General features: G+C 43.2%; 3 protein-coding genes across 5 annotated transcripts; all 3 read left to right on the top strand.

Moving 5' to 3' along the window:
* Positions 1 to 33,677: 33,677 nt before the first annotated feature.
* FLNC (filamin C) lies at positions 33,678 to 109,833 on the top strand. Of its 2 annotated transcripts, XM_083183271.1 has the most exons (48): positions 33,678 to 34,591; positions 61,949 to 62,197; positions 64,667 to 64,764; positions 66,616 to 66,766; positions 71,456 to 71,574; positions 72,469 to 72,546; positions 72,793 to 72,955; positions 73,213 to 73,413; positions 79,522 to 79,659; positions 81,002 to 81,128; positions 82,371 to 82,507; positions 82,661 to 82,854; positions 85,323 to 85,436; positions 85,655 to 85,798; positions 85,982 to 86,105; positions 86,272 to 86,432; positions 86,701 to 86,791; positions 87,756 to 87,925; positions 88,102 to 88,219; positions 88,350 to 88,612; positions 90,781 to 91,378; positions 91,552 to 91,725; positions 92,470 to 92,632; positions 92,730 to 92,890; positions 93,011 to 93,178; positions 93,279 to 93,402; positions 93,495 to 93,651; positions 96,450 to 96,639; positions 96,741 to 96,764; positions 96,966 to 97,213; positions 97,317 to 97,412; positions 98,297 to 98,396; positions 99,502 to 99,642; positions 100,009 to 100,137; positions 100,347 to 100,520; positions 101,550 to 101,711; positions 102,045 to 102,248; positions 102,333 to 102,485; positions 103,566 to 103,688; positions 104,469 to 104,708; positions 104,810 to 105,079; positions 105,177 to 105,314; positions 105,541 to 105,656; positions 105,848 to 105,980; positions 106,069 to 106,245; positions 106,635 to 106,853; positions 107,783 to 107,992; positions 108,592 to 109,833. In XM_083183271.1, exons 1-48 carry the CDS (start codon positions 34,240 to 34,242, stop codon positions 108,777 to 108,779), a joined length of 8,172 nt encoding a protein of 2,723 aa, XP_083039397.1. In that variant the 5' UTR covers positions 33,678 to 34,239; the 3' UTR covers positions 108,780 to 109,833. The 2 variants fall into 2 exon arrangements, with proteins under 2 accessions (XP_083039397.1, XP_083039398.1); XM_083183272.1 differs by lacking the exon at positions 97,317 to 97,412.
* Positions 109,834 to 121,627: 11,794 nt separating this feature from the next.
* On the top strand, positions 121,628 to 125,274 carry ATP6V1F (ATPase H+ transporting V1 subunit F). Of its 2 annotated transcripts, XR_014473457.1 has the most exons (3): positions 121,628 to 121,890; positions 124,342 to 125,005; positions 125,045 to 125,274. XR_014473457.1 is itself a non-coding variant. In XM_083183270.1 (2 exons), the coding sequence occupies exons 1-2, from the start codon at positions 121,724 to 121,726 to the stop codon at positions 124,541 to 124,543; spliced, it is 369 nt and encodes a 122-aa protein (XP_083039396.1). In that variant the 5' UTR covers positions 121,628 to 121,723; the 3' UTR covers positions 124,544 to 125,274. The 2 variants fall into 2 exon arrangements, 1 of the variants encoding a protein (XP_083039396.1); XM_083183270.1 differs by having other exon boundaries at positions 124,342 to 125,274.
* A 7,648-nt stretch (positions 125,275 to 132,922) lies between these two features.
* SPMIP1 (sperm microtubule inner protein 1) lies at positions 132,923 to 136,685 on the top strand. Its single transcript, XM_083179719.1, has 2 exons — positions 132,923 to 133,453; positions 135,648 to 136,685. The coding sequence occupies exons 1-2, from the start codon at positions 133,012 to 133,014 to the stop codon at positions 135,755 to 135,757; spliced, it is 552 nt and encodes a 183-aa protein (XP_083035845.1). The 5' UTR covers positions 132,923 to 133,011; the 3' UTR covers positions 135,758 to 136,685.
* The last annotated feature ends 7,494 nt before the right edge of the window (positions 136,686 to 144,179 follow it).

The following is a 144,179-nucleotide window of genomic DNA, read 5'->3' as shown; positions in this document are numbered from 1 at the left end:
AGCTTGCTCCTGCGACCAGCTGATTACCTCTGCGGCACCGCCGGCTGAGGTCCCTTTTCATCAGTGACCATCTCTGGTCGCTGATGAAAAGGAGAAACTGAGCAATATATCTCCCCCGTGTGTACGGGGCTTTAGTCTGAATTCTCCTTCTAAATCTCTTTCCCTAGCCCATATGCACCTGCCTTCTCCAAACCCCTAGTGCTGAATACTGAAAGTAGAAGCCAGTCATTCATTTGCCCTATGTTCTTCTCCCTGGAGGAACCAGAAGTCCTACTTGCATTCCACCCATGTTCCAAGAAGAATACACAAGATTCCAAACATGTCTCACATGCATAACATGCTTTCTCAGTGTCTACATTCACTGAGTATGTGTTACGTTTCCAGTAGCACCAGCTGGAGTGAAACGGAGGCTAGGTGCTTTGATATATGGTTTTTGCATAGACGACAGAAGGGAGGACGGCAATTGGATAAAAGAAAAACCAGTTTTAATAAAGATACGATGGTACAGAAGATTAGGAATGGCACAAGGATAATACTGTAGATAATGAGTAAACAAAGTCAATGATATGCAATACTTATTGTAGAGCTTGCAGGTGATTGGGATGAAGAGATGACTTGACTTGAAGGTTTGAAGAAATAAATGAAAACTTGAAGAATTGGATGATTGGATTGCCGAATTGGATGATTGAATGATTTAATGACAGATTGGATGATTAGATGGTTGGACGGTTGGATGATTGGATGAATCCGGGAAGGGTGTGCTGACAACCCTAATAGCTGTAACCAGAAGGGATCGCAGAGGAATAACCGTCAGGCTGGAGAAAGGATGACCCCTTTGGGGGCTAACCTTGTCCGGTCCATTAAGGCGGCAGCAGGGGTCTGCGATGTGATGGTTTAAGACAGCGGGTGTAGCAGGATACCGGATAGAGTCTCTGGAACTAGAAGTATCAGCGCTACCAGCAGCAAGGAGAGTCAGATGCCTAGCATAAGGACATCATTGTACTGACTGCTGGTTTGGCCCAGCCAGTCAGTATTTGAAGGGAGAGCTGAACTGTGATTGGTTGAATGGAAATTGGCAGTGCAGCCTGATAGGAGAAACCAACAAGATGGCCGCCGCCAGGAGGGGCGACAGGTTTCTAAATTGACGTGCAAATGTCAAGTCCTGGGTATCTCAACAGGAATAAGGCCAGAGAGGTATCACTCTGCCTGGCCTTAGTGCGGGGCTTAAGGGTATCTGAAGGGAACCCTTTAAACCATGGGTCTTCAACCTGTGGCCCTTCAGATGTTGTGAAACTACATGTTCCAACATGCATTGCTACATTTTTTTCCTATAAGAGCATGCCAAAACTGTCAGGGCATGCTGGGACATGTAGTTTCACAACATCTGGAGGGCCACAGGTTGAAGACCTGTGCTTTAAACCATAGATCCCTTTATGGGGACCTATGTCCAATAGCAGGTGACCGCAGCAGCGGTCTCAGAGGGGGATGGGGTTGGTGGATGCGTCTGTCAGACTCTGTAGAAGTCTGCTGGGGATAAGGATAATAATATCACAGGTGTGGATTGACTGATGTGGTGTAATTTATCCACTGATGGTAAAACCAAGATGCTATGAGATGCGATTTTGTATCCAATAATTGTACGTGTATAGGCACCTTAAGTATCTCCATACTTGAGTATTATACCTGCATTTACTTACAACTGCCACCACTGCATTTAGCACTGGCTATTCTTGTGGGGGACCGGCAGATCCCACAAGGTTTGTCAGGGTGGTCACTACCCTAGCAATATAGTTTATATTGTACAGTTGGCAGTATGCCTACTGTGCTCATAAAGGCCATTAGGATTGAATCATGTTGGATTCTCCCTTTCACATTATTTCAGCATCAGCTGAATGCAGTGGTGTAACTAGATACATGTGGGCCCCATAGCAAGAGTTTGTAAGGGCCCCTATTTATCACCTAATGCTGAAAAATGTATACAGCACATGTTACTTTGACAGGCAAAGTGGGCCCCTCTCAGCTCTGGGCCCATAGCAACTGCACCCCTTGCACCTATGGTAGTTACACCCTTGGCTGAAAGTATTTAATGGCTTTTGGTGCCCTTTTCATGAAAAAATCCAAACCCTTTTATTCATATTTTGTTTAGAAACAAGGTTGCATTGCCCATACATTTAATGGCAAATGAGATATGGCCAAATGAGAGAGGGAGGGAGCGAGAGGAAGGGAGAGAGAGAGATAGACACAGAGAGAAAGGAATATTATAGTGAGAGAGGAAGAAAGAAGGAAACGGAAGAGAGATGAGATAAATAGAGGCAGGCGAAAAATGATAGGCATCCAGGCCCGGCGACAGGGGAGGTCAAAGGGGACAGCTGACCCGGGCCCTGACGATTCCAGGGGTCCCAGGACCATCTCCTCCCCCTGCTAACCCCCCTGCTCAGCCGTCCGACAGCTTACATTCCCGCAGCGTCTCAGACACAGCTCAATCAGCAGCTCAGATAGCCCGGGGCCCCCCTCCCAACTAGGAGGGATGTGGGCGGAGCAACACGGAGCTCAATGGGGGCGGGGCTACACGGGGCTTAATGGGTTGGAGTTACACATGGCTCAATGGGGACAGGGCTACAGGGCACTCACAGATGCTGCTGCTGCTGCTGCCTGAGCAGGAAGAGAGGCTGCTGCAGTTCCAGGAACTTGCAGGCAGGGATGCCCAGCCAGTAAGACTGCACCCTGCTGGTGTTTCTGAGGTAAGAGTAAGTGTTGTGTGTGCATACATGTGGGGTGGGTTATGGTTAGGGGGTGGGGGGAGGTAAGGGTTAGGTTACAGCATACCAGGGTTGGCACTAGTGAGGAGAAATGGGATTAGGCTGTGGGGGTGGGTGGGGGGTGGTGTTGGTGGGTTATGGAGCATGTTGTGTAATAGAGCACAGGGACTGCGCAGGGCATGAGGGACTGCGTAAGTATGAGAGCAAGAGCTGCATGGTGAGTGAGTGCATCAGTGTGATATAGCGCTGGCTGCGGGGTGAGGGAGCATGTCAATGTGATAGAGTTCAGGCCACGGGGTGAGGGAGTGCCGCAGGGTGAGTGCCTCAGTGTGATAGAGCACAGGCTGCGGGGTGAGGTAGCACATCGATTGATAGAGCGCAGGCTGCAGGGTAAGGGAGCGTGTCAGTGTGATAGAATGCAGGGTGAGGGATTTCGCCAGTTTGCTAAAGGGCAGAGCGCGGGGTGAGGGAGTGCGTCAGAACACAGGCCATGGGCAAGGGAGTGCGTCAGTATGCTAAAGCGCAGACCGCGTTATGAGGGAGCATTTCAATTGATAGAGCACAGGGTGAGGGATTGCGTCAGTGTGCTGAAGCGCAGACCATGGGGTGAGGGAGTGCATCAGAGTGATAGAATGCACCACTCCAGTAATGGGCATGCGCTTCCAGTTTATGTCTCAGCAAAGGGGGGTGATAGTGTTTGAGGGGGCCCTCAGAGATATCAATGTATGGGGTCCCAAAATTTCTGTTGCCGGCCCTGTAGGCATCACTAACCACAGCTCTTGTCACAGTGGAGGAGACAGCATTGCTTAAACAGTAGTCCACAGGGTTAGTGACCTGGAGTGACAAATGCCCTGATTTTAGCTTGAAAGCATTTATGCGCATGTGCACCTGCAGTTGTATGTGCAGCTGCATTGTTCGCAAGGCCGCGGCAAATTGATTATTCGCTGGTCGCTTGCACGCAGCAGTGCGGGTGGGGGTCATGGGGTGGTTCCCATGAAAACACTGGGCGTTATTTGTACCATCAATTTTGGTAAGTACTTTGTTCCAGTTCAGTGACTTTTCATCGGACACGTCTGAGAACTGTCCATTACAGGTGTGAACCTGATCTTAACTACACAGCATTATTTGGATTATTAATTAACAACGTCCATAAATTAAAATAGATATATATGTTTTATTAATTATATTTGCTATTTACCTTTTTGAAATTATTTGTAATTTTATATATGTAACGCGCATATTTCAATTTGTGGTGGCCATCATAACAAGCTATTATTACTATTTATGAATAAATATAACTATTGTATCAACCAATTGGTCATGTGAATTGATACGTGGTGTGATTATTCAGCGCAGTGCTTCCATTCCCTTTATATATCCTTTTAAATTGACACTGTTTGCACATTAAAGTCTAATGCTGCTTTCCCACTGCCAAACCTGCTTTGACCCGTTTTTTTTAAACGGTTCTTTAAACGGGTCAAAGCAGGTTTAACCCCTTTCCCACTGCATTTAGTAAACGGTATATTACTGGTTAATTACCGTTTTTGTACCTTTCACATTGAACCCCTTGTGAAAGCTACAAAACGGTAATTAACCAGTAATATACTCCCGCTCCCCTGGTACCTGCCTGTGCCCACCCTCCCCTGATACTTACCTGCGTGGGGGATCCGGGCAGCGGGGTTCACGCACTGCTGAGGAGGCAGCGGGGTCCGGCATGAGCACAGTACTTTGGGTCCCTCTGCATGCTGGGCAGTGGGGACGCAGCGTGGTCCATCCCGCATGGGCACTGTGCTGTGGGTGCTGGTGGTGCAGCAGGGCCCATTTGGGGTCCATTCAGCGTCGGGGCAGTCCCTGCAGCTGATGGGAACTAATACTTCCCACTATGCGCATATGTAATGAGCGGCTCATTGATATGCACAGCGCTCATTAGGCATGCGCATAGTGGGAAGTATTAGTTCCCATCAGCTGCAGGGACTGTCCCGACGCTGAATGGACCCCAAATGGGCCCTGCTGCACCACCAGCACCCACAGCACAGTGCCCATGCGGGATGGACCACGCTGCGTCCCCACTGCCCAGCATGTAGAGGGACCCGAAGTACTGTGCCCATGCCGGACCCTCCTACCTCCTCAGCAGTGCGTGAACCCCGCTGCCCGGATCCCCCACGCAGGTAAGTATCAGGGGAGGGTGGGCACAGGGCAGGTACCAGGGGAGGGGGAAGTAGTGTGGGATTTTAAATACCATTTAAGAGGCATTCCCACTGCCTAAAAAATGGTATTTAAACGTGTAGGACTCTGCTTTTTAAACGGGTTGAAATACCGGTTAACTTTAACCGGTAAATCAACTCTGGCGCTTTCCCAATGCAGCCTTAAACGGTAAATAGTGGGGAAAAAACGGCAATTTACCGTTTAAGAGCTGGAGTGGGAAAGGGGCATAAGTAGTGCCAAAATAATAAGTGTGTAGACATCAACACACTAGAAGCCTGCAGTTTTTAAATAATTTTCCCTTTTAAAATTGAATTTATATTAGAATTATTTTAATTATTTTTTCCTGTGTTCTAATAAGCGCCTAAAATTGAGTGTATGTTTTTGTCTATGCCTAATTGGCAAAGGGTTCATCCTCCAGAAATGATCTAAAACATACCTTCAGGCTGTGTCAAGAAGAAAGCAAGACTGTAGGCTTCAAATCCTGGAATGACGAGCGTGCTCTGCAGGATGAGTTGTGTGGTATGAACTGGACAGAAGGGTAAAAGCAAAGCTTTCTTCAATGACAACACATTTGTGTGAATTTCTGCAGGTAGTGGCTACTATGGAGAAATAAAAATTTTAAAACAATTTTGATAAAATAATTTTATGTTTTTTTTCCCTGCCGCCAAATTTCCAGTTTATTTTTTTTTATTTCAGTGTTGTAAAACGTTTAACCAAAAATGAATATGTATCCAATTATGTTACATGCAATGCAAGAACCCTGTATTGTCCATTGCATTAATGAGAAAGGAAGTTTCAAGTAAACAGACTTTTAGATTAATAAATAAACTTGTAAGTGGATGGCCCAGGTGCAAGAATATACTTTGGGACCCCCTCCTCCACTCCACCCAAATTCATAATACGCCACACAACAGAGGGTGACAGAGAGAGACAATTGGTGACAGAGATAGATATTAGGTGATGGAGAGAAGCAGAGGTTGATGGGGAGAGGAAAAGTTTGACGTGAAAGGGTAACATCAAGTGGGTGACAGTAGTGGATGATGGGGAGTGGCAGTAGGTGATGCAAGGGAGATTCAGTGGGTGAAAGCAGGTAGAGGCAGGGGGTGATGTGGGTGACAGAGAGTGAAGGGGAGAGGCAATACATGACTTGGAGAGGTAGTAGGTGACAGGGAGAGGCAATGAGTGATGCCAGGGAGAGGCACTAAAAGACACTGAGTACCACAGAGTGGATGACAGAGAGAGGTAGTGGGTGATGCCAGGGAAAGGCCAAATAATCCTCTCCCTTTGGCCAAACAATCACTGCACATACAGTGTCACGGTCTCAGCTGTGGCTGGTCATTAAACTGTATGGTACTGGCATTCTTGGCGGCCAGTGGAGAATGTTGTAATGAGTCACTTATTGTAATACCGCTGGCTGCGGGGCCCCTTATAGCAGCAGACCCTGGTGAAATGCACTGGCTACACCGCTGCTGTTTCTGCCTCTAAAGGTCTATACACACTGGGCGACTATGCCCAGCGTGTATGGACAGCGATGATAGCGTTCATCGCTGCGGGGAAAGCCGCTCAGTGCATACACACTGAGCGGCTTTCCCCCTGCCCGGCGCAGATGAAGGGGGGGGGGGGCGTTGCATAGCGGAGCGCTATGCAAAGCCACCCTGAAAGCCGCTCATCTGCTGGGCCATACACACTGGGTGGCTTTGAGCTGAAAGCCGCTCAAACCTGCTGAGTACTAAAGAAAAGTCAACTGTGCAATCTGCAAGAATGGGAGAGCATGACAGTGTCTAAGCTTGTCCGAGCCCGAAGTGTGGCGAACGCAGCGTGCATTAATTCACATGTATTCCGCGTGCGCTCGCCACGCTTCAGGCTCGGTGACTCGCTGCGCTCGCCACACTATATAGAATCAACTGCCGACGTGGATAGTGGGGGTATGAAAAGGTTGGAGGACATGTACAGCCGCCCCTTGCGGGCTCGCTGTGCTCGCCACGCTTCGGATTGCCGTTGATAGTACGGGTGGCGTGGGGGTACTTTTAACATTGTAAGTACCTATTACGGTGCTTATACAATTATTTATCTTATAGGGGGCACATTTAACATTGAAAACACCCATTAGGGTGCTTATACAATTTAAAATCGTATACCATTGTATATGACATACAATGGCATACAATTCGATGGTATACAATTTAAATTTGTATAACATCGGTTAACATTGCATCGCATCGTATGCCTTATGGTATGCGATGCGATGGGCGCCGTGCTAGGAAACAAGTACCATTATTAGTATAAGAGTGTTTGAGTTTTATTATTATTATTATTATTATACTCATTAATATGTTTTTATAATGTGCCAACATATCACAGAATGATTGTTTACAAATGACATGATGATACAGGAGCTTATAGTGACCATTTACATTCAATTTTACAATCTGAGAATGACAGGTGATTCTCAGAAGCTGGGATTCCTGGTGCCCAGGATATTTGCCATCACAAAACGCTTGAGACTTGACAGAGCTGTAAATGTCAGTCCCTAACATAACTGTGTACATAACACTGTCGGAGTACTTCATAAAAATCACTTGAAGCAAAGCAAAAGTTAAACAGTACAGTACATTGCCTAACTATTTCAAATGACATCACTACAAAGTTATAGCATACAGTACAAGAGCATATTATACCAAACTCATTCTGTTCATACAGTCCTTTCTAAGAACTGCATTTCCATACATTTCCATCATGTTTTATTGTCAACCACTGTTTAGATCATTTAAGTGGTGGCAAAAGTCTGGCATCACTTCCCAGTGTAAATGCATGTTTAATGGCTTTTCATAGGAGGAGCTTGATACCTCTTTGTACTAATAGGGATGAGCGAGTTCAGATCTCCTAGATCCAAGCCCCCCGAACTTCTCAACCCAAGGGGGGATCCGAGTCCCACTCGTGTTTTCCAACCAGACTCGAATCCCAGATCAAGGCAAAATGTCATCATCTAGCTGTCTGTTTCTCGTGGGGTTCTGGATCCTATATAAGACATTGCGGATCAATGCCATCTTCACTCCAGCATTGGAGAGGGTAGAAGATGGACCTCTGTCTGTCTGCGGTTGGTGTGGGGTGGGTGCTATCTTGGAGTGCTGTATTAGAGTGTAGTCTTGGGGTGCTGTCCTGTGCTGTCTGCAGGATTCTGACCTCTTCCCATATATAACTATCATTAAAATATGTGGCATAATGTGTAAGGAACATTATGGTTTGTGACATAATGTGTAATGGGCATTACAGCCTGTGGCATAATGTGCAATGGACATTATAGCGTGTGGCATATTCTGTAATGAGTATTATGGTGTGTGTCATAATGTGTAATGGGCATTATGATGTTTAGTATAATGTGTAATGGGCATTATGGTGTTTAGTATAATGTGTAATGGACATTACGGTGTGGGGCATAATGTGTAAGGGACATGACAGTGTGTGGCATAATGTGTAATAGGCATTACAGTGTGTATCATAATGTGTAAGGAGGATAAATTACAAAAAAGGTCCATGAATCAGGCATTTTTTCCCTGTGGTTGCATTCCTGTCTAAACGATCAGGTTGTAAAATTGGGGTATAAGTTGGTCTTTTATTACAAGGCCGCACCCCCTTACAGCAATGCCATAAATGTGTGTAAATTATTTTTTATAATTTTTTTGTGGGGCGGTATATTTAACTGTTCACACTTAAAGCCAAATTGGCAAGAAACAACCCTGTTTGCCTTATCAGAATGCCATGGCTGGGGAGGACGACAACATTTCTAGCCACTGATTATCAGGGAGAGAGAGTGACTGGATCAGGAAAGAGAGAACATCAGGGAGAGAGTGACAGCATCAGTAGGGTTACCACCTTTCCCCTTTAATTCCGGACACATATTATTTACACAGGTTCGGTGGAAGTTTAAAACCAGGTGAAATGGAGTCTTGAAGTCAGCCAGCCACAGAACCTGTGTAATTAATATGTGTCCGGAATTAAAGGGAAAAGGTGGTAACCCTAAGCATCAGGGAGATAGAGAGGGAGAGAGAAAATCAGAGATAGAGTGACAGCATCAAGGAGAGCGAGAGTGACAGCATCAAATATGAGAACACATCCCATCGCATGCAGCAGAAGTGGGGAGAAATCATTCTGTGGAGGGAAGAGGATTAAATGTTCTTCACCGCACTTTGTCAATCCATATCCCATATAGATTGTAAACTTGTTTGAGCAGAGCACTCTCCCCATGTCTTCTCTACATAACAATACTAAAATTTAATGTTCATTTTATTTATGTATAGACATTTATACATTGTGTGTCCTTATATTTCTGATATTTCTATCCCCTTAGATGGCCCTACTGAAGCCTTTTATGTGATCTAAGATAGTGATTGTGAACATAATTTCTGAGCCAGCAATCCTCCAGTTTCCAAACATGAACTGCTTTCCTGGCATTTCCCTTCCTCTGAAATATGAGCTGAGTAACCTACTGACACTGATATGTTTAATGAATTAAAAGGTCTGTCCTCTTAGGAGTACAGTGACGTCATGAAAAACTAGTTTAATGTGTGAACGGGTCAGCCCCCCAGTGGATGAAGTGATGTAATAACAGTGGCATGTTTTAAGTACTACTCTAAATCATTCTTTATGACTGGACTGAAAGGAGCAGGGAGCACGCCACAACTTTATGATATAAAAGCAAAATCAACATATTTTCTCTTACGTTTTAAAATTCAAAGTATAGCAAATAAAGAAGAAAGCGCAAAGGAGAATGTGAGTGGAACCGAGAATAAACGATAAAAAAATAGTAATGGATTGAAGCAATCATTTATATTTAAATTCCTCTTAATCCAGTGGTTCCCAAACTGTGGCCCTTAATCTAGTTGATTCGTTCGGATGCGTATTTTCGGACAGGAACCGAGTGTTCTTAGCCCCGCCTTCTGTACGGATCGCTCGCACTGTCCGAATGCGGTAAGATGCTGACCGAACGGACCACGAGTGGATTTTTCATGTGAACACCTCCTCCATCTGTGGGAACTTCCCCCATCATTCGATGGTCGCCGACCATCGAATGATGGACCGAGTGATCAGACAGCACCGAGTGCTCCAGACCACTCGGACATTTCTCCATACAAAAGCAGGGATATGGGCGGGCAGCTGGCATCCGGCTATGTCATATGTCCGCCCCCCACACATGCGTCACGGCAGCATTACCATACGTATGCCCAGCGTTTTCATGGGAACGCCCATGAAACGCGGGGCATACGCATATGGTAATGAGCCCACACAGCCCTTCAGCCCCTCTCCACCCCCTGTTCGGATTGTTCCACACGATCGTTTTCTGTACAGAATTCATGCCGTATTCGGACGTGCGCGGCGTTCGCACATGCGCAGATACGCCTCTGCACATGCACAAACTCCAACCATTGGCCGGCTGTCTGCATTCGGAGCCATCCAACTCAATCAGAATAAGGGCCTGTGTTCCGTGGCTACCTAGGGGTGCCTCGGGACACTTGCAGGGGTGCCTTGGATTGGTGGTCCAGGACCAATTCCAATTATTTATGGTTAATGTAAAAGGCAAAATCATTGCTGGTGGGATGTCAATAATAAAATATGTAAACAAACAGAAGCTAATCCTCTCCCTAATTCATAATTAAACCTTCGTATGACATAAAAAAAAACAATTTTCTGAATAAGAAACTTTTAGCCTGGGGTGCCGTGAATGAAATTCTGATGCTCTAGGGTGCCGTGATTTGAAAAAGTTTGGGAACCACTGTCTTAATTAGTACATTTCTTAGGAATCAAACACATAACAAGAAGACTGGTTCAACTGAGCAGAGGCACTTTAAGAGAGGAGGAGGTCCTTGCACAGGGTCCGATTGGACCCCCTACTCTTCAGCGGTGCAGTAGACTCTGGCACTGTGCCAGAGCTTACTTTGCATAAGCAGGTGTCCAGGAACATGGTGTCCGCGTCCGTACCACCAGTCAGCACCGGGCTGAAGGAGAGGTGAGTATAACCAAAATGAAAGCATTAATGGTCATCCAGAGGAATCAACAACAATGGGATCGGTATGGTAGGTCGACAATGTCTAGGTCAACAGACAGTAGGCGGACAAAATATGTTTGACATGTATGGTCGACATGGTCAAAAAGCAAAATGCCAACATGGATATGGTCAACACATGAAACGGTTTGCATTTTGGGATTTTTATTTTATTTTTGGGACTTTTTCATACATCCACGTGGACTATGATTAGGAAGGTAAAGTGTGCCAAATGCAGCGGTAATAGAGCAAGGCACCTGTGAGGGGACGCAGTACACTACTTGGGGATACACGTGCTTAGGGACAACACTGACACCAAAAAAAGTTCATGTTGACAATTTCACATGTTAATCTATTCTGAGTCAATGTTTTTCTTGTGCCATCCTTTTGTTACTGCTGGGTGCCGGACGGCTCCCCGACAGTCGGGATTCCGACAGTCAGTACTCCGACTGCTCCCTCGTGGGGGTCCACGACCCCCATAGAGGGAGAATAAAATAGGTAGCGAGTGCAGCTCGCCACTGTGCCCGCAGCGTGGCGAGCGCAGTGAGCCTGCAAGGGGCTTCATTGCGCTCCCCCCACTGTGCAGTCGGATTCCGACGTCGGAGAAATGACTGTTGGAATCCCGACTGTCGGTGTGTCATACCACACCCGTTACTGCTCACCTTGTGGAGGTCGGACTAATCTACCACACCTAACATCCATGTAAATGTCCACTGAACAGCAAATTGACATAACTGGTGGATCTTTCCTAGGTGGATCTTTCCTAGCAATAATTATATGTGTGATCTTCCCAATCATGTATTATCCCATATGGCAGGGCCACCTCTCCTATCATTGGGCGGCTGCCAAGGGTGCCGGTGTCTGGTGGTGGAAGGGGGGGCACCAAGCCTGCCTATCACAAAATTAAGGATATCAATGAGGAAGACATCCTTGTCTGCAGGTGGCAGCTGTGGAACTTCTAAGATATCACCTCTATACTTTCACTTGATATTCTTAATAGTACAATCACAATAAAATTATTATAGTTACTCAATCTGGCTGTACATCTATGTATCTTTTTCTTTTTGACATTATGAAAAGTCATTAAAAGGCATAGCAATTATGCTATAATATATAGTAGGTTGTACAGCTTAGCAAAGCGCTGCAGAGGTGACCATGTATACAGTAGTAGCATATGATCACCGTCTCACTCAAAGGTAACGATTTTAAATAATACTGTCCATTACTGTATATGGTGATCCACAATCACCCTCTCAATAGATCCTTTGTCAGAAATAACTGCAAATAAAGGGCCTTATTCTAATTGACTCGGCAAGCTGGCCGGGTATACTAGGAATTAAATTTGGATTGCTGTGCAACAGCCGGATTAGGTAACAGTTCAACAGTGACAGTACAGGCATACATAGCACAAACAGGTGTAAGCTAGATGTACCCTGGGGATTATAGACACAATGAACATACAGTATATTCGCTGAGCTGCACAGCGCCACTGGTCATTGAAACAGCCAGGTAGGTAACAATATAAGCAGAGACAGTACAGTTATCACACAGGGAACATATATCCCGCTGAGCTGCACAGTGCCTAGGCAGCCATCAGCAGCACCACTGGTCGCTGCAGCGGCCATGTGGGTAACAGTTGAGCAGAGACAGTACAGTTAAAGGTTGCTATGCAGTGTACAAGACAGGGTAGACACGGGGGTACATATGGCACAGTTCCTAGGCAGCCATTAGCGGTGCCATCTTGATCATGCTGCTCACAGACAGCAGTAGAAGGGCTCAACAGACCATCTCCCCTACAGCACACCACAGAATGGAACCTAAGGCTATAGGGGTGCTGGGCAGCATGTCAGGGCCCTGGCTAGAGCTGCAGCTGGAGGGAGATCCAGCTATACCTCCTCCTCTAGGGCCTCCTCCATTGTACCCCGAGAGAGTGAGGAGGTGGAATCAGATCTTGGCCAGGGCCTACTGGCCGGGGGCTTCCTCTGCTGCAACAAACAGGGCATGCTGGGTGTTCGCATGGCCAGGAGATCCTGCTGTCCTGCTGCTGCACCAGGGTGTCTCCCGGGCTGGTGAAGGCCCCGGCGGGGTGCTCATGGCTGCTTTTTGTGGTGCCTGTCTCCAGGCCCAGCCGGGGGCTGCTGTGCCGAGGGCTGTCCGCTTCCCTCTGTTCTCACCTGGGTGCATGTTTGGTGTTGGTATGGTAGAAGGTATGTGCACACAAGCATGATGTCCGGACAATGAGTCCTCCTCTGGCCATACGATGATGGAGCGCCCTAGTCTCCAGCCAGGGTTTCTGCCAAGCTTGTCTCCAGGCTGGGGGGCTGCCGAGCCAGGGTCCATCTGCTTCCCTCCGTCCTCACCTTTGTCTTCTCCTCCGTCCTTCTCCTCCTCTGGCTGCGCGATGATGGAGAGCCCCTTCTCCGCTTCTCCAGGGGATTGGGGATGGGAGCTCCAGGTGTGTTCGACCATCCCCAACCCCACCGGATAAAATAGATGCATTTACTATTTTGCACTTACAACAAACATGAATTATACAGCATAAAAGCAAAAACCTGTGGCAAAACTGCTGACAGGTTGAAACTGTCCTGAAATAGAAAAAGTCCACGTGAAAGTCCGGATACAAAAGCCATTCTTCAGGGATCGTGACTACACAGCAGATCAGACGCTGGGATGAGACAGGCTTAAAGTGTTTCGGATCAGGTGGATCCTTCTTTAGAGGCATGGAAAGGCTTTTATCCGACTGGAATTTATACCAAGAAATGACCAATAACAGCTGATTGGAATCTGATGGTAATCAGCATTTAGTGCCTACTGCGCATGTCCAAAAAACAGAAATAGTATAGCTGTGCGTTCCACCAAACCATGATAGAAATTCACCTACTGAAGGTACTGCAAATGGGCTTCTCAGTTTTTAGAAAATTGGCCAAGACATTAACATATGACACAGCTGTTTCTGTGTCTAGTTCAGGGATTTGGGATTGAAAAACTCTCAATCCCAGGATTCCAGGGATTCCTGGGATTGAAAATAAATAAATCTTTCATGACCCTTGGTCAGGCCGGGAGATCACAGAGACAGGAATAAAATAACAGTCATGCCCCCAACCCTCCCCTCACCCCAAAGAAATAACATAACTTCATGGCCCCACCGCCAGCCACACAACTTCACTTCAGATCCAGGCAGCAGTAAATTGAACAAATCAGGAGGCTTTAGTCCACTTCTCACAACAGCAGTGCAGCACAGGCTTTGTCACTGCAGAGCAGGAGCAAGCAGGCCAGGACAGGTCACTTAACTGACTGTCAGGTGGTGCGGTGCTGCATGAGCGGGATGCACAGCGTCACACCTCGCACAACCAGGCAACATATGAGGCTGTGGCTACCAAATGCTGCTGCTAATGTCAGTAAAAAAATAATAATGATAATTCTGCGCATGTACTGCCTAATCCCTAATTGTAGCCTATTGGATGACTGTATGCATTATCATTTTGGAGAGGGGTCTACATAACAGACATCTGCATTAAAACTTGGAAGAAAAATTAAAGCCTAGGCTATCAATATATTCCTTTTATCTTCATCAGGACAGACTCCTATCATCACAAATAGCCCAGAAAATAAACATTACAATGTGACACACTATGATCATAGGGAACTTTATTTTTCAGGAAAAATACAGAAATAGACCCCCACCCTGCATCCTTAATGGTCGTGGGCCACTTGATATTCCTGGGGATCCAATCCTTTTTACATGAAGTCAGAATCAGAATCAACTATTGGCCATGAATGCTTGCGCACACTAGGAATTTTTTGTGGATTACAGTGCAGCATCAATCAGGGATGAAGGGGGGGGGGGGGAGAAATTACATACATTACATTAAAAACATTGTGTGCGGGGGACACATGCTCACCGAGCTGCACAGCGCCTAGGCAGCCATCAGCGGCGCCACTGGTCGTTGCAGCAGCTAGGTGGGCAACAATATCAGCAGGGACAGTACAGTTATCACATGGGAACACATACTCACCAAGCTGCACAGCGCCTAGGCAGCCATCGGCAGCGCCACTAGTCTCTGCAGCAGCCAGGTAGGTAACAGTATGAGCAGAAACAGTACACTTTTAGCGGAGACAGTACAGTTGTCACACAGGGACACTTACCCACCGAGCTGCACAGTGCCTAGGCAGCCATCAGCGGCGCCATTGGACATTGCAGCAGCCAGGTAGGTAACAGTATAGGCAAAGACAGTACAGTTATAGCGGACAGTACAGTTATCACACTGGGGACACAGGGTTACATATGGCTGAGTGCACAGTTCCTAGGCAGCCATTTGCGGCGCCATCTTCCTGTAGGGGGAGCCAGCATGAAGGGGGGGGGGGGGTGTAAGAGTTGGTCAGCGAGGCTGGGGGAGAGTCAGTGATGGGGGGAGAGAGGGGAGATTGTAAAGGAAATCATTTGATGTACCCTTTTTAGACAGCATGCTATAAATAATTACATTTGTGATGGTGTCAGTGAGGAGGCAGCACTGTGACAGTGACTCTGCAGCTCTCTTCAGGAGGAAGGAATTCTGGGAAAGGGGAACTGCGTGACGGGGGCGGTTAGTAAGAGGCAGTGTCACTGTTCCAGACGTGAGCTGCATGTATCCAGCTCAGTGACCACACACATCATCTGCTATTCTAGGAGCAGCATCAGAGGAGAAATATGAGACTTCCCCTCCCCAGTTTGTTCCCTATCTTTCCAGTTCTTTTTTTCTTTGTCTATCCTTCTCTTTCCTTTCCTCCAACGTTATATCCTTCATTGTATCCATCTTCCAGTAATCAGTCCCCTCATCTTCCTTTTCTATACTTTCCTATCTTTTCCTGACCACCCTCAGCTGACTATAGAACCTCCTCACTTCTCTCTAATTCAGATGCAGTATATACTAATTTCTCGACAGTCAAAAGGTCGACCACAATTGATCGTTGGTCAAAAGGTTGACACATGAAAAAGGTCGACGTGCATTAGGTCGACATGAGTTCTTCACGTTTTTTTTTTTTTAAATTGGCTTTTTTATACTTTATCATCCTAGTGGGTATGGAGGGGTAATATAATTGTGCCCGAAGCATGGCAAGTGCAGCGAGCCATGCAAGAGGACACAGTACATTTATACATTGTCCATATCAACGGAAACACAAAAACCGCATGTTGACCTTTTCCATATTTTCCTTGTGTCAACATTTGACCATGTCATCTAAATACATGTCAACCTTTTTAATATGTCGGCCTTTTGCCTGTCAACCAATAGTGGTTGACCTACTGACTGTCGACATTCATTGTTCATTCTTCATACCCATTCTTCAATTTATTTGTTTATTATAGTTAATTTCTTACAGACAATTTTTATGCCTCTTGCTGAAAGAGGAGAATGTTAAGGAGTGGAAATTGCAAAAGTGGAACAAGGAGAGCAGAAGATAGAATGCTCACAAAGTGGAGACACAAATGTAAAGGGGTGTACACACGGAGCGATCCTTCTAAGCAATTTTGACTACATAGTCAAAATGAATTAGGTTAGTAAAGCCTTTGTCAAGGTTAGACACATCGCGCTATAATATCGCTTAGTAAAAAAAGGGTTGCCAGGCAAGAATATTTTGACTAGATCGCTGGCTGTCTAGTCAAAATCGCTGGTGTTCACTGCTGAGGGAGATATTCACTAGGCGATCTGCAATGAATACCAACCAAGTATGATAGTTCTAGTATAGTCAAAATCGCATATAGACAATTAGTCAAAATTGCTGGTGCATTTAGTCAAATCGCTTAGTCAAAATCGCTTAGTTAAAGTCACTCACTAGCAACAATCGCTCTGTGTATACACCCCTTAAGAATGGGGTGTACAAACAGCAAGAGATGAGGAGACAGATGGCCACATAAATGGACATACAGGATGGTAACTGAGTGTGGGCATTTTGTGAGGAGAATTTAGGCGGTCTTATTTATTTTATGTACAGTGTAGTAAGATGGGCTTGCTGTAATTTGCCTGAATGTAAAAACAGGCATTGTGTATCTTATTTGTTGGACAAGAAACCTCTTTTTTAAAAGCAAGCAATATTTGGAACTTGTACGGGGAGTGGTCTCCAGGGTCTGGTGCAGGGAGTGGCAACTAGGGTATTTCCTGATGTGTGGCCACTAGGGTCTTGTGTAGGGAGCAGCTGCTAGGATCTTGTGCGAGGAGAGTCCATTAGCATCTTGGGGCTAATGTATTAAGCCTGGAAAATTTGATAAAGTGGAGAGAGAAAAAGTTCCAGCCACTGGGTTTGAGAAATGACAATTATGAGCTTATTGGCTGCTGCGTTATCACCGGTTAATTTATCAATTCATCAGGCTTAATACATCTGCCCCCATGTGTGGTACGTGGCCGCTAGGGTCTTGCGCAGGGAGTAACTTTGGGGTACATTTATTAAGCTCGGTGAAGTGATAACTTGTCTGTTTTTTATCACCGGCCAATCATCACATACCTGTCATTTTTCAAACCAAGCCTATTACTTCACAGTTAAGAGCTGACCACTATGTGATGCGCAGTGTTGGCAGAGCGATACATCTCCACTTATTGACTCCTGCCGTCTTCATTTGTACTTTACAAATCCACGACTCTCTTAACATTTATTGACATACAGTAGGTGTCTTGCCTTCTCTTTTCTTATTGGCATGTCTTTGTTTATTTGTATCTTATGTGTTGCTACAGTTGTGCATTCTTTTGGTTAATTGAACACGTATTGAATAAAAAGAGAATTTCCCAAAAAATAATCTACTGTAAAATGATTTGACTATATATGTGTGTGTAACTGAAACACGGCCATCTGCTGGCAGCGAGAGAATTACACACATACAGAAACTCAGAGGCAATCACAAGGTAGCAGAATAGCTTTTGAAGCTTTTCCTTCGAGCAGGCTTAGCTAGTCATCTATATATATATGTCCAGTGTCCGTGTCACCGAAAGACTGCCATCAGTTGGCAGCAAGTGAAACTACATCTAGCTTTTGAAGCATTAGCTTTGAGATGGCTTAATAGTTTGCTATATATATATATATATATATATATATATATATATATATATATATATATATATATATATATATATATATATATATATATATATATATATACATACAATAATCCAGCTCTACTATCTACCAAGCAAACATAGGGGTTTATTCTAGTTCATTCTTTCTGACAAAATCCTTCTTAGATGGACAAAACCATGTGCACTGCAGGGGGGCAGATGTAACATGTGCAGAGAGAATTAGATTTGGGTGAGTTATTTTGTTTCTGTGCAGGGAAAATACTGACTGCATGATTTTACACTGCAATATAGATCTCACTTTGAAGAAAAACCCCACCCAAATCTAATTCTCTCTGCACAAGTTACATCTGCCCCACCCGCAGTGCACATGGTTTTGTCCATCTAAGAAGGATTTTATCAGAAAGAATGGACTAGAATAACCCCCATAGTTTTGCATACAAAATAAACTACTATGTTCAATGAACACAATAAAAAAGTAAGGTTCTTTAACTTGTGTGAACAAGATTCGAAGGATTTTTCCGAGCATAGAAATAACTTTTAATGGTGATATCCCAGGTCACTACTTAACTGGGGACACTGTGTGCACTCTGGGACCCTTAGTGTGAAGTATGTTGCAGCATTTTAAATACATTTTAAATAGTGTCAATGCTGAAGTCTAGAAGCAGGTGCTGGTGTATATAAAAATGCTTTCTATCACCACCTTAATATCAGCAGCCTGCAGTCAGTCCCTCAGCATTTGTGTGCTTCTAAAGGTCCATACACACTGGGCTTTCCCAGCGTGTATGGACAGCGATGATTGCTGTCATTGCTGGGAGGAAAGCCGCTTAGTGCATACACACTGAGTCAGTGGGGGGTGGGCGGACGGCTTTGCATAGTGCATCGCTATGCAAAGCCGTCCAAAAGCCGCTTGTCTGCTGGTAATACAAGCGGATGACCGCTCATCGCCGGGCCATACACACTGCGAGGCTTTGAGCTGAAAACCGCTCAAACTCTGTATTTTGAGTGGCTTTCAGCTCAACATCGCCCAGTGTGTAACTGTGTATGGGCCTTAGGAAGACCTAAACACCTACAGTAGGTACAACTGCCTGAAGCGCCTACACATGGAAAGATGAGCGTTCTGAGCGATGCTAGATTGCTTAGCACACAGCACTGCATAGCGATGTGCCGCTGAGCGATCAGTCAGGGCCAGTGTTCTCCATGAGAATACTGGCCCTGACCTCAATGACCCTGGCGATTAACTTGATTTATGCAGCGTGCTTAATATTAATCGCAGGGGCGATAGCGACACCCGGGGCTACGTATCTCTATCGCTATGCCCCTACACACCGCACAACGTAGGGGCATTTCCTAAGTGATCTGGGGAGATCGCTTAGAAAATGCCCGGGGATTGCTACGCGTGTAGGCCCAATTATACTGTCTCTCTCTTTCTCTCTCTCCCCCCATCCTAGTCCACATGGGGCTGATTAGCGCAAGAGTACTTTCCTAAACCCATCTACTCATCAAGGGAAACTTGGGGAAAATGTAGTTTTGCACCCTTACATTACAGATATGAGCTAATTATTAACACCCATTGTTCTTAACGTAATATGAAACTAAAGGTTTAGTAATATTAGATTTGGATGCAGATATTTTGTAATGTTGGTTAGTGCATCCATAGTAAAAATGTATATTTATATTTTACTTTCCCAGATTAGATCTTAGTCAAGGGCATAACTACCATAGGTGCAAGGGGTGCAGCTGCTATGGGGCCAGAGCTGAAGGGGACCCATCTTTACTATCAAAGTAATATGTTTTACATACATGTATCACCATCAGTTGCTAACTAGAGGGCCCTTAACAACTTTTGCCTAGGAATATCTAGTTATGCCCCTGATCTTAGTCCAAACTCTTTAGTATCCTATTTTCAGTTTTTCTTGTGAAAAAAGCCTTCTTATAACAACTCTATGTCCCCCATCTTTCAGCATGTGTTCAGTGCCAATACATGTATCTAGAATGTGGCCAAATGTGCCAAAGGTGAGTGTTCCAGGAAAATACAGACTATCAGAGTAATGGATAGAGAACGTTTAAAAGGATTGTTTCCATTCCCAGCTATTGTTTCAAAGAAATAAGAGGGTCAAAAACATGGTGTTTACTCTATAATGTTGCAACCAAACCCAGCCTAAAGCTGTGTAAACACAGTACGATGTGCCCGGCAGTTTTGACTTGGTAGTGAAAATGACCTAGCAAGGTTAGCCAGAACAGCACCATGCGTATACTGCGTTCAATAGCGATGTGCGGCCCCACGTCAGTCCGTCCAAATAGTCTGTGCAGGCAAGGCAATGTTGAGTAAGCTGCACACACATTGTATTGGCCTCTGGCCAAATCAGCCTAGTGCATCACCGTTTCTCGGGGGCATACACACGAGCGATCTGTGCTTAATTTCTAAGTGATCTAGACAGATTGCTTAAAAAATGGGCTAAAATCACTAGTGTGTATGTCCCTTGATTCAAAATCGCAAATGGGCTTAGCCAAAATCGGCTTAGTCAAAATTGCTTTGCCTGCCTGCCATGTCTACACCCCTTAAAAGACATATTAAGAAAACAATGAGATTACAACATATAGATAAATTATTTAGTATATTCTTTTGATATGAATAATTATGGAAATACATAGGTTCATAAATTTTAAATTGTTTGCCATGAATATTTCATAATGTGATCATTTTAAAAAATATGTAACAATTTCATGGACATTTTTGGAAAAAAATGTTTGATGCAATTACAAAAACTATATGTATCCTAAACTGTTTTTTAGAATATAAACCATTTTAAAACACTTCTTACAGAAGGAAGAGCAGCCAGTAATAGGGGGTGATCATTCGGATTGCCCATGACTGCTGGGGGGGGGGGGGGGAGAGGGCAGGGGAAGTCGGGGATGCTAGCTATGATGTATTGGGATACACTGCTATCCTGAAAACGCATTTTAAACACATTCTTTAACATATGGTACAAATCCAGGGCCCATATAAGACTTATTGTCCCCTTACCGCACAATGCCACTTAATTCAATGTGCGAAGGTGGCATCTTAGAAGATCCATAGCGGACACTTGTATCAAGTACAACAAGGATGTCAGAATATAGATGGTTTACAGCTCCAAATGCGCATTTGGAGCTGTAAACCATCTATATTCTGGTATTGACAAAGGGCCCTGTGAGGCTCGAAACGTCGACATATCGTCATGAGTTTGTGGTGACGTATTAAACTTCTTAAATTGCATCTTTAATGAAAGCCTGGTGAGTGCTCTTTATTGGACTTTATGTATATATATATATATATATATATATATATATATATATATATATATATATATATATATATATATATATATATATATAGCAAGAAGGTAGCAGGCAGGCGGCGGCACTCCAATAGGAATTTTTTTATTTGTGCAAAAAAATCTCCAACGTTTCGGGGACTAGCCCCTTTGTCAAGGTTTTCACCTTGACAAAGGGGCTAGTCCCCGAAACGTTGGAGATTTTTTTGCACAAATAAAAAAATTCCTATTGGAGTGCCGCCGCCTGCCTGCTACCTTCTTGCTACCAATCTGATCCGGAGGGCACCCAGGTATTTACATTGGAAAGTTGGAGTGCCGATCCGCCACCACAGCTCTATATATATATATAGCAGCTCACACTACCAGACAGTGAATTCAGCACACAGAGAACACCCCAAGGTCCAGCACAAAAGCTCGAACAGCATCTGGTTGCTATGGTGAAGGGGAGCACGCGTCAGAGCTCAGGGTGCAGCGTCTGACATTACTACACTGCAACCACCGGACGGGTGGACGGTCCCACTCTGGCGAGCAGTCGGCACTGGGTGAACTGCATGGTATAAAAGTGTGACCACCATTGCCTACCATTGTACTGTGCCCCTGAGGAAGTCGTGTTCACGACGAAACGCGTTGGGCCTATTGGGCGCATTTCAACCACTGTCAAACTTTCTAAGTGGATACATCGTTATTTTATGCACTGTAATTGTATTAATTGGACCTTTTTGTTATATACTGCTATGCTCTGTGAGCAATGTGTCATTAAATTGATTTTATTGTGAAATCTATCACTTAATAACTTAAGGTTTTAGCGCACCCTGAAACTCCCCTTTTCTCTCTCTCTCTCTCTCTCTCTCTCTCTCTCTATATATAGTTCTATCACTTGAGAACAAAGCAAACGAAACTCAATGAAATTCTTTAAAAAAGTGCTTATCTACATAAGTATAAAGCACAACGGAATATGTTGCACTATATAAGAAACTGTAAATAAATAAATGAATGATGTGTGTGTGTATGGATGTTCCAGGATAACTCTCGAGAGACTTTAACTAATCCTCTTTAAACTTTGCACACTACCTTATCATCTTAAGGGAAAATCTAAGTTCGAAGATGGGTTTTTAGTCAGACAACCCCTTAAGGGTGCTGTCATAAGGGTCCATGCTATTTATGTAGTCTTCATGCATTGTGATATGTTGATGGAAAGCTTATGACTTTCTGAATACACAACCAGTGCTGCTCAAAAGTGCTGCCGGGCCCTGACAAAAAGAGGTGTAGTAAATGGGAGTGGCCAACTGGAGGGGGCATGGCCACATCATGTAAAAATTAGCAGGGGGTGTGGCCTGTGTGCTGGTCCCCTGGGACTCCTGCTGCCGGCTTCAGCTGTTTGCTGTCGATTGGAGAAGTTCGGGGCCACTTGGGGGGGCTCATGAGTGCTCAGGCATCCAAGCTTTAAGCTGTTCATCTGTTCATACAGATGTGTCTGTGCACATGAATGGGCGAGTGCGGATGAACCTCACTGAGCAACCCTGATCCTCCCTGAGCGGCCCTGATCTTTCCTGAATGGCGTTGGGGGTTCAGCAAAGGGGAGGATCGACAACGGGGGGGGGGGGGGCAGCGACAGGGGAGATGGTGGTGCGCCAGTGGTTCACCACTGGAGGCAGGGCAGCCGAGAGGAATGCCGGGCCCTGGTAAAATTTTGGGGGTGTGGCCTAAGTGTGTGTGTGGTGTGGGCACCTTCCACACAGGCCACACCCCAAAAATGTTTAGAGGTGGGTAAAAGAAAACTCATGCTGAGCCTGCTGTCAGAACAGCACATGCTGTAGAAGTGTGTGCTACTGTTGATACCTGGGAGGGACGGAGGGGGAAGGGAGGGGTCGAACCAGGGCCCCTGCGGGGCCCCTTCAGCAAGCCTGGGCCCGGGTAATTAGTACCTGCTCCCCCCCTCTCTTGGCTCCCCTGACTGGAGGCACCACAGGCACACCCTTTCTTTACAGTGGCATGCCCGGAAATTTCTCGTGAGACCCCACTCCTGCACTCCTGAGAATTTAGAAGAAGAGAAGTATAAACTTTCAGACTAGTTACCCTCAAATGCTCCTGGCTTTTTATTTCCAATTTTTTTTCTCATGAAAATAGATGAAAAACCTAGATAATACAGCTGGTATACTGCATTTGAATCTATTTATTTAATATATTGTATTACTTTTGTATTACTTGATGTTCTAAGCATACAACAAAGGCTACTGTATTGGCATGTTCCTCAAAGCTGACCTCATTCCTCCATTCCACAACTTCCAACTGTAAAACTGACAACTGCCTTGTAAGATTTATTCTAAAGGGTGGAACAACCAAGGGTGCAGCATATACAGTGCCAAAGGTACTGTAGGGAGGGAACCATGATTCCCTCCAAAGCTAGTTCTCTACACAAGAGGCCAAGACTGCAGGGGCGGGCTGGGCCGGGGGGCAGAGTGCCATATGCCCCCCGGGCCGCTTACCCACCCACTGGCTGCGGGCCGTGCTGCGGCTGGATCAGCTTCTCCAGCCCTCCTGCACTGGCCGCGGCTTACAGAACACGGCCGCGGCTACAGGAAAATGGCCGCCGGCCCCCTGCACTGAGGACATGTTCTCAGTGCAGGAGGCCGGCGGCCATTTTCCTGTAGCCGCGGCCGTGTTCTGGAAGCCGCGGCCAGCGCAGGAGGGCTGGAGAAGCTGATCCAGCCGCAGCACGGCCCGCAGCTAGCGAGTGGGTAAGCGCTCCCCCCCCCCCCTCCCTCACCCCAGCATATGTGTTTCTGTCACTGTGGGGGCATATCTGGCACTGTGTGGGGGCATATCTGGCACTGTGTGGGGGCATATCTGGCACTGTGTGGGGGCATATCTGGCACTGTGTGGGGGCATATCTGGCACTGTGTGGGGGCATATGTGTATCTGGCACTGTGGGGGGCATATCTGGCACTGTGGGGGCATATATGTATTTGGCACTGTGGGGGCATATGTGTATCTGGCACTGTGGGGGCATATGTGTATTTGGCACTGTGGGGGCATATGTGTATCTGGCACTGTGGGGCATATGTGTATTTGGCACTGTGGGGGCATATCTGGCACTGTGGGGGCATATGTGTATCTGGCACTGTGGGGGCATATGTGTCTCTGGCACTGTGGGGGCATATGTGTCTCTGGCACTGTGGGGGCATATCTGGCACTGTGGGGGCATATGTGTCTTTGGCACTGTGGGGGAATATGTGTCTCTGGCACTGAGGGGGCATATGTGTCTCTGGCACTGTGGGGGCATATGTGTCTCTGGCACTGTGGGGGCATATCTGGCACTGTGGGGGCATATGTGTCTTTGGCACTGTGGGGGAATATGTGTCTCTGGCACTGTGGGGGCATATGTGTCTCTGGCACTGTGGGGGCATATGTGTCTCTGGCACTGTGGGGGCATATCTGGCACTGTGGAGGAATATGCGTATTTGGCACTGTGGCAGAATATCTGGCACTGTGGTGGCATTTGTGTCTGGCACTGTGGGGGCATATGTGTATTTGGTACTGTGGCGGAATATCTTGCACTGTGGGGGGATATCTGGCACTGTGGACATCACATTGTGCGGTGTAATGGGCATCATGGTATGGGGCGTAATGGACATTACGGTGTGGGGAGCATTGGGTAATTGCCATCACAGTATGGGGTGTAATGGGCATCAAGGTGTGCAGCATAATGTGTAATTAGCATCACAGTGTGCGGTGTATTGAGTAATTAGCATCGCAGTGTTGGGCGTAATGTGTAACTGGCATCATGGTGTTCAGCATAATGTGTAATTGGCATTACGGCATGTGGCTTTATGTGTAATGGGTATTACAAGGTTCGCTAAAATGTGCAATCTGCAGGTACACAATACAATCATGGTACAGGCAACGCCCCTTATGATAGGCCACGCCCCTAATTTTTCAGCGCGCCTACGGCGCGCAAAAGCATTCCTTCCGACGGTGACTTGGCTGATTATGGGCCAGTGCTCTGGACTTGCCCCCTAGGCTAAAAGTTGCCAGCCAGCCCCTGGCCAAGAGCAAATGGGATCTGGTAGACTATGTGTTCCACCCCGGTATACATATGTATTATTATCTTCTATTTTAGTCATCATATTTTTTTATTTGATGTTCACATTCTGTCACTTTATAATATCCATACTAGGCTCCTATGTGTCATTGGTTTCCTAGGACAGTCATAGCTTTATAGACATGTGAAATCTTTAACTTAGAGTCTACTAGTCTTTTTATTAAGACACCTAATGTACCTGGTTTATAAAGATGAGTGAAATTAGGTTTATAGAACAATTTACTGCACCTGCCACCTATTAAATGCTGCTTTAGACTTTGTTTATTTGGAACATAAAGATTTAGGTGAATTAACAATGATTTTGAACCCTTTTGCTTCCGCAGGTTTTATTAGTACTCGATGTTCTGCTAATTTTTCAACATTTAGTAATTACTAACAGTACCCACACACACAAATAACCAAAATACTAAGCTGGCGTGGTGAGCTGAAATGCTTGAAAAGTGATCACCCATTCCCATCACGCATTGTGTCTAAGGCCCTTATTCTGGTTCACTCGCAAAGGCACATTTTTTCTCAAATGAACAAAACAATGTGCACTGCAGGTGGGGTAGATGTTACTTGTACAGAGAAAGTTAGATTTGGGTGGGGATTTACTTCAAAGTGAGATCTACATTGCTGTGTAAAAATAAAGCAGTCAGTATTTTCCCTGCACAGAAACAAAATACTCACCCAAATCTAATTCTCTCTGCACAAGTTACATCTGCCCCAACTGCAGTGCACATGGTTTTGACTATTTGAGAAGGAATTTGCCTTTTTGAGTGAACCAGAATAAGGGCCCAAATCCGACCTTAACCCCTTCCATGGCAATCCCGAGAATTTTCCGGGCTGTACCTCAGTGCCCGGTCTGGCAAGCCCGGAAAATTCTCCGGATTGCCACTGTTTGGAGCCGGGCACTCACTGATCTCAGGCAGCTTCGCGCTGCCCGGCTCCCTCCCCTCTGCAGCGCCGCCTTCTCCCTTCTACTACCCCCTCCCCTCTGGGTTTCTTATTGAAGTCCCCGGCGCCAGCTTATGACAAGCCGGCTACCGGGGACAGGGACGCGGCGTGGGGGGCGCAGGTCTGGGCAGCCGCTGATTGACAGTGCAGCGGCGCTGCCCGGACCCAGGGAGGTAGTGGTGGTTTTTTTTTAAGGGAGCGCTCCCCATAAAAAACTTGCCCAGTGGGGAGCGCTCCCAAAAAAAAACCCCACCACTGAAGGGGTTAATGAGTGTAATATGCACAATTAAAGCGGCTATTTGAATATTGCCCTGTGATCTCCCATTACTTTATATGGGAGATTGGGTGCGATGAAACATTTGAAAGGATAGCCCTATCCTTCTCCTCTCTCCTGGACAGTGCCAAAGCTATTGGAGGGGGTATGCCATATGTGGGAAAATATGCTTTGTAGCATGTAGCACTGTGTAAATAGCTGCTAAGGTTTCACATTATTTGAAAGAGGGGACTCCACTCTTACAAATGCTGGTGTCCCCACATGTACAGGAGCAATAATGGGTATAATAAGGCACAAAATGCTCTCCTGCCCATAAACAAAAACCATGGGTGAAATTTAAAAGCATGAGAGATTCAGAAAGTGAGAGATCTGGTAAGAAATCTCCAGTTTTTTTAAAAGCGACAATCATTTACACTGCAAATCAAATTGGTTTTGCAGTGTAAATGATTGCCGCTTTAAAAAAAAACCCAGTCAAAAATGTACCGATAGATGGAGCTGTACAGTACTGTAATTAGCACACTTCTGTTAATTTCACATATACCATAAAAGTAGTTAACTGTAGTCTATGAATGAAATTTAATAGGATGAGATAATCAGAAAGTGAGAGATATGGTAAGGAATCAACAGTTTTTTTTTTAAAAGTGGCAATCATTCTCACTGCAAAACCAGTTTGATTTTGTAGTGTAAATGATTGCCGCTTTAAAAAAACCTGCAGATTTCTTAACAAATCTCTCACTTTCTGAATCTCTCATCCTGGTGCATTTTGGTATTGAAAATGCAGTATTATGTTTACAATATTGGTTTTCTAGTGCTCATTGGTGTTCTTAATTTGCTTCCTACATTATGATACAACTGTACAGTCTCACTCAAACAGCACATACTTCTGTCACTCTCAAGTATTTACTGAACCACAGTATTAGGCTGCTGCCTTGTTTCACATAGAGGACTACAACAGGCACCATTAATTCACATAGCCTTATTAGGATGTATCACTAGCTGGAAGGAACATTATCATTCTGTGGTTGCCAACTGTCCTGATACTCAGGAGCACTGCCAGGATTTCAAACTTGCAGTCTCTGTTGACCAATTTGAAAAATGTAGTGTAGTACGTTTTTCACTTTCATTGATGGATGCAATTCTCAGTGAGTATTTTTATCCAGTATACTGCTGTACATAAATTAAAAGTATTATACACCTGTGATCTGGATACTGCTTCAACCCGTATTAGTTAATTTACAGACGAAGGAAATACAGAGTGACAGAATCCCCACAACCAAATTGCGACGGACAAAATACTGACAGGTTTAGAATATTGACAATCAAAATACAAACAACATCAAAATACCAACAATCAAAACACTGACAGGTTCAAAGCACAGATTAACAAAATATTGACACATAATTCCGAATACAGTTTTTTATGATTTTTTTCAAAAAAAGCGCTTTTTTTTTCATACTTTACCATCCCAGTGGCCATAGAGGGAGAATATAATCCTAGGGGTGATTGATTTTTCAACATAGTCCACATTTAGCTTGATACACTTGGCCCAACGATATGCCAACTTTTTCAAGCCCTCCATAAAATAGGATTTGTCGAACTCTAGGAAATAGGATTCAGTTTCGGCGATGAGCTTCCCATTTGATGCAAATCTCTTCTCAGTTGGAGGGTGCCAATCTGGACAATACGGTAGATACAGCAGCAATTTGTAGCCCTATTCCACCAATTTTACTGTGGTGATGTGGGACGAGTGTGCCAGCGTATTGACATGGTGGAACAGCACTTTTTTCGACAAGTGGAGACGTTTTTTCTTTAATCCGTCGTCGAATCTGCCCAATAATTCAGCATACAGTAATACTGCCCTGTGATCGGTCTTTCCTTTTCCAGTCGATGAAGATTATGCCTTTCGAATACCAGAAAATGGTGGCCATGACCTTTCCGGCCGATGGAACCTTCTTCACCTTCTTTAGTGCGCGTTAGCCAGGTGAAGTCCACTATTTTGACTGTTCCTTCATTTTTGGAATGTAGTGATGGATCCATGTTTCATCAACAGTCACGTAATGACACAAACTCCTTCAGAATGCGCTTAAACAGGTCCAAACACTGCTTTGAAGTTGTCATTCAATTACGGATGTTTGACAGATTACACTAAACGATGATATACAGGTTTGAGGTCAGTGGCACCATCTGTCTTCAAACATGGGTACTTATCAATCACCCCTCGTAGTGTGCCTGAAGCATGGTGAGCACATTTCAACTGTTTCGACATTTTAACATGTTCGGTGTTATGTCCATTGCGTGGTGGCATTTAAACTGTCTGTATTATGTACCTGTTGGGCAGTTGAGCATTGGTATTTACACCCTGATGGTATAACAGTGTGGGCCAAGTGATTGCAGTATTTCAATTGTATCATACTGACCCCCCTCAACCAAGCTTCTAATAGTGTGTATGTAGTGAAGTATCTATAATGGGTGCAGGCCAGGTGTGCAGTGCACATGTGCTCCTGAGTCAATACTTACCCCTCTGAAGTCCCGCATTGGTGACAGCAGCACTGCACAAATCACTGGAAAGATGGCACTGGGTCCATTTTACCAGTGTTTCATGCATACACAGTAGGAAAATCACGATGGAATGGCGCCATTTTCCCAGAAACCTGCGCATACGCACTTAAGTCCGGCAAAGTGCTAGGGTCTACTAAGGGTCCTAGGGCTCAGAGTCTGTTGCCCTGTCGGCTACAGATGAGGGGACCCAAAGAGAGACAGGACACAGGTCCCCCCCTCCTATACATAAGGACATAATTAGCACTTTTATTTCAAAAATAGTACAATGCTCTTTGCAGACAGACATTTTTCCTGAAACCCTAAAGCAAGCAATTGTTGAATCTCTTCTAATAAAAAAAAACCCAATATAGATCCTGACTGCATGACTAACTATAGACCAATATCAAACCTTCCTGTTTTTGGAAAGGTTATTGTGAAAGTGGTTACTACTCAATTGGAAATCCATCTGTCAACCCATGATACTTATGATCCATTCCAGTCAGGATTCAGGAGAAGACACAGCACTGAATCAGCCCTGGTATGTGTGCTGAATGATCTTCTGGCAAGAGACAGAGGTGACTGTTCAATCTTAATCCTTCTGGATTTCTCTGCAGCTTTTGATACCTTGGACTATAGGATTCTATTTGAGGGCCTGAATTTTTTTAGTGGACTAAATGGTATAGCGGATAATTCACACCTGGTCGCTGGGTTGCGAGTGTTCGATATATACAAAAAGTGATCCAAAAGTAATGATTGTGTTTAAAATATGAAATAAATAATGTTAGTGAAGAGATTAGTAGGGGTTAGACAGAATGAAAGGGTGTGCAACCTCAGAGCCATCCAGCTCCGCCAATCCACAGGCACCGCACGCCAGACCCATGCTACCCCAATCTGGGTATAATTAACTAGCAAAGAGACACATGATCTTGGCTCCATACTCAAATATAGCCAAACTAGGAGATACCTACCTTGTTATAGAGACCCTGCTATCACCTGTCCCCCATAACAGGCACCGGTCAGGTAGAAAGAGAGAGTGAGAGAGAGGAGACTGCTGCTCTCTCTCCAACACTTGCAGCCGTGTTCTGGGCTACAGATGTCTAGGAAGGCTGCTGAGGCTAAAGGTATATACAAACTGGGCGATTTTGCCCAGCGTGTATGGTGAGCAATTATGGGGAAAATTGCTGGGCTGAAAATCGATTTTCCCGGGGATGCACGACTTTCAATAGCAGGGCGCTATGGAAAGCCGTCCACCCCATCACTCATCCGCTAGTAATACCATCAGATGAGCGACGCCCGCCGCTGATGATGCGGGGGCCTGCATTAGCGCTGACCACTCATCGCTGCCCCGTACACACTGAGTGGCTTTTGAACTGAAAGCAGCTCAAAAGACAAAACTGGGCTGCTTTCAGCTCAGAATCGCCCAGTGTGTATGGGCCTTAAGCAGCAGTAGTCAGTCTCTCTCAGAAGGATGTGCGGGAAGGAGCGATTGTACTGACCGCTACCCTTTTCTGGTTCTGCCCCTAGCTGAGCAGACCCTGGAGCTCCCCTATGCAGAATGAGGTGACATACATACCATTTCTAGGTAGAATGTAAAGCACTTTGGGGCAGAATGAAATAGCGTTAAGTGCATTTAATTTTAGTTAACTGGGGGGGGGGGGGATTACATTTTTTGCAGCTGTACTAAAAGTGCACCTAACATGCGCTAGGGACAGCCCGCCGAGTAACGCATGGCGGGGCTGTCCCCTGCAATCCCCCCAGTAATTAGCGGCCGGGGTGATGTAGTAACAGCTGCCTAGGTGTTGTCCTATCCCTGCTGCTGGCTCCGGGCGGGGCTGGAGATCTCGCAATAGATCTTGCGCATGCCCAGAGAGCCGACTGGAGGGAGAGAAGTTTTTTCTTTTTAAATGCGCAGAGCTGTGGGGGCGCCTATAAGGAGAGCCTTTAACACTTGGCATAATGGCTCTCCTTATTGGCGCGAGGGGGGTTTAATACATCAGGCAGTAACAGGTACCCGCTTCTCCATGTTATGCAGGAGAAGCGGAACCCATTATTTTACAAACATTAACCCCTTGAGTGGTGGGTTTTGCTGGGGCAGGACAAACCTTTACTTCTCTGAGCTACCAGGGCAGGTTTGTCCTGCCCCAGCAAAACCCACCACAGATTGTAGGAAGGTTCCCCCCTCACCTCTGCTCCGGCTTTGTACATCGGAGCTCCCCTGGAGTTGCGGTGATGGGGGCATAAAGTTGCCCGCACCTACTGCAAAGTGGTATGCCCGGAAATTTTCCGGGACAGCCCGCTGCGGCAACGCAACAGAGCCTGGGCATACCACTCAAGTGGTTAAGGGCAGATTACTGTATGCCCCATTGAGTCTTATTTTAAAAACTGCTAAATAAATAACATTATTATTACACAATTAATAGGGATTTGAATATATTATACAATATGAGGAGACTCACATAACTACCCTGCATGGTTGTTTCTGATTGGTTACACGTTGGCCTATACTATTCAACTTGAAAAAGCATCTGAAAATCTTCATTTGAAAGCCTGACATCATCGCTTATGTTCCAATGACCTGAGTTGTGATTTAACAGCCTAGTATTTTCCTAGAAATAGTTTCAAACGTTGGCAAGTATGGAACGTATTGTATGTATCATCAGACGCTAAGCGTTAAAACGGTTAAGGGAAATCCTAAGTGAAAGCCCAAAGGAGATTCCCCCATTAGGTTGAGCGCAGTTAATGAGCATTCCCAGACAGCTTATGTATGATACTGACCTACATTAACTTCTTCCCTGCCTGCAGCCAGCACACGGTATTGTAAAACATGCTGTGAGTCAGTGTCCTGACCTTTGACCTACCACTAAATGAAGTCAGCAATAGTAGATCAGCTACAATACATATGACCCGTATTTCTAATTGGAGAAGTGTTACTAAAAAGAACATGCTGGAAACATCTCCTAGGTGGAAGACCCAAGCAGTGATTGGAAGGATGACAAACCACACACTAAGAACTATTTCATTTTTTTTTTTAACTTGAATGACAGATGGATTTGTATAGACACAAAGCAATGTGTTGGTGTCACAGAGTAATCCCGATAAGGGTAGCCCCAGATTAGTCATGTTCCTTATTTATTCCAGCTGAGAGCTATTTGGTTTTATACTCCTCTGCATTTTATTAACACAGACAGTAGAACACAAACTCTTTTATGCCATAAAGGCGGCAATCTCAGGCTGTCCTGAACGGTATACGGTCATTAGATGACCCATATTAGGTTACATGCATTGGGTCGACCACTGACGGTCGATATGGCTTAGATCGACACATGAAAAAAGTTGACATGGCTAAGGTCAAGAGGGTTGGAACGTCTACACAAGCAATAGGTCAACAATAGGGAAGGTCAACAGTCAAAAGGTCGACATGAGTTTTTCACATATTTTTGAGCCAACATGTGCCGACAGGCGAGAATTTATGCCCTGGCATCCACTAGGGCGTGGTGGGAGAATAGGATACTGTGCTGGAAGCATGGCAAGTGCAGGGAGCCATGCGAGGGGACGCGGTACACTTTGATGGTGTCCATGTCGACTATGTCGACATTCGGGACAAAAAACGGAAACTTCATGTTGACATTTGGACCGTCGACCTTCACATTGTGGACCTAATGCTTGCATCGACTTCCCAACACTGTGAACTTTAACCATGACGACATATTTCATGTGTTGACCTGTCGACCTTCCGTAGTCGACACAATGCAAGTTGACCTAATATAGGTCGGCCCAATAACCCCTACCCTTCTGAAATGTACACTCCGCATATATAACAACATTATAACAACATACATGTTATTGTCTGCTTTCTCTATTTCTTCTATATATATATACATAATATACTCTGGGGAAACGTTTTACACCAACAATGAATAAATAACATAATGGCCAATCTCTATAATAAGAAGTGTCACCTATTACAGCTTTTTATAAAGTTTCAGAAAGTTTTATAGAACTGCTGCCTTTTGCTAGTTATGATTATCTAATGTCTAGTAATGACATATATTGCTTATATTACAGTATATAGGTACTATTTTTCTTTAGGAGCTGAGTAATTTGGGGTGGTGGTGGTCTGACTTGCATTACATCTGCTTCTTTTGTTAACTTGTGTTGTAAGATCCTCTTCCCTCTGCCCCCTCTCCTTGTCCCCTCACAGACAGACATCCCTGACATGGGGTGTCTAAAAATACAGTGATGCTACAAGCAGTTGGGACATGGTCAATCTAAACCAATCCCAGGCCCTGCTATCCATAGCACCCAATCCAGCAACTGCTCATTATCCCACTGGGGATTAGAAAATACTCATCTTAGTTGTATATGGTCATGGCTAAGGCATTCCTGGGAGTCCATGCCTCTGACGTTTGGGGGGAGGGATATGGAGTGGAGACCAAAGAGGGAGGGGGGATCTGTTTTCTTTAAAACCAACTCCATCCTGGTCTCCACACTTTCATACAAGTTGCTAAAGCTCTCTGCTCTCAGCTACCTCTCCTTTCTCTTTCTTCCTGGTTGCTGGGACATCTCTACTTCTGGCTGCATCACTTTATATTATTCTTCTGACTTTTCTCTGACAGCATCTTTATCACAGCCTTGTCCCGCTGCATTTATCCTGTGCTCCCCACAAAGAGAGAACTGAAAGGAAACAGAAGACAGGAAGAAGTAGAAAGGTGGAAGCGGATTACACTGTGATAACTGTCACACCCCTCCCTGCTCTCTGCCCCAGCACTCGGGGAGTGGGAAAAGCTGCTGCTCCTGAAAGGGTTAACTAGGACTTGCCAAGAAACATCTCACTGTTTCCAACAAGAGGACGAATAATAAGGGAACTAATCTGATTGTTGAGGTCTGTTTCAGCAGCTTGAACTCGATTTCACAGTGTGGGTTTTGGATCCAGCCGTCCTTACACCCTTTTTTTTTTTCCTCCACCCTTTTTTTTTCACTTGCTGATCCCCATATAAAAAGCAGAAAGCTCCAAATCCAAAATCATCATGAGCACTAACGATTACTACGAACAGCAGCAACTGTACCAAGGAGAGGAGGCAGACGAGATGCCAGCTACAGAGAAGGATCTGGCTGAAGATGCCCCCTGGAAGAAGATCCAGCAGAACACCTTCACCAGGTGGTGCAATGAGCATCTCAAATGTATGAACAAGCGCATTGGAGACCTTCAGAAAGACCTGACCGATGGGCTGAAGCTCATAGCCCTGCTGGAGGTGCTGAGTCAGAAGAAGATGTACAGAAAGTACCACTCCAGGCCAAATTTCAGGCAGATGAAGCTGGAGAATGTGTCTGTGGCGCTGGAATTCCTGGACAGAGAACACATCAAGCTGGTGTCTATAGGTACATACTTGTCATCATTTACTGACAAACATTCTTACTAACAAACGTTACTTGCAAAAGTTACTAAAACAAATAAAAGCTCTGTAGTAGTAGTAGTAGTAGTAGCAGCAGCAGTAGTAGTAGTGTAGTAGTAGTAGTAGTAGCAGCAGCAGTAGTAGTAACAGCAGCAGCAGTAGTAGTAGTAGTAGTAGCAGCAGCAGCAGTATTTAGGAAGAAAAGGATCATAGCTCCATGACCAAAGCCTTACTACTTGTAGTCATACAGTATTCTCTCTCTCTCTCTCTCTCTCTCTCTCTCTCTCTCTCTCTTTTTTGTAACAGAAAGCCATACTGACAATTTTGTGGCATTTTGGTGCTGCCAGGGACTATAAGGGCTGCTGGTGAAATTCTTGTATACTATAGTCAGCATTTAATGCTCAGTGGCATATATATATATATATATATATATATATATATATATATATATATATATATATATATATATATATATAGTGTAGAATAAATTGCGAGGTAGCGTATGTGATAATATGCCATTACTGTGAAACTGGTGGAAGTAAGCATCTGCATGAATACAGTTTTCCCACGGGACTTTGGGAAACCACATTATGGACATTAATTAATGTCAGTTTGTATCTACCCAATTTGTTTAATCACTGTTGTTTTCAATTGTAAAGCGCAACGGAATATGCTACGCTATATAAGAAACTGTAAAAAATAATAATAATAATAGTTACTAGCACCAATACACTGTTGCTTTATATATATACATACACACACAATAGGAAGGAGAGCGGCACTCCAAGTCTATTCCAAAAGTAGTTTCAATGTGTTTTAATATATATATATATATATATATATATATATATATATATATATATATATATATATATATATATATATATATATATACAGGTTGAGTATCCCTTATCCGAAATGCTCGGGACCACAAGCATTCCGAATAAGGGATTTTTCCGGTTTTTGGAATATTTTTTTTTTTACATACTTACCTATCCCCTGGTGGGTCCCCGATGGTCCCTCGATGTCCATGGAGTCCTCTGGTACCACGGCACGCCTTTAGCTTCATCTCCGGCGTCTCCAGCGGTCCCAGAAGTGCATTGCGCGACTTCCCAGGCGCACTGGTGACGTCACCGGCACACCTGGGAACTCGCGCAATGCACTCCTGGGACCGCTGGAGACGCCGGAGATGAAGCTGAAGACCTGCCGTGGACGCCGGGGGACTAGGTAAGTATAAAAAGAGTCGGGGGGGGGGGGAATTCGAACTATTCCAAAAAACACGGTTTTGGAATAATTCGGATAACGGATATCCCTGTGTATATATATATATATATATATATATATATATATATATATATATATATATATATATATATATATCATGAGTCTTCTGTATGTTGATGTTATGTATGTCTGACCGATAATATCACTGTTATTGATGAGAATAGGGAAAACTAAAAAATGATTTTCCTGTAAATAGCTTATAAGAATTGTGTGTTGTGAATCCATTCAGGAGGTATCTAATATGCATTGCTGAGTGTAGGTCGAATGTAGGTTACAATTGAAGTTACATCATCGCAATTAACTTGGGGAATTTCATATTCAGTCATTTCTTATACATTTAAGACCATAAACTATTGCATATTATACTATATTATATAATTTATTCATGTTTAATTCTAGATTAAGTCATTTTATACTATAGCAGTTTTCTTTTTAATTCTTTTTAGTTCTATCTGTATGAGCTTGGAGTGATTTCATGCTGTATTGATAAGTAGCAAATGAAAATTGATTCCAAAAGACAGCAAGGGTGGAATGTACTGAAGTCCAACTCAAGTTTTTTTTAAAGGGGCAATCAATTACAAGTCATGATTTTGCCTTGTAAAAGATTGCCCCTTTAAAGAAAGTCTGAGTTTGGCCAGCATACCACACGACTGCTGAACTCGGACTTTATTACATCCTGGTTACATTAGTTATCTTAAGCTGGGTACACACTATAAGATCTTCTGTCCAATATATCATTCAGAGGTAGATCACCATGTTACAGAGTGTACACCTATTCTGTCATTTTCACCCAGTGTTCATCGCATCTGATGTGCGACACCTTATATGGGACGATGCAATGTATGATGTGATGCAGATTGTATAGTGTGTACACACTATGCCAGCATATCCTATGCATTGCCTTCAAATAGCTGGTAGCTGGTGATTGAAAATAAAATTATGCAATAGATTTTAATTAAAAGACTGTAACAAACTTAAGCTGGGTACACATTGGACAAAATGTACTTAACGATATGGAAGATTTCTATAATTTTAACAAAATCGTGTGCTTATCGCCAAGTCTGTCTATTTCGTTGATGACCCTCCCGTCGTCGTACATGCAGCTCAATCGGAAAATCTTACCATCAACTGCATGTATGGAGGGGGTTCGGGTGATGATCACAGAATCAGTGTGTATGCCCTATATAGTCCGGTGCTGTGGAAATCGCTCCAGTGTGTACCCAGCATTACAATTATGGTTAGAATTAAGTGGAAGCAAGATGGGTGGATTGTCGTTGCAACAGTGAGGACACACCAGCAAGCTGGCGTCCATCTCTCCCCTGACTCGTGGATTTTATTATGCAGCCCTACTGGACATTGAACAAAAAGAGGCGAGTCATATGCCACTCTTTTGGTTTGGGGATGACCCTGAGTGTAGATTATCCACCTGACCTTCTAACATATCTGTACACCATGTGATTTATTGTGGATTGGTTGTTCACAAAGAGCTGTCTCTGGGCAGCTTGGTGGAAGCACATGCATAATTCTACAATCTTTCTGTGCATGGCTTCTAGAATAGTTATTATATATAGCAATTGGATACGCCCCAATACATTCTGTATTGTTATTATAAGTGCTGATTTGATATAAATAATTGTATATGTGGGAATTTAAGCAAAAAGCATATATTTAAAAATGAATCATTGCACAAACCAGTCTCACAGGGTGATGTAACTCACTTTAAAATGTGAAGAAATGATATGATATTAGGTGTCTTCAGGTGACATCATTATTTAGTAACCAGCATATAATAATCTTATAGTGGGAATACACAAACCTTGTCTGGCCATTAACAGATAGCAGGTGTACAGTAGCTCCTTTATACTGCACCTGATTATCTGCACGTCAAGAACATATTGCAAGTAAAGGAAGCTGGTACGTTAAGGTTATGTCATCAAATTTGGTCATTGATGGATTCTAATTAGACAATTACCTTAATGTTCAATAACGTAATACTTGCTTATTATTCAACATCTGGTTGCCTATATCTGCTATATATATATAACACTGTTTAGGATTATATCCATGGTTTTCAAAAACACAATGTAAATACCCAGAGGCATTCATTTAAGTTATGTTAAGTGGGCGGAGGAATGGGAATTCTAAAGTAATGACTTCAGTACGCCTCATCACCCTGGTTCTACTTGTTATTGAAATTCATTAGACAACCAGTAGCTTTTTAGCTGTTGTTGTACTACAAGTTCCAGCATTCATGTCTACTTATCATTGAAATTGATTAAGCAGTTTGTGGTCTTCTAACTGCTGTAGTACTGCATGTCCCAGCATTCACATTCCAAAAAGAGATGATCATGTTCTTCCATGTTAATCACGCTGCTTTTGCTTCATATAGATCAGCGGTTCTCAAACTGTGGGTCCTGACCCCATAGTTGGTCCCGACCTTCTCAGCATGGGGTCGCGACTCCATGTTGCTGACCATCAAGCTGATGACTTTTTGTAATCTCAGTCAATGATACAAGGAGTCTGATAGATCTGTTGCATTTTTGGGGTACTTGTAAGTGTGCCCTGCATTGGTGGTCCAGGATGAATAAAAAAAATTTCATGGTAAATGTAGTAGGCAAAACCAGTGCTTGATGTTTCTAATCATAGTACAGTTGGAGCCATGCTCATGGTTGCCAGGTCGCCAATCGGTCAATACCAGTCGGTGACGCTGGTCGCTGATGAAAACGAGACACCACTGATTGCTGGACCATGCTCTGGTGACCAGCGACCACTGCAGGGCTGTTCTCAGGAGCGCGCTCCAGGCAACTGTCGCCCTGTACGTACGGGGATATGTGTTGACATTGCCCAGTGTGTACAGAGCTTAAGACTAGGACAGGGGTTCACAAAGTTTTTGAATCACGGCACCCCCGAAGCAGCGGCACCCCCTAGGCCAGTGGTTCCCAAACTGTGCGCCGTGGCTCCCTGGGGTGCCTCGGGACACATGCAGGGGTGCCCTGGGTTGGTGGTCCAGGACCAACTCAAATTATTAATGGTTAATTATTTATGAGCAAAACCAGTGCTGGTGGCTGCTAATCATAAAATGTGTACAAACAGAAGCAAATCCTGCCCTTTACCACATAACTGACCCTAGGAATCGTATATAAACCCAATCTAATTAATTTTGTTTTGGCATAGGGGTGCCGTGAAAAAAAAATCTGATACTCTAGGGTGCCGTGATTCAAAAAAGATTGGGAACCCCTGCCCTAGGCTAAAGATTTCTTATTGCGTAAGTCAGAAACAAATATTAACTTAATTGTGTTTATATCTCATCCTTAGGGTCAGTTATGTGGTAATGGACAGGATTCACTTCTGTTTGTCCACAATTTGACTATTATAATGGACATAAAAACTTGAATTGGTTCTGGACCACCAGCCCAGGGCACCCCTGCATGTTCTCCAAAGCACCCCAGGGTGCCACGGCACACAGTTTGGGAACCACTGGACTAGGGTGTTATTTTTGTTTATTTAATCAAAACATTAAAATATATTTGATACATTTTTTCCTGGTCTTTGGGGTTAGGGGTTAGACACTTAGCAGAAGATTAAGGTTAGGCAATGGGGGATAGTTAGGTAAAATAAAAATAAAAAAAGGTGTCAAACGTTTCTCTTTCAACAATATGCATGTCGACCTTTTGACCATGACTACCTACTGATTGTTGACTATCCGGTGTCAATCAATTGACAATATATACACTTCTTTTAATACACAATTACTTCTGGGTTGCTGTAGAAATATTGGATTATATTATATTTCATTGATATATATAAACTTCCAACTTGACTAGATATACACTATTAGCATTTTCTCCATTTTGGCAGTTCTGTGTTTTCTATCCATTTGCCCAATCAGACTAGGAAGTTAACCGGAACTCATCAATGGACAGTCTAGAAGGGCCAAATGCTCTCTGCCCTCATGTTCTATGTTTCTATTTGAGTTTCTTTGCATCATTGGGCAAAACTTGGAGAAGCTCATAAACATAAACCTGCAATAGACTGAGTATAATGAAATGTGCAGTAAGAGAATTATATACTTGATGACTTGGCAGCGTAAATGGATGACTATTATCTGAAAAATGTATCAGTGCAGAAAGTTAGTTATTATTTACGGTACATATTTGCAAAATGTGCTTCAGCTGTATACAAGGGGGAAGATTTATGGTCAGCTCTTGTTCTAAGCTTGTTCTCTAATGTCTTCGTAAAACACATTAATACCAAAAGACTCTAAAAAATTTACGCCCATCATGGCATATCGCCCGTCATTTTAGATAGAGCAATAAGCAATAGTTTTTTTCCATTTCAGTGTACCCAATACTTTTTATGCTGAAAAAGACCAATTTTAGCTGCGCAGAAGTCTAAGCCATCATAAGCGTGACTACAAAAATGTGCACATTTCTGCTCACCCCACACGAGGGGGCGAGCAGAAGTAATGAGTGCCCATGTGTATTTGCACCCAAACAGAGCAACAATTGAATTACTCTGCCTGGTACAGGGCACACACAAAATAATTGAATTCCCAGTTATCAAACATTATCCTCTAAAAAATGACCTTTCATCTGTCATGCAGTGGCTACAACTGATTGTTCTAAGGGCTGATACCGTATCAGTTTAATTCTGTTTAATTTTTAATATTGACATCCCATACAAAGCATATACAGTTTAAAGAGGCTCTTGTTTCCAGATTCAGCTATGACTAATTTATACACTAATAGTTAAAAGATGCTTTTTGCATGATACAAACCAGGATCAATGGGTTAGAACAATTCTTCCATAGACAGTATATAAAACCACATAGCTAGGATTTTTTTCTCATGTGCAATGTAGAACTGGAAAGCTTTACACTGGGCAATCCAGCTTTGCTATTGGTTTAGATATTAGTGACATTTTTTGTATTTCTTTATCCCAATGTTGTGCTAGGTATTTAGTAAAAACACAATAAAGGTACCACATACAGTATAGGTGATTCAGTTACATATTTATAGTGGGTGCAGGGTGTACTGGATCAGGAGGGCCCACACTGCACATCCTACACCCATATATTATACTCACCTCTCTGGAGACCTCTATCTAGCTGAAATCACTGGGTGCCAGAGTCAACTCATCCAAAAGAGGGGGCATGCATCAAGATGGGTGTGGTATGGCGGTCCAACATCGTAATCCCGACTGCCAGTGCTCCGACAGGGGGGCGAGTGCAAATATACCCTTTGTGGGCTCACTGCGCTCGCCACACTGCAGGCTCGGTGGCTCGCTTCGCTTGCCACAGGTTCTGTTCTCCCTCTATGGGGGTTGTGGACCACCACAAAAGATAATAGCCCATCAGTTGGGATCCCGACTATCGGCATTTAAACAGTCAGAATCCCGACTGTTGGGCAGTCATCTGGCATCCCATGAAGACTCCCTTAATTTGCCCGAGGTGATTTTATGGATATTTGGGAATTCAGTGGTTAAAAGGACATTTAATGAAAAATGTATTCTGGTAATAATTTATTTATTTATTGACAGTTTCTTATATAGTAATAAAGCTATCATTATTCTTCAACTTGAAGACTCATTTTAAATGGCACATGTGAACACCAGCCAGTGTAAAAATCATCTGCATTGTTACTTTAATCAATCACAGAGATGTTTACCACTGAATAGTACATTTATAATGTAATTCTTCAGGAGGGGTGTACACACGGGGAGATTTTGCCTAATGGACAATTTTGACTAAGCAATTTTGGGAGAGATTTTGGCAGGATGCACTGGAGATTTTGACTAAGCGATTTTGTCTAAGCAATAATAGTCTATGATCTAGTCAAAATTTCCTTGCCTGCACAGTCAATCTATGCTAAGCAATCATGCTAGTCAATATTGACTAAGCAGGAGAAAAATAGGGAGATTTTGACTAACCTTCTAGGAGATTTTGACTATCTAGTCAAAATCTCCTGTTAAAATTTCTCCACGTGTACACCTCTAAAGAGTCTGCAAACCCATCACCTACACTCATCTGCACATTAAAGATATGAATAGAGACACAACACTACTAAACTAAACATACAGGATGTGTACACTTATGTGGGTTAGAGCTGTATAGATTCTTCTATAGCCACATTTTTTCTCTGCATGGTTTGCTAACTTTTGGGGCAACACGGATGGTGTAATGGTTAGCATTACTGCCTCACAGCACTGAGGTCATGGGTTCAATTCCCACCATGGCTCTAACTGTGCAGAGTTTGTATATTCTCCCCGTACTTGCGTGGGTTTCCTCGGGGTACTCTGGTTTCCTACCACAATCCAAAAATATGCTGGTAGGCTAATTGGCTCCCAACAAAATTAACCCCAGAATCTCTGTGTGCAGGTACATGTGGTAGGGAATATAGATTGTAAGCTCCACTGGGGCAGGGACTGATGTGAATGATCAACTATACTCTGTAAAGCGCTGCGGAATATGTGTGCGCTATATAAGAAACTAAGAAACTGTTAATAAATTAATAGTACTATCCATAAGTATTTATGGATGCAAACAGCATATGTATTACAGTATTAGCAGATGCAAGCTCAATGTACTACTGAGAAATATCCTGTGCCAGCTCTTAGAACATTGGTTCTGAATCTTCATATGCATATTTATCAGGCTATCGGGATAGGGCTGCTTTTCTGACATCCTCCATGCCTTTATATGTCTGTGCTGGTATTTTTGTGTGGCTGTGATTGATATTATGGCCCTTATTCTGATTGATGCGGACTTTACCGCGTTCTTACGGATCGCGTCTTTACGGCGTCTGCGCATGCGTGGAGAACGCTACGCGCATGTGCCACGCCTTGACTCGGTACCAGTTCGGACAAAGCCCGTCCAAAACTGGTCACCGCAATCAGTCGGGAAATAGGGGCGTATTATGGGCGTCATGCGGAATGACACATGGGCGTAGTTTCAAAGTGGGCAAAACGGGGCGGAAACATGGGCGGACACGGGGGAGTACACTTATGTTGGGGGGCGTACATTCGGAAACCACTCCGAATGCACGCGAGCAAAAAGGGCTGAAATGTGCGGTGTCCACAAGTGTACTATTGCTTTGCGGACACCACTCGTTCATGCGGTAGGCGAACGTACGCCTAATGACTACAACCATTAACACCTGAACCCAATACAATCTACTCCTTTACTCATTACTCACTAATAGGACGCTTGTCAGTGCTTTAATTGAAACCATTGCACTTCAATTGCTGTAAGGGTTAATGTGTGCAATGCATGTGTTAGGCATGCTTGTAAGGATATATTGGCATCTAATTGATTCCAATTCCAAATAAGCAGTTTTTTATGAGGATAGGTAATTGAATAAGTGGGTCATGTGATGTCTTGCAGAAGATACTTCATAGTGGGTTGTTTGGCGTAAATCCTCCGCTTACGTGCGGTAGCACCGCTTGGCTCCCGTTCGGATGCGGTATTCCCGAGCATACTCTGTAATACTCTGTAATACCGTGCCGAATCGGAGTGTTTCTCCCGCACACGCATGGTTTGTATGTCGTCCGTAAACACGCCCTGTTCTTAAAGAGTGAGTCCGTCCGAATGCGGAGGACACGTGGGCGTTTCTACGGACGATGGCCGCATGCGGCAAAACACCGTGGCGTGCGGACCGCTCCGTAAGAATGCGGGAATATCCGCACAGATCAGAATAAGGGCCTATATGCTGTAACCCAGGATCCTCAACCAGATAAAGGGAAACACTGAATTTATTAAAGGGGTGGGTATCCTTTATGCCAGCAATTATAACAGCTTTTACAGATAACAAACAAATAATTAAAGATAACCAAGTGAACTGGTCCATTGGTACATTCCTCCGCTGCTGAGGTCCTCTCCAGGATGAACAGTAGACACCATAAAAGCAGATGCAATGTGTGTTATTTATTCAACATAACCAGTTGCTGGGAAATTACTTAAATTCCTGCTACTTGGAGTTCTTTTCTACACACCCAATAACTTACCCACTGCCAGCATGGGTATATAGTACACCCTGGTAATGGGAAATATATGCAATAGTGCTACCAAGTTCCTGTGGACACTCTCTTCTGCTGAATCAACTTTACTTAATCCAGATGACCATGAACTTGTAGATATATACGGTTTATAAGAAATCCCTGGTCACAAACATTTTCAAAAACCAAAAAGTTGTAAAAACATTTCCACAAAGTAGCAATAACTACAAATGATTTTACACAAAAATAGCATATAATGAAAGCATTGTTTTAATTTTAAATAATTGAAAAAAGTTTAAGCTTCCTTTCCTGCTTAAAAGAGACAATAGATTGTATTAGCAAATGTTATCTATCAATGAAACAACACGATGCCTCTGTATGCATTGGGACAGGGCTGATAAGACATGACTGTGTGTGACAGCTGTGGGTGACACAGAGCAGAGTACTCACTACCCATATGGTGAGAACATATACTGTAATAAGTGGTAAGACAGGGGGACAAAAGCTTCTATAAACCTGGATTATGTACATCAAATCCAACAGAACAGTTTTATTTAAAATGAACGCACTGCTAATAGTTTTATACAACAAACAGTGATGCTAATAATATATTTAACACATTATTTTGCAGAGTTACACTTCTATTTCCTTAGAAGGTGATAGTAGCCTCAGCTGAAAACATAAAAAAACTGAAAAATACTATAGCTACTGTGACCGCCATTTTCACACACTTCGGAGAGTTTTTATTTGTTGCATTTAGGACCCATATGACATTTGATTCCTTTGTGAAACTTACAGCACACAATAACATTTTCTCAAATGGGCGATAGCTCATTCTGACCAGTCTATTTTTAGTCTGTCATCTGTTAGAAAGAAATGTCTGTCTGATTTGTGTGTCACTCAGCAGATGCGTGGACTCTTAGGGGTACATTTACTAAGATGGGAGTTCCATTGAAGATGGTATGTTGCCCATAGCAACCAATCAGATTCTGGGCCAGATGCACTAAGCTTCAAAAGTGATGCAATGGAGAGTGATAAACAACCAACCAATCAGCTCCTGCCTGACATTTTTTAAAACCCAGCCTGTAACATGGCAGTTAGGAGGTGATTGGCTGGCTGTAGGGATGGCCATCAACCATAGGTTTATTGCCGATGTCGAATAGTTTTGAAATTGATGGGGGAGAACCAGATGGTTTCCCACCATCGATGTCAGGCTTAACTGAATAGTTTTGTTTTTATTTTTTCACCAAGGTGCTGGGACACTGAGCATAGCTCCTCCCCCTACACATGCAAAGGCCCGCCCCCGGATTTGGATTGGCCCAAAGGCCAATCTTTCAAAGCAAATGGATGACCATCGATATGTAAAAACATCGATGGCCATCCATTGCAGACTTATAAACCATCGATGGCCAGTTGCACTTTTGCCATCGATGGCAACCATGGCCATCCCTAGCTGGCTGGCTGTTTATCACTCTCCATTGTATCACTTTCGAAGCTTAGTGCATCTGGCTCTCTATCAATGTATCTTTTAGATAGTGTTAAATAAATGAATAGGATCTGATTGATTGCTTTGATTTTCTCACTAATGTAGGGTACACACCAGGACGACCCGCTCACGATGCATATCGTGAGCGGGTCGCCAGTGTCTCGTCCGACCCGCTCACGGTGACGCGGGGGGGCACGACCCGCTCACGATGTGCACCGTGAGCGGGTCCGATCCGATGGCGACCCGCACCCGGCTGTATGGTCGTCATTGAGATCCTACCTGCAGCAGATAGGATCTCAATAACGACCGACCGACCCGCGGGACCGCGCATCGGATCGGTATCGGTCCACACCAGGTCAGAAAAGGGCCCAATCAGCACACAATCTACATCCAATTGATCGGAATTGGATCTAGATTGTGGGGATCGGGCCCTAGTCGTCCTGGTGTGTACCCAGCATTAGGGCCTTATTTTAGTTCACTCTTTCCGACAAAATCCTTCTTAGATGGGCAAAACCATGTGCACTGCAGGGGGGCAGATGTAACTTGTGCAGATATAATTAGATTTGGGTGGGGTTTTACTTCAAAGTGAGATCTATATTGCAGTGTAAAAATAAAGCAGCCAGTATTTTCCCTTCACAGAAACAAAATAACTCACCCAAATCTAATTCTCTCTGCACATTTTACATCTGCCCCCCTGCAGTGCACATGGTTTTGTCCATCTAAGAAGGATTTTGTCAGAAAGAGTGAACCAAAATAAGGCCCTTAATTTTGTTGCCACAAGTTGATGAATAGTAATGACATCATCCATCTCTATTCACAGCAAAGCATTTTAGACATTTGTGCCCCAGGTATGCTATGAAAGGTGTCATAACAATTGATTAAAAAGACAAATACAGTAATGTGACCTTCAACATAAGGAAAACATTGTAAATAGTTGTGAATACCTTTTATAGCTTAGAACAGTGGTTCCCAAACTGTGTGCCTAGGCACCTTGGGTTGGTGGACCAGGATCAATTCATATTATGTATGGTCAATGTACCAGGCAAAACCAGTGCTTGTGGCTGCCAATCATAATATATGTGGACAAATAGAAGCAAATCCTGTCCCTCACCAGATAACTGTGACATATAAACACAATGCACTTAATTCAATATTTTTTTTCCTGAATTTCTCAATAAGAAACATTTGGCCTAGGGGTGCCTTGAAAATATTTTGATGCTCTAGGGTGCCGTGATTCAAAAAAGTTTGGGAACCACTGGCTTAGAACTAACTTCTTAACCAACACACTCAAACTTGTTATCAGCCATATGGAAGTTCAATTTCAGAAATATGTATCTTATTTTATGCTTTGTACATTGTTTGCCAGGCAGTTTGTTACTGTGTGATTGCAACCTATTTGACAATCCTACCTGTGAGTTGTATGTCAAGTAATTTAATGTATTATTATAGCAATTGGCTCCCAACTGCCGGGATCCTGATCACATCCCCTAATGTGTGTTCACTATATAAATAATTAGTAATATGAAATAATAAATATTGTATTACCATGCTAAAAGCCAGCATTATGAAAGCATTATTACACTGCAGGCATACTGTAATCATCAGTTTGGCACAAACATTAGTACTGCATGCTGCACCAGCCAATAAAAAGTAACAAATTTTAACTAGGGCCAGATCTCTTCTAGATATGTTGGAATGTCTAGCAGTATGCCTTTGTGTTATTTCACAGATGTATATGTGTAGATTGGATGTTATTTGCTTTATCCCATGATCCTGATCCAGATCAACGGCTAGAACTGGATTTGATAAAAAGTAGCTTTTTCACTGCAGTAAGTGATCGCAAGCTTATTAAGTATATGGGTGTCTAAAGGCCCCCATACCTTTGACCAATATGGCCACTCTTCAACCAATTCTGATGGATCAGCAAGAAAAATCGGGTGAACAGTGTCCAAAACGTATGTGTTTGACATCCAATCTGATCCGATGCATGGTCCAGTGTGCATTGGATCTTCCAACTTGGACCCCCTCCCGGCAGCGTAGAATGGGGTCACATGCGATACATCACATGTCAAAGCATCGCATGCGATGTAGGGGGATCAGATGGCTCGACGCTGCTGTGAGAAGTTGCAGCAGTGTATAGCCACAGGGATCCCTGGCTCCTGTATGGGGGTTTATTTACTGAGATGGGAGTTCTATTGTAGATAGGATGCTGCCCAGAGCAACCAATCAGAATGTACTTCTTATTTATTTAGCACCTTCTAGAAGATAGGAGATAGGATCTACCCATAGCAATATCCAATCTTCAACAGAACTCCCGTCTTAGTAAATAAACCCCTATGAATGAGTGGACAGTCTATGTGCCTGAGGCTGCCCATCCCTGGTGCATGTGTGAAATATTACACATTTCACTCACAGCTCTCCTTTACTCCAACACTCAGTGACCATCTTCATACTCATCTCCATCATTGGCCTCAAGCCTCTAGTTGTATGTTGATTGGGTCCTCACTACTTACATTTAAGCTGTAATGTGTATTGAACTGTGGCGCTCTTTATTTGTACTGTATTTTTGTTATTTATTCAATGTTATGCCAAGTTTTGTCTCCCAGTATTGTTCCTTTGTACGGCGCTGCGAAACACTTGTGGCGCCTTATAAATAAAATAATAATAATAAATATATCATACATTTCTTCTAGCTTTGCCATGATCAATCCCATTTACCAAACCCTACCATGGTAATAATCGCAGCTGTAAAAGTGTGGGTATTAATATTAAATATAACCACAGCTGGTGCAAGGCAGCCTGAAAAACACTATTGTGATTTGCATCGAACATTTTGGCATAAGTATACAAAATGTATTATGCTTTTTGTTTGCTTTATTTTAATGTAAACGGTCAACTATTTACAGTATATTGTTTTACCCATTGTTTAGCAAGATATTTGTACTGTTAAATTAAGTGCGTGTAAACAATTAAAACAAAACAAAATACAATTATTTGTAATAAACAGGACGTTTAAAAATAGTGAAGTAACAAATACTGACTGAAACCAGGTGGAAAACAGTGAATGCAATGTTGATTTGGAAGTCTAAGTGCTCCTTATCTTCCAGTGTATATAAACACAGGCCAGAAGGGGGAAGGTTTGATATGGACCCAACAGGCCTTTTCAGAAACAGTACATTCCTATGTTCAGTGTTCACTCAGCCTCTGTAGAAGTGAACATGTGCTCCTTGCAGTTCTCCTCTGGGGCATCTTTCTAAGGCAAACACTGATTTGTATGCAGTATTTATTTATATAGCGCCAGTAACGTATGGCACATTTACATGTTTGTAATAAATTACAGACAAGAGAATAAGAAGCGGAAATAGGTATAAACTAGAGGGAAATCGATTGACTAAATGCTGTGGGCTGTATTCAAATTTTTCCGACAGTCAGAAAATTGGCACTTTTATCAGACTTTAGGTCAAATTTACATTCTACCTTTTCAATCCAAGTGCCAGTTTTCGACTGTCAGAAAAATTGGCACATTTGAAAAACACAGATTGGTGAATTACTCGCTAACCGTGTGTTTTAGCCAACAATACGTAAAAATGTTTACGCTTTCCGCTGATGCAGATTCAACTTTAAACAAAGTTGAATCTTCATCGGCAGAAATGCCAGACGAAAATGCATTGAATAGGTATTTCATTGACCATCGAATGATGTGGAGCACACACACAAATCTAAGACACTCTCAGGTGTCTTAGGCTTGCATGCGTCCTGGAGGGGAACATGGCAGGCAGCTGACATCCGGTGATGTCAGCTGCCCACCCCCGGCATACGCGTCATCCACCCATTAGTATGAGAACACCCAGCATTTTCATGGGAAAGGCCATGAAACGGTGGGCGTTTCCATGGTTGCGACTACCCGCCGCCCCCCCCCCCCCCGTACTGGTGGCAACTTGGCTACTCGAACCCGCCACATGCACATGTGCAGAAATAAGCATGCGCAGTAAAGAAACATTGCGCGTGGACCAGAATAAGGACCTTTGTCATTGTCAGCTGTCCTGAGGAAGGGGCTTCGGCCTTGAAACGTGACGTAGATGCTATGACTTTTATTTTTGCACGGTGTATGGGCACCTGTGAGACAATGAGCTCCCTCTGATCTTCATGGATACACATATCTGATACAGATATAATGTTACCTCATTTTACAGATATGTACAGTGCGTCAGTGTCCTGTCACCTGTCGCAAATGACTTTATTTACCATCTACTACCATTTGCCTTTACTTTAGTTAATTTTTTTTTTTTTATCATCTATGTATTGGCAGGCGCTGCGGAAGCCTTGTGGCGCCAGATAAATAAATGATAATGATAATAATACAGGCCACGGGAAAAAAGGAGGCAGAGAATGGGCACATATTATTACATGACCAGACTGATTTAAACATCTGTCATAATGTTCTACCTTGTGATTGTATAAACAAAGCAGTTTGCAGGGCATTAGTACCGTGTAAACAGACTGATGAGTCATGTGATATATAAACATGTTAATAATGGTAATATATGCCATCCTAATATGATGTATGTTACCAGCTCTGACACGAGGACAGACAACCGCTCCCTTGAGCATCATACTAAGCAACTCAATGCTTTTGGTTTGTGTGATAAAGCAGATTTTAATTATAGAGATTATGAGCAACATATGTCTTACTTGGCAAAATGTGCATATAATTTAATGATCAAGTTCATTGTTCTTAGCTGGAAGGGCACATCAATTTATTAAAACCAGATATTTGCCCTGCAATTTATTAGTTGTTGAAGGGTGTATCATAGTTTACGGGATAAAATATAATTTTTATTATGTTAAAACTATTTTTTCTTTTCACAAAACATATGCTGTTCTGCTTTAGAAAGCACTGAAGCCTTATACTTGCTTGGCTGTTTGCTAGAAATATACACAATATAGGGCCTGATTCTGATTTGATTTGGAATTAAAGCAAAAAAAAAAAAATTATAGAAAATTACTGTGCACCTGGGCAAATCCACTGCAGGTGGGGCAGATGTTATGTGCAGGAAGAGTAATGCCTCATACACACGGGACAACTGAGCCTCTGCGCTGTGTGATTCTGCTTGGAACAGATCGCTCAGCCTAGATTGCTCAGCACAAAGCGTTGCACCAGCAATGTGAGCTGAGCGATCTGGCACAGCTAGTGTTCTCTGGTTAGAGAACACTGGCCATGACTAGATTTATACTACATGCAATATAAATCTAGTCTGCTGGGGTGCCTACGCGTGCAGCGATCCGTGCTTAATTTCTAATTGATCTAATCAGATCACTTAGAAATAGGGCTACATTCGGGGTGATAGGTTTATGTGGAGTGTGTCCAAACTGACCAGTGTGTTACTCATGGATGGTACCATGGTAACATCGATGTTGTGAAACCATCTGCTAGGGAACCTTTGATTATTTCACCCACTGATGGTCTCCCCTGCTTTACAGTTCAGTAGGATGTGGGCCAGTGATAGACCAGGAGCTTAGCTTCATGGGAATGCCAGGGAGCGGAGCAAAATTTCCATCACTAAACTAAATTGCAGTGTAAATATAAAGCTGTCTATTATATGTGGGCTACATACAAAGGCAGATAGTATTTACTCTGTACAGAAATAAATATAAATTTATTTTCTCCCCTTGCATTGCAACAGGATATGTTCCCTCTATAATATGGTCCAGTCTAGGACTGAGGCATAAAGGGCCAACAAAGGCGACCATGCTTAGAGGTTTGACTAACCATTACAGAGTGCATGGTCTGGGCCCTTGATATATATATTTAGGAACTGCTGCTAGAGCATGCATGATAATGTACCAGATTAATAACTTCAATGCGCTGTAGAAAATACATCATAGCCCTGTGCTATGTGCTTAGTCGGGAACCTGAACCCTAGGGGATGGGAATGGCCCCAAACACTAGGGCCCACCAGGGGTTTCCCGAGAGGGCCAATCCGACTGTGACAGTACCCCTTTCAGATATGCGAGCCGTGAATTTGCTGGTTTGAGCGCCAACCCTGGTAAAATTTGCAGTCACATATGCAGAAATACCAGGTAGATGGACCTTCACATGCCAAAACCCCAGAATTTATCAGCAATATTGTAAGTGCCATTATTAAATATATATATTTTAATAATGGTGAGAAATCTGTTTCATTTTTAAGCTGTACCATTATAGGTGTACCATTCTATAAAAGCTCAATGGTTTGCAACTGGCATCTAAATGCCATAGGAGCTAGTCAATTGTTTGAATGACCATCCCCTTTCTCATGAGAGAGTACATGGGATTATTCATGTTAAGCAGCTTCTCCCATGCTAAGTGCCAAGCATGATGCAGTTATATACCTCCCAAATTAGTTTTTCTTGGATTCGGACTTGCCACGCTGGAGGAAAGGCTGCCCCGAAAAGGGAACTGTGCTACAGAAGGGATGGGCGTGGCATCAGGGGGAGGGGCATAGCCTAGTACTGCAATCCCCCATAGCAGCTGACCAGTCCACGGATCCCCTTCCTGCACTGGTAGACACCATGCGCATGCACATTAGGGATGGCCATCAGTGCAGATGCCATCGATGGCGATTCTGCACCCAGACATCGATAGTGGCAAACTACTTGATGGATAACCATCGATAGTTTTATCTATCGATGGTCAGCCATTATATGTGACTGAATGGCCCGTGGGCCAATCAGTACTCGTGGGCGGGACTTCCGGGTGTTAGGGGGCGGAGCTATGCTCCGTGATCCAGGCACCTTGAGAAAAAAAGAAGAAGTAAACATCGCTTCTCCTTTGCCATCGATATAGGGACACTATCTGGTACTCCCAGATTGATGGCAAAAGTATTCAGCAGCGTTCACATTCCATCGATGATTTTAAATCATCGATGGTCGATGGCCATCCCTAATGCACATTCTGTGCACATGCAGCACAGTGTCCAATTGGCAGGACTGTCCCGACTCCCGCTGTAATCATGACATTTGGGAGGTATCCAGTTACAGCACGCCAGGCACTCCCAACCAGAACCAAAATCCTACTTTAGGAGGGTGTGAGCAGAAATCAACCTTAAGTAGTCATGCAAACAATTGATTAACTCCCGTACAGTTTAGAAGCGAAGTGCAGGAGATACAAACAATTGTCTCCTGGTGTTAAAATGTTAAAATAGCTTTTGGTACGGAGACCCTTTGTAACACCACTCCTTGATTCCTCTTCTTTGATGTAGATGGGATACGTTAATATATAAACTTTAACATTGAGAAAAGAGGTGTTAAGGTGCAGATTGCTCCCCTGCATAGCAGAGAAAGGTTTATTGGTCTGCTGTTGGCACAGATCCTTCCTTCTACTTTGGCATCCTGGGACACAGCTGTTACTGGCCTCCTGTCCTCTTGCATACAAGGCAGCCATTGGAGGACAGAAAAAGTATCTGCCAGTGACACAGCACATAGCTGAGAGAGTGAGAGAAAGCCAGGACCTAAGTGCAAGCTTCCAGGGCACAATTTAGAGATTTCTTTTTTTCATTTCTGCTCTGATGTAGGCAGTAAAGATAACTCCTAACTATTAAGACAATAGGGCATAGAAACTGCTTTAAGTAAAAACATGACTATCATATAATAATAAAATAGGACTAAAAGTAAATATTAAGTTTTACCCAGTGATGGCCTGTGTTCTATGTAGGAGAGCCCCCTTAGTTTTTCCAGGAATCATTAACATGAAATTCTCTTATCCTATCCTCCTTTGCGGCTTCCTAGTCTTCCTACGGGATACGGGGCCTCATTATTTTTCCATTTGATTTGTACCAGATGATTCTATCCTGAATACAGCTTTTATTTATTTTACCATATCACTCTCCATTTAAATCTTTATGCATTGTCCAACAATGAGGGCACCCAATTACCCCCGATAAAACTAAGGGAGCGAAAACGTTATGTTTTTTTTTTATTTTTAACAATGGTTTGTCATTATTTTTCGCCCCAATATAAAACACATTTAGGCTATTTCAGCCCCGGTTTTGCGGATAAACCGCATATTAGGAATTAGGGTTATCTGTTTTTGAGGGGTTTTATTATACCTAGTGTAAAATAATGTGCAAATGGTGCTATTAAATTGGTAGAACAGGGTGTCTGATGTAACTTTTACCAATGTTGATAATAATTATTATCCACACATACTGTACCTGGGTGCACTTCTCATTTGCTGAAGCGAGACCTGCACATTGGTCATTCAGGTGCACCCAACCATTCTGCAAAGCATATTGAGCATGCTTTGTAAATGACCTCCGCTGTGGCACCTCAGTGGGTACTAGATACAGCTGCTTAGCACAGAGTCAGCTGACAGCTGTCATGAATGGAGAGTGACAGATTAAATGCCTGTGTAGCTTTCCTTCATAAAAAAAAAATGTCACCTGTGCCTCTCAGCAGACAGAGCTTTGTACATGATTAACAGCAGGATTGACTCTTTCATTTGTTGTCTTACGTGTGACATCCAACAGAAGAGTTGCTTTAATAACAGCCCAGATATCTCACTGCAAACTTTGCTGTTATGTCAATCACCTTTCTACATTTGTTAGGTTTTGGAATAGTTGCAGGGGGAGAGATGACCACCAACCATCAGCTCTTACCTGTCATTTTCACAGCCTGTGACATAGCAGTTATGAGCTGATTGGCTGGTGGCTTATCACTCTCCATTTTATCACTTTTTAAGCTTAGTACATCTGGTCCAGGGGAACACATTTTTTTTTGTTAAATATCCTTTAGTAATCCCTTATTAAAATCATAAAAAATAAAAGTGCATATTTATTGTTTTCAGACCTGCCCCAACATAGATGAAATAGATAAATGAGCAGGAGAGCTGTTTCATATAGTCTACTATCTACTGTCCTACTAGTTCCAAACAATTGTTTATGACATAATGAGAACTAAAGGGAGAATGTGACATCAATGCTCTTAGTCCTACATACGGGGTGACTTCATCCTTGTGCTGAGTGACGTACTTAAGCACAGATCGTTTAGAATACATCGCTGACACACTTGCGATGCACCAGCGATGTGTGATGAGCGATCTGTGCTAACAACCAGTATTTTCTGGTGAGAATACTGGAGCTCTGACTAGATTTTTTCAGTCAAAATCTAGTCAGGCGATGGCGATGCGCAAGACCGAGCATCACCGTCGCAATGTGTGCTTAAGTTCAAAGAAGGGAAAAATTGCCCTATGTGTAAAGGGATTTGACTTAAGTGATTAATCAGCCAGAGGATCGCCTGAATTACTCCCAAACTCCATTTATACTCAATTATCAAAATCTTTAAAACAATGTACATACACACTGGGCGACTTTGAGATAAAAGACACTCAAAACAGCAAGTTTGAGCAGCTTTCAGCTCAAAGCCGCCCATTGTGTATGCTCCGACATTGAGTGGTGAGTGCTGCTGCGCGCTACCGCATCATTGCCGGGAAAGCCGCTCATCTGCTGGTAATACTTTGCATAGCTCTGCGCTATGGAAAGCCATCCTCTCCCCTCCATCTGGGCCTGGCACGGGGAAAGCCGTGTGTATGCATCGTTGTCCATACACGCTATGTATGGACCTTAAGTTATAGAACACTTTTTAGGATTGTGTATATCTCCAGTGTAACTATTGATATGCATGTCACCCACATTTGTGGCCACTGTTTTAGTTCTTCATTTACATTTATGTTTAGTCCTGTGTACCCTGTATTGTTCTATTTATGTGACCTATGTACGGCGCTGCAAACCACTTGTCGCGCCTTATAAATGAAATTTAATAATAACAATAAGAATGCAGCTGATTGTCCTTAACAATTAAACAGTTGGCAGCTGCAGGTGATAATGTAATAAATCTCCAAATGTCTGCTATAATTGCCAGTAATGTTAACTCATCCTGTGCTGGTGACAGATTGCCTCATTGTCTGTTGATTACTAGGGGGCACATGGTATGAGCAGTGCAGACTTGAGGGGAGATAGCAGCAGAATTGTTGCTTGGACAGGTGGTATAGGTTTCCTGGCTTAGTGACAGGTGTCTCTCTCTCACACACAATCACACACACACAAACAAACACACACACATTTGGTCCTACCACTTCGGCAGTTGCTCCTGATTCTCCAGAAGGAAACAGCTGAGAACACCAAAGACCACAGGATCTGGAGTCACAACAGCATTCCTTAACATGGCAGCTGTCTCTGCATTGCTGGCAGTCTTTTTACCTTTTAATGTGAATGTCTTAACTATGCGCCGCACCCTTCTAGACATTACTTCTGAGACTTCACCAATGTGGTCGTAGCACTGGGTACATTCATTTCCAGTAGTGCAAGTACAGTTACCAAAATGATTTATAATTTTGAGGATGGGGCCAGCACGAAAACTTCTGCATGGCCCTCTTCATTTATCAAACTGCACCTGATTGATATTCAGCTTTAAATATGATGCAGTATATCCAAAGCAAGTAAAGTAGATTTAGAAAAACCATGTAATGGAAGGGAAATAATCTGTCTGGAAAAGGCTGCAAGCTGAGTGGTCTGTGGTCCTTGGGTCGACAATGTCTAAGTTGATAGTTACTAGGTCGACACCTGAAAATGGTCAACATACCGTAGGTCGGCATTGACAGAAGGTCAATACAAGCTTAAGGTCAGCATGGACCGGATCGACACGTTAAGAGGTCGACACAGGTTTTTCACGTTTTTTTGTGTAGACCGACTTGGTTTTTACTTTACAATCCAATTGGGCATAGAGGGAGAAGATAATAGTGTACCAAGCGCGGTACACTTATATGGTATCCATGACAACATGGACACAAAAAAACCCTGTGAAAACTTGTCGACCTTTTGAGTGTTGATCTTAAGCTTGTGTTGTCCATTTCGACCTTAATCTTGTGTCAACCTTCTGGCAATGTCGACCTATGGTATGTCGATCATTTTCCAGGGTGACTGTCGACTTATACATTGTCTGTCTCTTATACCATAAGCCAGCTGAGTTCTGCTGGTCGTAGGATTTCCATGTAACTTCTGCCATCCTGTATGTATCACAGTTAGGGGATAAATGACTCCTTATAATACACAATAATACATAAAGCAAATCTCTTCGGATATGGTCCTCCCTGACTGATATCTCTACTTACAAAATAAGGCCAAGCCTAGTTTACATTGTAGGGCTGGTATACGTTCATTGGAACGACACACAAAAGGTTGACATGCATTGGGTTAACCACTAAAGGTCTACATGGCTTAGGTCGACACCAGAAATAGGTCGACATGCTTAAGGCTGGCATGGTTGGAAGGTTTTTGAAAAGCCCATGTTGTGAAAATGGGTGACATACAGAGATCATACCTGCTCCAGAGCACATCATGGGTGCTTTTTAACACCCGCAATGTATCGCATCCCATGCAGGGGAAACCAAGATCCATTCGCAGGGGTGTCGCCAGGAACCAGGCGGGGGTGATGACGAGAGCTGGGGGGGGGGGAGCCAGACAGAGGGAGCTGGGAGCCAGACGGCAGGCAAATAAAAAGAAAACCCATACAAATGAACAGGCGGCCGCTGATTGACTAAGCGAGCTTTCTCAGTCAATTAGTGGCTGCTCCCTCCACCCGGCTCTCAGCGTCCCCCTGTCTGGTTCCCATCTCCCTCCACCTGCAGCCCCCCCGGGAGTTACATGCGATAAACCGCATACGATTTATCACATTTAAAAAATGGCACATCAGGTGCCAAATCGTATGTGAGCTCTCCCAGGGAGCTGCCAGGGAAATCAGGTCCCACTTGTCCTTAATGCAAGTTGGCCCTAGGGGATTATTCTGGTTCACTCGGAAAGGCACAATCACTCTCTTATGGACAAAACCATGTGCACTGCAGGTGGGGCTGATGTAACATGTGCAGAGAGAGTTAGATTTGGGTGTTTTATTGTTTCTGTGCAGGGTAAATACTGTCTGCTTTATTTTTACACTGCAATATAGATATCAGTTTTAAGTACAAACTCCACCCAAATCTAACTCTCTCTGCACATGTTACATCAGCCCCACCTGCAGTGCATATGGTTTTGTCCATTACAGAGTGATTGTGCCTTTGCGAGTGAACTAGAATAACCCCCCTGTATGGGGGCCTTAAGTCCTCTTCCTATGAGGAAAAATGGCCAAATCGCATGTGTTTGGCATCCCATCTGATCCGATGCACGGGTTCCATGCGCATTGGTTCAGAGCTGGAGGTCGGACTTGCTGCACAGAAGATAAATCGGATTTGCAGCCTTCAGTGCAAAATCAGATGGAAGCAATCCTAGAGAGCTCCCGGGAAAGTTCAAGGGAAATCAGGTCCAACTTGTGCCTCAGACAAGTCTGACTAGTGTATGGGGGCCTTTAGAGTGAGGAATATTATTGTATACCTTATATCAGCAATGCAACATAAAATAAAATATAGAAATATATTTTTATACAGTGAGTTTACAGTTTATTTGACACACGTGTGAGCTTGTCATCTGTTTTTAATCTAAACTCCACTTCTTTAGTTTTACGGATCAGGTCATAAATTCATCTCTTGGTAAGAGAGGACTTACTTGTAGATGTCAGTTCCCTCAGGGAATGTAAATGGTCGTTATAGTGAGTGCTGCTGAATGTTTCTTTAAATAGATGCAAATGTTTCCCTTGTGATTGAAGCATGCAGTGAAATTCATGCTGCACTGATCTGTCTGGTTTATAAAATGTAATTTAATATGGATGCTATTGATAATGACATTACAATTCATAGTAACTTTATGCAGTTTATATTTGTGGAATCTATGCCTACAAAACAATAAGTAAACATTTCCAAATATAGGGCATGCATATTAGTTTTATTTGCACTTGTAGACGGACAGTTTCCCTGCAGCCAGAGGTAGAAACTCCAGTCACTCTGGGCCCTATTCAGCTGCTAATGTCTTTTTTCTGAATTCACTACTGCAGGGTCCTCAAACTAATTTGCTCTGGGACCCCATCAGACAATAAATTGAATTACGGGACCCCAGCAAGAAGCACTTACTGCAGAAGGTCATCACATCACATCACATGTGTAGTTAGCAGACGGCACATAAATGGCAGTATTGCGGAGGCACAAAGTGATGGGAGGAGCCTAAAGTAACAGACAATTCAACAGACTTTTCAGACTCACTGCCTGAGATTATAAAAGTCATTAGCCTGATGGTCAGCAACATGGCGTCACGACCCCATGCTGAGAAGGTTGGGACCCACTTTGGGGTCTGGACCCACAGTTTGAGAACCGCTGCACTACTGGCGGGACAAGGTGTTTTGAGGCGTGGCCTATACCTGCGATGCTCCCACGAGGCCACACCCCGTTTTTCGACGCTGAGCTGCTGGCTATGCCCCCAGCCCCTCTGGCTGCAAGAATAGATGCAGTGTCTCCTCCTGAACTGCAGTTAACATAGCCTCTGTGGATGTGTAAAGGTTCCCATACACTTGTGCAAGGTATCACATGCAAACATTGCATGCGATACCCAGGCAAATGACCCGGCAGCTTCCCTGGTGACTGGATCACATACGATATATCGTATGCGGTTCTTTTGCATACGATATATGACATGCTATCCCCGTAAGGGCTGCGGGTACGGCAAATTCTTAGGGCCTTATTCTAGTTCACTCTTTCTGACAAAATTTTTCTTAGATGGACAAAACCATGTGCACTGCAGGGGGGCAGATGTAACATGTGCAGAGAGAGTTATATCTGGGTGAGTTATTTTGTTTCTGTGCAGGGAAAATACTGGCTGCTTTATTTTTACACTGCATTATAGATCTCACTTTGAAGTAAAACCCCACCCAAATCTAATTCTCTCTGCACAAGTTACATCTGCCCCCTGCAGTGCACATGTTTTTGTCCATCTAAGAAGGATTGTGTCAGAAAGAGTGAACAAGAATAAGGCCCTTAGTGCAGTGCTTCCATTCTAGGGGCTCCGATTCCCTCCACAAGGGGCTGTGCATCAGATCGGAGTTAAAACACATGTGATTTGCCACTTTACATCTGATTTATCAGCCTGATTTATTATTTATTTATTTATAGTTTCTTATATAACACTGCAAATTCCATTACGCTTTACAATACTGTAGATGTCTGATGTGTCGAATTCGGATTAAATCAGGCAAAATCGCACAAGTGTATGGCCACCTTTACTGTTTCTGAGAGGTCAGCCGCTTCCATTGACGTCTACCACACTTTCAGGACATGCGCACGGGATGAACTTTTTAATGTTCACTGCCAGTCACCGCCTGGCAGAGTTTTGCCTTACTATTGCCCAGAGTTTTGCCTTACTATTGCCAGCAATTTCGTGCACTGAGTTGTGCATTCAGATGTACGAATGTGCCCTAGGGGTTGTCAAGAGTTTTTGCACATGCGCAGTTGCAAATGATCGCTCAACTGAGCAAACGTTGGCACTGCATCCGCCACTGAATCAAGCACGATGTGTACAGGAAGCAGGAATACTTGTGTGGGCAGAGAATAATTAATATTCTGAATAGTAAATAGTCTGTAGTCCAATGCTGCATACAATTGTTGTATATATGTTGTAATAATATCATCAACTGAAGTGTCTCCAAAATAATTCAACTCACTTTTGCTTTTAGATATTACTATTTGTGATTGATTCCACTCTTTGATTTTTTTTTATACATTGACTGTTTTATGCCTAAATCATTGGTTCATCTTTCTGTCTCCCTACTACAATTGCCAGTAATCTGGTTTTGCCTGACAATTACGGCTCTGGTAAATAAAACATGAATGTAATCAGAAAGATAAAGCAACGCATTTGGTTAAACATTTTAATGTTACCCAAAACATACAGATTGTCTGAAGCAGAGTATCACGCCTTACTGAAGCTTAAAGGTGGCCAGTGGAAGTGTAGGACAGAGTGACGCATTCAAGCATAATACAATGAAGGAGGATTTTATCTGTGAAATGCGCACAAACTACTTTATCTGAGGAATTATTAGGTTAAGTCAATGCATAGAACACTGTGAGATTTCGTAACTTAAATTAATCTTTCAAAGCCCTAAAATGATTTAAGCAGATTAAAACCTAAACTATCTGGATGGTGAATCACCTTAGTTCATAGTAAAAAAAAAAAATGATCTAGGGATTTGGGTGCATCTTGTAGTAGGGTGTGCACCAGTGTACACTCAGGAAACATATACCTGACTTACTGCATATAATTGTTTTCAATGTTTAATAAGAGGCAGATATAATTTGTGGTAGGGTTTACCCATGGTTAATTGCTCTGTCCTGAGCTTTGCAATCACCTACCTAAACCCTGCATATTGAGCCCCAGAGGCTGCACTGCACACAGATTTCTGTGATAAATGCACCATATTGGGTTCAATGCACAGTGTAAGCCATACGTTTCTGCACTTCACATAGAATCTGTGGGTTCACACACATAACTCATCATGGGAAAAAAAAGGCAGAAAACCTGAATAACTCCAGCATTAAACTCAAATGGTAAACAGTGGGTAGTTGTATATGCCTATAAATATTATTATTATTATTATTATTACTACTAATAATAATCATCATCATCATCATCATAATACACCTGCAAATATAGGACCATGGGACAAGTGTTATAGACAAACCAGTGGTAATATAGGATAGGTATTATAGACTAGTAAGCCCTCTCAAAGCAAATGCGTTGAAAGCTAGTCAGCTACCTTGTGATTGCCTCTGTGTTTGTGCATGTGTGAGAGGGAAATGGATGTAGTTTCACACGCTGACAACAGACGGCAGTATTTCGGAGACACACAAACGGACACTAGACATACTGTAGACTAGTTTTTATAGACTAGCCCAGTGGTTCCCAAACTTTTTTTAATCACAGCGCTCTAAAGTATGAGAATTTAGAAAAAAGAAATTAAGTCAATTGTGCTTATACTGTATGTCATCCTTAGGTTCAATTATGTTATGAGGGACTTGCTTGCATTATGACTGGCAGCCACAAGCACTGGTTTCACCTATTACACGGTCCATAAATAGTTTGATTTGGTCCTGGACTATCAATCCAAGGCACACATCCATGTGCCCCAAGGCACCCCAGGGAGCCACGGCACGCAGCTTGGGAACCACTGTTCCCACTAGCCGGTGGCAGTATTGGATAGGTATTATTGTAGAATAGTCAGTAGGATGATATAACAGATATGATAGAGTAATCATTGGCACCATAAATGGTAGATTAACCAACGGAATCATAAGACAGGTACAGTACTATAGCCTAAACAGTGACACCACAGGACAAGTATTATGGGACCATTTCACTGAATATTAGATTAGCCAGTGGTCCCATAGGGCAGGAATTCAGGAATTAACTGTTCTGTGGGGCATAAGTCAAGTGTTATAACTTGTCATTGGGACAGGTATGGACATATTTTATATACATAAGTGGTGAAATATATATAAACATTTGTTTTGTAAGTGTAAATTCTTACTTTAATGCAGTGTGTTTATTATGTGAGTTCTGTTTATGAAATAGATACTAGTATTTAATAGTTCATACACAATATTGGTTGAACTCAATATTATTATTTAAATTACAGATTCAAAAGCCATTGTGGATGGAAACCTCAAACTTATCCTGGGTCTGATCTGGACACTTATTCTGCACTACTCCATCTCTATGCCCATGTGGGAAGATGAGGATGAAGAAGATGCTAAGAAACAAACACCAAAGCAAAGGCTTCTGGGATGGATTCAGAATAAAATACCACAGCTGCCTATCACCAACTTCCACCGGGATTGGCAGGATGGAAAAGCGCTGGGTGCACTGGTAGACAACTGTGCCCCTGGTAAGTAAAGTACAAACGAATCTCACCATCTTCATATATTCACTGACAGTCAAATTAGATTTACTATCCAGTAAAACAACAGTCAGAAAAGCTTTGTATTTAGCATAGAAAAATAACATTTATTATGTAAAACACTTCGATCACAATGTCAATTCACAGATATTTTACATCTCACTGCCTGTCTAGAGGTTTATTGATTGACAGATTTCTGATAGTGACCAGTGCTGTCTAGTTTTCGGCAATGCTTGCATTATGAGATGATTATCAGTGTAGAAAGAAGTGAATATTTGTTTTTGTAAATAAGTCGTTAAAGATTTGACTCTAAAAAGCACATTCCAACCCAGGGGTGAACTGGATCCTTGTGATCAGCATCCAAGTATTAGGTCATAGACAGAAATATCCGTGGCTATCCCTGGGAATACCCCCCTTCACTGTGATTTGGTATGGGGAACAATGGGTATCCCTGTGTGCACTCCTGGTTCCGCTCATTTATTTTCCTCACATATAGACATAAATTACATAATATTGGATATTTAACAGCAACAAGGACCATTCCCATAAGTTAAGTACCACTGTTGTGGAATCATTATATGCCCACAGCCTATACAGGGTAACTGTGCTGGTGTTTTGCACAGTGGTACAAGGCCATCTTAACGTAGTGTATGAACACACTGGGCAGCTGCCCAGGGGCCTAGATACTAGGGGACTTTGAGCAAATGTATTCTTATTGGGAGGAAGGTAGAAGACGTTGTCCAACTGTTCTGACTATGAATGACACTAAGTGGTCAGGCAGCATTCTCTACCTGCCTCCTGGTCTGCAACCAATAAATGACTGTCAGAATGTTGATTGGTGAATGGCTGGCCTTATCCACCAATTAGTGTGCTTACAGCCAATTACTGTATGAATGCATGTGGAGAGATGGTTCAGCACTACAAGAGAGGAAGTTATTTTAACTTATTTACAAGAAGTGGTGCGTAGGGGCCACAGTGCCTACAATCCTGTTAAGAAGGCCCTGAGTGGTAATATTTTGAAAACAAGAGTCTATATGTACAGCTTTGAGCAGGGCCCTCCTACCCCAATGTTGGTTTGTTACTACCCAGTTTGTTTCATCACTGTTGTTTCCAATTGTAAAGCGCAACGGAATATGCTGCGCTATATAAGAAACTGTAAATAAATAAATAACAAATACAGTCTACCCTTATTATTATCCTCTGAAAGTATTGATAGTGTATTACAGCTTGAAATCGAAAGGTCAGGTTTCGAAAGGAGAATACTGTTGTTCATTTATATGTAGTCATGCCGCTGTTTTAAGTGTGACTGTACTGTACACTGCTGTCTGTTCCTCCCCATGACAAGTGAGAAATGCGGCTGTAACATTATCCAGGTTAGCTGTCTGCCTGTCTGCCAGGGAGCAGGAAGGTGGGGAGGAGAAATGTGTAATCTCATATAAGGCAAGAGGCAGCAAGTATACCCCAGATTACACAAGCTCGCACCAACTGCATAAAACAGCATACTGTCACAGCGGGGACGTGCATTCAGGGGAGGCAGTCCTTCCCCTGTCATTTTGCTTAAAATAATACAATGAATATACCTATGACACATATTCTGTTTCATAAGTATTGTCTTTAGCAAATTGTAATCTTTAAAATAGTTTGTGAGGCACCAATAAGTGTGCCTCCCAAAAAAGTGTACAAGGCGATGAAGCGGGGGGCACGGCTAAGCCATGGGCCAAAAAAGTCCATTAAAAATAAAGGCAAAAGCGGCACTTCTAGAAGTGTTTCATTGACAGGGGCTGCTGTGATAAAACATCAGATCCAGCTGCTGTCCAATCACAGCAGCCCCTATAAATTAACTTCAGCTTTTCAGCTTCTGGAAGACCCACTTTGGCTCTCCCCTCCCATCCCCATCTCCTCTCCCACCACCTGCCGGGGGGGGGGGGGGTGGTGCGGCTGTCGGCGGCAGTCGGGGGGTGGTGGTGGTGTTGGGGGGGGGGGGGTGTCCTCGTCAGCTGGATCTGAAGATGGGGGGTGGTGCGGTGGTGGCTGTGACAGTGCCTCTCTGTTCACAGACTCCACTGCACATCTAGGAAAGAAGCACTATTGACTAGCTTCTGTGATGAGATCACACCATTAAATGTCATGTACTAATATTTTTAATGAATAGATCTAAATATATATATATATATATATATATATATATATATATATATATATATATATATATATATATATACAGAGTACATGTATAATAGCAGCAAGGCCATATACACATAAGGACTTCCAGAAATCTGTTTCCTTGAATGTACTATTCTTTTTTAAGTTAAAATGATTTTAAATTGCATTCCAAGAGTGGACTGTACTTTTCATAAGTGTGTTGCTTTTACCCCATACACATCTATTTGTCTGTCCATTGTAGTGCTCCAAGGAATTGTGGTACATAATAATACTAATGCTCCATTCTTCTTTTAGGTCTCTGCCCAGACTGGGAAGCCTGGGACCCCAACCAGCCTGTGGAAAATGCAAGAGAGGCAATGCAGCAGGCAGATGACTGGCTAGGTGTACCACAGGTAAGAGGCAATGCATTAGGCAGATAAATAGCTAGGTTTACCACAAGTGTGCGGCAGTGTGTGACGTTGGACCTTTTCAATGTCAGGTAAATTTTGCCAACTGTCAGAATAGATTCCGACATTAGGAAACTTTATGGATCTGTGAAAACGGCCTCCGATAGTCAAAAATGCCCATGGATCCAATCCAAATGAACGTTTTTGACAATACAAATTAATCTGCACGAGGGGAGAAAATGGACAGGATTAAATACCCCCTAAGGAGTAAATTTATTAAAGCTTCTAAAAATGGAAAAAGGTGATGTTGCCCATAGCAACCAATCAGATTCTGTCTATAATTTTCTAGGATGCAATAGAGAAATGATAGACAGAATCTAATTGGCTGCCATGGGATTCCTTGATGGACTTTTTTCAACCTCACCAACTATGTATGTTACCTCTTTTATTTTCAGAAGCTTTAGTAAATTACTTTCTACTAGATGCAATAAACTTACAGTCCAATTCATTTTATCTTATTAAACGTACTTTTGCACCATTTGCACAGACATAGGACCTTATTCAGATCAGATTGCATCACAAATTTGTTCTCAAAATGGGAAAAAACATTTGCACTGCAGGTAGGGCAGATGTAACATGTGCAGAGAGAGTTAGATTTGGGTGAGTTATTTTGTTTCTGTGCAGGGTAAATACTGCCGGCATTATTTTTACACTGCAATTTAGATTTCAGTTTCAACACACCCCACCCAAATGTAACTCTCTCTGCACATGTTACATCTGCCCCACCTGCAGTGCACATGGTTTTCCCAGTTTGAGAACAAATTTGTACTGCAATCAGATCTGAATAAGGGCCATAATATGACCAATGAAGATTTCATACTGCAGAATTTTGAGCATGTGCAGTAAAAACAATGGTTAATTATGATCATACCATCTTCCCACAAAAGGCTATAGAATTGTCTGCAGGCATAAAGATCAAACATGGGTACTTACATTTCTGAAGGGATGTTTAGATGCTTCAAAATATAGTGCTCTGTGCATTGTAGTGCTAAATGTAAACTATAACATGACAAACTAAAAATCATTCTTTGTGTGGCCACTTTTAATTTGAAGGAAGAGAAACACAAAGTAGCAAATGTATTCCAATGAGGAAAACTTGCATCAGAGATATAGATAATGTAAGGAAATAACTTTGTATTAGAGATGAAGTTGAAAGGAAACCAGGCAGTCTGTAGGTGCTGGTGAGTCCTGAGGACCGAGGCTGAGAACCACAGTTCTAGAAGGTGCTAAATATATAAGAAGTAGATTCTGATTGGTTGCCCATAGCAACATCACATGTGAAATAATCCCCATCCCATCTAAGTAAATTTCCCACTTGTTTGTAGTTCTACCATCCTCTTGTTTCAGCCGTCCATTAGGCTCATTAACTTAGCCAATAATATGCTTGTAACTGTACCTACACTTGTAAAGTACTTATGTATATATGTATTTTTTTTACATTGTTTATTATGCTTTGTAACTTTGCTAAGTACAGTACTGCAGAGTGTTGTGGTTCCGTATAAATAAATGGTAATAATAACTCCATGGTAACTCTAATAATGAGTACCTAGAAATAACCAGCTGTAAATCAAGTATTTCATTTAGTAAAGATGTTTGAAAATTCGGAACCAATTTCAAATTGGATAGAAATGTTACCAGTTTTAGAACATTTTGCTGCACGGTTCACATTTGATTGCACAGTGTATTAGTCATCATTCTTGTTCACCTGTGTCTGCACCTGATCAAATCCATATTGTCAGAAGAGTAAGATTACATATAAATATGATAATCACAGATTGTTATATATTTCTGTTGTAGGTCATCGCTCCTGAAGAGATTGTGGATCCCAATGTAGATGAGCACTCAGTCATGACCTACCTCTCACAGTTCCCCAAGGCCAAGCTGAAGCCAGGAGCACCTCTGCGATCTAAGCAGCTGCATCCCAAGAAAGCCATTGCCTATGGGCCTGGTAAGAGAAATTATAGTCCTTTGATGATTGCTAATTATGACTTTAAAAAGCTTTTATCGTAATTGGAAAACTTCAAGGATTTTTGTTTTAACCGTTTACATAAAGACTGCACATAAAGGTAGAATCATTACAAATACTCTTCTTGCATTGGTAATGAAGGGTTAAAATGGGAAACCAGGTAGCCCCCGCAGTTCCCTTCCTGCTGGCTCTCTTAGTGTAACACGATGTCTGGGTGAGCTCATGCTCTCAATCCGCTCTGCTCCATCTCCACTTGGCAGCGTCAGGATTGTTACAATATGTTGATCTGAAGCAGTCAAACTGCCTGCTGCCAAAACTCCCAAATGTGGACAATTAGGAGACAGCCAGGACCAAAACATAAACTTCACTGTGGCCTTACTAAGTCCCAGCAGTTCCAGACAGATCTAGAGATGGAGTAATGAGAACATACCGCACAGTCCGGCTAGCCATGTGTTCCATTGGTACTGCTCCTGAAATGTCCTTGAGATATAGTTAAATATAAAGATAACATTATTTCTATAAATTGAAGTTTCAAACTGTGCAAATAGGGCAGTGACTTAGCCTTTTCCACCATATATGTATTCATTCAATATAAGTGTTATATATTCATTTATTTACCGAATGTGAAATGTAGAGAGATGCAGGACCCAACAAAGCAGTGAAGTTTTCTAAAGTGAATTTATTTAATCCATCTGAAATCATTATATATTGTCAAAGTAAAGGTGTTCCTCCCAGTGGCGCCCTTTAAAGAAGAGTACGTCCCTGTAGATAAAGGGACGGTCCTCTTCTCCGTATAAACGTGGTAATGTATAATACCCCGGACTTCCCTCCTTTTGATACAAGGATCCTCTTCTCCGTATCACAAAGGAAAGCCAAATGCAGATGTTAATCCCTTGGACCATCCACAGGGGGGCAGAATTCCCTCCAATAGTGTAGGTACCGGAAAAAGAGTGAAAAGGAGGTACATAGAATAATACCCTTTATTTATACACAAAATAAAATCCACAAGAACCTACTATTATCCACAATGCCTATTATTCTAGTGAGGACTGGACTTTGGACCTGTTACCCCTTTGGCCTGGATGTGGAGGTGTATCCCGGGTATTCACCTTCCTCTCATGCGCATTAGAGAACTTCTGTACCCACTTAAGTTCTCCAACACCTGGGTAATTGGCCACTGTTTACCTCTGTTCTTGTGGATTTTATTTTGTGTATAAATAAAGGGTATTATTCTATGTACCTCCTTTTCACTCTTTTTCCGGTACCTACACTATTGGATGGAATTCTGCCCCCCTGTGGATGGTCCAAGGGATTAACATCTGCATTTGGCTTTCCTTTGTGATACGGAGAAGAGGATCCTTGTATCAAAAGGAGGGAAGTCCGGGGTATTATACATTACCACGTCTATACGGAGAAGAGGACCGTCCCTTTATCTACAGGGATGTACTCTTCTTTATAGGGCGCCACTGGGAGGAACACCTTTACTTTGCCTGTATTTGTTCTGTTTTTTGATATTAAGGGATATCATCTAGGTGTACCTTCCCGCAGGCTGCCTAGGCGCACAGAGGGACCCTTCTTCACTCTTTTTGTATTCATTATATATTGTAACTACAAAGTTTTTGGGTGAACAATGAACTATTTTTGGAAACATAGGGGGACATTTACCAAAATGGATTCGTAGAAAAAAGGTGTATTCGTAGGGAGAAATACACCTTTTTTTTACGAATTTGTATTTTCGGGATTTACAATCCCAAAAATACAACAATTCGTAGTCCTAAAGATGGAACATTCGTATTTGTAGTTACAAATACGAATGTCTACACCATCGATAGGATACGACAGAAATCACCATTCAAAAGAATGGTGGTTTCTGATTTACTAAGCAGCCGTACTGACAATACGGCTGCTTAGTGGTGTGAAACACCCACGCAAATACGACAGGAAAATAGAACACCATTTTCCTGTTCTATTTGCGTTTTAGCCTGCACGGATCAGTCAGATCCGTGCAGGCTGCAGTGTAAAAAAATAGAAAAAATAAATAAATTTAAAAAAAAAACGGCGTGGGGTCCCCCCCACAGCCGAAACCAGCACCAGGCTGAAGGAGCCGGGGCCGGTAATTAAAAATCAGGGAGCCCGACAAATAGGGGTTCCCCGATTTTTAACAACCAGCCCCAGGCTCCAGGTCCGGGGCTGGTTCCCAAAATACGGGGGACAAAATGAGTAGGGGTCCCCCGTATTTTAAGAACCAGCCCCAGGCACAACCAGCCGGCAGGGTAATGTCACAGCCGGGGGACACTTATAATATAAGGTCCCGCGGCCAAAACATTCTCCCTACCGACCAGTCAGCCTGGCCAGGGGCCCTGGGGGAGTGGGGACCCCCCCAATAAAGGGGTCCCCCCCCTCCAGGACTTACCTGACCAGGCTGAAGCCTGGTGCTGTCCCCGGTGACCCTGGAGCGGTGGTCACCGGGCTGATGGTATTGTGTAAAAAATAGATAAACCATTGTTTTTTACTGTGGCACTACAAGTGCCAGCAAGCCTCCCCAGCAAGCTGGGACTTGGAGAACCACAAGTCCCAGCCTGCTGGGCATTAAAGGGCCCGCTGGCACTTGTAGTTCTACAGTTAAAAAAATAGTGCACAAAACACACTGACACACTTTTAAAATAAAACTTTATTACACACAAAGCCCACACATACTGATACTTACCTATCTTCTTCCCATAGGTCGCCCTGATGTCCTGTGTCGTCTTCGGGATCCATGTCGACGTCCTTCTTCATGTCGACGTCGCTGTCGGCGATGGTGTCCCCGTCCGGATCCGAAGAAATCCATTTGGGAAGCTGTGGAAGGAAACCATACTCACCTGTCCCAGCGCGACGTAGTCCAGGTAAGGGTCTTTGCAAAAAAACAAACCGACAGCCCCGAAACCAAACCGGACTCTGACGGAGACGCACGTGTGTTTATTTACATCGTGCGGCTCCGCCTCCCGAATGCCGCTATTGGCCGCCTTGCGGCCTAGCGGCTCCTGATTGGCCGCTAGGCCGCAAGGCGGCCAATAGCGGCATTCGGGAGGCGGAGCCGCACGATGTAAACACACCGTGTGTCTCCGTCGTGTCCGGTTTGGTTTCGGGGCTGTCGGTTTGTTTTTTTGCAAAGACCCTTACCTGGACTACGTCGCGCTGGGACAGGTGAGTATGGTTTCCTTCCACAGCTTCCCAAATGGATTTCTTCGGATCCGGACGGGGACACCATCGCCGACAGCGACGTCGACATGAAGAAGGACGTCGACATGGATCCCGAAGACGACACAGGACATCAGGGCGACCTATGGGAAGAAGATAGGTAAGTATCAGTATGTGTGGGCTTTGTGTGTAATAAAGTTTTATTTTAAAAGTGTGTCAGTGTGTTTTGTGCACTATTTTTTTAACTGTAGAACTACAAGTGCCAGCGGGCCCTTTAATGCCCAGCAGGCTGGGACTTGTGGTTCTCCAAGTCCCAGCTTGCTGGGGAGGCTTGCTGGCACTTGTAGTGCCACAGTAAAAAACAATGGTTTATCTATTTTTTACACAATACCATCAGCCCGGTGACCACCGCTCCAGGGTCACCGGGGACAGCACCAGGCTTCAGCCTGGTCAGGTAAGTCCTGGAGGGGGGGGACCCCTTTATTGGGGGGGTCCCCACTCCCCCAGGGCCCCTGGCCAGGCTGACTGGTCGGTAGGGAGAATGTTTTGGCCGCGGGACCTTATATTATAAGTGTCCCCCGGCTGTGACATTACCCTGCCGGCTGGTTGTGCCTGGGGCTGGTTCTTAAAATACGGGGGACCCCTACTCATTTTGTCCCCCGTATTTTGGGAACCAGCCCCGGACCTGGAGCCTGGGGCTGGTTGTTAAAAATCGGGGAACCCCTATTTGTCGGGCTCCCTGATTTTTAATTACCGGCCCCGGCTCCTTCAGCCTGGTGCTGGTTTCGGCTGTGGGGGGGACCCCACGCCGTTTTTTTTTTTATTTATTTATTTTTCTATTTTTTTTTACACCTTGCAGCCTGCACGGATCTGACTTGATCCGTGCAGACTGCTAGAAATAATTCGTATTAGCGGCCGTATATACGGCCGCTAATACGAATCATTACACCATCGGAGGGTTACAAAGCAGTCGTATCTGACTGCTTTGTAAATCCCCCTCCGGAACACGACTTTGCATACGACTTAAACAGTCGTATGCAGTCGTAGGGAAACAACCAATACGAAAAACTAGGTTTTTCATATTGGTAAATTTCCCCCATATTGTGCAACTTTGTATTATATTATTTGATATCATGTTTAGCATAGTCATCATGGGGCATTGTGAGTTCCTGCATCTAGATACCTCTAGGGATGGTCCTCATTTTGGACATAAGTATGTAAGGTGTAGTGCACATTTTATTCTGTTAGTTGTAATGGAAAGTGCTGGATCTATTCAATTTAACCACCTATACCAGGATAGTCCCCTAAAAGTGATTTACATTATCCATTTTATGTTATTAAAAACACAACATATGACGGTTCTGAGAGCATAACTACTTAACGTAACTAGTAGTTCATACAATGTTCCTTTCTCCCAAGTTCCTGGGTTCTTCACTTTTAGGTTGTGTGTTGCAGTTTAATAATTATTGCACACTATCCTATTCTTAACAGGTATTGAGCCTCAAGGAAACATGGTTTTGAAGCCCGCCTTTTTCACAGTGGAGACCATTGATGCCGGCCTTGGAGAAGTGCTGGTATTTGTTGAAGATCCTGAAGGACATACTGAAGAGGTGAAAATTCAGTTTACTAGTATGAAGCCATTGGGTCTCCCTGGAACAAATTGAACTAATACTACTGAGCTCTTCTTGCTCATGAAATATATACTACTGAAAAAGCTGGGATACTAACAATATAAGTCTTCCAGTAATAAAGAATATATAGGTAACATCTGTATTCTAGGAAAAGCTGAACTTGGTATCTATGAAATGTTATAATTTATTACAAAATGGTTTTCCACAGGTGTTATCTTCTTATATTAATTCCATGTCTAGTTTACTGGAAACAGTAGGAATAGTGTAACTTAGGGCGAGATGTACTAAAGGGAAAATGCGGTAAAACCCCCGTTTTACCGCATTTTCCTATGTACTAAAACCCGTTCGCAGCGGTTTCGCAGGGCAGGGTATCGCCACCTTTGGGTGGCGATACCCTATAGAAGCCTATGGGCTTCTTTTCGCCACCCGCCGCGTCGCCACAACCCCGCCGCCTCGCCGACCCCCCCTTTCCCCCCTCCCTTGGGCTTACCTTCTTGCAGGTCCTCCTGGACCCCGGAAGGTAAGCCCTTCCTCCCCCTAGCAACGCAGCCGGACGTCCTTCCGGCTGCAGGGGGAGGAGGAAGCGCCGGGGACAGCTTGCTTAGCTGTCCCCGGCGTGAAAGCTGCAGAAGCCGGCTGGGAGGTGACGGAGCCCCCCCGCAGACCACAGTACAGGTATCGCGGGGGGGCTCCGTCACCGCATCGCGATGCCAGCCGCATATGTTAGTACATATGCGGCGGCATCGCGGCGGGGGGGGCGCGAAGGGCGGCGATGTATTTTAATACATCCCGCCCTAAGTGTTAAAATCAGCTCAGCAGCTCGGTTCAGCAGTTGAAACACTGCTATATCACTTACTTTTCCTTTACTTTCAGGCCAAAGTTATCCCCAACAATGATAAGAACAGAACTTACTCGGTCAGCTATGTGCCAAAGGTGGCAGGTCTTCACAAGGTGAGCATCACACAACCGTCACCTGCCCAGAGGGTTTACTCACTATTCCCTTGGTGTAGAATGTACAATATATGCATGTATATGCCCAGTGTTCAAGCAGTTAAGCATGTACCAAATCTTTTTCCCTAAATAATGTTTCTATGTACGTCTCTACAACAACAAAATGTATTCTAGCCTCGCTTATTTATATATAGAACATGACCAGCGACTGTATTCACATTCATAACCTCTTCCTGTATTACATAGGTCACAGTCTTATTTGCTGGTCAGAACATCAATAAAAGTCCATTTAATGTTAATGTTGCTATGGCCCTTGGAGATGCTAATAAAGTGACAGCACGAGGACCTGGTCTGGAACCTGTGGGGAATGTCGCCAACAAGCCAACCTACTTTGATATCTATACAGCAGGTAATGGTCACTTCAGTTGCTAATACAAATATTCAATGGACAGGACTTTACAGCTTGAAAGCAGTTACATGAGTGGATGATAGAACAGGGAGGAAACGGGTGTAAGTAGCAGAGTACAGGGTACTAGTACCAAAAATGCTTTAATACATACATATCAATATAAAGTATAGGCAAGGTTGACGCATATAATTCCTTTTGCCTCTAACTGTTTTGTCACAGCAGAATCTAATATACAGATTCTTGTCTTATATCGACAGGTGCCGGTTCCGGTGATGTTGGGGTGGTTATTGTTGATCCCCAGAATCGACAGGACACAGTGGAAGTTGTTCTTGAAGATAAAGGTGATAGCATCTATCGCTGTACCTACAGGCCCAACATGGAAGGACCTCACAAGGTCTTCATTACCTTCGCTGGAACGCAGATTCCCAAGTGTCCTTATGTTGTTAACATTTCAGAGGGTGAGATTACCATCACTGATATTTGTGCTTATTTTGTCTGCATCCATGTCCTGTGTGCAGTCTCACTACCATTGTACAGTATCTTATGTATGTTTTATTATGTAATTCATGTCTCAAACATTATGTTCCTTCATTCTACATATAATTATGTCTTGTTGTTGTCAGTATTCCCTTTGTCATGGTCTCTCCATCTCACAACATCGATATCACGGCTGTAACTAGGGGTCTGCAACTGGGACAAGGCTCCGTGGCCAGGACCATCACCTCCCCACAGACCTTGTTACTGGCTAGCAGGGTGCCTTTAACTGCCAGTTGTGCTGCAGCTGTGCCACCCTTAGGGGGTATTCAATCTGGTGCCACTATTTCCGACGTGGGAAATAGCAGCAGCTCCCTATTAAATGCTGTAATTAATGACAGCATTCATGAGGGATCACAGCAGAACGGGCCCGACTTCAGAAGCTGTATGGCCTGTTCTGCCGATAACGGCCGTGGATTGACGTTATCCAGGCCGCAGATCGACAATCCACGGCCGTTTTTAGCGGCCACGCCCCCTTTGCGCCGAGCGTCAGGTGGAACATTAAATCCCGCCTGTTGTTCTGCGGTCGATCTGACCGCAAACGGGCCTGGATCACGGCTGTCGGCGGGGATCGACAGCCATGATCCCACATTGAATGCCCCCCTTAGCGTCCTTTGGATGATATGGGCAGGCACTCCTCAATGTTTATTGCTGCCTGTATCATCTTCAAGACTCTCTAGGCACTGCTGCAGTTCTAGGTACCAGCATGCCCATCCCCTATACACAGCATCATGATGTCCAGTGCAAAGGGCAGGACATGCACAGGGTGCTCAGAGCCCTTGTTATGGTGCCGATTGATCTAACCATTCATCAACCACATTTTGTCTCTAGTTCATGCTTATGATGGACACTACTACCAATGGAATCATGGCTTTCTAATTATAGTTGTTGCATTAGGTTAGTGATATAAGCACCGATGATGGTTCATAGTGTCCATAACTAACATTTTCTCTTTGGTACACTATGTTTTATTAAAGCTAAGTTAGAACCCCTATACCACTATATTTTTTTTAAAGCTAAGCTAATTATGCACTGTACAGGTGTACTCTTAACTTATGGTAATGGTAGGAACAAATGATCAGGTCAACAGTTACTCCATGAATTAAGTGATTGAAGAATAATTTTCCTCCGAAACATTCTAAATTTACTCATCAAACAAAGACAGTAAGATATCCATATTCTATCTATTCCTCTCCACTCATTATTAGCCAGAATACAGAGACTCAACATATAAGTGTTATTGAGACAAATGTATTAAGCCCGGAGAGGAGATAAAATTGAAGGTGATAATGCTCCAGTCAATCAGCCCCGAACTGTCGAGCTGTAGACTGGGTTTAAAAAAATAACATTTAGGGGCTGGTTGACATTTGCATTATCACCTTCAATGTGATCTCCTCTCCAGGCTTAATACATCCTTCCCATTGTGCATTCATATTTCTGTGTCATATGCCTCCTAATATATATTTACATGCACATAGCTCCCAGGGCGATTTTGGCTGAAACTTGAGTTGGTTGAGGTTAGGCACAGCCTGTACCCTTTTACAGCTGCCGATAATGATAATGATAATATAGCAGTAGCGCACGCAGGGGGGGGGGGGTGTTTCTGAGGGTCCCCTCTTTCCATGGGTACAAGAATTTTAAAAATCGGCCCTTGGGAACCAGAGATATCTGACTTCAAAGCAGTGGACCCCATCCAAGCCTGTTAATTGCTCTTCCCAGTCAGATATTTCAGTTTCTATCTGATTTAGAGTTTTTCTGAGGGTATATTCCAAAAGCTGGGACTCTCTCCCTTTGATGCACACTAGTAATTTGTCTCTACTGTGCCCAGAACCAGAGAACTCAGCCTTCCAGCAGCTGGTTACTGCTCCAGCTCCACACTCCTGGTATGTAGTTTTATATACTCGTTGGCAGATTGCTCTGCCTCCTGAACTCTGATCCCCTAGTCCCCAATACCATTTGGTACTGTAAGTGGGATTCTCTAGTTTTTAATTCCATTAAATGCTAAGAAATCTAGTTCCGGGAACTGGAGATATCTGCAGTCAAGCAAGCTGTCCTCCCACCAGAAAATGATGAATAATAAGCCCAGTCCACTATACACCCCTCCTCTGCATATTAAACATCCTCTACCACCCTGGAAGTTATGTATCAGGGCCCCTTCATTCAGCCCAATGCCCCCTTCTCCCACCCCATCTCCCACTATCCGTGCAGTAAAGGGGTAATTAGTGGAAATTAGTGATCCAGGCCCTACATGCTCAGCGGTTATTATAGCACTCATAGCACTCATAGCACCCACCACCACTACCGCTGGAGGATAGGTAGGGGCCCCAATACATTGCTATGCCCAGGGGTCTACACTGCTGTTATGTATGTATATATATATATATATATATATATATATATATATATGTATATTATTATTATTTATATACATTTGGTCTATCTATAATACTTTAACTGACCGGCTTATACTGGGTCACCTAAGTGTCCATCTGCGTGCTTTGCTCCGCCCCTCTCTGGAAACCCCCTTCTGAAAATCCTGCGTTTGCCCCTGTATAGAGCTGCACATGCCTAAAACATTCACCTGTGATCTTTATGTAAAACACTTGGTTCACACGTGTAATAGTTATTTGTTTAGAATAGTGCCCATCGCACATTATTAGCATCACCGATAAATTGTTGTTTTCTGTCCATGAACGTTTGTAGTCATTAGTGTAAGCTGTCATTTTATTTTCTGCATTGACCCATAATAGCATTTTTGAGATATCTTGCCAGTGATTTCACAGGTATGAGAGAAGTTGTAGATATTTCCTATTATTTAGCATGGGCCGCTGCATGTCTAAATGGTGTTGTCTGCCATTGTATAAATGTAAATGTCCCTGTGCTTGTATCATTGGTTACCACTTTCGATCAATGTGTTTCTGCAATTTCTGCATAACTGTCTTTGCTTTAAGTGACCTTTTCTCCCCGTGTTTCTTTGCTTTCCCAATAGCTGCTGTCTTGCCATTGGCACCCAGCACCCCTCCCCTTCAGGTCACCCCTCAGGCCATTGCCACTCCGCCTCCTGAAAAGGCTAAGAAAGTGGCCCCCCCACCTCCACCCAAACCTAAACCACGCAAGTCAAGTTAGTATGGCCTGAGCATGGCCTGCCAAGAGTGAGAGGGTACAGCCTTGGCATGGCTTGCCCAGATAAAGCAGGCTCAGCCTGTGCATGGACATCTTATTGTCAGCAAGTGTTAGAATAAGAAACATGTCCATGTGTAATCCTGCACGGTATAAGCATGGCCTGTCCTGTAGCAGTACCTGCATACGGCTTTTTAGAAGTTAGTTAGTCAATGGCACTGAATTTCTTAAATGAATGGCATCATATGTAGAGTTGTGTGAGCACAGCACTGTGTATATGGACATTGCTCAGTGTGAACAGAACCTGTCCTGCATGTAACACTACTTACTGACTACTAAAGCTGCCCATACACGCTGCGATCCCGGCGTGCGTTGTGGGCTTAAATAGCATCCATCACATCGCATTGCATGCCTTGTGCATGCCTTGTACATGCAATGCAATGCGATGTGATGAAAAGCAAGTACAAAAAGTATGTGCAGCACTTACCACAGCCATGGTACCTGCACCCTGCTGATCCGTGTTACCCAGCTGTACTTGTTGTTGACATGACATTACTTCAGATTCGCTCCTTGATAAAGGTCCTGCTGTTGGACCGAAACGTCTGGGCTGTTTCTGTTGATATACTATTATGATGAACTTATAAGAAATAAATATCCCAAATTGGATTTTATCAAAAGTTCACTGACTTTGATTATTGTGGAGAGTGCGTATTTCTCTGATAGAGAACCTTGGACACATATATATATATATATATATATATATATATATATATATATATATATATAAAAAGTCCCGGTATGGATGTCACTCAGAGAATAATTTCAAAGAAAAATACGCGACAACTGTGGTGTGTCCATGCAGGAGTGCCGGACAAAATTGTTTCATATATATATATATATATACTGCAATGAAGACAGCGTCACTCCGGGACTTCAGTGAAACAAACAAATTTTACTGCATCGCGTCTACGGCGTTTCGGGCATTGCCCGTCATCAGGACAGTTACACTATATACTATATAGTTATATATATATGTAATACATATATTGTAGTAAATAACTCAACAGTTGTAATTAAACTACAAGTAAAGTACATCTTAAACATTGCCGTAGGTGCACTTATTGCTTATTGCTATTTGTTTCTTTCCTGGGTATATAGAACTTATTAAATCATGTACTGTATTCGTATTTAAGAAACCTTGATGGGGTTTTCGATATTATCACAGGACACTTAATGGCTGTAGAGCTATAGATTCTTGCTATACTTCCCACATTTATCCAGGCAAAAGCAAGACAAAAGTATTCCAACCCCAATATGACAAATGTCTATCCTAATCCTCCTAATCACTAACCAAAAGCTCCCTCATTCACCTGTAGCCTGTAGGCAATAGTTGCCTACCATCATGCATCCTGCAGGAGGCTCCGGTTTTTGACATAAATCTCCTGCGGTCTGGCATTGTACTTCTAATCTCCTTGGATTCTACAGATTCGGCCAGGGGTGCTGCTATTGGGTTTATTTACAAGGACAGTGATTTGCTTTAATCATTGTGATTTGCTGTAGCTGCTCAGGAGTCCCTGCTGACTATTCTCATTATGCCCCCTTTGGGAATTTCTGACAGGAGAGACACACACACACATGGCAACATATGATTGGTCACACAGGGTCTCCTTATCTGTGCTGGTGTGCACTGATCTATAGCATGCTGCTGCTTCTGTTGCTAGTATTGAGTCACTTAGGAGAAGATTTTTTGTTAGTCATTTTTCATTGAGCATCTGGTGTTACTACTGATTTGACTAATGATATACAGTAATATTATGGAAAACAACACATCCAATAAATATAGGTATTGCCTACAAGTTGCAGACAGTCCTTTGTTCACAATATAATAACATTTACTACACCGAAAACATGCTTAGGGGTGAATTCATACAAGGTCAAATTGCATTTATTGTATACTGTACTGATTGAAGAGAAAATAAATACAGTATCACTACGAATATATAGTTTTAGTATATATATATATATATTATATATATATATATATTGTTATTGTTACTATCTCATAGCAAGAAGCATTTAAGCATAGAACCACCCACATGTTGAACTAGACACGCCATTTGTGGTGAGTGTGACACGCCCCCTCCACGGCACACTGCGCTTCACATCGTGCATTCTACTGTACTCTCTCTGATTCTTATAAAATTAAGCTGTAATCATTTCCAAAATATTGATTATATTGGAAAGTATATCGTTATCTATCTTAGGAGTTCCAAAGTCTGAAGAATTTTCTCATTTTAATCATCTTTATAGGTACTAGGGAAACGCTAATAAAATTGAGCAGAAACATGGTTAAGCTATGTATGTATATGTTTATTTAGTTGTACATATATGTATACAGATAGGTTATTCAACTTTTTCGAGTATATGAATAACCCTCTTCCAAAATACACGTTCTTCTAACCCAATGTTTTACATATTCTGCAAAGGATTGTATTTGTAGATTGTAGCACTGGAATCTTATAAAACAGGATTCAGTGATTGTCCAAATACTAAATGATGAATTGCATCCCTACTTAGGGAATAATCAAGAAGAGAGCAACGGTCTGTTTGTCTGCTGTTTGCACTTGCATGTAGCTTCTAGCTCTCAGTGTAAACAATGCATATTCATGATACAGTCATATGAGCACACATTGTTCAACATGTTTGGAATATTCATTGTAATTTAGGGCTTAATGTCTATTCCTGAAAAGTTCTTCTGCTACATGCCAGCTTTCCAGGATAGCACTGTGTGTGTGTATATGATTGTTGTGCAAATGATTGTGGTATATGTCTCCATATTTGTCTAGTGTATAGCTGGTGGCTTTCTCTTTATTTGTTTAATTTTGAACTAGAGCATCTTACGTCTTTTGCAGCATGTAACCCTAATGCCTGCAGAGCTTCTGGCCGGGGGCTGCAGCCCAAAGGTGTCCGTGTGAAGGAAGTGGCTGACTTCAAGGTATTCACCAAAGGAGCAGGAAGTGGAGAACTTAAAGTCTCAGTAAAAGGACCCAGTAAGTAGAGATCAATACATTTAACTTTTAAAATGAAGCACATGTAGGACATTAACAAAGATTTATTTTTAAAAGTGCAGCAATTACAGACATCATACGGATTATATGATAATATACTGAAATGCAAATGTAACAATAAAAAATTGATAGAAATGGCATCATCATGTTTACTATGGCACATGCCTTACCATGGACTGAGCCATGTCAAATTCATCCTACTATTAAACCTGGCCCTCCAGTGCTAGATCCAATGTAAACGTGGACATAAATACAATATCTAGCAGTGTCAGACTGGAGTGTGGTTCAACAGATCTACAGTAAAAAGTACATCCCCAAGTAGTTCACCTGCAAAAAGTTGATAGGGTCAAAAGGTTGACAAAGAATAAGTAGACAGTAGAAAAAGTTGACAAACACAAAAATGGCCGAAACAAGTTTAGTTAGTTTTCTTTTTTTTTTCATTTTATATGTTTCGCCATATCTGAGCCAAATTATTGGAAATGTATACCTGTGAGGTCTCGCTTACTCAGCTACTGCTGAACTCAAAATAAGTTACTATTCGGCAGTTGTAGTCTATGTGGATGATATGTAAATGCTAAAAACGGAAAAATATTATTAAAAAACTTTGCCACGTCGACCGTTTGAACCTGTCGACCTATCTAAGTTTTACCTGTCAACCTTTTGACCCTTTCATGTTGACCATTTTGGGTTGACCTATTGACTGGCTATGTTTTTACTGTAGATCTATCTGTACTATGCTGGGCCCAAGTGTAAAGTAAAGTCAGTTTTCCGTCTCACTGTAGGGTTGACATGGTATAGATGCAAACGGAGCATTGGTTACTGTAATCCAGTGGTTCCCAAACTGTGTGCCGTGGCTCCCTGGGGTGCCGCGGTACACTTGCAGGGGTGCCCCGGGTTGTTGGTCCAGGACCAATTGAAATTATTTATGGACAAATCCAGTGCTGGTGGCTGCCAATCATAAATATGTGTACAATCAGAAGCAAATCATGTCCTTTGCCACATAACTGAACCTAAGAAGCATATATAAACCCAATCTACTTAATTTTATATATTATTTGGGGGGCCTAGGGGTGCCGTGGAAAAATTCTGATACTCTAAGGTGCCATGATTTGAAAAAGATTGGGAACCCCTGCTGTAATCACTACTCTGAGTGCAGGGAAATAATATATTATTCTCAGAAAGCTACCTATTGAACAGGGAACCGGAGAACCCCAAAATGACAACGAAACTGAAAAAAATGATAAATAGTCAGCTTAATATTGTGTTTTAGTGATAGCCTCTGATGAAAGTGTCTCACATAACCTGTACCTTTCCTGATTATCAGAGGGCACAGAGGAACCAGTGAAAGTCCGTGATGTTGGAAATGGTGTGTACGAATGTGACTATTACCCAATAGTGCCAGGAAAATATACTGTAACAATCACGTGGGGTGGACACGCCATCCCAAGAAGGTGAGCATGAATATAGACTGGCTTCATGTGCCTCCTTTCTGTGCCTCACTTGGACTGGGGCAGAATATCTGATGAAAAAGGTATAGAATGGTACTATATATCACAGAGCGTTATCACCAGGGTCAACCACTGTATTTGCATAGACTTTACATTTTGTATATGTTTATGATATATTTAATTTATAACTCCAATTTTGGGTTATAACAGAAAAAGCCATACATATCTCAGAAGGCTTTCCTGGCATTTAAGGTGTAACTCCAAAAAATTCCTCAGGGAACTGTGAAATAACCTATGTATGCAGCAGACCAGGAAAGGAATTTCACCACATTGATTTGGCCAACGGTACAGCTGCATTTATAGACATCGGAAGCAGCGCACTGATATTCTTACGCTGCGAGGAGGAACGGGCATACCACTATTTGCAGGGTGGGTTCCGATTGACTCGCAAGGGTGCGACTTCGCATCTGAATGAATCAACCAGACTAACCCCCCATAGTACACACACGTATAATCCTGTCCTGTTCTCATAAGTGCTTTGTGACATTATGTAAAGAACACACAAGTTTTGGAAAGGTACGATCTTGCAATAAATGGAGCCGCAATTCTGGTCTTTTTTTTTTATGTATTCTTTTTTTTTTTGTCTAATTATATTTCAAACTAATGGGGGTATGCAATGTGCCGCCGCTATTTCCAATGTGGGAAATAGCAGCAGCTCCCTATTCAATGCTGTCATTAACGACAGCATTGATGCAGGATGACGGCAGAACGGGCCCGACTTCAGAAGCTTTCGGGCCCAGTGGATTGTCGTTATCCAGACCGCAGATCGACAATCCACGGCCGTTTTTGTGGCGACGCCCCCTTTGCACCCATCGGCAGGCAGGACATTGAATCCCGTCTGTCGTCATGCAGTCGATCTGACTGCAAACGGGCCTGGATCACGGCTGTCGGCAGGGATCGACAGCCGTGATCCCACATTGCATACCCCCCAAAATGTCTTCTTATATAATTCATGACAACATCACCCCTAAATGTGCCCAAGTTCCAATGTTCACAAATTTATGTTCACTATATCAATTAGTTGTGCACATTACGCTGTGCTATGTAATTTGAATGCCCAAAGTTGTATTTTACTACTCTCTATACTCTTTACCAATCTTTACTGCATTCTTACTTTATGTATTACCTTTCATTGCTTCTGATATATTATTTTAATTTTCATTTAACCTTTCAATTTATACACAGCCCATTTGAAGTTATTATCAGCCCTGAAGTAGGAGTTCAAAAAGTGCGAGCATGGGGTCCTGGTCTTGAGACGGGCATGGTGGGCAAATCAGCTGATTTTGTGGTGGAAGCTATAGGCACAGAAGTTGGAACACTTGGTAAGATTCTCTCAGTGACAAATACTGTACAACACGGATTTCATTTTAAAATATAAAAAAGCAAGATCGCAAGCAAATCACCATATGTCATACATCACTGTACATTGAACTTGTTTGTAAAAATAATTCTCATCCCTGATTTGTACCCCACAGGCTTTTCCATTGAGGGCCCCTCACAGGCAAAGATTGAGTGTGATGACAAGGGAGATGGATCATGTGATGTTCGCTATTGGCCCACTGAGCCCGGGGAGTATGCTGTGCATGTGATCTGTGATGATGAGGATATCAAGGATAGTCCCTTCATTGCTCATATTCTACCCGCTAGCAACAAAGGCTTCCCAGAAAAGGTAATAGTCAAGTAATAATATGTTCTGTGGGTGAAATGTTCTGAATTAGTAGGTAGACCAACTTTAAACATATAGGAGCATCTAGTGTAAATGACAAATAACCAGTGACAGAACAAAACAAATGAAGGGATAAGCTAAGGTGTGCATTGAGACAATGTGGAATGCGATAACATTACAGGGTGTGTTTGTAAAAGGATAGGAGTTGGTTAGTTGATACTTTGGGGGAAATTTACTAAGATGTGTATTCTACTTCACATGGGATGTTGCTATGGGCAACCAATCAGATAATGTCTACTATCTTCTAGAGCATAGGTCTTCAACCTGTGGCCCTCCAGATATTGTGGAACTACATGTCCGAGCATGCCCTGAGGTTTTTTGGCATGCTCTTATAGGAAAAAATGTGGCAATGCATGTTGGGACATGTAGTTTCACAACATCTGGAGGGCCACAGGTTGAAGACCCATGTTCCAGAGGGTGCTAAATAAATAAGAAGTAGATTCTGATTGGTTGTCCATTGCTACATCCCATGTGAAGTAGAATACACATCTTAGTAAATTTCCCCCTTTATCTCTCTGTTTTGTCCTTCCTTCTCTGGAAAATAGTTGTGAGGCACAAATAGTGAACAGTTATCTTTCTGTTCATAGCTGGTATACAAATCAAGTCTAGATGCTGACTTGAAATGGCTATGGGACCCTCCATACAGCAAGAAAAACCCCTTAGACTAATGTATCCCCTCATTTGAACCCCCTTGATCTGAATTCAGTAATCTTGCTTTGCCTTCTCTGTAACTTGCAATGCATGGCAATGTGGGCTGCACCAGTGTGCCTACCCTGTAACTTGCAATGCATGGCAATGTGGGCTGCACCAGTGTGCCTACCCTGTAACTTGCAATGCATGGCAATGTGGGCTGCACCAGTGTGCCTACCCTGTAACTTGCAATGCATGGCAATGTGGGCTGCACCAGTGTGCCTTCCCTGTAACCTGCAATGCATGGCAATGTGGGCTGCACCAGTGTGCCTGCCCTGTAACTTGCAGTGCATGGCAATGTGGGCTGCACCAGTGTGCCTGCCCTGTAACTTGCAGTGCATGGCAATGTGGGCTGCACCAGTGTGCCTGCCCTGTAACTTGCATATAGCCTGTACATTATCATGAGATAAAATGCTGTCCATAGTCATGATAAGTCATATAGCATCACCTACAGGCAATTTGTAGCTGTCACACATCAAATAATGTGCTACATAATGTACCCTTTACTTTAAGGACGTTTCAAAAATGAATATTTCAACAGTATATTAGTACCGCGAACAGGAGATTCCCATTCACTATAATCATATTTAATATTGGGCCTGTTCAGGCCTGTTCACTAGGCTGAGTACTGTATGTTCGCAGCCTAGCAAATAGGTAAACTCCGATCAAACGCCCGCCTCTCCCTGGCACACGAATCCCTACATTTCCATACGAGGGGATGTGTATGCTTACACATCCCCTCGCATGCAGCCACATGGTTGAAAAATCCTTTGATGGTCACTGACCATCAAATTATTTTCTCTCCTGTTCACAAATTAAAGCAATTCTAGACTGACTTTTATTTCCGACGGAGATGGACAAAAAAGGGTACGGTGCTGACACCATGTGATGTCAGCCGCCCATCCCGGCAGTCATCGACCCACCTGCATTCCCAGGGGAACGCCTGGTATTTTCATGGGGATGCCCATAACATGCTGGGTGTTCACCTGCACCAGCCCCCTGTCCGCCCCCTTCCCACCCCTGACAGTGCAAACTCCTTGGTGAGTGTAATACTCACCAAAGCCGCTCGCACAGGGGTCTGCACATGTGTAGATTCACTAATTCGCAGACCGCCACCATCGGAAATGGGGCTGATCAAACCCGAATCAGGCCCATAATCTGTATAAATGGCAATTTGATGATGTATTTTTTCATTTAGTATAAAACATAACCCACACACAAACCAAACTGTGGATTATTAGGGATATCAGAGGCCACCTTGGAGTTCCGTTACAGTCACCTTGCTCTCATGTCACTGGTATCCTTGTCTCTCCGAACAGCTGTTCTTTTATAAGTTGATGAGGGAGGGTGAGGAGGACACATTTGTCTAACTGGACTCTGACCTTTGTAGGATCCTTTTGATAATCCCTTGTTCCTTTCTAAACATATTTTATATGACTGGAAAACTATTACTAGCATCAAAGGAGCACAGAACATCTCTGACATATGAACATGGATACTGACGGGGGCAATGGTGGGGGCATCCTGTCAGGAGGAAAGAGATAACACTACTTTGGCTTATTGAAAAAATAGATAGGGCTCTTTGCAAGAAATGATGACATGAGTAGGTAGGATGAAGGTGAACGAGGGTTTATTTGTAGAAAAAAATGCAGATCCGGCTTATTGTACAATTACAGGAAGTGCACACAGAAGCCAAACATTCTTGTTTCATCTCTCTCCAGGTTAAAGCATTTGGGCCAGGTCTAGAACCCACAGGCTGCATAGTAGAACACCCTGCTGAATTCACTATTGATGCTCGTGCTGCTGGAACTGCTGAACTGAAGATCTATGCACAGGTAACTGAACATTATCATAGAAATGCACAATATAGTACACAATATATGAATATAAAGCAGTTGGCTGCAAGTGTGTATGTGTTTGGATTTTTAAGTATTGGACAAAAATTATTCTGGATGGTAAGGAATTTATGATGTGTGAATAATTATGTTTCTTTAAAGTAAAAGCACATGAAATATATTTGATAAAGACATCTTTGTCTTGTCTGTCCATTCAGGATGCAGAGGGAACACCCATTGACATCAAGATTAAAGACAATGGAGATAATACATATGTGTGTGTTTATGTACCGACCAAGCCAATCAAACACACTATCATCATCTCATGGGGAGGAGTTAACATCCCTAACAGCCCGTACCGGGTGAGTGATATCTCTGGTGCACTGGTTGGTGCGTTTAATACAGTAATATGTGGCAACTGTTTTTCAGTGTTTGATTATTGTGTACTGCATACATTCTATTCAATATTGAAACATATTTATTATGTACAGTAAATTGTGCAGTCTGCGTTGACATTTTCTAATGCATTTTATTATTCATTTAAGGTGTCAGTGGGTGAGGGCAGCCACCCCAACAAAGTTAAAGTTTATGGACCCGGTGTAGAAAAGACAGGTTTAAAAGCCAATGAGCCAACTTATTTCACTGTAGACTGCAGTGAGGCAGGACAAGGTAAGGCTCTGCTTAGTAGGATATATATATATATATATATATCCTATATATAGGACATTGCATGGTCATTGTCATGGAATAACACGGTGTGTGAACAGGTTATTATAGCAGAATACTTTTATTATATTGATATCACTTAGACTGCATTGCTTTCTTTTGCCTACAGGGGATGTCAGCATCGGCATTAAATGCGCACCTGGCGTGGTGGGACCAGCAGAAGCAGATATTGACTTTGACATCATTAAGAATGATAATGATACTTTCACAGTGAAATACACTCCACCTGGTGCTGGGAAATATACCATCATGGTGCTATTCGCTGACCAGGTGCGGTACTACAGAGCTAGCACAAATAAATTCCATGATTTAACAGCGAAAACAGCTAAATCCAGACACAGATACATTACTTAAAAAAGCCTTTTCATTTATTTATTTTTGGGGGGATTTATGGCAATCGCTGCATGTGCATTTTTAGAAATCCTCTTCTAAGGAAGCAATACAGCAACATGACATGTGAACACTTACTTTTGTCTCCTGAGTCCTTTCTACTGATAGACTATATAAGTGTAATCATTTATATATTTTTTTACCACAGGAAATACCCATCAGCCCCTTCCGGGTTAAGGTGGATCCATCACATGATGCCAGCAAAGTACGAGCAGAGGGTCCAGGACTCAACCGCACAGGTAAGAGTTGGATTATCGATAGTTAAATACAACTGAGCACTGTTATGATCACCACCGCAAAGTTTCCTTTAACTGAAACGTAATTCCTTTCATGTATAGAAACTTTATGACAAACTGTGAGAAAGGAAAATGGGTGGAACGGTGGGGGTTAGTCAGACCTGATCGCTGGGCTGCCAATTTACAGAGCCCTGCTGTCAGTTAATCGCCAGAGTTAAATCCCGCCAGCTTTCAAAAATTTCACAGCCCTGCAATGAGCTGTAAATCCATTCGCAAATGCTCACCATGAAATGATGTTTTATTGTGTGCCGTCTGTGCGCAGCCCTGGACCTACTCCGGTGCGATAAAAAACAGACTGATCAGGGCCGGAGCTGACATCACACACCCTCCCTGAAAACGCCTGGGCATGCCTGTGTTTTACCTGACACTCCCAGTAAATGGCTGGGTGACACCCACAAATGCTGGCTTCCTGTCAATCAACTTGCCTAGGGCAGCTGTTAAAGAGATGCTGGATTTCATCACAGGATGGCTCCCTGTATGCGTACTGTGAGCCAAATGCATGCGCAGTCATTTGATAATTGCTAGGCCTGCAAATGCGACCAGGATTGAATAGCCCCCCTATGTTTGTTTACAATGTGCTACATAATAACACGCTGTTGGAGCTAATATAAATCATTGTTACAATTTCTTTTGGTGAATTCAGGCTTAGTGTTTAGTGATATAGCATAATCCTTCACATCATACCTTCATAATTATCCTACAGTAAAGCGAACACGTAAGGAAAATGTAGCAGGTAACTTAAACTTTACCGCTCCTTGAATGCAGAAGAGTTGGGATAATCAGTACTGTGAGGGCGCCACCAGCAATGCCTTCCTTATTGTGTCTTCTTAGTTTGGAAACATTTTTCAGCTAATGCCATGTGTAGGGGTAGAAAATAAAACATTCTCATCTCTTTCTTGTTATCCAGGAGTGGAGGTCGGAAAGCCCACCCACTTCACAGTGTACACTAAGGGTGCTGGAAAAGCAAAACTGGATGTTCAGTTCACTGGCTCTATAAAGGGTGAAGCTGTGCAAGATTTTGAAATAATTGATAACCATGACTACTCGTTCACTGTGAAGTATACAGCCATTCAGCAGGTATAGTCAATATAATATGTGTATTTTTATTTCATGAAACACATTAGTATTTATGGATTGATTATTATTGTAATGATATTGCAGTTACTAGTCATTGTTTCTAGGTATACTTGCAGTAAATTTGGTAAAATTGTCGTTGAATTTATGTTACTCATTATTCTTGTCTTTTTCTACAGGGTAACATAACTGTCTCTGTAACATATGGAGGGGATCCCATCCCTAAGAGCCCCTTTATTGTCAATGTGGCTCCTCCTCTTGACCTGGGAAAGGTTAAAGTTCAAGGACTTAACAACAGTGAGTAGCAGCTTGTATTGCAGTTCCCTCTCAGCCTGCATTCTGAGAGGTGCATCCCAGACATGTACTTGTGCATGCCACCTCTCTCTGGTATATTTAGTACATCAGTCATTTTGCTTTCTCTTCACAGAAGTGGATGTTGGGAAGGATCAGGAGTTCTCCATTAACACCAGTGGGGCTGGAGGTCAGGGGAAGGTGGACGTGAAGATAACATCCCCCTCACGCCGTCCAATTCCCTGCAAGGTGGAGACTGGAGTCACCAGTGAGATTCACACAGTAAAATACATGCCCCCTGAGGAAGGACCATACAAGGTGGACATCAGTTATGATGGGCATCCTGTGCCAGGAAGCCCATTCTCAGTGGAGGCAGTAATGCCCCCTGATCCTTCCAAGGTACAGAAAGTCAGGAATGATTGTGCTTATGGTTTCTTTTCCTTTCACTTTTCATTGTTGTTTTTTTCCCCTCAAATCTCTGTTGTTCTTTGTTATACTGTTTCCTGTATAAGATGACTTCATTCTGCAGGTCCCATCAGTGTGGTGTTTCTGTTTTGGTATTTCCTTGTATCCCAGCTCTCTGCACTTCTGCTTTTTCCACACAATATAACTAATATGTGTCACGTGTCGCTGCTGTTATACCTCAAGGCATCATTCATATTGGTTTCAGTCCCTCTCCCCTTCTCTCTGTCTTCCCCAGTCCTGGCACAGGCAGAGTTTTCAGCCATGTGTTTCTCATTGCTGTATGTGCAAGATGCAGGGTGAGTGTCAGGTCGGATCAGCCAAAGAGGAGGAGATATATATCTGTGTTTAAATAAACCCTTAGCTTGGATTTGCAAACAGGCCCTGGGGAAACATCAGACCCAGCAGTGGAGGACATCCACCCCATGCAAATTACATATCATTTACTATATTTTCTACAGGCTATTGCTTTTTGCTGCTTAGTGTGACAGAGCAACACAGAAATATTAGTTAGTGTAACAGTCCGTGAGACAATAGGAGTGAGCTATCCTCTGTCAAGGGGAAAAATCTGATGCAGCAGGGGAAGAGGTTACTGAATGGAAGTGCACTTACATACAGTACTGTGCTGTCGGATAAAGGTACTAAACATAAAAAGAACATCTCTAATAAACAGAAAGCCTTTTACACATAGAATAAAGATGGTAAAGATGTGACAAAAACATATGGCCTGGAAGATGACATTACTACATAGCAGAGAAACACCTCGTCCAAGTCATTACTGGAAACAGCTCATTCTGCTTTATTACTTTATAAGAGTTCTTATTTCCTTGCATTATGGGGGAGGGCATGTGCCTTATGTCATTTATGTATTAATACTGCTTAATTGTTATGTAACTTTGTATTTTAGTAGACAATATACTGTATGGCCTGATTAGGGTTACCACCACTCGGCCGGGATTACTCCGGAGAGTCTGGTGATTAAAACCGGAGGGGTGGCGCTCCCGGATTATACAATAACTGCTGGACTGTCCAAAATAATCCTGGGTGGGTGGTAACCATAGGCCTGATACAGAGGTGCATGCAAATCACACAATGTTTCAGTGTTTACGTAGTTGAGTGATTATTAGCCACTGAGCATGTACAAAACCTGAAAGCCTCATATGGCACATGTGTTACCCAGAGTGTGTTACCCAGAGTACACACAAATGCCCTGTTCTATACAGCTCATATAGGGTGAGAAACGGTGTGTACATAAAAATATGCTGTTGTTTACGGCTCAGATAGGATCAGATATAGGGCCAGATTCTCTAAGCTTGGAGAGTGATAAACAGCCAGCAGAACAGCTCCTGTCTGACATTTTTCAAATGCAGTCTGTGACATGGCAGGTAGGAGCTGGTTGGCTGGCTGTTTATCCCTCTCCAATTTATCACTTTTGAAGCTTAGAGAATCTGGCCCATAGAGCAGGAAACCGATAGGCAGTGTCTGGGAGTGAAGTGATATGGAGGTTTCACAGGTGTGTCAGTAAAAGCAATTGCACTCCCAAATGCATAGCCCCTTCCAAAAAGGCCAGATGGAGAAACAGCGCCTGCATTAGGGCAGATGTATGTGTTTATTGTGCACTCATTAGTGTCCTGATGGTGGTGGTGTCATCGCATGCACAGGTGTTAAAAGTGTGAGCCTCAGGGCTTGAACACTAAGGAGCACAATAGTACACAAGGTGTATTTTCATATTATCACACCCGCTGCTTTGGAAATAGACTTCAGTAGTGGACACTGCTGAAACCCCCTGTAGTAGTTTTTTCTTATTTATGATGTTTATGTCTGTATCACAGAATTATGAAGGGTAAAATATGATCTTCCACATGCTACGGAAATGTGATAACATGAAAGGAATGGGCGTAACTTGTGCAGCTGATAACTATTCAATTAAGAGCGCCACCAGCTTACAATCAGACTAGGCAGAAAGTCTTTATGCTCCTGGACAATTGTCAGATGTCAATGTAATGGTAGAAAGCTACTAAGTACATTAATGCACAGCCTATAAACAAAATAATCATGGTATAATTAATAATCATTATTTTTCTTTTTCAATCTTTCTTTTTTAGGTCCGTGCCTATGGACCTGGCCTGAAAGGTGGGTTTGTAGGTAAGCCGGCTCCATTTGCAATTGACACCAAAGGAGCTGGTACAGGAGGTCTTGGTCTGACAGTAGAAGGACCATGTGAGGCTAAGATTGAGTGCCAGGATAATGGAGATGGATCCTGTTCAGTTTCATACTTACCAACAGAACCAGGAGAGTATTCTATCAACATCTTATTTGCCGAGGCACACATTCCTGGCTCACCCTTCAAGGCTGACATCAGGCCTGTATTTGACCCAAGCAAAGTGACAGCCAGTGGGCCTGGCCTAGAAAGAGGAAAAGCTGGCGAGGTGGCCACCTTTACTGTGGACTGCTCCAAAGCTGGTGATGCTGAGCTCACCATTGAGATTCTATCAGATTCGGGAGCTAAAGCTGAAGTTTTGATTCAGAACAACAGTGATGGGACCTATAGTATTACCTACATCCCATCATGCCCTGGTGCTTACACAATAACCATCAAATATGGAGGACATGCAGTACCCAAATTCCCTGTCCGGGTAAATGTAGAACCAGCTGTGGACACCAGTGGAGTGAAGGTTTTCGGCTCAGGAGTAGAACCCAGAGGTTAGTAAGAAGGGCAAGAAAATGACTAGGCTATATCTTACAGATAATTAAAAAAACAGGGCTGGTGATTTTAAGATATATTAAAAATCACTGTAGACTAGCCACTGAATGATGTGCCTGATACATAATGAATGTAATATATACAGTATTATTCTCTCTCTCCCTTCTTTCAGGTGTACTGCGTGAGGTTACCACAGAATTTACGGTGGATGCCCGCTCTTTAACCAAGACTGGGGGCAGTCATGTGACCACCCGTATCATCAGCCCTTCAGGCGCTGTAACTGACAGCTTGATAGCTGACAATGGGGATGGCACATATCATGTGCAATACACAGCATATGAGGATGGTAAGCTCCATGCATAATATTTATACCAAGCTATATAACTATATGAAGGAGATTTAGATCATGCTGGTAGCTCGGTATTTCAATGCATTGCATTATTAGGTTTAATGTAACATATTGGCAATTGTGTACATTGGCTTGCCACATCATCATTGTAAAGGTGCATATAAACCTGGACATCCATGAGGTATGCAGTTTTCACCAGTTTAAAAAAAATTCCTGAGAGTGGGATGTACTTATATATGGCAATACATTCTGCCACACTTTGCAGTGATACGTTCTCTATTGTGCTAATAAATGTACAGGATAAAAAGGGCCTAATTCAATACTGATCACATAAGCAATCAGTAGCACAGTATCCTGATAATCGGGAAACAGTGCAGTACTGTACCTGTTCTGTGCTAGTACAGAAGGGATCCTGTGAGCACATCTCAAATATGTGAACACATTTACCTATCCCGAGGACAAGAACCGCGCTGCATTTGCAGTTTCCTTGGCCTTGCAATACCCCCATATCTTGAGTAAGGTCAGACTTCCTCAGGCTTGCAGTCTCAAATGTTTGATGGTCGCAATATTCATCCCAACTGTGAACACTTCAAAGTTTTAGCATTTGCTAAAATTATAAATATGGAAAATATTAGGCAAATCTTATGCCTCAATACTAGGTCAACTGACAACTATAATTATACTATTGCTATAATGTTATTCTGAGTGGACATTGTTTCGTTTGTCCCCTTTGGACCACAGGAGTTCATTTGGTTGAGGTTCTATATGATGAAGTTCCAGTGCCTAAGAGCCCATTCCGTGTCACTGTTACTGAGGGCTGTGATCCATCCCGTGTACGAGCATACGGCCCGGGGCTAGAAGGTGGATTGCTTAACAAGTCTAATCGCTTCACTGTTGAAACCAGGTAAGAGTGTGGAGTATAGTGGCAGAATGTGTAGTACACTCACCTGTGTCCTGTCATAGCATTATCTGCATCAATTTCTCCATTTTTTTGAATACAGGGGAGCTGGAACAGGAGGTCTTGGCCTTGCAATTGAAGGACCCTCTGAAGCAAAAATGTCATGTAAAGACAATAAAGATGGCAGCTGTAGTGTGGAGTACATCCCTTTCACGCCAGGAGAGTATGATGTTAATATCACTTTTGGAGGTCGACCAATCCCAGGTAAAGCAAATACAGTCCATTTTTGTGAAACGCACACAATAGCCTACCTTCTCCAGATGTACATGCAATGATACCACATTGTGGACTGATGTGTAATTACTGACTTGTTAACTCCTGCAGGAAGCCCTTTTCGTGTGCCAGTAAAAGATGTTGTGGACCCTAGCAAAGTGAAGTGTTCAGGTCCTGGTTTGGGGGCTGGTGTAAGAGCACATGTACCGCAGAACTTCACTGTAGACTGCAGCAAAGCAGGGCTGGCACCTCTAGAAGTGCTGGTGCAAGGACCATCAGGTATTTAAGTAGCATTAAAAAATGGAAGAAAAGAAGGGGAAAGGGGTAGTCTCCCGCAGAATAATACAAAAGTCCATTTTCTTTACATTTATTTCCCAAGGTTTGGCAGAGCCAGTGGATGTACGAGACAATGGTGATGGGACTCACACTGTACATTATACTCCAGCCACAGATGGACCATACACTGTATCTGTGAGATATGCAGACCAGGAGGTGCCACGAAGGTCAGATGTTCCTCCTGCCTAACGCTGATCAGAACACATTCTGTTCTAATTGTCAGTGTAAATAAAATGTTAAACAATATTTTTCTCTACAGCCCATTTAAAATCAAGGTACTGCCAACCCATGATGCAAGCAAAGTGCGTGCCAGTGGCCCAGGTCTCAACACAGCAGGCATCCCAGCCAGCCTGCCTGTTGAATTTACCATTGATGCCCGTGATGCTGGCGAGGGGCTTTTGACTGTTCAAATTCTGGTGAGTACACTGGCCAAAAGTATCTTAGAAATGTAAAACTACATACAAACTTATACAATTATCTTTCTGACCTCTGCCTTTTTATAACTCCATTTTACATAATGCTACCTATTTCTGAACCAACATCCAGCTGTTAGTATTGCTATTTGAACATTTTTTTTTTTAATTTAAGGCATCTAAGTTTAATGTTTAGTACAGTATGTATCAAAATAAGGGGCCCATGTATCAATGAGTGATAAATCTTATTGTGAATGATAAAACTAATTGTGTATGATAATAGATGTCCCAGCCAATTAGCTCCTAGCTGTCATTTTTTAAACACATGACAGTTAGGAACTCAGCACATGACAGTTAACAGCTGAACACATGACAGGGGGTTTTATCATTTGTTTATAAATGGGCCACTAAATGTAAGTACTGGTACTCCCAACCTGGCACCTTCTTCAGACCACATACACGTATTCCACAAATATGCAATAGGCATGCTGAAATTAATGATGGATGGTGGTGGTTGTGATGGTGGTGGGGAAGGGGGTTATGCCCTACTCCGGTGGTTAACATATTAATTCATCTAGGTGCTATTGCTTCCTGTTTAAAAAAACGGAGGACCTTTATTTCTGTAACAATAAATGTACTATTAATACATTTTCCACATTGTTTTACAAGTGTTCAAGACTACAACTCCCATCATGCTGTGATCAGTTATCTTCAGAGTTTGTGATAATTAATGATAAATAGTAACTGAAAATAGTTTCCTTTCTTATTGCTATGAAACAGTTAATAGAAACACTGCTTATCTCGGAACACAATCCCTGTCCATATGGTATATTTATAAAAACAAGTGACCCCTAGTATGCATCTAGAGCAGCTGGAAGATTTGTACATCCCATTAAAATGAGCTCATTCATATTTAGGCTTTGCTGGGAGTGGACAGTAAATCTCCATCTAGTGGGAGATAGGAGAAGTTCCCCTGAATGTCCTGTATAGCTGCAGAACAAGGGACATGACCTGAAAATATTCCATCAGTGTACTGGTTATACAAATGCCCCAATTTTAAGTAAATTATTACTAAAGTTTATCAATAAAAGTTAACAGGTTATATTAAAATATTAATATTATTGTTGTTATTATTATTAATAAAACTCATATTCTTAAGAAAATCTACACTGTTCAGGTTATCATAATACAACAATTATTAATACAATTCTTAAGGCAGCAAACTTTCCTGAATCGTGGAACCATAGAGCAGGGATGGGGAAACTTTGGCCCTCTAGCTGTTGTTGAACTACACATCCCAAGCATGCCCTGCTATAGTTTTGTTATATGGCCATGCTAAAACTGTTGCAGGGCATGCTGGGACATGTACTGTAGTTCAACAACAGCTGTAGCGCCAAAGATTCCCTATTCCTTCCCTAGAGTATCAGAATTTTTTTCATGGCACCCCTAGAATGAAATATTGTTGGAAAAATATTAAATTAAGTAAATTGTGCCTATCTGTCATCCTTAGGGCCAGTTATGTGCCCATATGTTCTGTGATTGGCAGCCACCAATGGTGGTTTTGCCTATCATTCTGACTACAAATATTTTAATTTTCAGCACCCTAGGGTGCCTAGGCGGGATCCCGACAGGCATTCACCCGACGTTGGGATCCCGACTGTCAAAACACCAACAGCCGGGTTCCCGACGGCCGTCGGCTATTTTCCCTCATGGGGGTCCACGACCCCCATAGAGGGAGAAAAGAATAGGTGGCTCATGTATTGAGCCACCGTGCCCGCAACGTGGCGAGCGCAGCGAGCCCGCAAGGGGCTTAGTTGCGCTCACCATGCTCTCTAGGTACGGCCAGTTTGGATCCCGACGTCGGGCTAATGACTATTGGGATCCCGACTATCGGACCCTTGTACCACACCCTGCCTAGGCACACAGTTTGGAATCACAGTCTTAAGGGTTTAAGATTAAGTGGGTATACAGCTTCAGGAGCTTATATTCTTCACAATTTTTCCCATTGTTTCTTTTTCAACTCTAGATTGTTTTGTTTTAAAAGAGAAGTGTAATATCCTCACCAAACTATAAAAAAATGGGGAAGATGTTTTTTATTGATTCCATAACTTATATATTCAAACATACATTCTGTACCAGGATGACTGCCGGTTTAAAATAAATAGGTGGGAATGTAATGGAGAAGTTGGAACTCAGTCAGTATAAGGATTAATCCTCAGCAAACCATCACCAGCTGGCAACAGTGAAATATTCACGCAGGCATTAGTGAGTCACGCAGCTCTGGATATCTGATATTCTGCAGACAGAAAGGGGACCTTTCCATCTTTAGGACATGATTAAAAAAAGATGAAGGGACATTACAAGTTAGTTATATGTAGTGACCTACAGTTGTGCCTATATATACATCTCATATATTACATCCCATTTTGGAATATATCATTATGTCACTGTAGTAAATTTGATGTGTTTGTTTGAAATAGTTAGGTAAATGTTTTTTTCACGCAATAGGATTGAAAGTATTAGTTGCGAACTGCACGAGATGACATTCCAGTGGTGTTTAAACGCCGGCAAAGGCACGCAGTCTCGCACTCTTTGCATGCTGGTTGCAAATTTCTCCATTGTGAGATGAATAAAGGAATTCTATCTATTCTATTTTTCAGCCCTAAATCTCTGAAAATTGCTCCCTACCCTATGTGGTAGCGAACACTTTTCTGCAAATACAGGCTGCCATAAAGTGCTGCCAATGATTCCCACTATGTATATTGTAAAATAACAGGGCTGATCATTTTCTTTCCTTATAGGACCCTGAAGGAAAGCCAAAGAAAGCTAATATTCGAGGAAATGGAGATGGGACCTACACAGTGTCTTATCTGCCAGACATGGCAGGAAGATACACGATTACCATCAAGTATGGAGGCGATGAAATCCCTTACTCCCCTTTCCGTATTCACGCTGTACCGACTGGAGATGCCAGCAAGTGCTTAGTGACAGGTGAGCTCCTGGATAAATCTTATCATCAACAGGAGAAAAAAATCTATACATCTACATACAGTATCACATATGTAATTCCTATGATCTCATTTTTTCCACAGTGTCTATTGGAGGACATGGATTAGGTGAGTTGTTTCATTAATCACAGCTGTAAACAATTATGAAATACATGACCAATACGACATATACTTGATTTTTAATTCACACCGAGCATTAGCTGCTAATTTATCTGGCTATTTATATAAAACTTGATGTTATGCCACAAGTGCATGTTAATACACCTGAAGCTGTGATTAGTGAATACTGCTGTGTCTTTGGACCCTTAGGAGCCTGTCTAGGACCCACTATCCAGATTGGAGAAGAGACTGTCATCACAGTGGATGCAAAAGCTGCAGGAAAGGGGAAAGTTACCTGCAAGGTGTCTACACCAGATGGGGCAGAACTGGATGTAGACGTGGTGGAAAACCAAGATGGCACTTTCGATATTTACTACACTGCACCTGAGCCAGGGAAATATGTTATCACCATTCGATTTGGTGGAGAACAAATTCCCAACAGTCCCTTCCATGTAGTGGTAAGTTTCCAATGCATGGTGAGAGAGGCTACACATTTGACACTCCCCATGTAACGTGTGCTGTCCCAAACATGTAACTAATGACTTCCCTCCCTCCTGCCAGGCTTGTGATACCATTCCCATCATAGAGGAGCCATGTGACACTGTGCAGCTACAGCAGCCCTATGCTGCACACCTCCCCGGCTATCCAGCTCACTGGGTATAACAGAGAGAACTCTATTATTATAACCCTCTCATTCTAGATCTCTGATCTCCAGCCATTACTTTCCTACATGCAGCTTCTCTTACTAGCTTATCTTCTGTCTCATGTTTCCGGCATACCTCAGGGTGATAGATCAGAGTCCTGTAATACACATTTATAATAGATTTTGGCCTACTTAAAAAGTACATTGGGTACCATTTAAATACTGTTTATGAAAGAGTTAGAAAATGTACTGAATGCAACTGACATAGTAACAAGCTAATCACAGGAACAGCCGATGTATTACAGCAGTATATATATTGGTAGATGAGAATATACTGATTTATAATGGTAAAACTGTGGCGTACCTATGCGTACACTTCTGAAGACATGCCGTCTAAAGCATATTATTCTTATGGAATAACCCTAGATTTAAAACGGTTTAATATCTTTGTTAATATTTTTGCCATCCGCTCCACCACTGTGACGTTTAGAATAAAAAGTCAGAAACCATAAATTTCCTTTATTATGGAGGCCTAGAAGGACAAAAAGATCCCCGTCTGTACATTGCTCTGATTTTACCAATAATTGATTTTCTGGACACTCATCTTCCCTGCATCTTATTGCTCTAAAACTGTGCTCATAATACTCCTGTTCTTCACTTTAAATCCTGGGCATATATATGGAATATAAAAGTATTCATCTTCATTGTTATTTACTTTTTGCTCTCAATGTCACCTTTGCTTTATAACTTACCATACTTTAGTTTTGCTTTTTGTTATGTTTTATTCAGATTCTATTTCTGTTTTTCCAGTCTTTCATTTTTAGACTCTTATTTTTTGTTGTATTGTCATTTTCTATAAGGGATTAAATCATTTACAATCCTCTTTTAAACTCTGCAGGCAACAGAAGAGCCTGTGGTTCCTGTTGATAATTTGGATACCATGCTCAGGCCATTCAATCTAGTCATTCCTTTCACTGTTCAGAAAGGAGAGATTACAGGTATAGTTAATGAGCCAACAATTTTCTCTCAATTATGTTCCTATAAACTACAGAAACTGATCCACTTAACATTGTTTGAAAAGAAGTAGAAAACTTTTTAGAGACAAGTGCCAAGAAGGGAAATATTCACAAGTAAAGCATTCTTCAATGACTTTCGTCACTTTTAATGATTTAGCAAGAAAATATCTTAACTTATAACCAGCCTCTTGTAAGTTATGGTGTGTACACACGGTACTTTTTGCCTTCCGATGTTGACGATATAGTCAACATCGGATCGGAATCGGATGCAGATCGCAAGGGTTTTAACCCTTCAGATCCCGATCCGATTCCGATGCGCGTTCACGTATCGCAAGACAGAAAGTCTTGTCTGCCTTGACTATATAGTGCAGATCTGCACTATATAGTTAGACTTGTATGCAAATCGGATGTGCCTTCAGATACTACCCAAGATCCGATCTGATCGGATCGTGGATAGTATCTGAAGACACATTTGACCATGTGTACACACCATTAGTTACAGTGAGCTGTAAATATTTTTATTTATTTACTAATAGTTTCTTATATAGCACACACATATTCTGCAGCGCTTTACAGAGAATATTTGAATGTTCACACCAGTCCCTGCCCCAGTGGAGCTTACAATCTATGTTCCCTAGCACATGTACATGCACACAGACATTCTAGGGTTAATTTGTTGGGAGCCAATTAGCCTACCAGTATATTTTTGGGGGGATTGTGGGAGGAAACCTATGCAAGTACAGGGAGAATATACAAACTGCGCACAGTTAGAGCCATGGTGGGAATGGAACCCATGACCTCAGTGCTGTGAGGCAGTAATACTAACCATTACACCATCCGTACTGCCCCAAATATGTACATTTAGGTCATTGGATTGTGATTAAAATAACTGTATTACACATTTTGAGCCCACTAGTTATTTTAGCACGTTATTTTACAATACATAATCCTTATAGAAAAAGAGCACATGCATATACTTTTTATTCCCAATGAAACAAAGGAGCACTAAACATTTTTGTTATGTAACCCAAAACTGACCCCAGTGACAGACATGGAGCCATGTTTTACATTTGTCTTTTTTATCTAGGGGAAGTCCGTATGCCATCCGGTAAGACCGCTCGACCTAATATCACTGATAACAAAGATGGCACTGTCACTGTGAAATTTGCCCCAGTGGAGAAGGGACTACATGAAATGGACATAAAGTATGATGGAAATCACATTCCAGGTAAATCATTTATGAGATGACAATAACCAAAAAAGTATATGGGGGAGATGTACTAAGCGTGAAGAGTGATAAAGTGGAGAGAGATGTGGTAACAGCCAATCAGCTTCTTTCATTTGTCAAAAAACAACCTGTAACATGGCAGTTAGGAGCTGATTTGATGGTACTTTATACTCTCCAAAGCTTAGTACATCTTCCCCTGTGTATGCTAGTGGCAGTAGTCTAAAGAAGACATACTCCTGTATATAAGGGATATATCTAAGAAAGAAAATGGAAACACTCATTTGCAAGCTAATTCAGGGGTTTTTAGGTAGAACTTCCATTGTATCATTTTTATATTAGAAACATTCAATGATTTTTTACTTCTAGGGAGTCCACTGCAGTTTTATGTAGATGCCATGAACAGCCGACATGTGAATGCATATGGACAAGGCCTTATTCATGGGATGGTAAACAAGCCAGCCACATTTACCATTGTTACTAAGGATGCCGGAGAAGGTTTGTGACTTCAGATATTGAAATTAAATCTGAGTATACTCTTATGTAATGCTAACATAATATAACATGATGTTTATGGGTATGTATATATAATATGTAATGTTTGCTAGTTCCATATTAATGTTACCATCTCTGTTGCTATTAATTGCAAAATATAATCATTTGCAGAGTGGTTAGTGAAAATGTCTAATTTATTTCATCTAACACAGGTGGCTTATCATTGGCTGTGGAAGGTCCATCAAAAGCAGAAATCACATGCAAGGACAATAAGGATGGTACATGCACTGTGTCCTACTTGCCTACAGCTCCTGGAGACTATAACATTATTGTGCGATTTGATGACAAGCACATCCCAGGCAGTCCTTTCACAGCTAAGATTACAGGTGATGAGAAAGGAATATGCTATAGTTTGGTCAAACACTCAGGGGGTAATTCAGCCGTCACTAGATGGCGTCCAACAGCAGCAATGCAACTGTTCTGCTGTTCAGGCACCAGGCAGACACAGAGGTCACATTTATTTTATTCTCTCAGAATCTTGGGATCCAAGAAAAAATGTGGGCAAACTGAGCACTTTAGCCATCCAAACAGTAGTTTGTGCACCCAAAGCAGGAGTTTGGGTGCAACAGCCAGGATATACATGTGCCAGTTACACACCCAAAACAATTGAATTTCATAGTCAACCATTTTGCATACAAGAGATAATCAACATCCACTGTCCAATTAGAAAGTTCATTGTTGAGTGTTTGATTACTGTAGTTTCCATATACTGCTGTTTAATACTATAGAATAGTTCCTTTAGCTATTATTTAACTTTTTTCTCTTGCAGTAGAATACAGTAATCTATTTCAAACTTTAAATGTGGTATAATACACAGTCTGTAGTCTAATACCACTTGCTTAAACGTCAGTACACACTGTGCGATTTTGCCCAGTGTCTATGGACAGCGATGATCGCTGTCATCACTGGGGGGAAAGCCGCTCAATGCACACACACTGAGCGGCTTTTCCCCCTGCCCGGCGCTGTCAGCTCAAAATTGCCCATGGGCCTTAACTCAGTAGTTGTCTATGCCTCTTCCCTAGTGCAAGCACAATTCCCTTCACTTCACAGAGGCTACACTATGGAGGAGTTTCAACTACTGTTTGATTTAAGCGAGTGCATGTTATCTATAAAACAGCTGCTTGGGAACTGTTAGAACTGAAGCTTCATTGGTCATGTGGTTATCATAAAATGTCGCCAGATTCATCTTAAAATAGTACACTTAAAATGTATACTATACTATGAACTATGTACACAACTTATTGTTTTCTAATGCTTCAATAAAAGAAAGTACACGTTGTACTATATTTTACATTTTCAGTTAAGTTCTTCTTTAAGAATTCACTAATATATCTTGTAACATAATGTCTTATTAGGTGATGACTCAATGAGAACGTCTCAGCTCAACGTGGGGACCTCTACAGATGTTTCCCTCAAGATCACAGAGACCGATCTTAGCCTGTTAACTGCCAGTATCAGAGCCCCATCCGGCAATGAGGAGCCCTGTCTGCTTAAGAGACTGCCCAACAGGCACATTGGTGAGAGAACAAAGCGTCACAAGTTACAGAATGAGATGGATACTCAGAGTATTTAAGCAGTTGAGAAAAGGCACCATGTGGTACAGGGCTGTTGATAGAAAATGACTGCGTATTTCATATGACCATAAACTATGTTACAGTAACGCTTTATGCTGTTGCACTTCACACAATATTAAAGTGCTATTGGTCTCTTAAATATGTTAAAAGCTAGGCATGACACTTGTGTTAAATCTTTATACACAAAGATAAGTTGTGTTTGATAGAATAGATTTGCTATATACCATTGTTCATGCCAGGCAGTCATCTTAGACTACTGTGTTTTATCTACTGCAGGAATTTCCTTCACCCCAAAAGAGGTGGGAGAACATGTGGTCAGTGTAAAAAAGAATGGAAAACATGTAACTAACAGTCCATTCAAGATCATGGTGGGACAGTCTGAGATCGGAGATGCAAGCAGGGTAAAAGTGTCAGGGAAGGGACTGCTGGAAGGTATAACGTTTGAGGTGTCTGAATTCATAGTCGACACCAGGAATGCAGGTAAATACAGTCATTGCTTACTTGCTCACTGTAATTCCTCTAATATCCTCTTCATAAACCTGAATCTGTCTGTTTGCTTGTAAGGTTATGGGGGTTTAGGCTTGTCCATTGAAGGCCCAAGCAAAGTGGATATAAACTGTGAAGATGTGGAAGATGGAACATGTAAAGTGTCTTATTGTCCTACTGAGCCTGGAACATACATTATAAACATCAAGTTTGCAGAAAAGCATGTGCCAGGTGGGTAGAACAAGTTCCATACATGTGTGGAATGCCAGTGACACATATAGGTGCATATACACTTCACTATCCACTTTGGTACTCAGCAGCATGCACCGCGTGACATTTTGGATATATAAACTCAAGTAAATGAAATAATAAGGATACTTATATCTAATATTAAAGCACAAACCTGATGGGCAGGTACATTGACATACACAATCTGAGCCAGTGGCGTTTTATACCAGGAGTCTGGAGACAATATACTTGTTAGTCTCTCCACCTGCTCATATTCACTGTCAAATCCCAGTAGCATCCAGACACACACTCCCCCTAGCCTGCATTCATTACCAACACCCCAGCAGCACCGAGACACACCTATACCAATATTCACTGCCAACACCCCGGCGACACTCAGCAGAGCTGGATTAAGGCTTTGGGGGACCCTAAAGAACAAAATTGGGTTTGTTTTTTGTGGGTCAAGCATATAGTGAGTACATGAAAATGGGGTGTGATTACACATTTTGATGTCACACACCATGCATGTACTGTTCCTCAGTCACACAGTGGCAGGGCTTCTCCATGACTTGCAACACACAACAGGTGAGAATGTTTTCTCTCTGTGCGACACTGCAGCCCAAAGGCACACAGTACTTGAAAAGTCGGCCTGTCCAGAAAAATTGGGATAGTAGGGGGGTATGCAGACATACATAGGAGTACACATAGATATACACAGTCACACATAAATGCATACAGTCACACACATATACTGTGCACATATATTACAGTTACACACATCCATTTGGCAGAATTCTGGGGTGGGGGCCCTGTGAAAGGGAGGAATGTAGCACATTCTAATCCATGCTCTGGGGTGCATAACACAGAATCTAGAGCAACGGAGGAAGTCAGGGTGCACACCATAGGGCTGTCGCCCAGAAGCAACCAACTTCCTTTGTCTCCTGTATTTATGCCCCCTGAACAGAACACCTCAGATTACATACTAGAACACATTTGGTAAAAAATCATAACAAGGACTTCCTAACTTCTTCTGGAGCATATAATACACACAAAAATGACAACCCTTTCTCATGTTCCTTGCAGGAAGTCCATTTATGGTAAAGGTAACAGGTGAAGGGCGTATGAAAGAGAGCATAACCAGAAGACGCCAAGCCCCGTCTATTGCCAGCATAGGCAGCACATGTGACCTCAATCTGAAGATTCCAGGTAAGTTCATGAAAACAAATGTACAGTACAGAATGACAGCAATCAATAAAATCATACAGTATACTGTATATATGCACAATCCTATCACACACACATAATATGGAAATAGTGCATATCTTATCCAGAAACCTATTATCCAGCATGTTCAGAAAGAAAGCATTTTAAATAATTGTTTCTTCTAAAAGTTTAACACACAGATATGATCATAGATTGTTCCCTCAGGTTACTGAGATGAGCCCTGTCAGGCAATTTAATGAGGATCTGAATACCAGGGAAATGAAGGGGAAATAAAATAATATTTTAATTTTAAATACTATAGTATATCCTAAGGTGTCCATACACTGTGCGTTTTGTGGGTGCAATGCGATGTGCGCTCCCGCACACATCCTATCGCGTAGTTCAAGATGTATGCACTGCATATACTTTTTTAACTAGTTTCGGATCGCATCACACACAAATCACATGCAATGTAGTCCAAAACACATCCAATTATTGTACCGTGTATAGGCACCTTAAGACATTATCTTCCGATCTATGCAATAAACCCTAATTCAAAATTTCCTACTTTCCAAGCATTCCGGAATATTTCACATCTCAATGAGGGGAAATAATACAACTTGAGGCAGATTGTAAAAATACTGACACATTGGTTCATTCTATCCATTTAGTTCTACATAACTGTTGCATTAATTACATAAAGACTGGTAATATGTGCCATCAAAGTAGAAAAATACTAATGTTACATTTTTTCCTGTTTGTTGTCTCCACATCTTGCTTTAGGCAACTGGTTCCAGATGGTCTCAGCCCAAGAACGCCTCACACGCACTTTCACACGCAGCAGCCATACTTACACTCGCACTGAACGCACAGAGATTAGCAAAACGCGTGCAGGTGAAACAAAGCGAGAAGTGCGGGTGGAGGAATCTACACAGGTTGGGGGTGACCCTTTTCACAATGTGTTTGGGGACTTCCTTGGTCGGGAGAGCCTGGGCTCATTCAGCAGCATTGCACGACAGGAAGGTGAGTAATATAGAAGTGCGCAGAGTACATTTATTTGATCTCAGTGGGAAAAGTTATGTCATCTGTAAACATTGTTAAATAGTGTTCTCCTTCTGTTTCAGGTGAAGCAGGTCATCAGGATATGACCGCTCAGGTGACCAGCCCTTCTGGAAAAACCACAGATGCAGAAATTATTGATGGTGAAGACAGTACATATAGCGTGCGGTTCGTACCACAGGAGATGGGAGCTCACACCGTTAGTGTCAAGTATAGAGGCCAACATGTTCCTGGCAGTCCTTTCCAGTTCACAGTTGGCCCCATGGGTGAAGGTGGTTCCCACAAAGTCAGGGCAGGAGGCACTGGCTTGGAGAGAGGAGTAGCAGGAGTTCCAGGTAAACACTTATGAGATATTCAATATGGATATAAATATTTTAAGGTAGAGTGGAGCTTAACATTTTCTTTATGGTAACTGTGATTTAATCTACACAGCTGAATTCAGCATATGGACACGAGAGGCAGGAGCAGGTGGTCTGTCTATTGCTGTAGAAGGACCTAGCAAAGCAGAGATCTCTTTTGAGGACCGAAAAGATGGGTCCTGTGGCGTATCCTACATTGTCCAGGAAGCTGGTGAGTGCAAAACACAAATCAACTCATGGGTAAATACCTAGAAGTTTGATACAATATGAGGTTAAAGAAAAGATCTCTTAGGTTTTCTATTTGGTTTCTATTTGGTAGAATTCACTAAATTAATTCTATATCTGATGTATATTGTTCTATGTTCTTTAGATTATATTTACAAATGGACGCTTTACTTTTCTAAACTATTGGTATTCTTATTATCATTTTAATGCAGGTGACTACGAGGTGTCTATCAAATTTAATGATGAACACATCCCTGACAGTCCTTTTGTGGTACCAGTTGCCTCCCGCTCTGATGATGCCCGTAGATTAACTGTCACTAGCCTACAGGTGAGAAGTTACTATTTTTAATTCAACACAAATATGTAAAGCCACTTAATGGGTGGGAATCCATAGAGACTCTTATTTTATAAACAGTTTACTCTTTTGAGATATTCTTTTGTGAACATTTACAATTACATTGATTAAAGTGGGTTAAGGTTTTCTACCACCTAAAGTAATCAAACTGTACTGCTTCACAGGAGACAGGGATGATAGTCAACCAACCAGCCTCATTCGCAGTGCAGTTGAATGGAGCACGTGGAGTAATAGATGCCAAGGTACACACACCATCGGGTGTGGTAGAAGAATGCTACGTGTCTGAAGTGGACAGTGGTAAGAGTAATGATTATCTTAATGTGTCACAATGTTGCCTATTATAATGTTTTTGTGCAATTAACTTTAAGTGTTTTTGCACCTCCAGACAAATACTCAATTCGTTTCATTCCTCATGAAAATGGGGTTCACTCTATTGATGTCAAATTCAATGGACGCCACATCCCAGGAAGCCCATTCAAGATCCGCGTGGGTGAGCAGAGTCAGGCTGGTGACCCTGGCCTTGTTACAGCCTATGGACCTGGGCTAGAGGGTGGAGTCACAGGTGAGAGTCACAAGTACAGTACTTAAAGAATTTGTTGCAAACATTTTTATGTATATGTTGTAGCCCATTTTTTTTAATGAAAATGGAAAAATGCTACAAAACCATGTATCTACCTGCATTTGAATCAAACAAGCATCTTCCTTTATTTTTATTGCTTAGTTTCTTTCACAAAACTCTGCATAAATTTGGACATTCATTTGCTGATACTTATTGTAATATTATTTATTGAGTCAGTCAGTAGAATTACTGTAGTTTAAAGTTGAAACATGTGACATCACTAATCCTTTGCAAGTGATAAACTCGGACATTCTTAATCCTTTGCATACAGACAGGTAATATAATAGTATCCTCATACTATTCTTGTCTTTCCTCTTCTGTTTCTTACACAGGAAGACCTTCAGAATTTGTAGTGAACACCTTTAATGCCGGAGCAGGGTCTTTATCAGTAACTATTGATGGACCTTCCAAAGTGAAGTTGGACTGCCAGGATTCTTCTGATGGTTATAAAGTCTCATATACTCCAATGGCACCTGGAAACTACCTGATCTCTATCAAATATGGAGGACCCCAGCACATAGTTGGAAGTCCATTTAAGGCCAGGGTAACAGGTGAGTGCGAATAGACCATAGTACAATCTATACTCAAAACGATATCAAACAAAACAGAAATGTATTTTGCGCATGTTTGCTCATTAGATTGAATACTAGAAACTGTCTACTTAGAATGAAAATGCATAATAATTCTTCTGTCTATATACAAATGTGTCCTCACACATTGCTGCATTTGCACAAAACATCCCTTCTGACTGCACCACATTTGGTGTGTCTCAACTTGGGTTGAGCATTTTTTTTTGCATGACTATGCATTTTAATCTCGATGTAATGCAAGAAAATCACTTCTTGAGACTGCAGTGATAATTTTATATGCAATACTTGTATATCTGTTTGCGTCTAAGCCCGAATTTGTATACGGAGTGCTATGATGCTGCAAGCTTTTTTTACACTAAAGGGATATTCAATTAAGTCTAATTTTTGGCTTATCAAAAAAAATAATGAACTTTAGTTTTCAATTGTGGCCATTTTCGGCCGGTTTTTAATCACATTTCGCCGATGCTGAATCAGTGAAACATGACTGAAAAATTCGGAAACTGACGCAATTTCTACTAAAACACTTGAATTTGCAAATTACTCACAGATTTAAGTGTTTTTGTTGAAATTGCGGCCATGATTTTTGACCATCAGAAAATCGTCACTTTAATTGAATAGGTCTAATTTACAACAACTTTAAAAAGTGCTGTTTTTTTGACTGTCTAAAAATACAACACAGAATTGAATACCCCCATAAGTAGAAAATTAATCAGTGCAATTCGTAGCAAATGAATCAGGTTTTTCATATCCTATTGCAATTAAGATACACTTCTGAGACTTTTGTGTGAAAAAGCCACTTGGTGCTCAGTGTGGCTTACTTGTGTTGAGTGTCTGAGGTGTATGAAGAAACAGCTGTATAACACCATGTATCTTCTGTTTCAATTTAATAGGTGTACGTCTCTCTGGTGGCCACAGTCTCCATGAAACATCAACTGTGTTGGTAGAAACCGTCACCAAATCCTCTGCTTCTGTGGGAGGCTATGGGATGGCAGTGCCTAAATTTACATCTGATGCCACCAAAGTGGTGTCCCGAGGGCCCGGGCTTTCAAAAGCTTTTGTGGGACAGAAAAACACCTTCACAGTAGACTGCAGCAAAGCAGGTGAGCGAAAGCAGAGGCATAACTTTGGGAGGCAATGAAGTAATCTGCCACCAGGCTCCTGCTCCCAAGGGGGCACCTCTACTCCCCGCAAGTTTGAATTAGTTCATTGAAAACTGTTAATATCACACCTGTGTATGATTTCCCATCCTAGCAGGACCATAGACTTCACATAATACAGTACATAAAACATAATATACGTAACATACATACACACATGAATACATATATTTATATAAGGTGCTGTGGTGTGTATGTATGTATGTGTGTGTGTGTGTGTGGGGGCACCAATATTTATCTTGCCTCCTGGCAACTGGGACGAACTTACGCCACTGAGCGAAAGGGTGCCATTTTGTAGCGATTACAGATGTGCGTGCACTCGGTTTAGATGATATCATAAGACTATTGCAGAAGCCATGATTTTATATGAAATATACTACTTACATTTATGCAAAAGTAACATTTATTTACCTGCGGGTTTATAAAAATAGTTCCATATTAAAAAAAAATATGTTTCTTGCTGGATTGGGTTTGCAACTAGAAAGCCTTCCTTGTAGGATATGCTTTTTTTCTCTTTTAACCGATTACTGTTTTTTCCACAGGTACCAATATGCTGATGGTAGGAGTCCATGGGCCAAAGACCCCATGCGAAGAAGTATACGTGAAGCACATGGGAAATCGATTGTACAATGTGACTTACACTGTAAAGGACAAAGGGGACTATATCCTCATCGTCAAGTGGGGCGACCAGAATGTTCCTGGAAGTCCCTTCCAAGTCTCAGTACCTTGAGAAGCTCATCTGTATCCTAGTACCTGAAAGGCATCTCAAGATGCCTACTGACTTGCCAGTGAAGGACAGTCTCTTCCCCTTTTTATGCAAATGCACTGATTGAAAAAAAGAAAACTTTATTAGCATAAATTCACCAAGTGCCTTTGTTCATCCAATCTAAGGACTTTCCCATAGCATGAGGGCATGGTAACGGTTGGGGGAAAAGGGAAACAAGCATGCACATCACCCACAATGCCCATGTCCTTCTACTTTTTACAAAATCTTTCTTTATATTATGGTTGGTGTTTTATTTTTTAAAGTTGTTACCTGTTGTGTTTTATATGTGCTTTAATTGTTTTGTATTTTTATTTGAGGGTAGGGGATTTTTAGGGTGAAATGTTTAGGGGAGGCACCAGAGGTCATGAGGTTATAATATGGTGACGGTTGGCTATTGGCAAACTGTACAACCTATCCATCTGGAATGCCATACATTTATTTGCAATTGTTTGCATATTTACACAATGCTGAAACACAAAGTCAAGAATAATTGTCCTATAAAACATGCCAACAAATAATACTATGAAACTGTTACTCTATATAAAATGCCTTGACAATCAGAAAAAATAAGGATTGTCAGGTCATTATTTTTTATTATGTTCACTTCACTACTTTTAGATTTTATTTTTATTCCCTCATTCATTTTTGAGTGGGAAATTAGCTGGTCCATTCTGGAGATACAAATTTTAGCTTCAAATTGAAGTTTAGCTGTTTTTATTATTTAATAGTAATGCCCCAGTGTCAAATACATTCAGTGCACATCCCTCATGTATCTTAACGTTTATATTATTCATATTTGCATTCAACTCTATGACCTCTTATCTGGACTGTCTCTAAAGAATATGATTGGTTGTCGTAGCACTGTTATAAGGGCAGAGCCAATAGCACATGGCGCTTGCCATGTGACTGCATTTTATAGGGAAGGTGTTTTCTATGTATCAAACACAATGTACAAAACATGTCATTTGATACTGATGTTTTGACTGGTGCATACTAAAGAAATAAAGATGTATCGCTAATGTGCTTTATTGTGTGCAGTGATTTATTTTCTTGTATTTCTTCTTGATTTACTGTGGTGTCTTAGGGGTAAATTTACTAAGATGGGAGTTCTATTGAAGATGGGATGTTGTCCCAACTTGAGAAGGTATGAATGCGGGATCTGGCCACATTCACCAGCAATGGATGAGGGTTGCGTGGACACATAGGGCCATATTCAATGCTCTTATGTGAGCTGCGCACAGCGGGCAGTGCTGATTGCTCGCCATCACAGCTTGTGGGTCAGTATTAAACTGACCCCCCTGCACACGCTGTTTCCACTTTGCTGGGTTTGTACAGCAAGGTGGCTACGGCGCGTGCGGCCGCCAAAACAGTGAGGCTCACGGCTAAATGCAGTGGGCTCCCTGCATTAGCCGCGAACCTTGCCGTTTGGGGGAATCCTCGCCATCCAAGTATCCCCGGAACGTTGAATAGTGTGAACGGCCGACGCGGGGGTTAAACGGCGAGGGTGGCTTGTTTTGGTGATTCTCGCCGTTTAACCCCCTGGCGGGCCACATTGAATGCGGCAAAATGATTCTGAATACAGGCAGAAAATCGGTGTATATTTCCAAATAGGGAAAGCTCCTGTTATTGCATCACATTTCCTACCACTCTCAATAAGGCCTATAGTTTCCACCATATTATTAAGAGGTGACATGGATAGGAGTGAAGCTAGTCTTTCTATCACCCAGGGCATAGACACTACAAACCCCAGTATCAGTGTCAGTTTCAGCGACCATCATATAATGCAGACAGCATTTGTGACCACCGTGTACAGTACTACAAACAGCATTACCGACAGCCATATATTTGAAATATCTGCCATATAATGTACTACAGACATCATTAGTGACCATCAGGTTTTACAGACCACCATAAACTATACAAAGTGCTGGCCACCAGGCTCCACAGACAGAATTAGTGGCCACCATTAATTACAGACAGCATTACTGATCAACAGGTTCTACAGACAACATTAGTGACCACCATAAACTACAGACACCACCAGGATCTACAGACACCATTACTGACTACCTGGTTCTACAGACAGCAAAACTGACCACCAAGATCTACAGACAACACTAGTGACCACCAGGTTCTACAGACAGCATTAGTGACCACCATAAGTACAGACACCATTACTGATCACCAGGTTCTATAGATAGTGTAACTGACCACCAGGATCTTCAACCCACACTAGTGACCACCACGTTCTACAGACAGCATTAGTGACCACCATAAACTACAGGATTGAGGATGACCCCTATGCAGCGAGCTTGTGGTGTAGGATTAATTGTGTTCTCAACAGTGATAGAGATATCAGGTTGGTAACTACTCTTGGTTGGTGGGAATATAATTAATTCTGTTTTGGAAATGTTGAGTTTGAGGTGGCGAGGTGACATCCAGGATGAAATGGCAGAAAGGCATTCAGAGACATGGAGCAATACTGATGGTGACAATTCCGGGGAGGAAAGATAGATTTGAGTATCACCAGTGTAAAGATGATACTGAAATCCAAAAGAGTTGATTAGTTCCCCAAGTGAGGAGGTATAGATTGAGAAAAGCAGAGGACCTAAGACTGAACCTTGTGGTACTCCAATGGACAGAGGTAGTGAAGAGGAGGTAGAATCAGAGAAGCGAAAACTGAAAGATCGATTAGATAAGTAGGAAAAAAACCAAGAAAGGGCTGTGTATTGAAGACGTAGGGATTGTAGTGTTTGTATGAGAAGATAGTGGTCAACAGTATCAAAGGCAGCTGAGAGAACTAGAAGAATAAAAAGTGAGAAATGGCCTTTAGATTTAGCAGTGGCCAGATCATTGACTACTTTAGTCAGTAATGTCTCTGTGGAGTGTTGAGAGCGAAAGCCTGACTGGAGTGGGTCCAATAAGTTAAGAAAGTGTGTGAGGCGAGTGTAGGCAAGTCTCTCAAGTAGCTTGGAGAGGCATGGGAGCTGAGAGATAGGACGGTAGTTAGAGAGACAGTTTGGATCCGAATTGTGGTTTTTTTGGAATGGGAGTAATAAGTGCATGCTTGAACAGAGAAGGAAGATACCAGTAGAGAGAGAGAGAGGTTACAGATTTGTCATTATAGCTCTACCTGTGCCAGGGCCGGTGCAAGGCTTCTCAGCACCCTAGGCAAAACTTCAACCTACTCCCCCCCCCCCCAACACTACCCCCCCACAATTTTTTTACAGTATGTGGTCATCCAAAACTTCAACCTACTCCCCCTCCCAACCCCCCCCCCCCCCCCCCGGGAAGGTGGCGAAGTCCCCTGGTTTTCCTGGAGGTCCTCTGCAGCCTCCCCTATGCCACCCACAACAGAGTACAAGGAGGAGGGGGCAGCAATGTAGGAAGTATGACTCAAGGGAAAGTATAGAGGTGAGGTCTTAGAAGTTCCACAGCCACCACCTCCATTAAGTACAACTAGGATCCTCATAGACATCCTTGATTTTTTGATTTGCAGACTTGGTGGCGCCCCCCAGATCCCAGCGCCCTAGGCAGCTGCCTAAAGCTGCCTAGTGGTAGAGCCGGCCCTGACCTGTGCTCTTAATAGCCGCAATTTGCTGTATTTAACAGTGGGAACTCATTGAAACATAGAATTTGAGGGCCGATAAGAACTACTTGACCCATCTAGTCTGCCGCTTTTTAAAATATGTTACCTCAAACCATATTTGATCCTGATTTCTTTGTAAGGATATCAATATGCCTTTCCCAAGCATGTTTAATAAATTGCTCTACTGTATTTGCCTCTACCACCTCTGATGGGAGGCTATTCCACTTATCCACTACTCTTTCTGTGAAGTGATTCTTCCTCAAATATCTCCTGAATCTTCCTTGCTCTAGCATCAGTGCATTTCCTCGTGTTCTGTTGCTCCTTTTGCTGTGAAGAATGTCTCCCACCTGTACCTTTTTAAAACTCTTGATATATTTAAAAGTTTCTATCAGGTCTCCCCTTTCCCTTCTCTGATCTAAACTATACATATGTATAGCTCGAAACAATTGAATGTGAATCATAAAACTCCCGTGCCACCAACTAAAATAAGAGACTGGCCTACTGTTTCAGTGGTCTACAAGAGCCATTTAAAACTCTTCTAAACATTCATCAAGCAGCCCTAATTTCCAAATGCTAAAAAGGGTGTAGTTTGTGTGACCTGGAGGCAGTTATGGTCTATTGCATATTACATTTTGTGTGGTAAATCAATTGCCACATAAGCCCAGTGCGACTGTGACGTATACGCAGTCCAACAAGCTTTTGCTCAGATCTGCAAACATCAGCATTGCACATAGGCGAATCTAGAATTATGGTAATGGGTGGTCCCAGATCTAGAATCAATAGCAGGTGACCTTTGCGCAGCAAAAGGAGGCGTGGTCTCATGGGAAGGAGGCGTGGCATCACAAAAAGGGGTGTGGTATTACACTTTAGACCATACACAGTAATGCCCATTACACATTTTAGCAAACTCCGTAATACCCATTACACATAAAGCCACACACCATAATGCCAATTACACATAAAGCCACACACCATGATGCCCATTACATACTATATAACAAACCGTAATGCCCATTACATATTTGCCACATAAGTGCTGCTTACCTACGTGCTCATTGGTAGGGGGTTCTTGCTTGATGGCACCATAGTACCCATTACACATGATGCCGCACACCATAGTACCCATTACACATGATGCTGCACACCATAGTACCCATTACACATGATGCCGCGCACCATAGTACCCATTACACATGATGCTGCACACATAATGTCCCTTACACATGATGCTGCACATATAATGCCTCTTACACATGATGCTGCACACATAATGCCCCTTACACATGATGCTGCACACTTAATGCCCCTTACACATGATGCTGCACACCGTAACGCCCCTTACACATTAAGCCACACATGCGTAATGCCCCCACATACCGCCACTTGTAGCATCCCTTAAGCAATGCCCCCAAAAGTGCCACTTACTGTAAATTTTTATATGAGCCTTCGCTGCTGCTGCAGGGAGAGATGGAGAGCGGTGCAGCTGCTTCTATGGGGAAAGGAGCAGAGCGCAGCGCAGAGCACGCTCCCACTCCCCTCCTGGTGTCCCCTCTAGCTGAGTGGACATTTGAAATATTGTGCGCGCTGTTGTTGTGCGTGACATTGGGGTAACACGCCGGGCGCTGGCACCACATGATTAAAGGGGGGGCGGGCTGAGATGAAAGCGGGGAGAAGAATTGGAGCGGAAGCTGCAGGGGTGACAGTCATTGACAGCTGGGCAGAGAGCAGGGGGCTGCCCGGCTGTATTCAGAGCACTGCAGGTTACGGCTGTTTTAAATAATACCCCTTTCACAACAGAAAATACAGGGATTTACCCGGGAATATGGTCCCAGGCTGACCCCTTATACACCAGCCTAGTCCCTGCATTTTCTGGTGTGAGGGGGAGAGACAACCTCTCCTCTCTCCCTACCCCCCTTTAACCAACCAGCTATATCTTCTGAACCAACTGACCCATTTATACCAGTATCATATTGAAGAACTTTTGAGTTGGCTTCGAATGATTTTGGTCCCGTGAAACTGGGCTGTTTGGTTCCAGAGAAATCTGCCCTCAAAGAACATAAACAGTCATGAAATTACATTTAGGTAATGAAAAAAACGGTTTAACCTCAGTATCCCTGGAACTAGGGATGCCAATCCCGGGGCATTTTTTCAATCCCGGGAATCGGGATTGAAAAATGCTCAATCCCGGGATTCCCGGGATCCCGGGATTGGCATCTCTAATCAGTTTAGGCAAAAAAAATGCTACAAAGAAGCCCAGTCCCCCCCGCTACAGCCGCCCCGCACATTCATTTACTCACACCGGCGGCCGGGAGCAGGGCAGACAGGGCAGGAGCAGGAGGCGTCAGCGGCGGTAGCAGCAGCAGCAGAGCCGCCCGGAGGGCGGGCGGCCGACGCTGCCAGGTCCGGTCCAGGTCAGAGATGATTCTGGAGCGGGTATGGGCAGTCCGACCTGCGCAGTGTGATGGTCAGAGGTCACGCTGCGCAGGTCGGACTGCCCATACCCGCTCCAGACTGCAGTCTGGGGATCAGGAACTCCTGGGTAGCGTCTGAGCATGAGAATGTTATTAGAAATTGACTTTTTTAGGGCCACAAAGATGAGTACATTAGAGAGAGGGAGTGGAGAGGGGTAGAGGGTGGGCGGGCCTTTGCAGACATTGTAGGCTTTCCGCGGTTAACTAGCACTGCTGGGGTCTGTTGTGCTACAGAGCCTGCACAGTGTCTTCCTGTACACTGAGCAATTGCCAATGCAGACATTGCAGGCTTTCAGGGGTTAAATAGCATTGCTGGAGTCTGTTGTGCCACAGAGCTTGCAAAGTGACTTCCTGCTGTATGATGCCTTTTAAGTGTCTCTGGAAATCTGCTACAACAGGAAGTTGCCCTGCATAGCCAATCAGCATCAGCAGAGGTAACACAGGAAAGAGGGACATTTCATACCCAGGGCCGTAACTAGGGGGGGGCTGGGGGGTCACGCGCACCGGGCGCTGGAGGGGGGGGGGGGGGCGCTGTCAGGTCCGGGAGACAGCTAGCGGGGTTTCGGGGACTGATGTAGCCCGAGTCCCGCTGCTGGCCCGCCGTATTGTAACTGTGTCTGTTAGCTAACCCGTCGCTAACAGACACAGTGCTCGCCGGGTGCTCAGTGGCTCGGCGCTGTCTTTACAGTAAAGTTCACCTCCTGCCGGGCTGCCGCTGTGTAGCGGTTCCTCGCTTGGCGGCAGGAGGTCAAATAGTGACCTCCTGCCGCCAAGCGATGACGCGCTTCCCGACGGCGGAGAGGCAGGAGGTCACTATCTGACCTCCTGCCGCCAAGTGAGGACACAGCACAGCAGCACTTGCCTTCCCATCCCCAGCGCTAGAAATCGCGCTTTATTCCTCCTCCTTCCCTCATGCCTCATGACATGCCGTCAACGCCGCTGCTCCTCCCAATCATCTCCCTGCATCTGGTAATCGATGTTTCATTTTTAAACTGTGTCTGACTCCAGCCTGCATACCTACTGATGTATAAATGGATATCATGTGTGCACTGTGGCAAATGTTTAATGACTCATTAAAGTTTAATGAGTCATTAAACATGTCATATGCCACACACATGATGCCCATTATACATATGCCCCACACCTTGATGCTCATTAATAAGGAGCATCAAGGTGTGTGGCATATGTATAATGGGCATCATGTGTGTGACATATGTTTAATGGAGCATCACGGTGTGGGGCATATGTATAATGGGCATTATGTGTGTGACATATATGTTTAATGGAGCATCACGGTGTGTGTCATGTATAATGGGCATCACAGTGTGCGTCATATGTATAATGGGCATCACGGTGTGTGGCATATGTATAATGGGCATCACGGTGTGTGGCATATGTATAATGGAGCATAACGGTGTGTGTCATGTATAATGGGCATCACAGTGTGCGGCATATGTATAATGGAGCATAATGGTGTGTGTCATGTATAATGGGCATCACAGTGTGCGGCATATGTATAATGGGCATCACGGTGTGCGGCATATGTATAATGGGCATCACGGTGTGCGGCATATGTATAATGGAGCATCACGTTGTGGGGCATATGTATAATGGACATCATGTGTGGGGCATATGTATAATGAGCATCCAGGTGTGGGGCATATGTATAATGGAGCATCACGGTGCGTATCATATTTATAATGGGCATCACAGTATGCGGCATAGGTATATTGGGCATCACGGACTGCACTTTTGGGGTCATGTGTATCTGGCACTGCACTATTGTGGGCATATGTGTATCACACCTCCATTTTCCATGGCCGCACCCCATGTGGCTACAGCTCTTAGAGAGCTGACCATGCCCTCATAGCGGAAAAAATGGGGGATGTAGCTTTGCAGGAGTACCACGGTAGTAGGTGAACGCTCTAATTTTGGGCGCGTGCCTTCGGCACACACAGATGTCTCCTCTCCTCTGCCTCCAGTGTTGGGAGGTATGTTTGTGACATATTGGACATTGCAGTGTGTGGCACATTGTGTATCATTCAGGGACAGTGTTCTATCCAGTGGCAGCAGCAATTAACCATTGCTTATAATGTGTACTGGGGGGGCATTACGGTTTGTGGTGTAATGTGCTCTGGGCATTACGGTGTGTGCTGTAATGTGTACTGGGCATTACGGTGTGTGCTATAATGTGAATTGATACCACTATGTGACCACACCACTTCTCCCCCCCCCCCCACCCCAAAAAAAAATGCCCTACATTTTTAGCGCACTGTCCCTGTTTTCAGGTTCATATAGTTTCTAGAGGGATCATTTATAAATATATAATTCATTTCAGAATACAGTGTATATATAATATATGATATATTGTCTTATGTTAGTTTAATATCACCCTTCTGTTGTCTGTAAGCATATATATAAATATATATAATATATATATATTTAAAAAAAAAATGGGGGGGGGGGCACTAAATGAATGTCTTGCCCCGGGCACCAGAAACCCTAGTTTCGGCCCTGTCATACCAGCCACTAACCCTGGAAGGTCCCTGGACCAATCCTGGTAGCTAGCAGGGTTGAAATCCCAGGACATTAGTCCCTGGATTTTGGCCCTGGACCCTTTCACACCAGCACTAGTCCAGGGTTGTTCCAGGGACCAACCTGGGAATTTTGGCTGGTGTGAAAGGGGTATAAGTCCCCTCCATACCCCTCCCCTCTCTATGGTTGCTGCAGCTGCTAGGCAACATGGCCCACTGCTAGCACTAATTGGCTCTCACTGACTCAGAGAGCCAATCAGAGCACAAACCTCACCTTGCAGCAGCAGCACCAGTCACTCACACAGCAGCAACTGACACAGACACACAGAGCTCAGGAGGATTCAGACTAGAGGAGGAGACAATGATGTCACTGAACTTTATACCAGCTCAGGCAAGCTATAATAATAAGTACACAATACAACTAGCTACATATAGTTGTTAATGTCAAACAGTGACCAGTGATTCTAGCAAGTTCCTACAACCAGCCACCTTCGCTGGGCTGCCGTGGGAGCGCGCACCCGGCGCAGGTCGCTAGGTATCACCTGAGCGACCATATAGCCGGTGATTGAAGCTAGAATCGCCTAGTGCAGTGGTCTCCAACCTTTTTTGGGTCGGGAGCTACTCGCGACAAAATAAACCGCCCGAAGAGCTACTAAAGTAAAAAATGTTAAAAAATCTGCATAATATAAAAAACACACACTGCAATGCCCCAGACATAATATGCCACACACTGTAATGTCCAATATGTCACAAACATACCTCCCAACACTGGAGGCAGAGGAGAAGAGACATCTACGCGTGCCGAAGGCACGCGCCAAAAATTATAGGGTTCAGCTACTACCGTGGAACTCCTGCAAGGCTACATCCCCCATTTTTTCCGCTATGGGGGCATGGTCAGCTCTCTAAGAGCTGTAGCCACATGGGGTGCGGCCATGGAAAATGGGGGTGTGATACACATATGCCCTCAATAGTGCAGTGCCAGATACACATGACCCCAATAGTGCAGTCCGTGATACCCATTATAAATATGCCCCGCACCGTGATGCTCCATTATACAAATGCCCCACACCGTGATGCACCATTATACATATGCCACACACCGTGATGCACCATTATACATATGCCACACACCGTGATGCTCATTATACATATGTCACACACCGTGATGCACCATTATACATATGCCACACACCGTGATACTCCATTATACATATGCCACACCATGATGCTCCATTATGCATATGCCACAATGTAAAGCTCCATTATACAAATGACCCCACAGTGTGATGCTCCATTATACATATGCCACACACACACAATGCCCATTATACATATGCCCCACACCGTGATGCACCATTATACATATGCCACACACCGTGATGCACCATTATACATATGCCACACACCGTGATGCTCATTATACATATGTCACACACCGTGATGCACCATTATACATATGCCACACACCGTGATACTCCATTATACATATGCCACACCATGATGCTCCATTATGCATATGCCACAATGTAAAGCTCCATTATACAAATGACCCCACAGTGTGATGCTCCATTATACATATGCCACACACACACAATGCCCATTATACATATGACACACACCGTGATGCACCATTATACATATGCCACACACCGTGATGCTCCATTATACATATGCCACACCGTGATGCTCCATTATATATATGCCACACACCGTGATGCTCCATTATACATATGCCACACACCGTGACGCTCCATTATACATATGACACACACCGTGATGCACCATTATACATATGCCACACACCGTGATGCTCATTATACATATGTCACACACCGTGATGCACCATTATACATATGCCACACACCGTGATACTCCATTATACATATGCCACACCATGATGCTCCATTATGCATATGCCACAATGTAAAGCTCCATTATACAAATGACCCCACAGTGTGATGCTCCATTATACATATGCCACACACACACAATGCCCATTATACATATGACACACACCGTGATGCACCATTATACATATGCCACACACCGTGATGCTCCATTATACATATGCCACACCGTGATGCTCCATTATATATATGCCACACACCGTGATGCTCCATTATACATATGCCACACACCGTGACGCTCCATTATACATATGACACACACCGTGATGCACCATTATACATATGCCACACCGTGATGCTCCATTATACATATGCCACACCGTGATGCTCCATTATACATATGCCACAATGTGAAGCTCCATTATACAAATGCCCCACAGTGTGATGCTCCATTATACATATGCCACACACACAATGCCCATTATACATATGCCCAACAACGTGATGCTCCATTATACATATGCCACACCGTGATGCTCCATTATACATATGCCCCACACCGTGATGCTCCATTATACATATGCCCCACACCGTGATGCTCCATTACACATATGCCACACACCATGATGCCCATTATACATATGCCACACACCGTAATGCTCCATTATACATATGCCACACACCATGATGCCCATTACACATATGCCCCACACCGTGATGCACCATTATACATATGCCACACACCGTGATGCACCATTATACATATGCCACACACCATGATGCCCATTACACATATGCCACACACCGTGAGGCACCATTATACATATGCCACACAACACGCACCGTGATGACGATTATGCCTATGACCCACAAAGTGAAGCTCCTTTATACATATGCCCCACACATTGATGCTTATTAAACATATGCCCCACAAATGATGCCCATTAAACATATGCCCCACACATTGCTGCTCATTAAACATATGCCCCACAAATGATGCCCATTAAACATATGCCCCACAAATGATGCCCATTAAACATATGCCCCCCAAATGATGCCCATTAAACATATGCCCCCCAAATGATGCCCATTAAACATATGCCCCACACATTGCTGCTCATTAAACATATGCCACACACATGATGCCCATTAAACATATGCCCCACACCCAAGGTGTGGGGCATATGTTTAATGGGCATCATGTGTGTGGCATATGTTTAATGATCAAACATATGCCACACACATTATGCCCATTATACCTCGAGGCTCAAGCAGTGGCAACCGAATTTTTACCTAAACCAGTGCTGTGATGCAGGACTCGATCAGAGGCTGTGGCGCAGGACTGTGTTATTTTGCAGAGGCGCTGCTGTGGCGTCTCCAGCAAGCCCGCGAAATCATACGCTGGGGACGTGCTCGGGACGTCATTAGGTCACGCGGCATAAGACCTGCCGCAAAGCGAGGAGGGGGTCACAGCCGCAAAGTCGCGGCTACACAAAGCGGATTGAAAGCGCCTTTAAAGCAGTGTCTGACCTCCTGCCGCCAAACAAGGAGCCTCATCGCGGCAGGAGGTCAGCAGAAAGGCAAACGAGCTACTGTAAAACAGCAGGCGAGCTACCCGTCGCTCGCGAGCGACGGGTTGGCGAACCCTGGCCTAGTGTGTAGCATTATTAGTGGTGCCCCCACAGATCCTGGCACCCTAGGCAGCTGCCTAATGGTAGAGCCGGCCCTGCTCAATGCAATATTTACCTCCATATAAAAATGATGTGATTACCACTATACCATAATTTTCCTTATTTGTGTGTGTGTAGTTAAACTTACCTTAATAAATAGACATTTTCCTATCTGAAAAAAATAGCAAACCTAAAGTGAGTAAGTTTACAATTATTTAATTTTATTACATTTTGATTACTTGCTGTTAAAGTTTTAATAATGTGTACAAAATGAATATACTACTTCATCATTGGGCATTGTGTGAATATTATATATGTATATTATACACACAATGCCCACTTATAAAGTAATATGTTGCTCAGAGCCTGGGCCCTGCCACCTGACCAAACCCAATTACCACCTTGCAAATCGCGATACAGGCTTTTGCGCATGCGCTAGTCATATAACTAGTTTTCACCATCGAATACTTTTGATGCGATGGTTAGTTACCATCGCATCGAAAGTTTCAATGGTGGAAGCCCAGCCATCATTTGATGGTTGGCTTCCGATGTCCATCCCAAGTCCTATCCCCACTATCTGCTTGTGTGACACGCCTCCTGGCCACAGGCAGAGGACGTCACATTACACCACCATTGCCAGGCAGCGAGTGAAGACACGCCCCCCATCTGCACGCCCACCACAGAGCCCACCCCCGCAGTCAGCTGATGTACAGGCAACGTCACATGACAGATCCCTCATCTGAGAGCTGCTGTGTGAGGCCCCGGTGGTGAACGCTTAGGTCCCGGTGATAGAAAACATGGCGGGCGGTTTAGTCCGGGGCAAACTGATCGCTGTCATCGGGGATGAAGACACCTGCACCGGCTTTCTGCTTGGGGGCATCGGTGAGCTGAACAAAAACCGCAAGCCGAACTTCTTGGTGGTGGAGAAGGAGACCAGCATAACTGAGATAGAGGAGACGTTCCGGTGAGGCGCTGGGAGAGCGGGCGGGGCTGGGGGTGATAGACCGGAACCTGTACGGAAGCAGCAGCATTCCTCAGTACCGTGTCCTTGCTTGCATCTTGGTACTGGATGGAGACGAGTCCAGTAAGTGACAGGAGACATGGCTGGCGGTGCTGCTGTCCCCGCACAGTGACAGTACCTTCCAGCTTCACATCATATGTCCCTGTTATTCAGTCTGGTATGCTGCATAGCTCAGGGGTTATGGGTGAGAGGGCTAATACTTCGCATTAAGGTCGACAGGGCTTAGGTCAATGCTTGAAATAGGTTGACATGGCTAAGGTCGATACAAGCGTTAGGTTGGCAATGGGAAGGTTGACAGTCAAAAGGACAACATGAGTTTTTCATGTTTTTTTTCCCCCGAATGTCAACCTAGTCAACATGGGTCTAAGTATATCGCTTGGTGGCTAAAAAAAAACCCATGAAAAACCTCATGTCAACCTATTGACTGTTGACCTAATGTTTGTGTCAACCTTAGCCATGTTGACCTAATCCTTGTGGAACTTCAGTGGTCGACATGATGACCATATCCCAGTCAGGGCCGGCACCACCACTAGGCAGCTTTAGGCATCTGCCTGGGGCGCTGGCCACTGGAGGGCGGCAGGAGGGATCAGGATGGATGGAGGTGAGCAACTCACCGCCCTGTGGAGCCAGCCACTCGGCTGCCGCATCTCTGTTGCTGGTGAATGGAATGATAATGGTGTTCCACAATATTAAAACATGGTTTCATACTTTGCACATAGCAGAATGGACAGACAGAAGGTGACTCCCCCCTTAGCAATGTGATTTGTTTCAGTACAAATTTTTGGACTAAGTGAAAACTGGAACCAGACCAGACCCAGGAACCCTGGACAGGCTCCTTTCATTAAGCTGTGCATTCTGGAGCTTGTAGTGTCCGGGCTGGGGGCTGCCTGTGATGGCTTTCACCAGGAACATAGGGAATGGGAGATCATAGCCTCCTCGTATGAGCTTGACCGTTCAGACTTTTACTACATTCGATTTTATTCTCCTCCTCTCCCTGATGACAGGCGTCACAGGCAGCAACCCCCTTACCCCCCCAAGATGGGACACCCCCAGACTGCACACTACAGGGAATTACAGATTGAAGAATGGAGCCTGTCTTGTCCGGCATTCCTGGGGTCCATTACGATTCAATCTTTGCCCCTATCTCTGCGTAAAGCCCAGAATTGGAAAATTGATAACACTGTAATCATTGCAAAAGGTTTCAGAGGGGCCCATATGAAAATAAACAAACCCCACAACAGTCAGTCTGTGTACAGTACATAGGCCCTTATTCTGGTTGGTGCGGTAATATTCGCGTGCGTTCGTGCCGCCGATGTTTTGTGTCTGCGCATGTGCAGAGGCGTCTCTGCGCATGTGCGAGCGGGGTGTACGGCCAAATCCCGCATGAAATGTGAACACTTCCGAACAGGGGGTGGAGAGGGGCGTGAAGGGCTATTTGGGCTCATTACCATATGCATACGCCCCGCGTTTCATGGGCGTTCCCATGCAAACGCTGGGCGTACGTATGGTAATGCGGCCGTGACGCACGTGTAGGGGGCGGACATATGACATCGCCGGATGTCAGCTGCCCGCCCAGATCCCTGCTTTTGCACGGAAAAATGTCCGTGTGGTCTGAGGTTGCGTGAGCTGGTGGACCACTCGGTCCTGCGACCATCGAATGATGGGGGAGGTTCCCTGAGATGGAGGAGGCGTATTCCATGAAAAATACACGTGCGGTCCGTTCGGCCAGCTTCTTACCGCGTACGGACGGAGTTGGCGATCCGTATGGAAGGCGGGGTTTCGCACGCACGGTCCTGGCTGCATATTCGGATCCGGCCGCACCGATCAGAATAAGGGCCATAGTCTCCACAATAACTGCTTCCCTTTTTACATGGTCATGGGATCTGTCCTGAGCCTTGTGATAATGATTTTTCCACCCTGTACAGCTATGTGTTTGTGTACATTGCAGTAACTATATTTACTATAAACATGGTTTTTCTTCTATTCTGGAAATGTCTGCCCCATTCTGGACTGTCAGGTCATGAATGTTCTTTTTACTGTAGTTCCATAACATTATTGTGCAAAGCTCTTGCTTCAATGTTTTCTTTGTAAACATACTCCTCCATTTGTGTAAATGATGCCTGCCCTGTCAGATAATGCAAAAAACTCCTCCTTCTTCAGGTTTTAAAATAAGCATTTAAGAACAATATTTTAAAACCAATTATGTTTTTTTGTTTATTTTTATCCTTACACTTCTAGACAAGTTTTCATTTGTGCATCATTTCTTTTTTTTGTAGTTATCTTTTAATTTATTTAATACTTTTATCTCTATCTGTATATGATGTGTTAACTTAATACATTATTGAAATATGTAAAACACAATAGTGCTAACTGATTTTACTTTCCTTCTCTCAGGAGTTTTCTATCACGTGATGATATTGGGATAATATTAATCAACCAATTCATTGCCGAAATGATCAGACATGCCATTGACGCACATAATATCTCCATCCCAGCCGTGCTTGAAATCCCGTCCAAAGAGCACCCCTATGATGCCAACAAGGATTCCATACTACGCAGAGCTAAGGGCATGTTCACCTCTGACGACTTGCGATAACTGTGAAAAGGGGTCATGGTCTGGGATTTCCTCTAAACGGTGTTGTGTTGTAATTCTTTAATTTATGCATTATGCCAGTACAGAGTTACTGTTCTAGGCTAGTTCTTGTGTTTTGTTTTATTATTTGATTTTTCATCTTTTTGTCCATTTACTTCCATCACCAGTACAGTAGGATTTTCCTTTGTTGATATATGGTCTGTTCTCTTATTACATGTCCAGGGTGGAATTTATCAAAGCTGAGAGATAATAAATACCCCACTTAGTGATAATAATATAGAAATCAAATGTATCCACTGTTGCTGAATATGCACGTAGTAAACTATGCAGAAAAATTGTTCCACATAGATTAGCAAATATAAAGTCTCTACTATCTCCCTCCTGTACTAAAATCAATCTTATAGTCATATTCAAAATTTCCTATATTGAAAGCTTATGTCTCAGATCTGCGGAAATCATAGAGGAGTGCTTCTCATGTTTTCTTTATATTGGATCGTGAATGAGGAGCCCAGGATGTCATGTACATGCTGCTTTCCAAATCCACTTCACTTGTATGTGCTGTAGTAACTATTGTTATAAATAATGTATTCAACAAAAACTATTTGGGTAGAAATTGATCTTGTATAGTTACTGTGATACATTCCTTTTGCCATTTCCTATGTATTTCATGTTCATACCATTTGCAAACGTTTATTGTTGAATTGTTTCATTAAATATAGAAATACTGGAAATTACTTAAGACTGGAGTTTTCTTGATTGTATGTCCTTGGTTATCTGGAATGTACAAACGCGTATTTTCACTTTAAACAGACTGTTTTCTAAATAAATAGTCCAAGGTGTAACGAAGTACCACAGCTACGGTGTGTGTGTGTGTGTGTTTTTTTTTTTTTTTTTTTTATAACTATTACACTGTACATGTGTTCCTTCCATATTCTGGCCGTGGAGCCCAGCAATATCATATTATGCACCTGTGCTGTAATATCTTATTGCAATCCCTCCACATTATATGATCTACACTAAGGGGCCCATTTATTAAGGACCGCATTTACAATGCAATCTGGGCGGAATATTATCGCACTGCCCCAACGGGCTACCTCCATCTCAGAATGGCGGTAGCCCAGGGACTCAAAGCTATGCTGCCCGATGTTGATGTAGAAACCTGTGGGGATGCGGCCAACAGCGGTGCAAGAGGAAACCTAGCAGGGATCTGAGATTTCTGCTGTGGTCCTTCCTCCGTACATATGATACTTAAAATTTGCAGGTAAACCCATACAATGGGGGTTTTTGGGGATTTAGCCACACATATTGAATGATAAATGAGCCTCTAACAGAGTTCAAGGGGCATATTTAATTGGGTGTGGGATTTTGGTTACAAAATCCACATGGCCAATTTCAAATTACCATGGGCAGTCAATATAAAAAACTATTTTTTTTAATTTTTTTTTGTGGACAGCCTTCCCTCAGGCTTCCGATGTTACAGACAGGTAGGAATTGTACCTCTGACATGCACGGCACATGCTTAACAGTCCTGGGTGATCAGGAAGAAGACTAAAAAGCAGAGGAGGATGGCATTACTACAGAAGGTGAGCAGTTATGGACTAATTAGGTAACAAGTAGTTTCCAGTTAGCTTAGTCATTAGGAATGTGGGGGCATGGGGTTGTTAGGGAATCATAAGCGATCCTCATCCTCAAAACTTGGATATGTTCTGACTGAGGGTGCTCAAAAAAAAAAAGTTGTATTTCAAATAAGTGGACAAGAAAGTCAGGCTCAAGAAACACTTTGGTTGTAATATCAGGAGGATGTATTTTGAGTGATTTCTTATTTCTAAGATGCTGTGAGCAGGGCACATCATTTACCAAATAAAAGCTCTTAGTCCACATATTTGTAGAATTCTATGGCATTGTAATTGGTTGCTTTGTTTCGGAATTATGTGGCAAAACGTCCAGCTGCCATTTACAATACATCACCAATGTGACCGTTTGTGAACTCTTCCTGTGTACTCCTGTTGGCTGACCTGGAACATGTAGTGTGGAAACTGACAGGTTGTGTTTTTTTGTTTTTTTTTTTTTGCAGCCACATATTACGCAGAGATTTTTCCAAATACAGCTTCTAAGAAGGTGAAAAGGGGTAAACTGTTCCACCCAGCAGACCTTTGCACAGTTGAAGCCAGGCCCATCAGCTTGTAACATTTAATAGTCAAGAGAAGACAGTGTTTATATGTGATCTTCTAGGTGTACAAGTTGATTGCCCAAGTAAATAATTGGTCAATATTTCCTTATTGTTCAAGTACACTTCGTTTTAGAAAGACCATTTGTATAGCAAATCAAAAGGCCTTATAGGTTTGTACACACAGTCCGATTTAGTCTTTTTTTTCTATCCACAAAATCTTTTTCTTATATAAGCAAAATCGAATTGAACGCATTAGATTCGTTCCTGATCAAAATTAAATAGAAAAATAGACTGCAGGCAAGACTATATAGTCTAATGGTGCATACACACAGTGAGATTTACTTTCTATTTGACCTCTATTCTAACTGTATCTGGATCGTCTTGCCTGCCAAGACTATTTTTCTATTAGATTTCTATAAAATTTTGCTTGTATAAGCAAAATCGAATATAAAAATAGTGCATATCTCACCATGTGTACCTTCAGATCCAGACCCATACCCATATCTAATAGTGGCCTAATTGAAAATAAATCTTACCGTGTGTATGCACCATTAATCAAATGAGTAACCTGCGCCATGCGATTCGATCTGGATTAAATAGACCACATTGCACCGTGTGTTACCCTGATTATAACAATAAGTAATAATGTTCCTTTTAAACTAAAGATATTGGCCAATGGGGATATCATGTCTGGTTTGTATAGCAGTGATGTGGAGACAGCTCCTGGATACTCATGTCTGGGCCTGCCCCTTAATAAACTAAAGATAATTAAGGTATGCAGTATCTGCCTGCAAACAAGGAGCCTAGTAATACAGAGGCAGCCACACGTAACTGGTATTTTATTACAATGTATTTTATAGTATCCTATCCAATGTATAAGGCTTCTATTTTGGCATGAATGTATTTCATCAGTCTCACCTGCCCTAAAATGTTATGAATATTTTAAGCTTTTTGTTGCTGTGTTTTGCCATGTGTGCTCTGTAATCCATTCCAGGGTGTCCTTTCTTTAACACCTGTATTTTGACCTATCTAAAAAAAATATCAATCATTCAAAATTGCATCCAGATGTTTTCTCATAGAAAACATAAAAAACGCAAATGTAATAGGATGTGAATTTTCAATTCGCACCCTTTAGAATTACCAACAACCGCAAAAGTTTGACAGAACCCATGCCCAGATCCGTCAAATCTGTGTGTGGTTGTGTCGCAAAAAGTGTCGTAAAGTAAAAAAAAAAAAAAAAAAACTACATGAGGTTGTCCCTTGAGCATAACCAGCCGCACAGGTGTTGTGTGTGTGTGTGTGTGTGTGTGTGTGTGTGTGTGTGTGTAAAATATATATATATATATATATATATATATACACACACACACACACACAAATGGATTAACCTCCGTAGTGCGCTAAATCCTAAAAAGGCAGCAGCTCCTCTGATAAGGTTCTCCTGTTAGTGAGAGCCTAGGGTGTACATAGATACAAATGGGGGTTATCGGAGTGCGCTATAGTAAACAAACATCAAGCCACTTACCTAAATAGCACCCCACATCACCGTGCTGCGGCCTGCCGTCCTCCGTACGGTCATGAGATGACGTCACTAGATTGCGATGCGCATCGGCCGGTGCGCACGGACTTCGAGATCGGTTGTCTAGCAACCCTTATCAACAAAAGTGCATACATTTGTTAAAAGATACAGGAATAATCAAAGAGTGTGCTGTTTCATGAATATTACAGTTCTATATTAGAGAAATTCTATGTCCAAATAGAATGTCTAAAAATTCTATATCCTATTCAATGTAGTAAAGACACATTCACATAGAACATGTTGGTTTTTTTTTGGAGAAAACAGGTAAAACTACACTGCTCATTTAAGCCGGATGGATGCACCGTGTTTCCTGCTGTAAGAGCAATTTACCCCGATCTCCTCCTCTGATCTTAAAGGGGATACGATCAATAATTTTATATCGTAAAGTTGCCAAACTGTGCTCAAACTCTCTGAAATGGCGAGGAACCAGTTGTTCATTCTGAACTTTTTTGCCCTCAAGCGACTGTCAGATGGTCGACCTGTGAGTCGCCATCCTTTCTTTAAATTGGAAAAAAGGGGTGAAAAGGTCGCACAGGGATATATAAAGTTTAAGTTTTGTTATTGGACCCTCATATATTATTTTCTGAAATATTTCTTAGGTGAGAGAGGGTGTGCTATCACTGGACACCGAAAGACACACATTTACAAAAAAGAGAGAAAGGTGTGTCGCTGGGTGATGCACCTGAAGAATGATTTATTTAAAATGTAACCTTTATTAGTTATATTGTTAAAAAATGTAGCGTAGTATTAGACACACAAATCACACAACACAAAGTGAATTAAAAGGGATAATATACCCCAACTCTGTATTCTCCCCTTTCTGATCTCCCACTAATATAAGTTTGGTGTTTTATTGTGTCATGCACCCACTGGTATATGTAATAATAATTGTTAGTGACAGGTGTGGGAGCAGACTCCGCTGTCAGCCTGGCCATATATATCCAATGTAGGGTTTATTAAAATATCCAATACCCCACTGATAAGGGTATAATCCCTACATTGGATATATACGGCCAGGCTGACAGCTGCCACCATACTGATATTAGTGGGAGATCAGAAAGGGGAGAATACAGAGTTGGGGTATATTATCCCTTTTAATTCACTTTGTGTTGTGTGATTTGTGTGTCTAATACTTCGCTACATTTTTTAACAATATAACTAATAAATGTTACATTATAAATGAATCATTCTTCAGGTACATCACCCAGCGACACACCTTTCTCTTTTTTTTGTAAATTTCTTTCTTTAAATTGCCTTGTGGTCTTCCCTACATAGAGCCGGGCGCCCGGCTAACATATAAGAACCCAATAAAGAAATTAAGTATTTATTCCATGTTAATGAAAGAAACCGTAACAGCAGCTGTTTCAACTGGGCACAGCCAGTTTTCTTCAGGGGAACAGAACACACAGACAAGCCAGCATTTATGTGGTGAAAATTGCACCAAAAGTGATGCAAATGAGGTCCATATGACCTTTGGAGGCTCACTTGACATCAGCTGTACAATGAGTGACAGGCGGGGGGTGGGCGCAGCTGGATGAAGCATCAGAGGGAATCCCCGTGTTACAGAAGAGGCTTGTACACGGAGCCCCGCTGGTGTCTGCTGCAGTGCAAGTGTAGAAATACGCCCCGGTGTAGGGACGGTTCCCCCTGCACCGGAGCGGTGCCCCCACCACATGGCGCCACCTCCTGCAGCCGGGGCCAGTGTACTCGTGTGGTCACTGACCCTTACCTGGGGTGGCTGGCGCCCACCTCAGGCGACGGGTGTGGAGGCAGTGGTGAATCCTCACCGCTGCTCCATGCGAACAATGGCGGCAGGCCTGTGTCCTCCAGGATGCAGGCCCCGCCAATCCTGGTACCGCAATTCGAGTTTGGCGCCAAAGGGGAGCCAATCAGAGGTGGCAGCGGCGAGCCAGGAGGGTATAGTTGGGCACTTGGCCAGTGGGTAGTTGGGCACTAGCCCCCTTTGGTGTTTTGGGCATTAGGCCCTTAAGTTTGTTGCGCTGGGCATTATGCCCATTTGTTGCCTGGTGCCCATTTGTCGCAGGTGCGTTGGCGTATTGCCCTGCTCTAGGGAGCAGGAGGTTACGTGTGTTCATTTTCAGGTGCCGCAACCAGCATCCTAAGGGAGTCGGAAGACCGGTAGGCGGCCGGTGAGCATCACTCGTGTTGCATCTGTTGTTGTGTTGTTTGTGGTCCTTCCCCTCTCCAGAGTGTTCCCCCACCCGAGTTACACCCGTGTTCCACAAGTGGGTGTAACCAGTCTGAGGCCATTAGTGCCTTTGATGAGCATCCCATTCCCCCCCCTAGTGGGGTTCTCCTCCCCCATTTCCTCTACAGGCGCCGTCGCATCGGAAGCCAGTGGAGGAAGAGGGAAGTACCGGGACCATCATCGCCCCGAAGGTGAGAGACGGAGCACAGCGAGGTGAGTACGTGCAACGAGTGACGCAGGCCACACCTCCGTGCCTCATACACAAAGTGCACTGTGGTGGCATGGCATACAATAGTGTGAAGTAGGATGAACGGGAGGGGGTGTGTAGCTGGACCGTCATAGTGTTGTTGGATCATGCACTCAGGTGGCTGATGGATGCAAGCAATACTGCAATAGGTCAGCAAGTGATTGCTGGTTCACTAATGAAATACTGAAGGTTGATGACTGAGGCAATGATATCGGCATACCGTGATGCCACACACTGTGCAATGTGGAAATGAAATGGACCCAACATAAGCAAAGACATTGGTGTCAGTGCTCGGTGCCGCTGGAATTGCAACACGGGGCCACACACTGTGCAATAATATATAATGTGTGGGATGTGTGTTTTATGACAGAAAGCCCACCACCAGGATTGCACTCACTAGATCACATGACCTGCATTTTCCCAACGATCACATGCCTCATAGCGTTACCGCAAGCCTGAATGTCTTCCAAATGTCCCCAAAACTGCATCACATAGCCACTGCTGTATCACTCCGCAACTGTAAACACTAGCATTATTCACAGAGATATTACTTACAGAGAAGTCCATTCCTGCCACACTGACGCTCACATTTCTGAAAGAAAAATTGGTACTCTTTACTTAGTTGGGCGCCCGTCGCGGTCATCGCGGGTACATTTATGTGTGGCCGCGACGCGACCGACGCGATGCCCGCGATTTCCCATTGAAACCCATGTTAAACATGGAAATCGTGTCGGTCGCGTCGCGGCCGGCCATAAATGTACCCGCGATGCCCGCGACGCGATGCTCCCGATTTACCATAGGAATCAATGTTAAAAGGCACGATCCACGCCAACCCGAAGCGTGGCGAGCGCAGCGAGCCCGCGAGGGGCGGCGGTACGCGTCCTCCGACCTTTTCATGCCCTACTATCCACTAGGGCGTGGAGTGAGAATATAATAGTGCCCGAAGCGTGGCGAGCGGACGCGGATACCTTCACAGTTATACGCGTCCCCTCGCGGGCTTCACAGGTGTCCGTGGCGACGCCGACACCTGTGAAGCCCGCGAGGGGACACGTCTACCTGTGAAGGTATCCGCGTGCGCTCGCCACGCTTCGGGCTCGGTGGCTCGCTGCGCTCGCCACACTATTCTATTCTCACTCCACGCCCTAGTGGATAGTAGGGCATGAAAAGGTCGGAGGACGCGGGCTCGCTGCGCTCGCCACGCTTCGGGTTGGCGTGGATCGTGGGGTGGCGTAAAAAATTGGGGGGGACATTTAAGGGTTAATTGTGCCTATTTGGCCTCTGTGGCCCATTTAACATTGATTATATGGCCAAATCGGGTCCATTGAGGCATTTAACAGTAAAATCGCGGTCAATCTGCCTTTTTAACATTGTTCCCTATGGGAAAATCGCGGTCATCGCGGGCATCCCGATTTACCCGCGATGACCGCGATTTTTACCCCCGACGCCCGCGATTTCAATCGCTGGCGCCCATCTAAGTAAAGAGTACCGAAAAATTTTAGAACCTTTTCAAAGTTACTACATAACTCACAGGATCTGATATCAATCCTCATCAAATATAACTGGCGCAATGATGATCTGTTAAAGGAACAGAAACAGGATTTTTTTTCGCCTTTTGTGTATCTGTTTCACTCTACATCTTGCATAAAGATATTCTGTAACAACAGAGAGTAGGGAACAATGTAATAAAATGTACCACTCTAAACAGAGCTGGGTATTACAGCTAGTTGTGTATGTGGACTCCAAGGTAACCAATATTAATGAACCTTGAATTGGCAACAAAATTATGTTTCCCAGTCAGCTAGCCAGCCATGACACAAGGGGATGGATTATTAAGGTGTCAAATGTACACTCCTATATATAATGTGAAAGGTGGTAGAACAACTTATACATTCAGCCATTCATAGATGTTCTCTTGCACAGCACAACATCCTGCACCTACAAATTGACTTCAGTCCAATGAGAAAATAGGCATGGAGAGTGGTCTGTAATATTCAAAAGGAGGATCACCAGTTATAATATGGAGTTTTCCTTACCTTAGAAACCTAGCTCTTGTAGAAATTTACATTATTGAACTTTATTGTACCTCGCATTTAAGAATTTTTTTTTGTTTTATTATTTATACTTTTATCTCTTAATGCTTTTAATGAACCTTATTTTTTTCCAGTATACACTATTTTTCAGATGTTAATGCATAGCTCACAAAGTGGTCTCTAATACTGAATTAATATTGATGTTTTTTTTCTTTTACCTGTGAGAATTCAATACAATGGCTCGGCAGTTTAATTTAACCACTCAGAAACAAGAATGTATAAAGGAGACTTACCTGAAGGAGATGATGACACGCATTAATTGGCGACAGCGCTATGCACAGACCTTTCCTTCTATTGCAACCTCAAAAATGAAACCGAAGCTGCCTCCTATTACTGGTTCAAGCTGTCATGTAACTAGTGCTGACAACAGATCTGAGAACATCCAGCAAAATGTCCAAAGGCTAAAAGACCAGAGCAAGAGCGACTTCATAGGGGCTAAAAGGGCAATGAACACACAGATGAGACCAGTCAGCCCCAGAACACGGAGTCTTCTCTATCATGGCACATCCAAAGAGGAAGAGGGCAGGTACCATTATATGAAGACCAGGAATAAGCTCAAACCTGAGGAAAAATACCGTTTCCCTTTAACAACCAGCTGGGACTATGGATGGCAACTAGGTAAATTTATTCATTTGTAAAGTATAAAAAAGTATCTTTTCTGCTATTTTCAATTTCCATTTTCAGAAAGTGAATGTTACCTTGCAAGTGACAGAGATAATATCAATGAACGAAAAAAAGTATTTAATGAATTGAATGATTTTTACTTATTGTAATTAGATCTGTACATATTGTCACTCCCCGGCAGTGGATTGGTGTGTTAAGCTGGCCAAACACTACTTTGAAGTATTGCAGCAGTGTATGGCCATCTGATGCTCTGCAATCGCATGCGGTTCTTTCACATGTGATGCATCGGATGCGACCCCTGTTCTCCACCACTGGGAGGGGGGCCAAGTCAGATCGGACCCCTCCGACTCAGGTCTCATTGACACAGGACAGTGCATCGGGACATCACACACATTCGAATTGGGCAGATTTCTGAGCAGTCGGGAACCGGTGAAATCAGCTGAAATCGCTGTAGTATATGGATGTCTTTAGAGAAAAGGGGAGATAGGATCTATCCATACAGTGCATTTGGGTGTAGTGTAACACCCCGACAGTCGGGATTCTGAAAGTCATTAGCCCGATGTCGGAATCCCGACTGCCTAGACTCAGACAGCGGGGGGAGGGCAACGAAGCTCCTTGCGTGCTCAGTGGCTCGCCACCTATTTTATTCTCCCTCTATGGGGGTCATGGACCCCCACGAGGGAGAATACCCACTGCCCATGTGTCGGGCTTTGAGCAGTCGGGGTAATGACAGAATCCCAACTGCCGGTGAGTCCTCTGGCACCCAGGGCATATATGCAGAATGAGCTGTGGACACTGCCTGTTAGTTAGGTAATCCTCCTGTTATTATGGTGACCGTTACATTATTGAAGGTAGATTTTCAGCTTGCCAGTACTGTCTTTGAAACATATTTTTGTCAATTACTGGCTTTACTTTATCAGTAAGTAAATATTGTTCTATGTCAGTCTACTATTGCATTTAATGCATGATTTAATGTTAAAAGTACTGTACTTGGAAAGACCATGTGTGCCATCTAGATTTCAGACTTCTGCAAGAATAGGCCGGTCTCCGGAAGTGGGCAGCCCAAGCATTTAATGATCCACACAGAAATGTGAAATTCTAGCCAGGCCTTTGCTGTAAAATGAACAAAGGACCGTATTCAGGTCCATTTGCTGCTGCCCGGCATTCGCACAGGGACCGATGGTTACACCCACAACAGCGGGCGGGGATGGAGAGGGGCATCGGGCAGCCACATTAGCATATGGGAATGCCCAGCATTTTATGGGTGTTCCCACGAGAAGGCTGGACATTCTCATGCTGGGGACGGGCAGCTGACATCACCGTATGTCAGCTGCCCAACCACTTCCCCCTGAACATGCACGCCTATGTAAGGTTGCTCATATGTATGCATGCACCACATCTTTCGATGGTCTGGGACCATCAAAAGATGTGGGCATTATCTCCTGGACTGCAAATGGATGTTACTGTGTAATAACCATTTGGATTCCCTGCGAGCGAGTCGTGCTTGCGAATGGGTGGTGGCAGCCAACCATTCACAAGGCGGGGTTCAATTGACTGGCAAGGGTGTGAATTTGCATACGAGCAAATCAACCAGAATAACCCCTCGTGACGGGGAGCTCCATCGGAATGGGGCGTGGGAGCGTCTCGTGCCCCCTTCCGACGGCTGGCAGGGCCTGGCGATTTTATTTATTATACATATAATAAATGAATACATACTTGCCTACACTTCAGGAATGGCTGGGAGGCTCCCGAATGAGTGGACAAGTCTCCCAAACCCAGGTGAAATGAGCTCACCCAATTAGTGATGACATTATTTGCACTGAAATGCGTAATTTAGCCACACTGCCAATGTATGCCAGTAATCTTGGAGTTGCATAGCGTGGAGCAATCCCACAGCCACGGCCCCTGTACAACTTTCTTTGCTGCGTCACACCTCCACACTGACTCTTTGTTTAGCCACACAACGCACACTGCTTTCCGGTTCGCAGACCTGGCAGCACCCTCCTGGTGTTGCAACCTGAAAGTTGGCTTCTGTGATGTAATATACTGAATTTAGTCAGTCATATTTAGGCAGGTTATCGGTTTCTACTGAAGTTTTTTGTACAGGAAGCAGATAAACTCCTGTTATGGTAATTAATCTCTGCCAAATAAACCACTATTGCTAACCACTGTAACTCTTCTCTTACAGTCAATATTGATAACAATAATCGTCACCGGCGTTGTCGTATTGTGACTGACACCTTTTACAGGAAAAATGGAATTCCTTCTGAGCCAAGCCCCAAAGATATAGCTTTGTAACCAAGCACAGCTGTATGTGAGGGTAGGGGGCAGAACAATAGAATCAGTACCAGCCACCAATATTAAGGCAGCCAATAGCAACTGGTATTTCTCTGCAGCTTCTGGTTGGTATTGCAGGAATGAGGAGATCTGAAAAATAGTCACTGTCAAAATCTGAAAACAGCAGCAGGCAACTATAACGGTCATTCACCTTTCATCAGAACTGGTCTGGAGAGGACTTGTGATGTATGCTGACAACTTGGCAGTATCTATGTGCCCAGCTACCCTGGATACCCTGCTGGATGTCAAACACTTGTTCCTTATGTTCTTGTTGCCATGAAGAGTCCACCATAATCACCAAAGATGCACCGATGGTAACAGCATGGTTTTGGCCCAGCAGCTGAACAAAGATGGTGTTTCAGTAGATCTTGAACATGATTGTTTTGACTGTATGAGCTTCCTTAATGCCCCTGCCTTCATACACTTTTTGTGTTGTATAGAATTTCATAGCATAATTATGTTCATTGTTCAAATGAAATACCATAAATACCTGCATGGATTAAATATATTAAATTACAATATCATAGAATATACTGTTACACAGCTAAGTGTTTATAATTAATTAGTTTAGTTCATTCATTAGGTATGGAAAGCTGAAAGAAAAAAATAATGTTAGATAAAATGTGTTACTGGAGTTTAATATTTAAAACTTGAAAACCTGCTTTTATCTTTGTTACGGATTACACCATGACACATTGTACTGCTGCTTTAATTACTTCATACATGTATAGAGGTGTACTCATATACCTAACGTCTATGCACCATATGGGTATGAAATACCTGGGGCAACTAAGTCATTCTGAGAGGACCCACACACTTTATTTTTCTTAAAATTGTGATTCGTATCACAGAATCACAAAATACAAAAGTGGTGGACAAGAGTGCGCTGTCAGGGAGCAATGTGGTGTTCTGTTCTTTCCTTCCTTGGTTCAAATGTCGATCCAAGATGGATACCACACATGGAATGGACAATGAAAGTAGAGACAGAAGTTTAGGCAATCTGAATAAACTTTTTTTCTTCAAATAAACTGTGATCCTTCTCTACTGACCTGAATATCAGGCCCTATGTGCCCATAAAGGTTTATTTTCCTTTTAGTTCACACCAGACATTCCCAAAACTTACCATGCGTGTGCATGATCACCATTCAATGTGAGTGCCCGGGGGTCATTGAGCCTTCAGCAGGCTGAAAGATGAATGAGCCAACGTGCACGATTTGGCCACATCGTTCCATGCATGATGAGTGATGTGGCAATGATGTGGTATATAATTTGCAGGGTTAGATGTGTCATCTAGCTCTGATTGTTTACTCAATTGTTGTGAGCATGATCAGGGTCTTCTGCGTTTCAAGGTAATTGGATAGACATTGGATTGGACACAATATCAGTGTGTGGGCATTTTAAATGCCAGTATTCACTCTTTATTCACCTGGGTCTCTGATTTACTGATAACAGACAATGTTAGTATAGCTCAAAATCTAAATAGTATTGGGAATCAGCAAGCTGCTTTTTTTATGAAGTGAGGGGTTAATACAGCAGATGTTAGTATTAGAGCCAGTCTAGCATGTAAACGGAACACACATTTTTGTATAAAGAGAGCAGATGTGGGCTCAGGTTAATACTGGACACAGTTATAGTGTAAAAACACACCCACAGTATTCCACAGATCCCTAGTACCAATTGGGTGGCCAAATCATCAATTTGTTAGCTCACCCTTGCATCAATGGTGGGTCCGGGTTTGTGAGGAGATAATGCCTTGAAAAGCTTTTAGCTTGGTCCGGTCATAAAGGTGAATGCACGTCCGTGGCGTCCACGTGCAGCGGGAGACAGAACCACCTCCCGTAACAGAGGTAGATGCACGTCTATGGAATCCACGTGTAGTGGGGGACCTAGTCACCGCCCGGACCACAGCAGAAAGGGGGCCGGAGTTGTCGGCAAACAGCAATGTAGACGGCAGCGTGAGGAAAGGGCTGCGTGCCGGCTAGTGTCTTGTCTACTTAGCCGCAACAGAACGGAGGCCTCAGTCACAGAATTGGGTGACGGCAACGCGTTTCATTCCCGTAGTCACCTGGGAACTTTATCAAGACGTCTTGATAAAGTTCCCAGCTGACTACCATTGCTATTCAATGCTGTCTTTCCCGAGACTTTAATAGCTGTCGGGCCCCTTTTGCCGAGAACGGCCATGAATTGTCATGATCACGGCCTGATCTCGACAATCCACGGCCGTTTATGCGGTCACACACCCCCTTTTCACTGATCGGCAGGCGGGACTGTGGCTCTTTCATGGTTAATGGTATACCCAATTTAGGGTAATGAAGGTGTGGGGTGCAGTGCCCCTGGATTGGTTGGGCTGGATGGCTCGAGTATGGCACACCTTTATATTCTATTAACACTTAGCACTTACTATTTTGTTTCTTTTTCCACTAATACTATCTCTTTAAGGGGCCCATTTATCATGGATTGCATTTACAATGTGATCTGGGCAGAATGTTACCACTGGATATTAATCGGTCAGGAAGGTAATTACAGTACACTGACCGCCACCAACACACCCACTGCCAGTCATATGTATGTATTCCCAATTAATTCTTAAATCTGTCCGCACATAAAATAAACCTCCTTTGGTGTAAAAAACCACACCAGAAAATAGTGAAAGCCGATTTGCTTAATAAGTTAATGTACAGTGTGTGCATGTGTTTAGCAAGATAATAAGCAGCTAACAAATACCTGTGGCACCAGTAGTGTGGTATAAGTAGAACCAAGCTGTCATAAGCAATTCATAGCAATCAGTGTCAGTCACTATTATTTCAGACACTGTCGCTTAACCCTGACCCACCCTGCTGTGTCACACTTTTCAGGACCCCACAGTACATTGTCACTCCACACTGGTCCAACGTGTCACACTGCCATGCCACATCATGACACTGACAGCAGACTTTGCCTCCCCCCATTAACACCAGACTGCGACATGAGGCTGAAGTTGGCTTCTTATTTAATGTCTTGGGCCACAAATTTGACACCAGAAATCAACACAGGGGGGAAGGGGGGGGGGGGTCACTTGCATATGACCCACCTGCAAATTACTTTGACCAAAAAGGATTTGGGCAGAAGTCAGGCACTAAAATGGGCATAGGTCCCAGATTTCATCATTTTTAATAAGTAGCTGGCGTCCTGCAAGGATTAAACACCGTTGGTCAAAAAACATTACACTTGAAACCAACACATGGGGTTAACGTACATATGACCCACTTGCATTTTCTTTTGACCAACAATGAATTGGGCAGAAATCGGGCACTAAAGTGGGCATTGGTCCCAGATGTCATTATTTTGAATAAGTAGCTGGTCAAAATTTTGAATAAGTAGCTGGTCAAAAAATATTACACTTGAAACCCACGCAGGAGTCCATTGGTCAAACAGCATGACACTTGAAACCCACAGAGGGGGTTCCCGTTCATATGACCCACTTGCAATTTCTTTTGACCAACACGGTTTAACCCTTGCAGGACACCAGCTACTTATTCAAAATGATGAAATCTGGGACCCATGCCCAGTGTATCTCCCTATTTCTGCCCAAATCCATGTTGGTCAAAAGAAATTGCAAGTGGGTCATATGTACGTGAACCCCCTGTGCTGGTTTCAAGTGTAATATTTTTTGATCAACGCTGTTTAACCCTTGCAGGACACCAGCTACTTATTCAAAATGAGGAAATCTGGGACCTATGCCCATTTTAGTGCCCGACTTCTGCCCAAATCCTTTTTTGGTCAAAGTCATTTGCAGGTGGGTCATATGCAAGTGACCCCCCCCCCCCCGTGTTGATTTCTGGTGTCAAATTTGTGGCCCAAGACTCATTAACCCTTGTAAAAGTGATCGTCCTGAATAAGAAGCCAACTTCAGTCACGTGACACTATTGCTATACAACCAGACACCCCCCCACAACACCCAAGGCACAAACTGCCCCCTCGTCCCCCCTCCCCGCACACCAATGACACAAGATACCCCCCACCATGATCCCAGCAATCTTCCACCCCATAACACCACTTTGCCACCCCACCATTACAACACTCTGGGCCACACCGGAAAAAACAGTAAATACTAGACAACCATCCTAGGTCTCCTGGCTGCACAAATCCTTACACCATCATCTCCGCCATTGCAACTCCACTCCATGCATTGCCTGGCAGCAACAGCCAAGCTCACGCGCTCCCCGGCAGCGGCTCAGCACCGTCACTCGGCGCGCGGCACCAAAACCATCCAGGACCAGCATCTGACCACGCCCACCTGGAACATCTCCAGCATCACCGTCTGCCACGCCTATGACATCAAGCCACGCCCATTCCGCCCAACGGATTTTCCGCGAGCAGCACACTTCCCGCTGCGTCCGCGATACATGCCATTTTTGACATATGATGAGCCCTGTTCGATGCATGTACCGCAGTGATGGGTCTATTTGGGTATTATCTACTAATCAAGGGTTTTAGCCACTTCAATCATATATATATATATATATATATATATATATATCTATCTAAGGATAGGGGGGTTGTGTCCCCGTCTGCACTGTGGGGTTAGCAGCACCTCTAAATACCTCGCTGTTAATAGAGGTATAGGGAAAACATAGAGAGAGAAAGAAAGTGTAGAGGTGCGCTGATGGCAGTTTCACCAAAACTGTATATATGCCCACATATAAAGCAGTAAAAAGTTTTTATTTCATACAATAAAAAGTATATAAAATATGTATTTCATACAGATGTTCGCATCATAAATTTGATGTGAGATACAACTTCCGAGAGACCCTACGCGTTTCGTCCCATAGGGACTTCCTCAGGGGTAACAAGGTATCATAACATGTATTCTATAACGAATGGTAGGAGTACCAGAGTTGGATCAAACACCCTAGAAACGGGTGTAGGCTGGCAGGATATCAAAAATTCAGGATGGATATATAAACTATCCGACTGATGTCTTCACCAGATTTAAATTCAAGGGGAGTACTGTGTATCTCATCAGTTAGAGAGCGATGTATCTCATCAGTTACTCATCTCGTCAGGAGGCGAAGTCATCTAATGACGAAACGCGTTGGGGCGGTCCTGGATGACGTGTTGACGCTGTGACGTCGTCTGATCTGTTCTTGGTCCCAGCTTGGAGTTCTCAGCTGCTGCCGCGCTATTCGTGTCAGCGTGTGGATGCCTGATTTGCTTCTCCGGGTTAATATACCTTCGCATGCCTGCTGTTTTAAACTTTACATGTATCTGACTATATTATTACAGTAAAAGTGCTCTTTACGTTTATAATCACATCGTGCGCTCTCTGGTTTTTTCTTCTACATGTGCTTCTTCTTGAGGTTTTGGTGTTACCTCTCGCCAGAATACAGCTGCACTACATGACCTACCAGCATATGGACAGTTCTCCTATCTTAACAAGGGATTATTTGCGCTCATTGACCGGACTTTTCTGTATGTATATATATATATATATACACAAATGGAAAGAGAAAAACCGCACACCACTTACATAGATAGTGGGCGGGTGCTAGATCCCATATAAATTAATTATATCTGTTTGTTTTTCCAGCAGCGTGACGCTGTGTGTATTGAATGAACTACAGGTGAATTACACAGGTGGGCTTTGTTTTGCTTATTTTGGCGGGCTTTTGTGTCCTATATAGATGGCAAGTATTCAGTAGTGAGTGTGCTCTTGATGAAGGTGGTTGTTCCACCGAAACAGGCTGTCGAGCCAATATGGTGAAGGGACCAGCATGGGCATCCACGGGCACTTTGTCACCTACCCGGTTTGGATAAGTAACCCAGCTTTTTTATGCAATATATTGCCATGTATAACTGACCTCTCACTTATGGGATTTTTTTCATAAATGTTTTGAAAACGTATTACAATGTGGTGTGCAGATTTCTTTTCCCCTCAAAGTGAAAAACAAACAGATTATATATATATATAACTATTAGTGCACATATATATATATATATATATATATATATATATATATATGTGCACTAATAGTTATAAACAGAGCCAATCCAGTCCCAGTAAAAAGAGCCAGCTGGGATTTGGCGATTCCAGCATTAGATTTCACATCTAGGAACCTTTAGAAAGGTTCCTAGCAATACTGCAGATAGATAGCAGCGACTAGAAGCGCCGTACAACGGCACTTCCGGCCTGTGGAACGCACTTCCTGTTGCGGTGGAACGCAATCCGGAAGCATAGTTACATACGGCGGCGATGAGTTCTGCCGCCGCTCCAAAGGGAAGGAGAGGTGATCCATCTAGCAGAGATGGATCCCCTACTCCTCCACTACACCACCAACGCCATAAGGAGGATTATTTAATAAAAGAAAGTGTCACAGTCTCCCGGACCGCGGGAGTCTCTTACCGTGTCCGGGGACGTGGCTTCTGCGGGCAGCAGGCTGGGCGTCTCAGGCAGTGGCTCGGGCAGCGGTCTGAGCAGGCCGAGCGACGCCGGTCTGAGGCGGGCGGTGGGCGGCGGAGTAACGGGCGGCTGGCGTCTCTCTCTGCAGAGGTCCCCGCAGCGTGTCTGCGGCTTCTGGGTACGCGGGCGCGCGCTCACTAGGGGCGCGCACGCCGCACGTTCTGATGTTTAAAGGGACAGGCAGGAAATTGAACTGCTCAGTCCACAGTATAAAGGAAGTCTCTGGCAGGCAAATCCCTGCCAGAGTATAGGCTCACACCTACTCCAGTGTTACTGTGCTTAGTACCTTATCTCCATTGCTACTGTGATTGACCCGGCTTGTTCCTGACGATTCTCCCGCTTGACCCCTTGTACTCCATTTGTGACCTCTCCGTGTATGGGGGGTGTTTGTGTGAGATAAGTGACCCTAAAGGAGGCACTTATATACACACTACCTGGCGCTCGGCAATTACAATTGTTCAAATTTAGATATATCAAAGAAATAATAATATAGGAAAATCCTACAGCTGCAGCATACACTCCTGTGAGCCCGTCTAGGCGCACAGAGAAAGAAGAAATGGATGGGGGGGGTTGGAGTGAATTGCGCTGCTGGTTGTAATTAATAACACACTAATTGGCTGTATAAAGAAAAAATGCAGGACACACTGTATTCCTTTTTATATAAATTTTTATCTAGAAAAAACACATAAATTTACAATACACATATACAATAATGAATAAAAAATATATATATATAATACACTAAGAGATGGGATCCCAGTTAAGCAGCTAATTAGCTTAAATAACGTCACAGTATATACTGTTAGACTCAGCAAGGTTAAATCAAGCCAAAATTGTCGTTATTCTGCAGGTAGAGAATAAAGCAGGTAGATAAATCCGGACTTAAATAAGACTGGCCAGTCAAATAAGTGGTATAATGCAGTCACATTAATAGATGCTCACCGGAATAGTAGAGTCCGTTCGGGATATTTAGATAGATATATGCAGGTCTAAGGAGCCCCTCAGATAGAATGAAGACTCCTCTCGGCGGAGCGCCGGCAGATTTTCACCGCAGTGTGAGGTGAAGTCACCGTGCAATCAACGGTGATAAGGAGTAATAAGGTGCCGTCCTGCTGTGCTCCACGAACTCCTCTGGCTCACGTTGCTGGGTTGTATGCAGCTGATGGCCGGCAGCTCAGGGTGGGAATGAGCCGCACTTCAGCTGAGGATGGATGGATGCCCAGTCCGCAGTGAGCCCAGGGAGGGATAGAGTGGGGGGGGAATTGCACTCTCCCGAAGTGAAGCCGGTGGTCAGAGGTTTTATGCGGCTAAGTGCCGGTGGCGTCTTGCACGGAATAGTGCTGCTGGCTTGATGGATGTGAGGTGGCTATTTGCCGATGATGTTGAACGGCTAGCGCTGCCTCCGTGAAGTTAGCTGGGATAAAGCTGGCTGGATCACCTTCTCAGGTGGATAAGAATAACGTGTCAACGCGTTTCGTCCCCTATTGTATTCTGGGAACTTTTTCAAGACGGATGGCTGTATCCAGAAGGCGTGCTATATTTATAGGTGAACAATTGTTTCAGGTGTGGGTTGAGCAATTAGTCACTTAGTTCAATTTTCATTTAATTTAGCTGTGTAGCGCTCAAACATACAAGCTATCGTATTAAAATGCATACAGTGTAATTTATGTGTTTTTTCTAGATAAAAATTTATATAAAAAGGAATACAGTGTGTCCTGCATTTTTTCTTTATACAGCCAATTAGTGTGTTATTAATTACAACCAGCAGCGCAATTCACTCCAACCCCCCCCATCCACCTCTCCGTGTATGACCTCAGCTTGCTTCGGACCATCCCTCTGTCTCATCCCAGTGTACCGCAAACAGTGTCTCCCGTGTATGACCCGGCTTGTTTTGGACCTTCTTTGCCTCTCCCCTGGGCTCCTAACTGACCGCATAGATACCGA

Source organism: Crinia signifera, chromosome 4 (assembly GCF_055691185.1).
Source record: "Crinia signifera chromosome 4, ASM5569118v1, whole genome shotgun sequence".
Classification (NCBI taxonomy): domain Eukaryota; kingdom Metazoa; phylum Chordata; class Amphibia; order Anura; family Myobatrachidae; genus Crinia; species Crinia signifera.
The sequence above is the reverse complement of the archived record's forward strand: the minus strand, read 5'-3'. Positions and strand labels throughout refer to the sequence as shown.

Excerpts from the sequence above, each read along its gene's own strand:
- SPMIP1 (XM_083179719.1), top strand. The coding sequence starts at position 133,012 with ATGGCTCGGCAGTTTAATTTAACCACTCAGAAACAAGAATGTATAAAG. Across the intron at positions 133,454-135,647 it reads GGACTATGGATGGCAACTAG|TCAATATTGATAACAATAAT; the intron begins GTAAATTTATTC and ends CTTCTCTTACAG.
- ATP6V1F (XM_083183270.1), top strand. The coding sequence starts at position 121,724 with ATGGCGGGCGGTTTAGTCCGGGGCAAACTGATCGCTGTCATCGGGGAT. Across the intron at positions 121,891-124,341 it reads GAGATAGAGGAGACGTTCCG|GAGTTTTCTATCACGTGATG; the intron begins GTGAGGCGCTGG and ends TCCTTCTCTCAG.
- FLNC (XM_083183271.1), top strand. The coding sequence starts at position 34,240 with ATGAGCACTAACGATTACTACGAACAGCAGCAACTGTACCAAGGAGAG. Across the intron at positions 92,891-93,010 it reads TGGAGGTCGACCAATCCCAG|GAAGCCCTTTTCGTGTGCCA; the intron begins GTAAAGCAAATA and ends TAACTCCTGCAG. Across the intron at positions 93,179-93,278 it reads GCTGGTGCAAGGACCATCAG|GTTTGGCAGAGCCAGTGGAT; the intron begins GTATTTAAGTAG and ends TTATTTCCCAAG.